Source organism: Panthera leo, chromosome D1, assembly GCF_018350215.1.
Source record: "Panthera leo isolate Ple1 chromosome D1, P.leo_Ple1_pat1.1, whole genome shotgun sequence".
Taxonomy (NCBI): Eukaryota; Metazoa; Chordata; class Mammalia; order Carnivora; family Felidae; genus Panthera; species Panthera leo.
This window is the reverse complement of record NC_056688.1, coordinates 111,800,752-111,940,203: the sequence shown is the minus strand read 5'-3', so window position 1 is coordinate 111,940,203 and position 139,452 is coordinate 111,800,752. Positions and strand designations below refer to the sequence as shown.

General features: G+C 60.2%; 2 protein-coding genes across 12 annotated transcripts; both read right to left on the bottom strand.

Annotated features, from left to right (window-relative positions):
• Nucleotides 1–4,051: 4,051 nt before the first annotated feature.
• Nucleotides 4,052–9,371, bottom strand: FADD (Fas associated via death domain). The gene is made up of 2 exons (XM_042906367.1): nt 9,006–9,371; nt 4,052–7,536 (listed from the first exon to the last, which is right to left on the bottom strand). The coding sequence occupies exons 1-2, from the start codon at nt 9,289–9,291 to the stop codon at nt 7,175–7,177; spliced, it is 648 nt and encodes a 215-aa protein (XP_042762301.1). The 5' UTR covers nt 9,292–9,371; the 3' UTR covers nt 4,052–7,174.
• A 13,001-nt stretch (nt 9,372–22,372) lies between these two features.
• ANO1 (anoctamin 1) lies at nt 22,373–106,292 on the bottom strand. Of its 11 annotated transcripts, XR_006193864.1 has the most exons (28): nt 106,151–106,276; nt 98,639–98,971; nt 87,022–87,120; nt 86,088–86,239; nt 84,607–84,661; nt 81,674–81,725; nt 79,383–79,448; nt 78,838–78,893; nt 75,596–75,637; nt 67,968–68,032; nt 67,191–67,325; nt 64,175–64,335; nt 53,068–53,150; nt 51,209–51,220; nt 50,557–50,628; nt 48,695–48,772; nt 47,625–47,699; nt 45,037–45,238; nt 44,806–44,917; nt 43,310–43,367; nt 40,146–40,246; nt 39,297–39,442; nt 36,389–36,541; nt 32,048–32,100; nt 29,950–30,134; nt 25,533–25,638; nt 23,208–23,925; nt 22,373–22,691 (listed from the first exon to the last, which is right to left on the bottom strand). XR_006193864.1 is itself a non-coding variant. In XM_042906301.1 (27 exons), exons 1-27 carry the CDS (start codon nt 106,256–106,258, stop codon nt 23,683–23,685), a joined length of 3,003 nt encoding a protein of 1,000 aa, XP_042762235.1. In that variant the 5' UTR covers nt 106,259–106,292; the 3' UTR covers nt 22,717–23,682. The 11 variants fall into 11 exon arrangements, 10 of the variants coding, with proteins under 10 accessions (XP_042762235.1, XP_042762225.1, XP_042762230.1 ...); XM_042906301.1 differs by lacking the exon at nt 22,373–22,691 and having other exon boundaries at nt 22,717–23,925; nt 106,151–106,292; XM_042906291.1 differs by lacking the exon at nt 22,373–22,691 and having other exon boundaries at nt 22,717–23,925; nt 48,695–48,769.
• Between the last annotated feature and the right edge of the window lie 33,160 nt (nt 106,293–139,452).

Genomic DNA, 139,452 nt, shown 5'->3' with positions numbered 1-139,452 from the left:
CACTCAACCGACTGAGCCACCCAGGCGTCCCTCATCTGTTTTGTTTCTTAAATTCCACATGAGTGAAATCATGATACTTGTCTTTGTCTGACTGACTTATTTCACTTAGCATAATACCCTCCAGTTCCAACCACGTAGTTGCAAATGGCAAGATTTCATTCTTTTTGATTGCTGAGTAATATTCCATTGTATATATATACACCACATCCTCTTTATCCATTCATCCATTGATGGCCATTTGGGCTCTTTCCATCCTTTGGCTATTGTCGATAGTGCTGCTATAAACATGGGGGTGCGTGTGTCCCTTCGAAACAGCACGCCTGTATCCCACGGATAAATGCCTCGTAGTGCGATTGCTGGGTCGTAGGGTAGTTCTATTTTTAGTTTTTGGAGGAGCCTCCCTGCTGTTTTCCAGAGTGGCTGCACCAGCTTGCATTCCCACCAGCAGTGCAAAAGAGACCCTCTCTCTCCACATCCTCGCCAACATCTGTTGTTGCCTGAGCTGATAATGTTAGCCATTCTGACAGGCGTAAGGTGATATCTCATTGTGGTTTTGATGTCCTTCCCTGATGATGAGTGATGTTGAGCATTTTTTCATGTGTCGGTTGGCCATCTGGATGTCTTCTTTGGAGAAGCATCTGTTCATGTCTTTTGCCCATTTCTTCACTGGATTATTTGCTTTTTGGGTGTTGAGTTTGATACGATCTTTATAGATTTTGGATACTGACCCTTTATCTCATACGTCACTTGCAAATATCTTCTCCCATTCTGTCGGATGCCTTTCAGTTTTGCTGATTGTTTCCTTTGCTGCGCAGAAGGTTTTTATCTTGATGAGGTCCCAATAGTTCATTTTTGCTTTTGTTTCCCTTGCCTCCAGAGACATGTTGAGTAAGAAGTTGCCGTGGCCAAGGTCAAAGAGGTTTTTGCCTGCTTTCTCCTCGAGGATTTTGATGGCTTCCCGTCTTACGTTTAGGTCTTTCACCCATTTTATTTTGTGTCTGGTGTAAGAAAGTGGTCCAGCTTCATTTTTCTGCGTGTCGCTGTCCAGTTTTCCCAGCACCACTTGCTGAAGAGACTGTCTTTTTTCCATTGGATACTCTTTCCTGCGCTGTTGAAGTCTTTTATCTGATGGTCCTCCACTTCCTGTTCCAGATGACGAAGACACCGGCCCAGTCTTGCTTCACAGCTTCCCCCTCCACACCTCCCGTGGCCTGGGCTTCACCGCAGAAGGAGGGAGGTAAGGGCCCAATGACCTCTCCTTACAGACCCTACCCTGTGGCTCATTTTTTTCTCATTTGAAACATCATCTTTATCATAGTCTAAATTCCCATGTGATCCCCTTCACTGCAAATACCAGAACATCCAAACTGGCTTAGAGAGTTTCTTGAAAGAGTGGTAGCTCATGAGACAGGGAGCCCCGAGGCGGGGCGAGTTGATTTAGCGACTATGAGATTCGTCCCTGGCTGTGCTGTCACTGTGATCACAGGACAGCAGAGCTGGGACCCGAACCCGGGCAGTGGACTCCGCAGGCCAGCCTTCTGGGGAGACTGTGCCTCCCTGAAAGGTGACAGATGACTGAGTCTCCTACTCTTGTCGATCTATGTGCATTTTCTGTTTCCTGTAGTCTTTGGTTTATGGTCTGGGGCACAGACGGCACCAGTGAGGCCAGACGACACAGGACTCCTCATTCCCGCTGTCCTAATATGAACCCACCGACAGGACTCGGCGGCCGGCTGAGAGGCACGGGGGCTGGTTCCCCAGACAGCGTCGGAGCCTCCAAGACCTCCAGGATCGAACCTGTGACTCACGAGTGTTTTGACCCAGCCAACCTGGTATAAAGACAAGTCTTTTTAAAACGTGCCGCCACTCAGGAACAATGAAAAGAGCATTTAGTGGCCTTTACGATGTGCCCGTCACTCCCGGACACGACACCGCGTCTCTGAGTCTTGCGGCAGCCCTGGGCTGGGGGGGGGCGGGGCTTCTCAGGTGAGAAGGGAGGGTGGAGTTGGGGCGCCACTGTGGGCTCACCCAGCTGCAAGGGCGCGCGGACAGCCGAGTCCCAGCCGTTAGCCCTTCGCTAGGGATCTACTGGGCGGACGCATGGATGGATGGACGCGTGAACGGAGCGGACAGCCCACAGCCACGAGGTGTGCGCTCTTACGCACGTGGCTGCGACCCCGCCTGGCGGGAGGGACCCTTGGGGTGGCCTGCGGTGACTCAGGGCGTGGGAGGCACCTCCTCGGGTCCCCGGACGGACCTCCATGGGACTAGGCAAATCCTGGGTCTCGGTCACCCTGGGACACGCTGGCTGGGGGCACTGGCGTCAGCGATGGGCAGAGGGGTGGCCTGGCCCCAGAGAGAAGGCTGCCGGCCGGCCTGCATCCACCCCAGCCGGTGTCACAGCCCGACTGCCTCCCTGCTGCGCGCTCAGGGGAGCGGGGGCCGCAGGCAGGCGAGGCTGCCATCCGACGGGGTGTCTGAGCAGGGCCTCAGGCCCACTAGGGACGCAGGTACAGGTGGAGGACACAGCGGATGAGGGTGGGTGTTCAGGGCCGGGCAACCCTCCCGCGTCATGACGCTGCAGAAGAGAAGAGCTCGATCCTCGGGGCCCGGGGACCCTTGGAGCTGGGTTTCTCCAGCCAGAAACCCCTTTGGGAGGAAGGGCCGGGACCCGGTCTCCCAGCGATGAGCAAGATTTTATTTGTAATCGTGTTACCTCAATACGTACGCACGTAAGGTCAGATAGAAGCTCACGCTTCTGTCCTCATGAACTACAAAATGCCAACAGAATTACAAATCAGGGAGAGAGAAGCCCACAACACACACACAATTTGGACTAATATTGTAATTAAATGCATCGTTAATTTAATGTGATTTTTAATGGTAAAATGTACGTAAAATTCACACTTCCGGCCATTTTTAAGTGCCACCGAGCACATTCACGATCTTGCATGACCATCCCCAGCCTCCACGTCCCGAACTCTACTGTCTCCAGCTGCTCTGACCCATGAAACACGTTTTGCTGAAGCAAGATGGTCACCTAGTGTCTACAGGCAGGTTTGGGACATCGAGAGGCCTCGCACCTGACGCCTCGGGTGACTCGAAAGGCCCACGGTGGTTTTCCACTCCAGCCATGCCACGAAAGCCTCGTCCACAGGTCACGTGGCTCTGGCTCAAGGAGGACTCCATTCTGGCACTGAATGGGTCTCTGTTCCTTGGTGACGATTCAGGTGGTTGATACCTACGTGTGACTCTTGCCACCGTGACTTAACTCGGTGACTTACGAAGCTGAGGGCAGCTCCTTCAAGGCAGGTGGATCTCAACTGCACGTTTTCCCTGTGGCAATTCTGCCGGTCCCTCGGCAGATGTGGGGTGACCGGCCACCTGCACGTGCACACGTGCTGCTCCCGGTCATGCTGGCGGCTTCCGAACGTGATGCACACAGAGTCATGTGGTTAGAAAGCAGTCAGCAAGGTGACTCAGAGTAGTTCTCATGGAAATACAAACAGAAAACTAAAAATACGCGGGGAGCTTGCCATTTCTAAGAATAGTCAGGGGTCTGGAGTATGATTCTGCTTGTTTCTGGCTGCTGATGGAGGGTGTTTCCCGGGAAGGGGTAGGGCGTCGTGGGGGGAGGCAGAAGGGGGGTGGAAAGGAGAGGCTCGGGAGGTAGCCTGGAGTGGGTGTGGGAGCGAGCCCCAGGCAGGAGGGGGCCCGGCCCGCTCCTTCAGGCAGCCGGGTAGATCACGGTGCCGGGCACAGAACTGGGCACAGGTGGGGGCGGATGCCAAGTCTGAGTGTGGTGGGCAGAATAACGTCTGACTCGTGATGCCCGTGACCTCACCCCTGGGGCCTGGGAACGCTCGCTAGCATGGCAGAAGGTGTGTTCCCCAGGCAGCTGACACTGTGCGTCTGGGGGCCTCAGAGAAACACCGTGGGCGGCACCCGGGACCTTGCAGGTGCCACTCAGGCGGGGTGGGGGGGTGGGTAGTGGTCCTGGGCTGCTGGGGAGACGCGAGAGACGCGACGGAGGAAGGCGGAAGTGCGATGGCCTCAACCCCTGCCTCCGTGCCGGAGCCCGGAAGGGCCTGGGGGGGGGGGTGACTGAAGGAGCTCCCTGGGCACCCACGTCCATAACCCAGCAGGGCCCGCTGCGGCGAGGGCGGAAGGGGAGGTCGGGAGGGGGGTGATGTGGGGACATCTGCGGGGCCGTGAGACTAGGGGGTTGACCCCTCGTTCCAGGAAACACGTGACTAAACTCCCTTTCGCCGGCCTGAAATCTCCCCAAAAGCACATACGTTTGGGCCTTTCCCCGCATCTTTCTCAGGACAAAAAGAACCAAGTCGCAAAATGCGGCTCTAACCTTACTTTCCACGTCAGCCACATGACTTGCGCACACCTTCGCTGGAGGCATACGTGTCACCCCCCAAAAATTCGCAAAACACATAAATGGAACACGGATCGTCTTTTTTTGTGAAGCTGCCGCGAGAAATTCCTGTCTAAACCTGGTAGCCGCTCGCCATCACAAAGGTCATGGTTCTGATCAGATGTCAATCAGCTCTGTCCCAGCAGCGGTTACCATAGACCCAGAGGACCTTCTACCCCGAAGCAGTGTTTCTAATCACCCGGGGGTGGGGGAGGGGGGGTGGGAAGACATCCCAGGACCAGAGGCCACAGGCCGGGCTCAAGTGCGGTGAGGTCACAGGGACCGGAAGAGCCTCTCGACAAACCTGTGGGGCTCTGGGTGAAATGTCACCGCTCACGTTTAAGGTGCCTGAGGAAGAAGCCGCCACGCACTTGGGCAAGCGCCTGATTCTTATCTAGCGGTCGCTTCTGAAGGTGGTGAGGCCGGGACCCGACCCGGGTCAGACTGGAAAGCCCCCCTGCTCCCCTGCTCTCTGGGGCCTCTCCCGCCTGACGGCCCAGGGCACAGCCGTTACCTGTATCTGGTGGATGACGAAAACACACGTACAGAAAACGTGGACGATACAGGAAGTCTAAATATCACCCAAAAAACCACCGTTCTCAAACGTCTGCCGTGGGTCTCCCCGCCCGCCGCGCCCACACCAGCCCTGTGCTTCTGCCGCAAGCCACACACTCTCCCTTCGTCCCGCGAGGCAGGGGACCCGCGGGCAGACTGCTGGCCCTGCCATGGCCCCTCGATGCCCGGCCCCGCGCTGGTTTCGGCGGGGGCCTCCTGGCCACCGACGTGGGACCCGTGCTTCCGTCTGGCCTTGAGCCACCATCTCCCGGGGGCAGCTTGTCGGGCAGGTTCACCCCCGTCACCGGGCCCCAGGGCTCTGCCCCGGCGGCACCCAGCTGGCGGGTCCTGGGGAGCGGGTGGCGCGCACGGCCCCGCAGAGCAGGACGGAGACTCTCCTCACCCGCCGTCTTCCCCGAGTCTCGGAGCTCAGATCCGGGCCTGGAGAGGAGGTCCCGTGAGGCTGCTCCAGAGCCCGTGCTCCTCCCCACTCACCACATGCACAGGGGTGCCAGGGCCACCCCGGTGCCTCGCCACGCGCGGGACTGAGACGGGACGCAGCGGCAGAGCCGCGGAAAATTCCCCGTGCGGGAATCACAGGTCAAGGCCCCTATCAGAGCACCTGGTGTAGAGGGTCGGGGGCTCCTTCCAGGGGTGGGAGGCACGTAGGGGGGCACAGGGTGGATGTCAGGGTGTCTGGGCACTTGCACATCTCAGCGGCTTTGAGGGGACGGAGGACCTCTGAAGTCTGCCTGTCCTACAGGTAGGGGCACATCTTCCGGAAAACCTGCTGCCCAAAGCTACTTGTCAGCAAAGCCGCCGACAGTTACGGGCCGTGACGATGTCTGTTACCCGCAGAACCGGCTCTGACACAGGCTCCAAGAGGCAGGTGCGCTGGCACGTGGGGCACACGCCCGGCACACGACGCAGGGCCAGGCCGCGGTGGCACGGGCCCCAGACTGGCTCAGCCCCCTGGCAGCGCCCGAACCCGGGAACTGGTTGACACCTGTGCTCCCGGCCAGGTGTCCGGGGTCTGCCGAGAGGGCCGCCTGGTCTAGCCTAAGGTCAAGGTGGCACGGAAGGACATCACGGGTGGCTTTCTCAAGGCCGTGGCCAGAAGGCCCGAACGAGGGACAGCCATGCGACTCTCTGGTGCCTCTCAGAGACAGGCGGGCCAGGGGCTGGCGAGAGGTGGCAAAAGCTCCCTTGCTGGCGGCTCCTGGAACCGTTATGAAGAGCGGCCATGCCGTTCCCAGCTCAGCCTCAGATAAGCCACAAGGGATGTTGAAACTGACCCGACGGGACTTTCGAGAACATGAGAAACGAGATCATCGTCAGGGAGGGAAATTCTCTGTATTGTGCAGCTTCTCACTGTACAGGCACAGGCTTTAATAGGATTACCTCCGAAGCACAAAGACCGTCTTTACAATTACAGGATCCAGCTCCCTGGCTAAAATCCGTTATCAGAACAGTGATTTTGATAGTCATGATTTTGAAGTCATAATAGTTCTAAGAACGAACATCTGTAGAGCACGGACTCTGTACCCATCATCCCTGAGCACTTAACAGTGTTATTCCCGGCCGTCCTCATAAGCCTTGCTGTCCCTTGACACACGCAAGGGCCACGAGCCCACCAGCTTTCCCCACGCCACCTGTCCGGGTACACGGGTCTACACGGACGGCCTCAAAGCCTCTGGCCGGCTCTGGGAGCAACAGAACGACCCTGTGGGCCCGTGTGGACGCTGGAGCCTCACGGCCCCGGCTCAACTCCCTGCTTTCCCACGGCTGCCGACCGCCCGGCCGCGGGCCTCGGCACTGTCCCCCCACCTGTATGGTGACGGCAGTGACGACGCTGACTTTTACGTCCCTCTGTGTGCTGGATGTGGATCCCAAACTTCCTCCCGCAGGGCCTCATTTAATGGGACAACAGACTCCCCCTCTCGGGAGCGATCATGAGGAACGAACGAAAGCATCTGTACGCGCCCAAGTCCCGTCTGGCACAGAGCAAATGCTCAGTGAATGCCAGCTCTGATGGAGACGCCACTCTGGGCCTCGGGCGCCGGGTCCCTCGTCCCGGCTCACGGCTAGGACTTCACGGCACTGGCGCATGGAAGGCACGTGGTCAAGCTTGGCGGGGGAACCAAAGTTCGGGCTGTGCCGATGCCCTCAGGCCCCCGGGGAAGGGCCGCTGGGTCACCAGGGGACCCCCGAGGACGGCCTATCTGAGTCCCGTGACGTCAGGGACGCGGTGCCGGTGCCGCCACCTCGACTGGTCTCGCTCTCGAGGCTCCGGGCCTGCTGATCGTCCTCGATGAGGTCGGCCACCAGGTTCAGCTGGCAGGCCCTGAGCGCCCTCAGCAGGTGGGACACAGCCGGGTCCTCCTTGTGGAGGTTCTTCCAGACTCTCAGCGACTCCCTCACCTGCTCCGTCAGATTGCGGGGATACTTCTCCTCGATGGCGTCGATCATGGCGTCAGACACGCGAAGCTGGCGGGCCAGCCTTCTCCAGTCCTTCCCCACGTGATCACATATGATGTCGAAGGCTGCACGCAGGTCTGTGGAAAGAACAAAACGATTTACCAGGACTTGGGGAGCCCTTTAGAAGACAGGTAACCCTACTTTCTCAGTGGGCTCCTCAGGGCCAACCTAAGCGCTGGGTAGACAAGAGGTCCTCTCGTGCAGGCTGAAGGCATCCAGGAGTGCAGGGGCCGGGGGAAGAACGTCCCGGAAAGCCCAAGGGTGGCCTCCAACCCTGTCCCAACCCCACTCCCAAACCGCTCCTCAGGAGGTGCGGCCTGCCAAAGACGTGCTGGCTGGGGCGTCGCAGAAGGGGTCGTCGTGGAGCTAACTGCTCGGGACAGGGGAAGCGGAGGGAGGGCCTGTCGTGGGTTGAACGGTGGCCCCCAGCTCACGTCAAATCCCCAGAACTGTGAACGGTGATCTATTTGGAAAAGGGTCTTTGCAGATGTGATTCAGTTGAGGATCTTGGGAGATCATCCTGGATTATCCAGGTAGGCCCCAAATCCAGTGACAAGAATCCTTGTAAGTACACAGAAGAGGGAGCCACGTGCCCACGGAGGCAGAGACTGGAGACACGTGGCCATAAGCCAAAGAATGAATGTCCGCGGCCCCCAGAAGCTGGAGAAGGGGGAGGGACACAGGGAAGCCCAGTGATTTTCCTGAGGTCATACAGCTAGACAACAGCACAGCCAGACAGTGAAACCCTGATGGCCTCGTGCCAGGGTCCACTCCCAACCGCTAGGCTACACTGTCATCCTCGAAAGACGAAGAGTCACCCCGTATCAACCCGCCCACACCTGCCCACCTCTGGCGCGCTCTCCTGCAACATACATACACACACGGACACGCGTAAATCTAAAATGTGATCGCCTGTATTTTGGGGACTGCTTCTTAAATGTATCACGTTAACGATCTCCTCCTCAACTGAGTGTCCCTGGAAACGGAATTCTAATCCCGCCCGCGTACCCCAGGCCGCCTCAGTTGAGTCCTTGGTAGGTACTGGCAGTGTATCTTAGGCAAGTCACTTAACGCGTCCCAGCCATTGTCCTCTGGCTTGTAAGACCGGGATAGGACTAGACGGCAGGACCTAACTACTGGCTACCGCGAAAATTAAGTACGTGAAGTGTCGGGGGCACTAAACCCCTGCCCAAGAGCCATTGTCCGGCGCTCACACGGCGGTAAAGGGTCAGCTGGGGCATTCCCAGAGGCAGAATGAAACCAAAAGCAGCGGGGCAGGTTCCCCTGGCTCCTGACCCCCCCTCTCTGTCCACTCCTCTCTACCCAGAGGAGGTGGGCAACACCCTTTCCTTAACCGGAGTCACTTCCAACTAACCCAGAAGAATCGGGGTGTGTATGTGTTCACGTTTTGCAACCCAGACACAGTACGTGAGCTTTTGGGATTCTGGCTCTCCCATCTGCGAACTGGGCGTTTCGCCCGCTCCCCCCCCCCCCCCCCCAGGACCGGTTACCCGCCTCCGGGCCCCCCCCCGGCCCCCGCGCCCACCTCGCTCCTCCGACGAGACCTCGGCCGCCGCGCCCGCCTCGAAGCTGTCCAGGCGCCCCAGCAGGTCCTGGCGCCGCAGGGAGGAGAGCAGCTCGCGCAGCAGCCCGGTGCGCTCGCGGTCCAGCTCGTTCTGCTCGAGCAGCACGGAGAAGAGGTCGAGGCCGCACTGCACGCGCTCCAGCTTCCTCTTGCCCACTCGGCTCTGGCACAAGAACTTGAGCTCGGTCAGCTCGCTGCTCGACAGGCCGGCCGACACCGAGTGCAGCAGCACCAGGAACGGGTCCATGGCGGCGGGCCACGGCGGGGCCCGGCCCAGCCCGGCCCTCCGCGCAGCGCCCCGCTCCGCCCCGCGGCCCTCTCGGCGGCCCCGCGGCCCCGGCGCTCCCGGATTCCCCCTGACGCACCCAGCGCCGGGGGCCCCACCACCGGAAGTCCACGCCAGAGGCCACTTCCCCGAAATCTCGCGAGAACCCCGGGACCCACGCGTGCGCCCCGGGCCCTACCGTAGCCGTTTCCGCCCGGAAGGCGCCCGGCCGCCGCCAGGGGGCGCCCCTGGAGAACGGGCGGCGCGGGGCCGGGAGGGCGTCTGCGCCTGCGCGCTGCGGCCGTTCTCCCGCCGCGTGGGGTCCGGCGGGCGGTCCGGGGGGCGGTTCCCGGACCCGAGCGAGGGCGGGGAAGGTAGGCCCGCGTTTCCCGGGCGGCGTTGCGCTGCAGATGCCGACGATACACGCATTTATCGTCAACGTTTGTGAAAGTGCAAGTCGGAACGGGTCCTTCGGAGCGCCCTGTGGGTCGCGTTCGAAATAGAGGTTTATTGAAGCGCTAACGTTGGATGTCGTTAATATTTGATTTTGAAAGCTTCGGTCATGTATGCTTTTTAATGTTTCTAGTACTTCTGGAAAGCCTACTGTAGGCCAGGCAGTAGGTGCTGGGGACACATTTGGGAACAAAGAGTAGGAGTGCCCCTCTGCCTGGAGTTAAGTCCTTGGTTCTCAAGCTGACAGAAGCCAGATAAGAAAGTCGTGCAGTATGCCGGAAGTTAATGAGAGCCCGGGCGAAGAGGATACGGGGATGGGGAGTCCCGAGGTGGGGACGTGATTAGAGGGGGCGGTCAGAACAGGCTTGCAGGTGCGGGCGCAGGTGCAGGTGCAGGTGCGGGGGCCAGAGGCAGGTGTGGGGGAAAGAGGGCAGGCGGGGGCAGGTGAAGGTGCAGGTTCTAGGAGCAGGTGGGAGACCCGTGGGTCTGGAGCAGAGCGGGGTGGCGGGGGGGGGGGGGGGGGGGGGGGGATGCAGGGGGTGCCGGAGAGGGGAGGGGCAGACTAGGAGGGGGCCTCAAGGGCCAGGTGCAGACCAGGCTTTACTGCCCCTGAGATGGAGCCGCAGCAGTGTGAGCAGAGGAGTGAGGCCGTCCGAGTTACCTTAAAAAAATAAAATAAAGGAGGGGGGCGGGGCGGGGGGTGGGGCCGGGTGGCTCAGTCGTTAACAATCCAACACTTGATTTCCGCTCAGGTCATGATCTCACCTTTGGTGAGATAGAGCCCCCCCACCCCTCCGCCCCCGCAAGGAACCGGCTTGGGATTCTCTCTGTCTCTTTGTCTCTCTCAGATCTCTCTCTACCCCTCCCCTGGCGCGCTCTCTCTCTCTCTCTCTCTCTCTCTCTCTCGCTCTCGCTCTCTCTCTCTCTCCCTCTCTCAACTAACTAAATAAGCACTTAAAATATATACGTATATTTAATTGAGACCATTCACAACCCACACAACTCACCCGTTTAAAGAGTACATTCTAGTATAGTCCTAGGGTTGTGCAAACCTCACCATTAGCTACTTCTAGAACATTTTCATCGGTCCCGGTAGAAACCTGCTACCCATTAGCAACCACTTCCTTTCCCTCCTCCTCCCCTCAGCCCCTGATAGCCACTCCTTTATTTTCTGCGTTTTTGGATTTGGCTGTTCTGGACATTTCATAGAAATGGGACCATACACTAGGTGGCCTTTGCTGCCTGCTTTCTTTCACTGAACAAAGTGTTTTCAAGGTCCAGCCATGTTGTAGCAGGTGACAGTGCTTCATTCTTTTTTAATGGGTCAATAGTCCATTGTGTGGATAGACCACATTTGTATATCCCGTCATCAGCTCATGGACATTTCGATTCTTTCCACTGTTAAATAAAACAATATTCAACTGAGTAAATTTGAGGATTGAATTGACTTTCGTTCAACAGTTTGTGAGCCAGACAGCATTCCATGTAGCAAGTAGAAAGGAGCTTTGGGGAGCTGAGTATACACAACAGAAGGCTTTTATGGGCAGAAGAACAAGAAAAATAAGTTTCTTGTTTGTTTTTTTGAGAGAGAGAGAGAAGGCAGAGGAGAGGCAGAAGGAGAGGGAGAGAAAGAATCTTAGGCAGGCACAGTGTTCAGTGTGGAGCCTGACTCAGGGCTCAATCTCATGACCCTTGGATCATGACCTGAGCCGAAGTCAAGAGTCGGATGCTCAACAGACAGACAGAGATGTGGATTTGGGAGTATTCAGCAGACAGATGGTGTTTATGATAGTTAATTTTATGTGTCAACTTGGCTGGGCTAAGGGCTGTCCGGATAGGGGTCAACCATGATTCTGGGTGTGTCTGAAGGTGTTTTTGTAACAGATGAGCATTTTTTTTTTTAATTTAAATTTTATTTTAGAGCAAGTGAGGGAGAGGAGCAGAGAGAGAGAGAGAGAGAGAGAGAGAGAGAGAATCCCAAGCAGGCTCTGAACTGTCAGTGCAGAGCCTGATGTGGGGTGTGATCCCACGACCCTGAGATCATGAACTGAGCCAAAATGAAGAGTTGGATACCCAACTGACTGAGCCACTCAGGTGCTCCTTGAGCCAATTTTTGTAATACATCTTCTCTTGTATAGATCACTGTATATCCTACCGGTTCTGTTTCTCTGGCGAGCCCTGACTCGTATAGTATTTAGAGCAAGATGAGGTCACCTATGTGAAGAGAGCGGACACAACAGAGGGTCAAGAGCTGAGTTCTGGGGTGTCCAGCTGTGTGGGAGAAGTGGAGGAGCCCACGAAGCCCCTCGAGGCAGGATGTGAACCAAGGAGGGTCAAACGACACCCCTACCTGCGAACCCTGCTAGGGTTTCTTTGTTCCTTACGTGTCCCTTGTCTCCTGATTCACCATATACTTGGTTTCCTGCTCTGCAGCTTTTCCCCATCTCTCCTGCCAGAATGTGAGGCAGGGACTCCAAGTGCCAAGGACACTGGCTGGAGCTTGATAGGTGCTCACAAGATGTTAATGAGTGACTCTTACATAAGGTGTGGTTAATTTGAATCTCCCCTGGCACAACTATACCCATGCCTGACCCACCGCCTCGCTGTCTGAGGCTTGTCTGTTTACTCTCTTTATGCGATCTTTCATACAGCAGAAGATTTCACTTTTATTTAATTTTCCTTTTATGGATTATGCCTTTGGTATCAAGTCTAGGATCCCTTGGCCTACCCCTGGGTCCCAAATATTTCTCCTGTATGTATTTTTTCTAAGAGTGTTCCAGTTTTGTGTCATTCTGTGATCCATCTTGGGTTAGTTTTTGTACAAAGTGTAGTGTTTAGGTTGTTTTGTTTCGCTTTGCCTGTAGGTGTCTAATCGCTCCTGCACCATCTGTTGGAAAGCCATCCTTGTCCCTGTTGGAATGCTCTTGCCAAAACTCCATCAAGCACGTTTGTTTTCCTTCGATTTTCTCTGTTCTGCTTCACTGATCTACGATTCTATCCCCCACCAAGACCACGCTTTGTTGTTACTATATGGGAAACCTTAATTTTGTGTAGAGCAATTCCTCTGACTTTATCCGGCTTTATTCTAGGTTCTGTGTCTTTCCACATCAATTCAAAAATAAGCTTGTCTCTGTCCAGAAAACTTGCCGGGATTTTTTAATAGGAATTGCGTTAAATCCATAGATCAGTTTGGGGAGAATTAACGTCTTTTACCATATTGGATCTTCCAATCCATGAACATGGTATGTCTCTCCATTTATTTGGGTTTTCTTTGATTTCTTTCACCAGTACGTGCATGCACACACACACACACACACACACACACACACACACGCACACATTCATAGAAAAATCAGGAGGAAATACTCGACCATTACAGTCCTCACTTTTGTGAAGACCAGTAGGTCCTATGGTCATCGCTGGTGTTTGTAGCTCCCTTCTTCCACTGCCCCCTCTGCCTCCACTCCCTGCATCCTCAGCAAGCACCCCAGATGGTTGTGGTTCTTAACCTGGTGGAGCGACTCAGCGCTTCCTTCCTGGAGGGTCTGGACCATTGCTGGTCCTCCCTGGGTTGGGCCGTCGCAGTTTTCCATCCACCTCAATCCCAGGGGTGGTACTGCTAAGAGACGCCCATAGGCTCTGCTGTGTTCCAGACACGCTCTTCCTTCCTTACCCCCACTGTGGAGCAGCGATCCCGTGTCCCCTGGTTGTCAGGATCAGTCACTCCCGACGACACCATACCTCCCTCCCCTGCCTGTTGATTCAGGGGCATGAGGGGCCCAGGGTGGCCAGGTGGCAGTCTGAGCGGCCAGTCCAGTGGAACCATCGTTGTGTCTTCTGATGGAAGACATCCCTCTGCGGCCAAGACCTTAGGCAGTGAGCATAAGGTCGCGGGGACGGGACGCAAACATTTTGCTAGTGGGTCACTGGTAGTGAGTGGGGCCCCTGCCGTTTCCACCCCTTGACTCCTGGGCGCGTGAATCCTGGCTCTGGGAGACACAGCCCCGCATGCTGGACACTGACTCAGAGCACGCACGGCCTTCAAGAAGAGAAGCCTGTCCCAGCCCTGGCGGGCATTGCCGCCTCACTGTCATGGAGCCACTGTTCTGTCATGGCAGCTGCCACAGTTGGCGGGAGCCGTGGCGAGACCCACCATGTGAGCGTGGACCCAAGGCCACGCTTCGTTTGCGGTGGAGCGAGTTTCTGGGTGGCGGATGAGGCATCCTGGGAGTCCACGATGTCATTTGGCGGAACACAGCGTACACAGAAGGCAGATCTGTGTCCCGAAAGAGTGTCTCTTCCAGCAGGGACAGCCCTGCCCTTTCCGTGACGGAAGCTGTGAGGTGCGATCCACCTGCCGGCAGGTGGCTGGCCGGTCGCCCCGGGAATGGTGCCGCGTGAGGGCTCCGTGTGGGTCTCGGCCGCTGGCACACTGGACGTGCACTGGTGACCAGAGCCAGTCGGCTTTGGCGGGTGAAGTCCATGATGCTGAGCCACGCATCACCTCCCTCTCTGCCACCACGGCCCCTTTGTTCACGGCCCAGCGGGCACTGGCGGGGCTGGCTGGCGTCCATGGAGTGGGTCATCCTACCCACCTGATTGTGAAACCCTCTGCCGAGCTCCCGCTTCGGTGGGCATTCACAGATGTGGCTAGCCACATGCCTCTTCCCCAAATTCCTTTGTCATCAGTTTCCCAGTCACGGTCCTTCCAAGTCCCTGACCGTCCAGCCAGACTGGCCACGGCCCACGAATCGGTGCGTCACCTCACATCCGGCCCTTCTCCTTCCGGGCAGAGGGCACGGCCGGGTGTGCTGCCCACGGTTCTGCGCCCCGGGAGGATGTCCCTTCCCGGGCCCTTCAGGGGTGTCCAGCGAGGGGCTGCAGAGGGGCAGCGGTCTGCATCTGTGCAGGGGGCAGAGCCGTGTGTAAACCAGGCCCGGGGCTCCTCTCCCCCCGTCAACCGATCAGAGGGGACTCCCCACGAGGCCACAGCTGCACATGGATGTACAAATATCTTTTTGAGTCCCTGCCTCCAATTCTTTTGTGCATATACCTAGAAGTGCATCCGCTGGGTCATACGGTGATTCTATTTTTAAGTTTCTGAGAAACAACCATGCTGTTCTCCACAGCGGCTGCACCATTTCACATTCCTGCCAGCAGTGCCTGAGGGTTCGGCCTCTGCACATTCTTGCTAACTGACTATTTTCTGTTTTTTGGATAATCGCCATCCTCCCGGGTGTGAGAAGGTATCTCACTGGGGTTTTAATTTGCATTTCCCCAACGACTCTTGATGCTGCGCCTCTGTCCATGTGCCGTTGGCCATTCGTGTATCTTCTCTTGAGAAACGTCTGTTCGAGTGTTTTGCCCATTTTTCGTTGGGTTGCTTGTGTTTTTGTTGTTCAGGTTGAGGAGAGTCTTTATATATTCCGGATGTGAATCCCTCATCAGAAATACGATTTGCGGGGCGCCTCGGTTATGCAGTCAGTCGGGCGTCCAACTCTCGATTGCAGTTCAGGTCATGTACTCACGGGCTTGTGAATTGGAATCTCGCTTTGGGCTCTGCGCTGATGGTGCGGAGACTGCTCGGGATTCTGTCTCTCGTTCTCTCTGCCCCTTCCCTACTTGTGCTCACTCTCTTCCTCTCAAAATAAATAAATAAACTTAAAAAATGAAAAAAATGAGGGGTACCTGGGTGGCTCAGTCGGTTACACATCTGACTTCAGCTCAGGTCATGATCTCACGGTTCATGAGTTCGAGCCCCGCGTCGGGCTCTGTGCTGACAGCTCGGAGCCTGGAGCCTGCCTCGGATTCTGTCTCTCTCTCTCTCTCTCTCTCTCTCAAAAATAAACATTAAAACAATTTTTTAAAATGAAAAAATACAATTTGCAAATGTTTTCTCCTATTCTGTAGGTGGATGCTCTGTGGATTGTGTTCTTTGATGCACAAAAATTTTAAATTTTGATCAAGTCCGTTTCACATATTTTGTTTCACTTAGCGTTGTGTCTTTTTAGAACAAGAAAAAAGCATTTGCTGGTTTCCTGGAGGCAAACTCGTCTTGGTGAGGACGATGAGCAGAAGAATTTCCTTTCTTTTCTCCTTGTATCATTTTGGTTTCCCCTGGGTACTTTTTCTGTTTGTTTTGGTCTCTCTCAGTTGTGTGGAAGCCTTTTCTCAAACATCCGGGGGCTCTGGGCTTTGCTTGGGGGTAGTTAGTCTTTTCCAAAGAAAAAGATCCCTTCCTGATGGGAAGGGGTATGTGCTAGGCTATAGAATGGCCCATAAGATGTCCACATTCTAATTCCCGGATTGTGAATAAGTTAGTTTATGAGGAAGACACAGAATACATGGCAGAAGATGTGGTGAAGATTCAGCTTCTGAGATGGGGAGATTATTCTGGATTTTCCCAGGGACCTAGTTCTTGAAGATGGTGGAAAGCGTAGAGCCCGTGAGGCCTGTGTCAGACATTTCACCCATGGAACTGTAAGATAATATATTTGTGTGTGTGTGTGTTTTTAAATTTATTGTCAAGTTAGCTAATATACAGTGTGGACAGTGTGCTCTTGGCTTTGGGGGTAGATTCCCATGATTCATTGTTTATGCCCATGTCCCATTTTCCCCTCCCCCCGGCCCTCCCGTCAACCCTCAGTTTGTTCTCTGTATTTAAAAGTCTCTAATGGTTTGCCTCCCTCTCTGTTTGAAACTATTTTTTCCCTTCCCTTCCCGCATGGTGCGCCATTAAGTTTCTCAAGTTCCACGTGTTAGTGAAAACATACATCGTCTTTCTCTGCCTGACTTCTTTCACTTAGCATAATACCCTCCAGTTCCATCCACGTTGCTGCAAATGGCCAGATTTCATTCTTTCTTGTTGCCACGTAGTATTCCATTGTGTATATAAACCACGATTTCTTTATCCATTCATCACTTGATGGAGATTTAGGCTCTTTCCATAATTTGGCTATTGTTGAAAGTGCTGCTATAAACATTGGGGTACAAGCGCCCCCGTGCATCAGCCCTCCTGTATCCCTTGGGTAAAATCCTAGCAGTGCTATTGCCGGGTCATAGGGTAGATCTATTTTTAATTTTTTGAGGAACCTCCACACTGCTTTCCAGAGCGGCTGCACCAGTTTGCATTCCCACCAACAGTGCAAGAGGGTTCCCGTTTCTCCACATCCTCGCCAGCATCTAGAGTCTCCCGATTTGTTCATTTTAGCCACTATGACCAGCGCGAGGTGGTATCTCAGTGTGGTTTTGATTTGTATTTCTCTGATGAGGAGTGACGTTGAGCATCTTTTCACGTGTCTGTTGGCCATCTGGATGTCTTCTTTGGAAAAGTGTCTATTCATGTCTTTTGCCCATGTCTTCACTGGATTGTTTGGTTTTTGGGTGTTGAGTTTGGTTAAGTTCTTTATAGGTTTTGGATACTAACCCTTTATCCGATATGTCATTTGCAAATATCTTCTCCCATTCTGTTGGCTGCCTTTTAGTTTTGTTGATTGCTTCCTTTGCAGTGCAGAAGCTTTTTATCTTGATGAGGTCCCAACAGTTCGTTTTTGCTTTTATTTCCCTTGCCTTTGGAGACGTGTCAAGCAAGAAATTGCGGCAGCTGAGGTCAAAGAGGTTGTTGCCTGTTTTCTCCTCTGGGGTTCTGATGGCTTCCTGTCTTACATTGAGGTCTTTCATCCATTTTGAGTTTATTTTGTGTCTGCTGTAACAAAGTGGTCCAGGCTCATTATTATGTATGTCGCCGTCCAGTTTTCCCAGCACCACTTGCTGAAGAGACTGTCTTTATTCCACTGGATGCTCTTTCCTGCTTTGCCAAAGATTGGTTGGCCACACATCTGTGGGTCCAATTCCGGGTTCTCTATCCTATTCCATTGGTCTATGTGTCTGTTCTTGTGCCAGTACCATACTGTCTTGATGAGTACGGCTTTGTAGTAGGGGCTAAAGTCTGGGATTGTGATGCCTCCAGCTTTGGCTTTCTTTTTGAACATTACTTCGGCTATTCAGGGTCTTTTCTGGTTCCATAGAAAGTCTGGAATTATTTGTTCTAGCTCTGTGAAGAATGCTGTTATTTTGACAGGGATTGCATTGAATGTGTAGGTTGCTTTGGGCAATAATGACATTTTAACAATATTTGTTTTTCCAATCAACGAGCATGGAATGTTTTTCCATTTCTTTGTGTCTTCTTCAATTTCTTTCATAAGTTTTCTATAGTTTTCAGCTTACAGATCTTTTACATCTTTGGTTAGGTTTATGCCTAGGAATCTTGTGGTTCTTTGTACCATTGTAAATGGGATCGATTTCTTTCTCCCTGAGACCAAGAACGTGACAGGGATGTCCACTCTCATCACTGTTGTTTAACATGGTGTTGGAAGCCCTCGCATCAGCAGACAACAAAATGAAATAAAAGGCATCCAATTTGGCAAAGAAGAAGTCAAACTTTCACTTTCCGATACTCTGCATGGAAAACCTGAAAAGACTCCACCAAAAAGCTGCTAGAACTGATACATGAATTCAGCAAAGTCGCAAGATATGAGATCCGCGTACAGACATCTGTTGCATTTCTATACATCCATAATGAAGCAACAGAAAGAGAAACCAAGAACTTGATTACATTTGTGTTGTTTGAAGCCATGAAGTTTGTGATAATTTAACAGGCTTCGCTGCCCCCAGTGCAGCCCCCACAGGCAGCCAGCAGAGGGCAGCAGCCACCAACAAGCGGAACGAGGCAGGCCTCGCTGGGGCCGGAAGCCAGGACCGCAGGTCAGGTCTGCTCACCGCTGGGTGAAGACCGGGGACCAGAAGGGAGCATTCTGGCTACAGGCGTGTGTGTTTTCTGTGGAAGTTGATCGCACATGTAAGCTGAACGGTTTTCTGTGCGTCATCCTTCAGTAAAAATGTAGGGGGAGAGCCAGGAAGGCGTAGAAGTAGGGGGCGAAAGAAAGGGGGTTGAGAATGGGACACAGAAGATCGATTACTTAGTAGAGCAGAGGAAATTAGACCTCAGCATCTACAAGGTTGCCTTTTCCCCAGGGGTGCATCCTGGCAGGCTCCTGGCAGGGGCAGCAGATGCCAGCCCGTCTGAGCAAGCCAGGCTGAATACCTGGGCTGGTCCAGGTCAGTGCTTTGGGTGCCACACAGTCTTGTGCCAAAAGCTGTGTGAGAAGCAGTGAGTGGGCTGCTTGCTGTGGACATACCTGTGGTCCAGAAGGCACCCCCTTACCTCCTCCACCAATGCGTCTGCCAGCTGGACTCCAAGGTCCACTCAGCCCAAAGGCAGAAAGGCCCAGTTGTCAGTCTGTTGCTTTCTCCATCCACCTACCCATGGGTCAAATAGCCATCATTCCGTCTAACCATCCACCTCTCTGTTTATCCATCTATCCATCCATGCATCCTTCTATTCTTCCATCCATCCATCTATCCACCCATCCATCATCCATCTAAATGTTCATCCATCTAAACATCCACCCATATCCATCCATCCATCCATCCTTCTATCCTTCCATCCATCCATCCATCCATCCATCATCCATCTAAATGTTCATCCATCTAAACATCCACCCATATCCATCCATCCATCCATCCTTCTATCCTTCCATCCATCCATCCATCCATCCATCATCCATCTAAATGTTCATCCATCTAAACATCCACCCATATCCATCCATCCATCCATCCTTCTATCCTTCCATCCATCCATCATCCATCTAGGTGTTCATCCATCTAAACATCCACCTGTATCCATCCATCCATCCGTCCATGATCCATCTAAATGTTCATCCATCTAAACATCCACCCATATCCATCCATCCATCCATCCATCCTTCTATCCCTCCATCCATCCTTCCATCCATCCATCCATCCGTCTGTCCGTCCATCCCTCCCTCACTCATTCATTCAGTCAACACTTTCTGGTGCCTCCTCTGCCCCTGGCACTGCACCACTTGTCCTTACTGGCCTGTTTTCTGACAAGAGCTCGCACTTCTTTCCTTCGCTGTGGATCTTACAAAACATGGACAAGTAAATGAGTGTTGCCTGAGTAGGGGACACACGCCCTCTGTGGTACGGGGCTATTTTAAGGGGCACGCAAATGACTCCTGGGGACCTGTATATGAATGTGTGGGGGTGGTGGGGAAGTGGGTCCCCCGGAGCAGGGGCTCTGAATCCAGTCTTGGGCTGGCGACACCCCTGTCCCAGGCACACACCCCGGCCAAGCCCTGTTCCAGGGAATCTCACGGCTGGTCGGGGATCCCAGGACTGGGCCTGGCCCCAGTGGCCCTCGGAACCACTGTCGCAGCTGTGTGCTTAGTCAGTGGGCAGGCACACTTGGGGGGGCGGGAGGGGGGCTGGGGAGACTGCAGGGTGCATGCACCATCTAAAGCACAGCGGCCACCGGTGGCTCCGGTCACCTGGGAGGAGGTGACAGGCTGCAAAATGGGGCTGTGTTGTCAGATGGCTTGAGGATTTTCAGGAGAACATGCAAATCTGGGTTTTTATGTAGGTTTACTTGGTTTTTGCTATTAAATCAACTACAAAAATGAGCAAACGCTGAACCTGCCAAACGCATATTGTATCGGGCTGGATGTAGCTCATGGCGGCCTCTGCCTGTTGGCGGGGGGGAGAGCAGAGCCCCCAAAGCAGGTGCCAGCACGAGTGCCCTCCCCGCCCCAGACCTCAGGCCTCTGCGGGCCGTTGCCCATCACTGTCCTGCTGTGGGCGGGCACGACGCCACTCCAGGACCAATAGCAGACAACATTCAGCGTCGGGGGCCACGGGGCCTGGGTTCGAGAGACGGCTGTGTCGCTACCTTGCTGTGTGACTGCAGCGGAGCCCTGACCCTCTCTGGGCCCCATTGTTGCTGAGATAACAGTGCCGGCTGACGGGCTGATCTCTTCCAAGGCCAGAAGTCGGGTCTTTGTGGCATCATCTCTCGGTTTTTCTCCACCCACCTCTACCGACCCCATCCAAACCCTACCATCGCCCTCCTGGATCTCTGGAACACCTCTCTCTGGCTTCCCAACCCACTGCAGATTTCGCCTGACAAACGCAAACACCTCAAAATGTGCATCAGATCCCATCTCTGGGCTGGTCAACACCACCCAGCCCCTGCGGTGGCTTTTACTGCCAGGCTCCAGGTCCTTGGGTAGCCTGGGAGCCCTGTGTGAGTCGCTTGTGGCTACCTCCCCTCCCCTGTCTCCTGCCGCCTCCCCGGCCCCGCCCCGCCCCTCCCCTCAAGCCAGCGGTCCGCACCCTGCTGCCTCCGGGCATTTGCATTGCCCTTCTGCTACCTGAGCTGTCCTGCTGCCTCCTTGTTACTCAGGCCTCCAGGGGCCTCCCGGACCAACCGTGTCACGCTCTGTTCTATTTCATCAGTGTCTCTTTCTTCCTCTGAAACTATCTGGTTCTGGGTTCCATTTTCTGGTTAAGCGTCTCACACTTTCTGTAAGAAGTCATAGCCTGGGGGGAGGACTGGTCTGCTTTGTCCACTGCTGTCTGCTTGAACCCTGCATGAATGAATGTCTACAAGGTCCGGGCTCCAGTCTTGGCTTAGGTGCTAAGGAGCCCCGTGACCTCGGGCCAGTCACTTGCCCACTCTGAGGCGGTTTCTTCATTTGACAAACGGGGCTAAAGATCCTACCAGGAGCCCTCATCGTCCTTGCGATGCTGTCCCCGGACGTTGCCTTCATGTCTAGACTAAGGAAGCGGTTCCAGAACTTGAGAAGGATGCTCAGGGCGTTGAGCTTGTGCTTTGCTGATGTTCTTGGGGATGCAGGAACGTGAGCACTAGGGGGCGCTCAAAGCTCTCCCTGGTGCCGGACGCACGTGAGGAGGAAGGAAGGTCCCCGGCCAGCAGGGCTGTGTGGCTTTGCTGGCCTTGGGTGTGAAAACATACCTTTCCTTCGTGAAATGGTTGTGTTTCTAGGTGGTAGTTTTAAAAAGTGTGCACACGTGCCCCAGTGAAAACATCGGCAATCCTAGGTGGGTCCCCGAAAGGGTTGGGGACACTTTAGGTCCGTGGAATCCTCAGTGCTGTGTTGGGTTGGCGGGACCGGGGGTGGGAACTTGAGGATCGCGATCGCGGAAGAGGCTGCTGGGAAGGCGTGACCACGACTCCCATCCCAACATAAACGCAGGTGCGCACACACACACACACACACACACACAGGCAAACACACAGGTACACACGTGTGCACACCGCCCAAACATCAACACATACGCACACGTGTGCACAGGCAGACACGAACACATGCAAAACCACACACACGCACACACACTCTTACAGGGCGAGGGAGTCCCAGGAACATCTAGAACAATCCACGTGTCTGACACGGGAGGAAATGGATGCCTATGATCCCTCCCAAATGTGCAGCTCGACCTGGGGGCTCTGAGGACAGCCTCCCGGCTTCCTGGGGCGAGGGGCCACACGGACAGCACTCAACTGAAGTTAAGTGGTCGTGTATCCAAATTTATTTAGTTGAGTGAACCTTCAGCCACGATCCTCTGCGGATTTGTGTACACGCTTTTTTTGTTTTTTAAAAAATGGTTTCCATAAAAGGATTTTTGGTAATCACCTACTTTTTAATACAATGTTTATATACAAAAACCCCATTTCAAACTACTCACTGTACAAGAGAAAACAAAGCATCAGACCGCACGAGCTTAGCAAATAGCGAAAATCTATGGCACCTACAGACTTCGATCACAGTTGGCGACTTAAGGGAATCATATCACACCCAACCGCATGTTCAAGACAAACACTTTTACGTTTTCTTCCCTTTCTTTGGTGAAACATTTCCTGTGTTTCTCTTGGTGCTTGAGAAACTTCAGGTAATTGGTTAGGGTAATTGCTGCAAATTTAGAGTGCTCATGTCATCTAGGAGACTTGTTTTTACAAGCGTTAAAGTGGTAACTGTCCAACAGTAACATTCCTGTAAGTAAAAATATAGAGAAGTGTTACCAAAATAGAAGGCTTTATTAATAAAAATCTTTGGTAGTAACAGTATTTTAAATTCCTCTCAATGATATCTGGTTAACTAATAAACTCCTTCCACGTTTGAGCTACAGAAAAAACCCTCACATCCACCATAGAATTGATTAAAAACCCAATAAATATTCTAAAGCTGTAAATGTTTTCCCGATGCCTTAAGACGTCTTGAAACCTGAAGCCGTCTTTAGAAATGCCTCCGAGGTCCTCTCTCTCTGCTCGTTTTCCTGTCGACCCGGTTTTCTTTTCTTTTCTTTTTCTTTCTGTCCCACCAAGAGGACCGTTCTGAGGCCGGCTCGTGGTGGTGGGGCAGGTGTGTGGCTGGCGGTGGGGGTCGGGACCCCGGAGGCGCGGGTCACCTGCTTCCTCGGGGACACCCGAGCCCTGCTGTGCTCCAAGAGCAAATTCTAAACTCACAGGCACCTCTTTCTGGCCACAGTGACTCGGTTTCTGAACTAACCGGAAACAGAAGATGAAAAGCCGTCGGACTTTTCCGACCCGGAGGCAGGTGATGCCTTCTGGGACTGGTGTCAAGCTCATTTTTCCATTTTCCCTCCAGTACCGCACGGCGTTTGCCCCGATGCTTTGGGACACCTTTTCGCCTCTCTAAAGGCATCAGGCGGGGTTAGAAAAGACGCTTTCTGGAGGCCTCTGCTCACGTTCCGCTGCAAAGGAAACCCACGGTCCCCAAGAAGTGTTTCTGCAAAGCGCCCGCATTCCCGCGTGTTATCACCCTATCCCCAGCGATCATTTTGATTATCCTTGAATACTAAAGATAAAAAAAATTCCCTGCGTAACAGTTTTGTGCAAAAACGAGGAGAAAAAAAAAAACAGAAGAAGAAGACAGGAAGAGGTTGTCCTATCAGAAGGTGGGCTTCCAGGTTCTCCGCGAACACAGGAGCCCCGGGGCTCGGCGGCCTGGAGGCCAGGGGCGGCTACAGGGCGCCCCCGGGGTACTCGGGGCTGTCCAGGCCGGCTTTGGGGCCGTGACTGTTGCAGGGCTCATCCTTCTTCCGGTCCTTCTCCATCCACGTGCCCAGCAGCCGCTGCTTGCCCTGCTCCTCCCTCATGAACAGCTCCACCATGAGGACCTTCTCCTTGTGGATCTGCTGGCTGATGTCCTTGGGGATGTCTGGGATGACCCAGTCCACAAAGTCACTCATGAACATGACCAGGTTCTGCAAGGACAGTCGGTGTGTGGGGGGTGGGGAGGAGGGCCCCCGGCTGCACCCCGCCCCCCTCCACCGCCCCCGCCTCCACCTGCGCCCACCCCGCCGCTCCCAGCCCACCTCAGGCACATACTTCGGGCTCCCCGGGCCTCGGTTTCCCACAAGGTGTAAACGAGGCAGGAAACCAGCCAGAGGGCCATCCGGGAATGGTGGCTGACGCCTATAAGGGACCTGAGCTCAGCACACAGCAAGTTTCTGAGTGGTTCTGACTCGCGGGGCTGGGAAGCTCAAGAAAGGATACGATCGGCCCATAACGAGCGTCAGGCTTTAAGGAGAGTAGGTAAAATAGAAATAGGACAAAAGGGGATGGAACCTAAGTCTCTGATGATTCCACAGCCCCGTCTTCACCTCGCAAGGCCTCCCAGGGCTACCCGAAAAGTCCGCTCCCTCCCTGGGGAAGTTTCTGGTGCGCAGAAAGCAAATGATGGGCTTTTACAGAAAAACCGAAATCTGTTTTTAAAACTCTTGTCCAGTGATCGTTTGTCGGCACATCCGGCTGAGTTAGACACCTTGTGGATGGTGCTGGTGCCCTCCCTCACCCTCTTGCCTTTCCTGGGTGGTGCCCCCAGCCCCCGGCTGTGGCCAGTGCTGGCTGCTGACGCTCACACCTGCCTCCTCTCCAGGGAACCGCCCCCTCCTGTCTGCCTCTTCCCGGCCTGAACGGCCTGCGGCCAATGACCAGCCAACACCGGCGGACAAGAGGCGCTCTCTTGCCTCAAGGTGGGCCCACGTGTGCTGGGGCTCATGCTCTGGAGCTCTCGCGAGATCGGGTGAGGCTGTCTCCCGCTGAGACTCCCTCTCCACTGCACTCCCTTCCCCTCTCCTGGGAGGCTTCCTCCAGTAACCCACTTGCACAGAATCCTTGTCTCAGGCTCTGCTTCTGGTAAACTCAGCCCCAGACACTAGTTATTCCTATTGCAGAGTGTTCTGGAAAGCTGACAGGTGAGGCAGCACGGCCTCAAGGAAGGGGGGGGGGGCAGAAGTCCCGCCCGCAGCCGCAGTGTGTGTAAAAGGCAGAGCGGAGGCCTGAACCCAGTTCTTGGGATTCCAGATGCTAGTGGGACACACGTGAATGGAACTGTGGCTGGGCCCACGTGGCTAAGGCTGCTCCCCCATCTCTGGGACCTCAGGTGCTGTGTGTACCGGTGCGGTCCCCAGTCTGGGGTCCCATCCACTGGGAGTCACTTCGGCCTCGGAGTTAAGCCGTCTCCTCCCTAGAGACCAGGTGGGGCTGGGTCCCCTGGCTCCTGGCTGGGGTCTGGGTCAGCGGGGAACCCCCTGGCCTCCTGCCTGTACCGGTCCTGTCCTCTGCGGATGTCTCCTGATACACACAGACACTGAGAGGCCGAGAGGGGAGACTGTCTCCTTCAATAAAAGCCACTTATATGGAGCTATGGTGACCTCAGGTCCCTCCCTCGGGGGCCTCAGAGTAACTTCCCCAGGCCTCTAAACGTCCCCATTGCCGGCCAGCTCCTGCCTTCCGACCCTGTCCTGGGCTCACGGTGCTTCCTCAGGGCCCAACCCTCCAACCTTCCGGGAACGGGGACCTTCCGTACCTGGAAGACAATGACAAAGGCCAGCCGGGCTGCCAGCACGGCCCAGAAGTCCTTGGAGATGTCGTACTTGTGCTCCGACCACGGGGGCTCCCGGTAGTCCTTGTACCTGCAGACATGGCCAGGCATCAGTGTGGGTCTTCGAGCAGGAACCGGGATTCCGGCCGGCGCCCTGCGGCCTCAGGAAGGCCTCCGCCAGCTCTCGGGCCACCACCACCACGGCGGCCCTCCCTGGCGGAAGAGGCTCCAGACCAGCCGCTCACACGGTGGGTGAGTCACTCTCGGTGTTGGAGGGCGGGGGCTGGACCCCCGAGGGCTGGGCAGGGCCCGAGGGGCTTCGTGGAAAACGCAGACACCGCAACGTGGCCCCACGGGCCCATCCATATGAGCTCACAGCAGGCGACTCTGGGACCATCCGGTCCTGGGGTTCCAAACTTTTTTATTTTGTAATGTTTCTTTATTTTTGAGAGAGAGAGAGAGAGAGAGAGAGAGAGAGTGCGAGTGGGGGAGGGGGGGAGAGGCAGAGAGAGAGGGAGACACAGAATCCGAAGCAGGCTGCAGGCTCTGAGCTGTCGGCACAGAGCCCGACGCGGGGCTCGAACCCACTAACTTCGAGATCATGACCTGAGCCGAAGTCGGACGCTGAACCGACTGAGCCCCCCGGGCGCCCCATGAGGTTCCAGACTTTTAAAGGCAGCAAAGCCCTTCTTCCTAACAGGAATCTCACCTGAGACTCTAGTGGGTCACACAGAGCAAGTGGGGGCGCCTGGTTTCCCAAGCCTGGAGCCCCCCCAACCTCAGCCCAATGCCCACCGTCCACAAGACCCCCGCTGGGTTCCACGAACCCCAGGTTTGAAACCCACCTCTCCAGTCTCTCCTGTCTACTGTGGAGACTGCTGCAAAACAGACCAACACACATTCTCCGAAAGCAGCCCAAGTATGAGGTCAAACACGCGACTGGTGGGGACAGGACCCGCCAGCCAACTGTCCCCCTGCCTGCCGGCCCCACGGGACCCAGCACCGCAGGGGCACCTCCTTCCTCTCTTCCCGCTGAAGCTTCTTGGCTGTCCCCTCCTTATCTCCACATGACACCGGCCCATCCCCCTCCCTGGGTTACCAGGTGTAGACGCTGCCCGCTGCCCCCTGCCTGGGCGGACACCCTCTCCCCCACTGACCCTCGTTCCACGGAGCACCGTCCTCACTGCCTGCCTGTCACCGCCCTGCCATCGCGCACTGCCCCCCCCCCACCACCACCTCAGAGGGCCCGGCCCCCCCTCCCGTTCTCAGAGGTCCCGAGATGACCAGTCTCTGGAGGCGGGGTGAGGATGACAACCCAGGGTCCCGCCTCCACCCAGGCCCTCCAATTTCAGGGGATGCTGTTAGCTTTAATGGCGCTGACCCTGTGGTACGCATGGCAAAGGCTTCCCCAAAGCCATCAGAGCTGTGGCGGGGGCGGTTTCCGGGGGCCGGGCTGTAGGCGCACCTGCTGGGCACCGAAAAGCTGAGGTCCGGTGGAGGGGACCAGAAGAGTAAGCACCTGGCTCTGCGGGCACAGCCCTGGCCTGCATCCAGAGCCAGTGACCGCCTTGCTGTGTGTTCCCGAGCAACGGCCTGGCCCCTCTGGGCCTCAGTCGCCATCTTCTCAGTCACACAAGAAGCATTTATTGAACAGCTACTACATTCCGGCCCCCGTTTCGGGGGTGGCCACTCAGGAACCCACTACAGACAGGGCCCCTCACCCACGGAGCTTTATTTCTGGAGAGAGCTGGATGGGAGTCTCTGAGGAACCACTTGGCACTGAGCTGCCAAACCCAGAGACAGGACCGGGCGGGGGAACATGCACTTGGGTGCCAGCTGCACGGTGACACAGGACTCGCTCGACCTGCTCTCTGATGGGAACAGGCAGCCCCTGTTCTTCCAGCGTCAGAGGCCACACACACCTGCTCCTCCCTCTCCTTTCTGTGCTGGAAAGTATGTTTGGGCTCCCTGGCAAACTCCTACGCATCCCTCAAAGCCCACTTACAGACCTGTCCCGATGCCACCTGCTGCCATCTGCACCGACGTCTATCAGAGACGGTCTTACTCTCCCCTTTCCAGCTCTGCCTGCCAGCCCCCATGGGGAGGATGCTAACGCTCTCTCTGGGGGTGGCTGTGACGATCAGATGGGACAGTGCCTGTCTTGGTGCAGGGATAAATGTTAGCCAGCAGCGATGACAGTTCTCAGTGCTGCTCTGCGTCTCTCCACACCCACCGCCCCAGGCTGGCGCACCCCCTGCCACCAATTCCTGTGAGAGGCAGCGTGCGTGGGTGCGGCTGGCAGAGGCCCGGAGCTCCCAGGCCCGCGGTGCAGGATCTTGGCCAAGGGTTGGGGGGGCGGGGGTGGCGGGTAAGGCCTGGCTGGGGCCTGAATCCCAGGGAGCGGAGCGGTCTGACCCACGGTCTTCTGAGTCCATGGGGGAAAAAACAAGACACGTACAAACGGGTCCCGGCCCTGTGTCCCTGGCCCCTCCCCCACGTGGCCAGGACCCTGGGCTGATGCATGGGACAGAGCTGCTTCCTCAGCCAGTGTCTGGGACCCAGCGTCCGGTTCCGGAAAACCGAGGCTAACCTCGTAAATGGCAACACTGACGTTTCAGAGGGAATTTCTGATAACGTGAACACATCTCCGTGCCTTCTCTGTTCGTTATTATTCTTGCTCTAAAACGGACCCTTAGCAACGTGGGTCGAGCCTGTGTGCTTAGCGTGGAGCCTTCAGACAACACAGACGAGGCGCTGGTGGAGAGGAGACCCAGGGGGCCGGAGGCCCCCTTCCCTGCACTTCCAGCCCCCCACGCCGTCCCCTCCCCAGGTCACCACCCCGAAGCTGGCAGCAGACCATTCCGGGCCCTTCCTGGGATTTCCGTGCCCGATTCCGAGCCCACCGAAGCGAGTCGGTGGGTGGGCTTCTGGGAACCGGGCTGTGTCGCGGGACTGGCTGTGTTACGCGCCTTCTCTACCTGGCCGGCCTCGCTCTCACTCGCTCCTTTCCGCCGCCGTCCCCGCCCTGGCTGTCGTCACGCAGGGCCAGCCGCGAGCGCCTGCTGTCCACAGGACCTCCGGAGCCCCGAAGCCAGGCAGGCCTGCTTCCCTTTTCCAAAGGCCCCGGTGCTGCTGGTTTTCCAGTTCCCGGGCCTGTTTTTTTTTTTTGCTGGAAGCTACTTCTTGCCGCCATCGGTACCCTGGAGCCTGGCAGTCGCCCCCCACCCCCGCCCCAACTCCCCTTCAGTTGGCCGACGTGATGGAGACGTATGAACGAGTCTATCGGACTATGTGTAAAGTGGGGCAAGGACCCGCCGAGCTCTACCGCGCGGGCTCCGTGGCTGGGCTCTTGGCCTCTGAGGTCTTGCGTTTCTGAATCTCAGCTGAGTTAGACGAGCTCACACCGGTTCCCTCCTCCCTGCTTTTGTCCGCATTGCCCCGCCCCTGCACTTACCACCCCCGCCCCCCACCATCCACCCTCCACCTGCCTCCCCTTCACCCTGATCTGCAGAGAGGTCCCTGGATAGCTGGGACCGTGCCACCCGCTCCCGGGTCCGCAGACCCTAACCCAGGTGTGGAAGAGGCCCAGGGAACGGCCAGGTCTCAGCTCTGCCTCCCATGCCTGATCCTGTCTCCATCTTTCCTGGGGTGCTCCCTGCACACCCCCCCGTGTCTGGCCATGGGGGGCCCCCCCAGGTCTGGCCGTCTCATCCATGACCTCTTCTCCAAGTCAGCACGCCCAGTCTTCCTTAGGGCTTCTCAATTCTCTAGCCACGACCCCACACCCTGGCACATGACCCAGGTCTAGCCTCTACCCTCTGGCCACAGTGCTTCACTTAGGGATGGGCAGCCCAGCGAGATTCAACGTCGACTCTTGAGAAAGACGTTCTGCCCCTGGCCTGGCTGAGCAGAGAGGGCGTCTTCACTGCCCACCAGAACACGATACCACCACGGAGTAAGGCAAAGCCGGGAGGCAGTGCCAGAGGGGGGCCGGATGGCAAGCTGTGACCCCTGGATCCAGCCATGCCTGAAGCTGTCCTGGCCTCCTTAGTTAAAGGAGCTCACAGGGGGCACCTGGGTGGCCCAGTCGGTAAATGTCTGACTCTTGATTTCACCCCCGGTCATGATCTCACAGTTCATGAGTCCGAGCTCCGTATCCGGTTCTGCACTGACAGTGCGGGGCCTGCTTGGGATCCTCTCTGGCCCTCTCTCTCTGGCCCTCCCCTGCTCACGTTCTCTCTCTCTCAAAATACTAAATAAACACGAAAGCAATTGCTCGACAACCAAAGGAACCAATAAAGCCCCTCCTGGTGCCACCATTCTGGGGCTTGCCCCTGAAAGAGCCCTCACTCGAACTGGGGTTTGCCCAGAAGCGCCCCGAGAGAGATGCTGAGAGCCGTACCTGCAGATCTGCACCTCGTAGCCCAGATCCAGGGGGTCGTTGGGGGCCGTGCCATTCTGGAAGTCACTGACGTTGAAGGAGGAGAGGGTGTGGTTGACGAAGCCGTGCATGGTCCCGTTCTGGCTGTACATGTACAGGTACACCAGGCGAGGGATGAAGTCGGACGTGAAGGAGATCACGAACGCCTGGGCCAGGGGACAGCGGGGTGAGCGCGGACCCCCGGCTGGGTGGGGGAGGGGGGCTCGCCCCGAGCGGGCCTGGCCATGTGACCCTCTGCCCACGAGCTGGCCACGTGAGCAGCGTGTTGAGCGAAGAAATGAGAGTTCCAGGCACTCCCGGAGGCCCCCCTGGCAGCCGAAGGGGAGGGCCTGGGGGCAGGGAGCAGGACACCCCCAGCAAGAAGTCCCGGGGACAAATGCTGCCTCTCACCGGCTGTGTGGCCTTGGGTGGGTCACCTAACCTCTCTGTGCTCTGCGTGCTTCGCCTTCCTGGCTCGCTTGAGAGGGAACGTGGGGGTAGAAAGGTCTTGGTAAACGGCCATGTATTCCAGAGCCGTCTCTGGGGGCAGCCCGTGTGGTGCCAACGGCAGGGCAGGGCCCCGGAGCCTGACGGCCTCAGGTGAGGTCCAGCCCGGCCTCTTTCTGCCTGTGTGGTGGTGGGCAAGTCGCCTGACCTCTCTGTGCCTCTGTTGTCTGGCACTTAACGTGGGCCATGACAGCCCCCGCCCTGAAGGTCGTGTGTGTGAATGGGTGGATGTGTGCAAAGAGCCTGGAAGGGCCTGGAACATTCTAGATGCTCGATAAATGTTAGCTGCCGTTACTACTGCTGTTGGTTGTTCCCATGAGATGTTTCCAGCTGCTCGCAGCACCCCTGTGCCCCAGGGAGACTGTCCCCTGTTCCAGCACCGCCCTCCGCCTCAGAGCCCTGTGCTCAGCCACCCAGGTCGGGATGAGGGGCCGTCGCTGTCCAGGCTGCCCGCTCTGCCCGCCGTGGCCCTTTAACGAGGGGTTTCAAAGCCTCGACTGGGCAGGGGGGCGGCCACCGGCAGGGGAAGCAGCGTCGGGGGACTCTGAGGGTCCCTTCTCCGGGACTGAGCTTTACTTCCTGTGCTGTGGGGGCCGGATCCCCAGGCCTCGCCCTGACCCTGACCCCGACCCCGACCCAGCATGGTGCAGGCCCCAGGCTGTGCCTACTCCTGAGAGCAGTCGCCTGTGTGCAAACAGGCAGCTTCTGGGGGCTCGGGCACGGCCAGCAGGCGGAGGGCCGAGGGTCCCAGGGTGGTGGACCCGTGAGGCTGTCTGGGGTTTGCACGCCCGGGGTTCAGCCTTGGGCGCGGAAGCATGTGTTAGGGACCACCGGACAGCTCAGCCCAGGGCGGTCCTGGCCCCAGCACGGTCACGTGGACCTAGACGGGCAGCTGCAGGGGAGACTGAGGGCCGGTTGGCATGGCAGAGGGGCCACTGCCCTTGTAACCTGTCGGCTCAGAGGCAGGAGAGGCCGGGAGGGTGGGTGGCACCATGGGGCAGGAAGGTGTGCATGAGATTCTGGGGAGGAGGGCTGCCCGGGCAGGAGTCTGGTGGGGAAAGCAAAATGCTTAGCGAGCTCCAGGTGTGTGTGTGTGGGGGGGGTGGGGGTGTGGGGGGATGGCAGGCTTCGCCCCCTTATCTGCATGTTTCTGTGTTTCCGGAACCTCTGGAGAATAGGCATGCGTTTTATATAAAGGGGAAAAGCTAAGTTTTTAAAAGAGGAACAGAATGATTGCTACGGAGTAATTTCTGTCTTCTCTCTCTCTCTCTCTCTCTCTTGTATTCTCAGGACGCTGGGGAGAGAGTGGACCTAAGAGCCAGGGTGGACATATGGAGAATTTGGCTCAAGGTTATAGAAAAAGGTCGAGAAGAACTTGCCAATCCCATCCACCGCCCATCCCAACCCCTCAATACGACCAAGGGACATGTCTAGACAGGAGATGCTTCCGCCAGGCTGGGGCCGCACGGGAGTCGGAGGCAGGGACCCCACCCAGCTTCCCTGCGAAGGGCGCCCCGCCGCGTGTCAGCTCGGCCGGGGCCTCCACTCAGCAGACGTCCCCGGCGTCACTTACGTTGATGATGACCGCCAGCTTCCCGACACCTCGGAGAATATTGTACCAGATTCCTGGGGGAGGAGAGCAGCGGTTTCAAGACCCCCCCTTGCACCCGGATCTCAGTGACTCGGGCTTGCCGGCCAGTGGGCCCGCTGTGATGCATGGAGGTGAGGAGATGTTCTGGAGCTCCGGGGGGGGGGGGGGGGGGCGGGGGGGGGGCCCTGGCTGACGACAGAGCTGTTTGTAACCTGCAAGTTGTAGCTTCTGAATGAGGTGCTTCAAATCAGCTGCTGCCTTTCCCGTGAACCTGTTCACACTGCCAACTGGCGTGGATAAAGCCCTTCCTTCTAGAGAGACAAAGACTCACTTTGGGTGCGGTTCCTGCCCCTAAGGGTCCAAGCCCGCGAGGTTCGGGTGTCCTAGACCCGTTGCGCAGCTGTGGTCCTAGGACTGTGTCTAGGGACAGACCAGACGTAGTGTCCGGGCCAACGAGCGGTACCAGGGCCCCTGGCTGGCGACGCCGGCCTCACGACCTGAGCTTCACGTGACAGCAGCGAGGTGCGAGACGCTTCCCATCCGGGAGCCCCGGTTTCCGCCAGCCCGGGGTTGTCCTGTACCTAATCACGGCTGAGCAGAGGGGGCCCCGCCCAGCGCCGGACAAACGCATGTTCCTCTGCCGGCCTCCCCAGCAGAGGTGAGGGGAGCAGGGCCCCGGGGAGGAAGTGCCCTGTCTGAGGGCCCGGGCGGCCTTGCCCCTTAGGCCCCTGACTGCCCCCCTCCTCCTCCAGCCTAGCGGGGCCCTATCGGGCCAGGCACGCGTCATGGGCAGCTGGTGGGCTCAGAGCCCAGTCCCGGTGGTCCCTCCCTGTCCCGGACCCATCTGAGATGGGGACAGAGGTCTGGTGCTCCTGTCGTCGTGCAAGAGGACGGCGGGGTGGGGTTCCTCCACCCAGGGCGGAGACCGCCGCAGGCATGGCCAGGGAGAGCTACACGTGGCCATTTCTGCCCTCGCGGGGGGCGCTGGGGGGCCACCCGGGCCCGTGGTGTCTGCAAAGACAGCAAGAGTGCAGGCCTGCGGGGCCCAGAAGCGGAGGCCGCAGGCTCAGACGCAGCCGCTGAGCTCCGTGCCGCAGACCCAACTCCGCCAGGCCGCGTGGGAAGCGAGGGTGGCCTCCCCGCCTCCGGCGAGCAGCTCCAGCACCCGAGGGAGCCAGGACCGGACCTTCTCCACGACCGGGGCGGCTCTCAAGGCGCCTTCCCGCCGGAACAGCACGGGCGGGCACCCACCCTGCCTGTCTCCCCTCACGGGGCCGGCGGGGATGGGGGTGAGCGGGCCGCGGCCCTGGCAGGGGTGACGTGTCCCCGCAAGGTCAGCTGCCGGTGCTTCCTGCCTGCTGCTCGGGGCTGGGAGACCCTTCTGCAGACTCCGGGCTCCCGGGCGGGCCGCGGGCCGCGAGCTGCTCCTCCCTGCGTCTCTCCTGGCGTCCAGCGTGCTGTCTGGCACCTGGGGGCTCGGCGCTCCCGGGTCCACGTTGCCGAGTGCCCGCAAGAGGGCGGAGAGCCCTTCACATCCTGGCACGGGGGTGTTTCGTCGAGCTCGCTCACGTGCGACTTAAAAAACATTGGCTGGTGCTTGCAAAGCAGGATGATGTGTTTTTAAAAACCTGGACCCACAGCCCCTGACAGAGCCCCGCTCTGGTCCGCGGGGGCTGGCACGGCGCCATGGCTGTGGGGGCGCCCCCTCCTGGCCGGGCCACACACTGCGGTTCTGTTCTCTGCAGGCCGGAGCCACCACGGAAGCCTCCCAAGTCCAGTCCCCGCTGAGCGGGAGGACGGGTCACGGACGAAGGGAGTGCCCGCTGCTCTGTGCCACGAGAGCATCCTCTGGGCCTGCTGTTCACTCCTTCACATGGCCGCCTGGCCCTGCGGGCTCTGGGTTTGAGACCTCGCAGACGAGGCGCTGGGCCATGGGTAAGCCTGGCACTCCCGGGGGAGGCGGACCCACCCGAGCGCAGTGCGGGGAAAGGAGACAGGTGACAGGCCAACGGGCCACAGGAGGCAAGCCTGGGCAATGGGAGTGTTGAGGAGCCCGGCCCACGGGCCCCAGGATGTCTCTGTGTGTCTAGACCCGAGATCCGCTGGGGGACCCCGTGCCGAAATCACGGGGTCTTGTTCAAGACGAGCAAACCCAGGACGCCAGCCCCGCCCGCAGGGTCAGTCTCTGTCTGCGTCTTGACCGTCCCTCTGAGCTACTCGGCCGCACGCTGTAGAGAGCACACGATGCTCCAATGAGCTCCAGGTACAAGACGAAAACCTTCCGGCTCCTTGAGAATCTCGGCAGGGGGGTGGGGGGGCACGGTCTCAGTCTTCAAGGTGTCCCCGCCGCACCGGGGGACGCTAAACCCCATTTCCGAGAACGAGACGGGCAGGTGTTCAGTCTCGCCCGACCACACGCGGTGCCCAGGAGCTGAACGCGGGCAGCGGCTGTTCGCCAGGAAGGCTCCAAAGAGCCTGGTGTCACAGGTCAGGGCTGGGAAGCCGGGGCCGGGTTCCCCCCGGCAGGGAGCTGGGTCCCCGCAGCGCCTCCCCTCGGAGCCGCCCCTGGCGCCTGGGCGCAGGCCGTGGGGGCCCCTGGGGCCGCGTGTCCCCTCGGGGCGCACACGGATCACAGGAGCAACACAGAGGCCTGTTCGAGGAAAGGTTACGGTGAAGGAGCCCATAAACACCCCGTGAAAACCCGGCAGCTTAGGCCTCCAACCGAGCAGACAGGAACCAGGAAGTGAGCAGCTCACCCGTAAGAACGGGGAGAAAAGGGGAGCCGTGGGCAAAAGAATGAAGACGGGCATCCCAGCCTCACTGGCGGCGGGCAGGGAGGGGAGGTGGCCCAGGCGCTCCCTCTCAGCCCGATGGGTTGGCGAGTTTCAGGACGCGGCCGCAGGGGAATCACTGACAAGCCAAGGGGCCAAAGCAAACACACACCCACTGTGGGCTCGCCCGGGGCCTTTGGGCGCCTGAGAATCAGGCCTTTGTCGGGGAGGCCACACTCTTGTCTTTACCGCCACAGGGCTCCAGAATTCCCAAGGGCTGTCCAGGGAGCGCCTGGCAAGCGGCCCTTTCCTTCTGGGGACTTTGGTGTGCAATGTAAGCTTTTCCAGGCAAAGCCTCTTCTCACGGACGTGCACAGGAATGGGAGACCGGGGCGGGGGTGGGGGGCGCTGGGGGCTTCCTGTCTCCGGTTCCCGCTCAGCGTTGTTAACTACCTGGCCTCAGTCTCCCCCTCCGGTAAACGGGACTGAGGATTTCCCCAAGCTTCCTCGAGAGGTTCCTTGGAGGACCCGACACTGAAGGCCCCTGGAAATGGTCAAGGCCCCTCCCCCAAACCCGGCGTAACCCTCCGGGGTTCATCCTCAAAGCGTGGCACTGAGTCGTCCACATGGGTGACAGGCGTTTCCCACAAGGATGATCCAGGGCCAGGTGCCAGAGAAGCCCCCACGGTTCAGCAAGCTTACGTCTGCCCTGATGGCGTCCCGCCCTGGTCTCAGGGAAGTGACAACTTGCCTAACAGGCCACTCAGTCTTTGTGTCTTCTGTCAGTGAGCACAGACGGGCCGTTCTAACTAAAGTTGTGTGAAACGGGACTTCGGTGCGTCTTTGTGATTTTCCATCTCATTTCAAGATACAGTGGGACCTTCCTTGCCTTCACCTTGAAAACGGGGTCCTGGTTTAGTTAAGTCGACTCACGTGGAGAGAATCATCCTCACGGGTGACACTGTGGTCAGTTCCCACGATGCCCGCAAGCGCGGCCTCCCGAAACCCCCAGCCTCTCTCCTGCGCCCCCATGAGGAACCCTTAGTGACTCGGGGTTAACACCCCGTGGGCCCTGACCCCACAGGCAAGCCATGCAGTGCCCTTCGTGCGTCAGTGGGAGGGGCCCCTTCCCGCCTCCCCTTTCCTGTTTGTGAATGCTGACTGAATACACGACACGCTACAGACTGCCCATCTGTCTAGCTCTGTCTGTGCTCCGGGGGCCACACGGACGGGAGAGGGGTGGTGCGGAGGGCCTGGGAGAGCACGTGCGCCTCGGGGACCTCCTCGTGCAGCAGGCTGCGGGGACACGCACACATCCGAGGCACTGACGCTCTCAGGAGGCCCGGGGCTGGGGCGGGGGCGTGCAGGAGCCTCGACGTCTCGAGCCCCCCACACCCGGCCCCCGAGTCTCCACCCAGCACAGGCGCGGCAAGGAGCCCAGGGGGACACGTGCCTGACCCCACTCCTCCGGCTCTGGGTCAGGCTCCTGGGGAGCAGGACTCCCTCCCCAAACCCGGCGTGCCCTGAGAGCCGGCTCCCGAGGGTCACTCACCGATGTCTTTGGCCCTGACAGCCACCGGCCTGCGGAGCTCGGTGACAAACTTTTTGGCGTCCAGGCGGATCTCGATGATGTTATTCAGCAGCGCGAACAGTGGGGCCAGGGGGAAGGACGCGACGAACAAGGTGACAAAGCCAAACTGGATTACTGCAAGGAGAGCAGGACAATTAGCTCGTTGCTGTGCCCCTCGGCCCCCACAGTGGGGCCCCGTGGTGGTGGCCCCCAAGGCAGATCTCTAGAGTGGGACCCCATGGCAGCGGTCCCCATGGCGGATCTCCATGGCAGGGCGCCATGACAGCGGTCCCCACAGTGGGACCCCACGGCAGGATGCACGGCCCCACGTGCCCCAAGCTGAACTGTGTGGGCTGGGTCTGGCTCGCGTCCTGCCTCTGACGTGGCCCCTGCACCCACATAAGAAGGGCCCGGGGGACACACCCACTGCAACCCTGGGTGACCCCGGGCTAGGAGGGGGCTGTAGGGAGGATTCCACATTTTGCTCTGGCCCTCAGTGTTGACCCCAGAATAACGGTATGCACTGGCGTATCGAACATCTCATCCTACCAGATCACGGGGAAAAGGCCCTGTGTGCAGGAAGGCCCAGCCTCGGTGCCCTTGCCGTGCCGGGGCTGGCAAGGGCCTGGCGGGGGCAGTCCTGAGCAGCCAGGGGTCCCGCCACCATCCCTGGTCTGCGAGAGCCCTGTCGTCCCCTCCCATGGGGCCTCGGGGAGCCGGCTGGACCCACTGTCCAGGACGGTCCGCCTCGTGTCCCTCCTCTTGCCCATCATCCTCACGGTCAGCAAGCCGGCGGTGGGGCTTCGCCCTCGGGCGCCGCGGCCAGCGCGGAGCCGGGCTCCGGGGAGAGGTCAGGTAAAGGTTGCTGCACGGAACCGAACGGGGGAGGCCGGTTCAGGAACTGTAAGTCTGTCCAAGGGCCCTGGCTGCCAGGCGGTAAACAAGGAAGCCGGCAGAATGTCACCGTGTGCCCGGCAGGCTGAGTGTGGCCATTGTTAGCGCCGCAGGTGGGGCCCCAGGGGAGCCTCCGTCTGGGAGCCGGGCCGCCGGCTTCTCCCGGGGCCCGGGGGCCTCCGCGGCACGCTTGTATGGACGTGGTCTTGCCCGAAGGCGGCTCTAGAGGTGACAGAGGCCTCAGACGAGCTTGGCTGTGGGCCCCGTGTGGGCTGCTGGTGCCCGAGGCCGTGGGGTCCCCGCTCCCGCCCGGTGCTGCCTCCTGTTGGTGGATCTCGAAGCAGGCAGGGGAGCCGGTGATGGCTTGGGGCTGGGCTCCCAGCTGCGCCTTCTTTCCGGTCTCAGGCATTGTGTGCCACAGGCGTTCAGGGGGGTCCGTCTTCCAGGAGGAGACCGGCAGCGGGTACGGCGTGGGCCACAGGGTGGGCCGCTCCCCGGGTGGGCAGGGGCCTGCCCCCGAGTCTTACCGTACCCAACAGGAAAGCGGGATGTAACCTCCGGCCGCCCCAGGAATCCAAATCTGGGGGGCACCTGTCTCCCAGCCGGTGACGGGCCACTTTTCTCGCTGCCTGGTCTCCCGCTGGCCTCAGGCAGGCAGGGGTGACCCTCCTCCCGGACCCCAGGGCTGAGACAAGACAGCCAGGGAGGGAGCAGGCCCATGGGGGTCCACGGAGGTCCACGAGGGCGAGGGAGCCCCCCGAGCATCTCTGGTTCATCTTGGATTTCGTTGCAGGAGAAAAGAGAATGGTATCTGAACACGGCACCGTCTCTAGTTTTCAAAGTCTTAACACGCTTTTCCTTCTGAGTCAACGGCAAGGTGCTTCTTGACAAATCGTCTGGGGAGCTGGGTAGGACACTGAGCTAGCAGGAGAGGGGCCCTCGAGGGGGCCACGCTGCCTTGTTCGGGTATCTGTTAACAAGGCTAGGTCCCAGGTCCCACCCTGCACGGACCTGGTCCCGGAGCCGGCATTTAAAACGTGCTGTCCGTGGTGGCCAGGGGCCCTCCACTCTGGGACCCCTCCGCCGGGGTCTCCCTGACCACCTTTGCTTGTCTATTCTCCAAACGCACATGTACGAGTGCCCACCATACGCCTCGGAGGACCGCCGTGGGCCTGCTCCCTCCCTGGCTGTCTAGTCTCAGCCCTGGGGTCCGGGAGGAGGGTCACCCCTGCCTGCCGGGATCCGTTCTAGGTGTAGGGGGTACGGCCGTGAAGAGAAAAAAGGGTCCTGCTGTCACAGGACTTCCATCGCTCCGCCGGGAGATAGAGGCGAAGGCACGACGGGGACTTGAGAGGCCGGCTGGTGCCAGGTGTCAGAGCAGGGGAGGAGGCCCAGGGTCACAGCTGGCAGGGCAGGGGCTGCCCCTTTAAACATGTGGTCAGGAAGACCCCTCTGGTGGGGTCTGAAGGGAGACAGTAAGTCACGCAGGTATTAGGGAGGCAGGGCACGGCTAGTGCAAAGGCCCCGTGGCAGGCATGAGCGCGGAGTGTTTGGGTAACGGCAAGGAGGCCGGTCTGGCGGGAATGGAGGGGGGAGGTGGGGCCGAGGGGCTCCAGGTGGCCGTGCAGGCTGCACCCGCCCTTTCCCCACTTCTCTCTCTGGCCCCGCTCAGAGTGCTGTGCCACCTCTGAGTATCCTCCCGTCCAGAGACACGGCTGCTCGGTGACATGGCTCCACCCCTGCGTCATCTCCTTTTATTTTCCAGTTTACGTCTTTATCTTGAGAGAGAGCAGGAGGAGGGGCGGGGCAGAGCGGGAGAGGAAATCCCAAGCAGGCTCTGCGCCCCACGCGGGGCTCGGCTCACGAGCTGGGGGGGTCACGACCCGGCCGGAGATCAAGGGTCGCACGCTCAAGCCGCTGAGCCCCCCGGGGGCCTCTCTGGTGCACGGGGCCGCGGGACCCCCCCCCCCAGCACAGGCGCCCCGCCCCCACTCACTCATCTCCATGTACTCTGGGGTGAGGCCGGCGAAAGGCTCTAGCGTGTAATCCGCCTCGTAGCGCTGCCTCTTCTTCCCGTACTCGTCGTGGTCGGGGGGGCTCTGGCGCCTGAGCCTCAGGTAGCGGATGAACTTCTTCATTTTCCTGAGGGGACACGGCGTCACTGCGGCTAGGTGTCTGGGAAGACGGCTCGGGGCACCGGGGCCCGTCCCCCGCGAGTCGCGTTTCTAATTCTCGGAGCCGGTGTGTGTTTTAAGCCCTAACGCGCTGGGAGCGCCTCTCCGTCCGGGATTTCCCCTGCCCTCCCCCCAGAGGCGGGGGTCAAGTGTCCTCGCTTGGTTTTTGACAGAGGGCAACGGGGTGCAGGGAGGGCACACGGCCACCTGAAGCCCCAGGAAGGGCCCGGCGGCTGTCAGGGGACAGCGCGGTGGGGGCGGGGCGGGGGTCACTGAAAAGCATCCAGTGTCCCTGGTTCCAGAGGGCAGGCGGCCGTGGAGAGGGAGCGGGGCGTGACTCTCAAAGGGCACGAGGTAAGGACACAGAGCCTCCAGGGGGTCCACCTGCTGATCACAGGGAGCCGGCTCGTGTGTCTGAGGGCGCCTGTCAGCGCCCCAAATCCTCAGCCCGCTGGGGAGCAGGGGGTCATCTCGGCCTCCACCCCCTCCTCGTCCCCCACGGGGTGGCTCTGCCCTGCCTCCCCCCGCCCGCCCTCCCCATCTCCCTGTTCCTGGTGCCCCATCCTGGTCCAGACCCCACGCCACCTGTCACCCACTCAGACCACCCCAGCCCATAGGGCCCCATCCCCCGCCCCCTGCTCTACTCGGACCCGAGGCCACACGCTACTCACGGGATGCCGATCTCAAACAGGTTGTTTTGAATGAGCTGCTTGCCCAGCATGATGATGCTGAGCTGGATACAGAGCTCCATCAGGCAGCCCCCTGGGGCACACTGCGGGACGGAGAGCAGGTGCGTTAGCCCCTCCCCCACTGGGGGACAGAGAGGAGGCGCATCAGCCCTCCCCCCCCACTGCGGGACAGAGAGCAGGTACATCAGGCCCCCCCACCCCCACTGCGGGACAGACAGCAGGTGCATTAGCCCCTCCCCCACTGCGGGACAGACAGCAGGTGCGTTAGCCCCTCCCCCACTGGGGGACAGAGAGGAGGCGCATCAGCCCTCCCCCCCCACTGCGGGACAGAGAGCAGGTACATCAGGCCCCCCCACCCCCACTGCGGGACAGACAGCAGGTGCATTAGCCCCTCCCCCACTGCGGGACAGACAGCAGGTGCGTTAGCCCCTCCCCCACTGGGGGACAGAGAGGAGGCGCATCAGCCCTCCCCCCCCACTGCGGGACAGAGAGCAGGTACATCAGGCCCCCCCACCCCCACTGCGGGACAGACAGCGGGTGCATTAGCCCCTCCCCCACTGCGGGACAGACAGCAGGTGCGTTAGCCCCTCCCCCACTGGGGGACAGAGAGGAGGCGCATCAGCCCTCCCCCCCCCCACTGCGGGACAGAGAGCAGGTACATCAGGCCCCCCCACCCCCACTGCGGGACAGACAGCGGGTGCATTAGCCCCTCCCCCACTGGGGGACAGAGAGGAGGTGCATCAGACCCCCCACCCCCCCCCAATTGCAGGACAGACAGCAGGTGCATCAGACCCCCCCCAACTGCAGGACAGACAGCAGGTGCATCAGACCCCCCCCCCCAACTGCAGGACAGACAGCAGGTGCATTAGCCCCTCCCCCACTGGGGGACAGAGAGGAGGTGCATCAGACCCCCCACCCCCCCCCAATTGCAGGACAGACAGCAGGTGCATTAGCCCCTCCCCCACTGGGGGACAGAGAGGAGGTGCATCAGACCCCCCACCCCCCCCCAATTGCAGGACAGACAGCAGGTGCATCAGACCCCCCCCCAACTGCAGGACAGACAGCAGGTGCATCAGACCCCCCCCAACTGCAGGACAGACAGCAGGTGCATTAGCTCCTCCCCCACTGGGGGACAGAGAGCAGGTGCATCAGACACCCCCCCCTCACTGCGGGACAGACAGCAGGTGCATCAGGCCCCCACACCCCCACTGCGGGACAGATAGCAGGTGCATTAGCCCCTCTCCCACTGGGGGACAGAGAGCAGGTGCATCAGACCCCTCCCCCCCACTGAGGGACAGACAGCAGGTGCATCAGACGCCCCCCCCCCCACTGCAGGACAGACAGCAGGGGCATTAGCCCCTCCCCCACTGGGGGACAGAGAGGAGGTGCATCAGACACCCCCCCCCAACTGCGGGACAGACGGCAGGTGCATTAGCCCCTCCCCCACTGCGGGACAGATAGCAGGTGCATCAGGCCCCCCCACCCCCACTGCGGGACAGATAGCAGGTGCATTAGCCCCTCCCCCACTGGGGGACAGAGAGCAAGTGCATCAGAACCCCCCCCCCCCCCACTGCAGGACAGACAGCAGGGGCATCAGGCCCCCCTTCCCCTGCCCATCCTGGAGAGATGGCCGCAGCCCCCAGCGAGGGGAGGTCAGCCCTCATGTTGTGGGCTGAATGTGTCTTCCACAGAGATATGTCCGCATCCTAACCCCCGAACCACAGAGTATGACCTTAGTTGGAAAAAGGGTCTTTGCAGACGTGACCGAGTTAAGACGAGGTCACACTGTAGTAGGGTGGGCCCTGATCCCGTCACTGGTGTCCTCATGAGAAGAGAGAACACACAGATACACAGAAGACTGTCTGAAGACACAGACAAAGATTGGAGGGCCAGCCGAGGATGCCAGCGGCCCCCAGAAGTCAGGACAGAGGCCTGAAGAACCCGCTCCTGAGCCTTCAAAGGGAGCACAGCCCTGTTGGCTCCTTGATTTTGGGCTTCTGGCCTCTAGAACCTAAGAGAATATACAGTCCTGTCGTTTCGGGGCCACCTGATCTGTGGTCTTTTGCTACAGTGGCCTGATCCCACGCACCACTGTCCATCTACAGTCCCCGTATGGCCACGGCAGGCCGGGGCCTGTGTAGTTGGGAAGCCACGTGGTGAGGCAGCTGGCCACCCCTCTGAGGTCTAACGTCCCTGTCCCCTGTCGTTGCTGGGCCTGCACCAACCGCCTTAGGCTGGGTGATGGGCAGGCAGGCGACGGACCAGAAGCTTCACTTGTGCAAGTGAAGAGAGCTCACGGGACACTGGGCGGCCCTCTGGGGCAGAGCTGACCCCTCCATAGATCCAGGACAACATTTTTTACACTGTTACCACAGAATTTATGTTGGAGAGCCACAAGTTCATTTAAAAACGATGTCCTTGGCTTTACTCTATTTTACAAAGGCATTTCTCCAATTCCTGCAACTATTAAAGAATTTGGCAGGGTATCATTTACGTAAAGAACGAGTCCTAGAAGGGGAGATCACTTCACGGTCCTTTTGCAAACATGTTACTGCGGGTGAGGCCCACGTCTTGGGACGTTCAGGGGCCGGCACTCAGGGTTTGAACCTCTAGGCTGTGCCCTGGGCAGCCAGATCACCCGGTACCTGAAGCCCACCCCCATGCTCTCTACCGTTCCCAAGGCCTGAGCCACGGGCGGCCCTGGGGCCCCGGCTTGGTCTGACGGGGCTGCAGGAGCCAACTGAGTGGCAGGTGCCCTAACCAGGCCCACGGTGGCTGGATTGGCCAAGCAAAAGCCAAAGGTCACCAGCACAGATTTAGGGGAGAGAGGTGGGTCTTTCTATGTTAAAGTCAAACAATGAAGCTGAGTTCTGTTTCTCCCCCACGAATCCATTCTGACCAGAGACGAAAACCTTCTAGATACTAGAAAAGGGGGGGAAACATACAACTGGCATCGTTCTTTGGTTTCTCCTGAGAGTAGTCCTACATGGACACAACAAGTGAGATCAAAACCCCACCCCAGCGGCCGGACCGCAGAAAAGGACTCCCCCAAGAAGGAGGGAAACGCTACTTGACAACACGTGCTTCTGCGGAGTCTGCCGTGGGGACACAACCGGGGAAGCAGAACAGAACACGGGGTCAGTTACCTCCTCCATCCGGAAAGAACGGAAAATGTACACGTAGTCACCCGGGCGGCCGACAAACCTGCAATGAGGGGGGGCAGTGGGAGAGGAGGGGCAGCGCGGGGAGACCCCGAGGAGGGGGCTGGATCCCCCCCCCCCCCCCCCCCCCCCGAGCACACCCCCAGGCTGAGCCAGGACCACCGTGCTGTGTATTACTCCCAAACCCACGGGGGTGAGACTAGACGGAACTTCAGAGGGAAACTGAGAGGGAAGCCCCACCCCCCCCTCCGGCCCCGGGCAGCAGGGTGGGGGTGGGGAACTGAGGCGAAGCAGCTGGAGGGCAGACCGTTCCACCTGCCAAGGTCAAGTCAGGTGGGGGAGGGGAGGTCCCTGAGGCAGATTCTCGGCCTCCTGCAGGACGTTCAGGGCGGGGACCTCTCAGGTCCTGCCCCGTTGTCGTGCATGATCTCAGGGGAGCCTGGACCCCTTGGCTGGGCTCTGGCATGGGACGGTGGCCACTAAATCACACGATGCTGAGGAAGAAGACTTTGGAGGAGTTCTGGGATCACACCCGCTAGCTCCTGGCAGGAGGGATGCTGGGGAGTCTTGGGGGGTGGGCCACAAGCCCCTCCAAGCCCAGGGTGTCTCAGAGGGTCCCGGCACAGGGTTTGCCACACCACTAGCTGGAACAGCAAGCTGGCCATGACTGCCCTTCTCCTACCTTCTCCTGCAACCCTAATCCTCTCCAGTCATCCCGCCCCCCTGTGAGGGCACCTGGAGCTCACTGCCCTGGGCTCTGCTGCCTGGGGTCCTGTTGTCGAGGGCCCCTGCTGCCTGGGGTCCCTGGTTCCCGGGGTCCCTCCTATCTGGGGTCCCTCCTGCCCCGGGTCCCTGTTGCCTGGGGTCCCTCCTGTCTGGGGTCCCTCCTGCCCAGGGTCCCTCCTGCCCGGGGTCCCTGCTGTCTGGGGTCCCTCCTGCCCGGGGTCCCTCCTGTCTGGGGTCCCTCCTGCCCAGGGTCCCTCCTGTCTGGGATCCCTGGTGTCTGGGGTCCCTCCTGCCCAGGGTCCCTCCTGTCTGGGGTCCCTCCTGCCCGGGGTCACTGGTGTCTGGGGTCCCTGCTGTCTGGGGTCCCTGTTGCCCGGGGTCCCTCCTGTCTGGGGTCCCTCCTGCCCAGGGTCCCTCCTGCGCGGGGTCCCTCCTGCCCGGGGTCCCTGGTGTCTGGGGTCTCTCCCGTCTGGGGTCCCTCCTGCCCGGGGTCCCTGCTGTCTGGGGTCCCTCCCGTCTGGGGTCCCTCCTGCCCTGGGTCCCTGCTGTCTGGGGTCCCTGCTTCCTGGGGTCCCTGCTGTCTGGCACCCCTGTAGAAGCCAGGCCTCTCCATGGGCTAGGCTGTGAGAACCACACTGACCGCTCTGCCCTGGGCCTTGGCCTCTGGCCTGCAGGGAGATGGGGAGGAGAGTCTCTCCTGCACTGGGAGGACCGTGTTGGGAGAGACCGTGAGTTTCAGTAACTGAAGTCCCTACCTGCCTTTGAAGAAAGCCACGTAAAAGATGGGGGTGTAGGAATTCACGAACTTCAGCAGGAAAGCCTTGAAGATCAGCCTCTCCTCGAAGCTCTTCTCTGTCTTTGGGACTTCTAGAAGGGGTGAGATGCACGTGACCCCTCTCACGTGAGTGAAGCCCAGAGAGGGTGAGGGGCCAGCCCAAGGCCCCACAGCGGGAAGGCGGCCACGGTCGCCTGGGGCGCGCACTCACCAATCTTGGTGAGCCACCTGGCTATGCAGCCGTAGACCTCGTCCAGGAGGATGATGACCACCAGGTTGATGATGACCGCGGTGGCCGTGACCGTGACCCGGATGTTGGACCGCACGGACGGGGAGGAGTTCATGGCTAAGGCGGCTGCGGTGGAGATCCTGTAGATGATGACTCCCAGCACGATGGCGAAGGTCACGGCAATCTGCGGGGGGAGGAGGTCCCGTCAGACCCCCACACGCCTAGCTCCAGCCCCAAGCCTACAGCAATTCGGGTTCAACACAGACATGGGCTCCTGTCAGCCTCTCAATGCCAGGGCTCTAGGCTGGCAAACCTTCACGGACAGATGAATGAGGGGCTGGTTTCTGTTCTCTGAGAAAAGGCACTGAGTTCGGAGAGGCCAGGGAAGCAGGCCAGGTCACCCAGCTCGAGCCGGGATTCACCAGGTGAGTCCACCCAGCCTGACATTCACGGGGTCTCTCTGCCACCTGCCGTGGGGCACCGTGCCTCCTTTCCCACCCACGGACCCCAACAGGGCACAGGGTGGTTGGAACCCCAGGGGCTGGCCTGGTGTGTGCGAGCCAGGCTGACTTGGGGGGGGAGGAGGTTCTGCCCACAGCGTGGCCCTGAGCAGGAGGCGTTCGGTAACCGAGGCGGGGGCGGGGGGGGGGTGCGCTGGCTGGGATGGTGACTTTAGTCCGTGTGGAGCTCTGGGTTCCTCTTGCTTTTCCTCAGAGGCCCTAACTCCCCACGGATGATTCCATCTTTACTCTCCAGCTGTCCTGAACTGGCAGGAGGACACAGGCAGCTCCCGACCCCGACCCCAAGGACGCACTGAGGATCCCCCCACCCCAGGGGCGCACTGAGAATGAGGGTGGCTGAGCCCGGCTGTGGACCAAGCCCAACTCCACCTGTGGGCCAGGCTCTGTGCAGTTTCCGTTCCCTTCTGTGTGGACCCGTGTCACTTCCTCCCGTTAAGGGTGGGGAGGGCAGGCCCTGCCCAGTTAGGCTGATCCCTCGTGGCTCCCAGGACCGGGACCGTGCTGCAGAGGCGTGGGGCTGTCCTCTGTGTCTCAGGTCACAGCCTGGAAAGCTTGTGGCTCCTCCCCCCCCACCCCACCCCCCAACACCGAGCAAGGCTGCAGCCATCAGAAATCTAGGAAAGCTCCTATTTTAAACTTCGCTCTGCACACATCTGTGGGTGCCCGGTGGTGACCACGCCCCGCTCAGGAAGCTTCTGCAGCCCACGCCACACCCTGACCGCGTTCCCCAGCCAGCCCCGGGAATGAGGGCTTTCCTTGGAAACTCCCTCTCTCCTGCCAAAGGGCCCCACCCAGGGGAGGGCACCACCCTGGCCCCAGAGACGGCCCCAGGCAGCACGTGGAGGTGGGGACAGGGCGGCTGGCCCGCAGGATGACTCAGTGGGGAGGGTGTCCCCCTCTCCCCGCCAAGGGGCTGTGCGCCCCCACAACGGTCTCACTGCCCGCGGGCGATCCCCCCTCTGGGTCAAAAGGTCCACGGGGGTCTAGCTGACATGTTCACGCTGGCCTTCCCGGGACCAGGAACGTGGGGGTGCACTCAACCAGCGTGTGCTCGGCGAATGAAGCTCCTGGGCGGGGGACAGAGCCGTGACTGATTCATCCATGAGGGACAAAGGCACGCCCCCCACCTCCAGTTGGGTTCACACAGAGCAGGGGGGCTCCGGGGCAGGATGCCTGAGTGGCACCTGGGCCTACCACCTCCTGCCTGGTGGCCTGGGGGGAGGGACGCGCCCCGTGGCCTGTGTCCTCATCAGCAGGAGGGGGAGGTATCAGGCCAGGCAGGTTTCCAGGACTCAGTGAGAGACGCCCCGCAAGGCCCTCAGGCCGCTGGATACGCACTCGGCACCGGTCCGGTCCACGGCGGCCAACCCCAGGCCCCTGGGTATCAGCCCACAGGGCCGGGGGCCGTGCGAGACTCTAATGTAAAGCCGGGCAAGGGGCTGGTCCTTTTTACAGTGCCCGCAGGTGGCCCTGACCTCTCGGGAGGATCAAAGAGCAGGTAGCAGGGGGCTGAGGCCTTCCAGGGATGAGACCCAAGTAATGTGGGGTGAAAACCCCCAAAGAGAGCCAGGGCGTTGGCTGATTTAAATCGGCAGCGTTGATGGGCCTGGAGCGACGGACCCTTGGCGAGGTGGCTGCCTGGGAGGCGGGAGGGCTCTGGCTAAGGCGTAGCTGCTTCAACAGCACTGTTCTCATTCTTGTTCTGGCTGTGCATTATTTATTTCATGATTTTCTTTAAAAAAACCCCCAAAAAACCCCACCCAGTTTTGTCTTCACATGGGTAAAGTTTTAGGTTTGAACGACTAATGGCGTGAACGTGTCACTTTGGGAGCGAGAGCCGTGTGCAGGGGACCGTGTACCCGGGGGCCCATGGGTCCCCTGGGGTCTCTGCGGAATGCTGGTCCCCTCCCATCATTCGGGGCCCCCCCCCACCCTGCACCCTGGGACGGGAGCAAATGTCACGTTGATAGCCGGCTCTGGTCTGGGCGAGCACACACCTCTCCCCGTGGGCCTCCCTGACCTCTCCCGCCTTAGCCTTCCGGAACTTACCATGAAGACAATGGAGACCAAGTTGGTGACGTAGGCTGGGAACCGATCTCTCCAGGTCAGCTTCACCTTGTCTGTCTACAACAGGAAACAATGTTGGGTCACCTGGTGGGAACCGTCGCGGAGGAGAGAAGTCTGTGCGCGCGCGGTGGGGCATGGGTGAACGACTTGGACAGACAGAAATACTCAGCACACCTTCGAAAAAAAAAAAAAAAAGCTTGCGGGTGGTGCGTGAAAGCAGACGCCTAGCGTCCAAGGAGGGGCCTGGGGTCTTACCACCTAGCAGACGATGTCATGTGACAGAAAAAATAGCGTTTAAAAACGTGGTTCGTCTGCGTCCGGGGCGTAACAGACCCAAACACCTTTCTAAAGGAGGCGGTTAGGCCCACGTCTGGGAGAAGAAGCCTGCGTCTGCGGCCAAAGTCTCCCGTGGAAGGCGAGAAGATCTAAGAGGTCTTGCCCTCTGCCACCCAGACCATAATAGTTATTTTTCCCTCTGCAGGGCAAGCCGAAACAGGCAACTAGCATTCCAAGGTAAAAACGCTGGTTGCCGCGTAGCATCGGCGAACCGCGGCGACTCGTGGCCCCAAGGCTCCCTGGCTCAGGGACGGCCCGGTCTGGCGGGCCCGTGAGTAGCAGCAGCTGGTCACCAACCCACGAGGTTCCGAGAACGGGGGCGGGTTTCTGGACGGGGACACGCACGCATCAGGTCGGACGACGCTGGCGAGGGCGCCGCACGGGACGCCGTGCGCTCCGGGGCCGGGTGGCATGCGTGTTAATGGAAATGCGACGACCGCTGGCAGGCAGCTGTGACAAGCAGGACTCGCGAGCTCCAGGCAAGGCCGGAGCCCCCTCCCCCCCCTCCCCCCCCCCCCACGCAGACCCACTGGAGCCATGCAGTGACATCTCAACACACATGGGCACGGCTCGACGGGTGTGGAAGGAAGGCAAAGAGGCGTGAACGTGAGTGTTAAAGAAAAGAACACAACAGACTTCGTGGAGGAGACACACAACGGACTTTGGTCGTCGGCAAACAAGTCAAGACTCGCGTTGCCCCCGAAACACAAAAGTACCAATTTCACCCCCGCCATGGCTGTCTTAACCCTCTGCTTCCATTTGTTTGTTGACTCCTCTGGAATATGCCGGCGCTTCTGGGGGCGGGTGGAGGGAACAAGAGAGCACCGTGGGGTGAAGCGTGACGAGGCTCGGAGGCCGCGGGGGCCAGGCCGATTCGGGTTCTGAGCGTTTGCAACCAGTAAGAGTTGGCGGCAAAGGTCTGGGAACGGGAGACCGGGCTTTCGCGATGGCCTCAGCGGGGAAAGGCTGGCAAGGCTCTGAAGCGCCCGCTGGGGACGTGGCCACTGTCATCTCCACGGCGCGCGCGGCATGCAAAGACAGGTTACTCTGAGCGGTTTACGCCGGCGAGGGAAGCCACGCCCAGAAGTGCAAGTTCATAGGCCAAGTAAGGGGTGGGTCTCTTTTTCTCTGGTAACTGAATCTGGTGCCAGAGCTGGGGAACAATTACAACCATAAAGTAGCCGCTAGGGGCCCAAGGAAACCGAGGAGAAAATCCGGGGCGTGCCCGCCAGGAGCATATGGGCCCTGGGGTCGCCATCAGAGCCCTGTGTGAAGGAACCAGGTACCTTTGCTGTTCTCACGATCACAGCCCAGAGGCGGAGTGACAGGGTCCGGGAGGCGCCCCTGGCACGGCTGCCCAGATCCGCTGTTGGGGCTTGGTTGAGTCCCGCGACCTCAATGGATGTCACGGGTGCCACAGAGCCTATTGCTAAGAGGTGCCACCGTGAAGCCACGGGGTGGACTGTCTCGGGGGCTGTGCACTCGTTCTGATTTAACGGAAACAATGACCTCATTTGGGGTGACGACTCACGCCCGTGTGGCTATTTGCAAACTGGAGTCCCACTCGAACCCCAAGAGCGCGCACCCCCTTCCTGGGTGCAGCAGGACTAAGCCGGATTTCTGCCACGTTCCGGGAGCTGTGGCCCGAGACCAGGGTTCTGGTGCGCTCACTTTATCCCCCAGAGGGGACCGTGCCAACTGCCACCTCTGGCCGCTCGGAGCGAGCAAACCCCGTCCGCGTGCCTCAGTAGGAAGATAAACCCAGGGGTTCGCCTCAGCAGCCCCAGAGGCTGGGGGGTGTGAGTGTGGACCGCGGGGCTCAGGGAGCGTCTGCCTCCCACCCTTCAAGACAGACACAAACTTCCCCAGCCGCAGGCGGAGGCTGATGGGGGCCAGCGCCCTGCCCTCCGGGCTTGTTCCAGGGCACGTAAAACACCTTCCTAGGAAAACAGCCACACGCCTCTAGAGGTGGGCCAGAAATCAGTCTGCAAACATGAGACAGCCCATTTGAATGAGAGGTTCGGGGAGAAGCAAAGTGCCTGATTACGAACAGGTCGTGATCTTGAGACCAGCGTGGAGCACTTCTCTCTCGCCCCCACGTCTGGGGGGGGAACAGGGAATTGGCCGTGTGCTCAAGGGTGCTGGCTGGGCAACCCCTTCTATCGCATCATTCAACACGGAACACAAGGGCTGGACACACTGGATGTCAAGCGTCCTGTGAAAAAGCTCCACGGCTCCCTGGCTCCGGGTGTGGACGTGTCGGCTGAGGTCTGAGATGCCCCTAGGATAGATCAAGGAGGGGGACCCCCAGCAGAGTTCGGAAAACTTCAGCCTGTAGGCCAAACCTGGCCCCTTGCTTGTTTTTACAGATGAGGTTTCACTGGCTCACTTGTCTACCTCTTGTCTATGGCTGCTGTTCACCTACGAACAGAAGAACTGAGTGGTTGTGACCGAGGTCTGCAGAGCCTAAGATATTTACTCTCTGGCCCCTGTCTGGGGTCCGGGCCCTGGTCTCCACCGCCGACGGGCACACAGTGTTTTATTACTAGGAAAGCCACCTGGGCAGTGGCCGCCGTACCTCTTTGCTTTTGGATTCTTTCCTAAGTGACTTCTCCAAAACTCTGGCTTCATATTCGGCTCTGGGATGGTCCTGTGGAAGAAAACCAAATCCACGCGGGGCCTCGTTAACTGTCAGTTTGAGAGCCTCGGCACGAGCCCACAAGACAAACTCAGCCCTTGGCCTCGGGCGCCCCGTGGGGGCAGTTCGTAGCTGGCTGCTGCCCTGTCCCCACCCAGGACTCTCCCCCTCGCTGGGAACCCCGGCCCCCTGGCGTCCGCGTCCGGGAGGCAGGTCGTGTGTGCGAGGCTGCGGCCCGCCCAGGCCACCACCCCCCCAACCCACGTTCCCGTTGCGAGCACCCAGCCACGAACTGGCCCCCGAGATGGTTCTGGCAGGAGCCGTGGGGGTCGGAAGAGACGGCAGTGAGCATCAGCGAGTGCGGGCAGACGAGAGGCGCCGGGCCTCAGGCGAGCCCAGAGCAGGTCAGCGAAGGGGGTGCTGGAAGGAAGAACGAGGGTTAAGAGAGGCCCGGAGGAGGGGGAGGAAGCAGAGACCCCTGCCCACGGTGGAAGCCGGGAGCTGCGCAGCACAGACGCGTCAGTGTGCGAGAAGGTCCCTCTCCCAGGAAGACAGGCCACGGGCAGACAGTGGAGTGACAAAAAATCCAAACCTTGACGGCCTCCTTCGGGGCACCAGGACGTAAAAACAAAGACAAAAAGATCACGTTACTTTGTGCTGTTTTTTTAAGATAGGCTGCGTCCTCTCGAGATCGTTTTCTCAAGAACTAGGAAGGAGGCAGGTACGCACAGTGGGCGAGGCGGGCGTGGGGGTGGGACCGGCCGTAGCCGCCCGGGTGGCTCCTGAAGCTCGTGGGGTTTTGGGGGCCCCCGAGGGCCGGATGTCGGAGACCGGGGGTAAGGGCATGCGGGCCAGCCAACTGTGCCGGCTGCCGGCCCGGGGCTCAGACCCCCACAGAGGAACTGCCTTCCCACCAGTGACCAGCTCCCGGCCGGCTGTGGGGGGCGGGAGGTTCACTCCGGGGAACTCATTCGGGCTGGGGACCCGTGTCCAACGTCCCCGAGGGGTAGAACAAAGGGGGCTGCCCCTCACCCCGGACCCCACTCTCCTTCAACCACAGGCACGTCATTCTAAATCTTCTTAAAGAAGAAGAAGACCGCTTTCTGTGCTACTCGAGTATTTCTATAGAAAGTTACAAGGAAGGCAGCTTGCCCGGCGGACGTCCAGGTGGATGGCCGGGCCGTGGGGGCAGCGTGCTGGGTCCCATGTGGGGCAGCACCCCTAAAGAACCGCCCGCCGGTGGTGGCTAGCTGGGGGCCCGGTTCTGGGGCCTTTCCCGTGGCTGGGCCCTGCTCCAGATCCGCTGAGCCTTCAAGACCCCCTCAAACCCCACCGAGTGAGGACTATTCCTCAATCTGTATTTGCGAGGCGAGGACACTGAGGCACAGAGACTCGCCCCAGGTCACATGGCGAGGGCAGTGCCGCATCGGGACGGGACCCAGTAGCCCGGCCCGAGAGGGCGATCTTGCCTCTCTAAGCCGCTGTGGTTCTCTCTCCCCCTTGTCTACCGACGGCACAGTCAGCACAGAGTTGGCACCGGCCTCCCTGGCTGACCAGCGGCGGGCCCTTCAGTCCCAGGAGGGAGCGCGGTGTGTGGAAAAACACAAGAGGGATGTTAGCAAAATCAGTGGAAGGGATTTCCCGGTCACAGTGAAAGTGCAGGACAGGCTTCTTTAAAAAAAAAAAAAAAAGCGCGTAGGGCCGCCTGGTTGCCTCAGTCAGAAGAGCACGTGACTCTTGAACTTGGGGTCGTGAGCTCGAGCCCCATGCTGCGGGCAGAGTTTACTTTAAAGATAAAATAACATAGGGGCGCCCGCGGGGCTCAGTCGGTTAAGGGTCCGACTTCCGCTCAGGTCATGATCTCGTGGTTCACGGGTTCGAGCCCCGCATCGGGCTCTGTGCTGACGGCTCAGAGCCGGGAGCCTGCTTCGGATTCTGTGTCTCCCCCTCTCCCTGCCCCTCCCCTGCTTGCACTCTGTCTCTCTCAAAATAAAATAAAATAAAATAAAAACATTAACAAAACCCATAAAAACTAAAAACCAAGAACGTGTTCTATAAAAGGAAGTCGCGGTCGTGGGGCCACACGATGAAGCTCCGTCCTGTGATGCAGCCGCGTGTGGGGGCCTCTTTCCTCTTTAGTCCCTCCCACCGCCCCCAGGGAATTCTGGCCGGAGCTACTGATCCGGGGTGGGGCAGTGGCCAGGGGCTTTGGGGCAGGGGTCTCCCCAGCCAGGCCCGACTGCAGGCAAAGAGGATGGCCGGCCCTCCCAGGCCCTCCAGGCCGCCCAGACGCGACGGGGTCAGTGCGGGGAGCCTGAGCACGTCCACGGGAGCTTCGAGATCGCAGACTCGAGCAGACCCCGCGATCTCAGGCTCCCCTGTGAGTCCCCAGGAGGCGACCGGCTGGGGGCAGGGGTGCGGCGTGGGGATCGCAGGGACAAACCCGCTCACCTCCTCTTCCTCGAAGCCGGTGAGGTCCCAGCGGTAATTGAGCCGCATCTGTTTCCGCTTCCAGTGCTCCATGAAGGTGGCGGCTGCAGGCAGGGAGGGAAGGCAGAGTCATCGACGACACAAGGGCACTCTCGTCCTCTGCACCATCCGGCCAGCGAGGGCGACGACATTCTGGACCGAGACCTTCACGCGAGTTCACCTGTTCTGCCTTCCCTCAGACCCCACAGGACAGGGACGCTCACTCTCCCATTTTACAGATGGAAAACCCGAGGCACAGGAAATCAAGTCCCGGCCAAGGTTACTCAGCCAGCCAGGGAGGGGCCAGGCAGGCTGGTCCCAGAGCCTGTGCTCCTAACATCCTGCTCTGTCAATCCTGAGGACCCCGGGTCACAGGTGGGTGTCTTGAGGTCACAAAGGGCGCAGCGTGGGCCAAGGTCACCCACTCCAGCTTCAAGGCCGCGTAGACAGTCCGACTGCTGAGCTGCACTCTTAGCTGTAATCCCAACAGACTAGACACAGTTCAAACGCTGCCTCCTCCAGGAAGCCCCTGATCATCCCCCTCAGTGTCAGAGAAAACCCAACTCCTCTTGGGACCTCTCTTGCTCACGGTGTCCACACCACCTTCCATATGATCCCTATCCCGGGACGGGGGCCCTTCCGCGGAGTGGCGCTCGGTGAATGAACGAATGGCTCTTAGCGCACAACAGTGGAGAATCATCTGTTATCAACGACCCTCCTCCCCGAACGACAGTCAGTGGAGGCTGAGGGCTGGAGGGCTGATAAGGGCGGTCATCACGTCAATCCGAGCTCTGAGCTCGCGGGTGCCCGGCACGGTCTTGAGACCTGTCACAGGAAGTAGTGACCTTATTTAAACCTCCCGGGGGTGCCTGGGTGGCTCAAATGTCCGACTTTGGCTCAGGTCATGATCTCATGGCTGATGAGTTCGAGCCCCACATTGGGCTCCTCACTAATGGTGCAGAGCCTGCTTGGGATTCTCTCTCTCTCTCTCTCTCTCTCTCTCTCTGTCTCTCTCTCTGTGCCTCCCCGACTTGGACACGCTCTCTCCCCTCTCTCAAAATACATAAATGAACTTTAAAAAACCCCCCAAGAAACAAGAAAACCCCAAACCCTCCCACAGTCATCAGAGGAAGGAGGTGCTGTTCCTTCTCTGGGTTTCCAGAGGAGGAAACTGAGGCCCAGAGGAACTTAAATGGCTTGTCTGGTAAGCGGCGGGGTCAAGATGGAAATAAAGTGAGCCGTGCCGCTGTGAACCTCTGGGCGAGCCCAGCAGTGAGCTCCGTCACCAGGAAGGGAGGCGGCCTCGGGACAGGCAAGGAGGGGGTCTGAGTCTGAATCAGCTTCAGGTTCAGAGGGCTTTCATTCATCTAGAAGCACCCCCCTCTGTCCACAAGCGCCCCCCTCCGTCCAGAAGTACCCCCCTCTGCATTAAGGAGGCGTCAGGACAGGGCCTCTGAGTTTGCACATGTCTGTGCACAGTGGGTGTGCTTTTGGTATGAGCTGCTAAACCAGCCGGGCCCAGCCAGGAACCAGGAACCTCTCCAGGTCTTTCAAATGGGGGTGATTTCATCGTGGGAGCCGGCCGCCCAGCCAGCGGGAGAGCCCAGGAGACAAGGGCGGAGGTGAGCGGCCGGAACTCAGCAACAGGAGGCCGCTGGCCGGGCAGGTCAGGGAGGGGGGACGAGAGGCTGTGTTGTCAGAGCCCCGCTGGGCCACCCCCGAGCGGCCAGCGTCACAGTGTGGGGGGGGGGGCCTTCCCACGGGTGTCAGAGCCACGGAGCCGGCAAAGCCTCTGCCGGAGATGCCCCGGGGAAGCAGGGGATGCGGGCAGAAGTACCCATCCCTCCCTCGGCCCGCCTTCTGATCTCCAGGGCCTTCCCGTTGGCGATACGGGGCACGGGAAAGCGAGGGAGCTGCAGAGACGGCCCCGCGGGCTACCGAGGTGCATCCAGCAACCACATGCTGAGCAGCGTGGCCGTGGCCGTGGCCGTGGCCGCTGGGAGAAAGCTGGGCCGGGCGGGCCAGGCTGAGGCCGCACTATCTCCCAGGAAGGAAGACACGAGGGGGTTTCTCCACCCGACGCCCATTCTGGAAGGCACCTCACTCTTCTGTCCTTCCCGCCGGCCTGTGGCAACCCCTCCTCTCAGTGCTCAGGCCGAGCGAGCGTGGGAACGAGGGTGGGCCTGTTCACCCGCCCCGTCCCCGGGCTGGCCCTCCCCATCTCCGCCTCTGGGGCCCCACCTGCCCGTGTGGTAACACCACCACGGGCTCAGGAGGACTCCCCTCTACTGCGCCCTGTGCTCGGAAGTCACTGGCGGGTTAGCCCGACCCTCGCAACCCACGCCACGCAGTAGGAAGGATTTCTATCCGCGGATTTACCAACGACCACAGAGACGCAGGAGGTTGAATGCCATGCCCAAGGTCAACTGCGGGACAACAGCAGGGCTGGGATTTGAACCCGATCCTGTTTGGCCCCAGCATCTACACTTAATCCGCTCTACCTGACCGGCCCTCTGTACGGACACTTGCTCGTCTTTAAAGGGAATAATAATCACAGCGAAAAGAAGTCTGGTAATTGGCCAAACTTGTACTGTCGTTTTATGGATGAGGAAACAAAGGCACAGAGAGTTTAACGACTTTGCCCAAGGTCACCTGGTATTTGATCCCGGGCACTCTTGCTTAGAATTTGTGCCTGAAATCTTTTTTTTTTTTAATTTTTTAAAAATGTTTATTTTTGAGAAGAGAGAGTGAGAGCAGGGGAGGGGCAGAGAGAGGGGGAGACACGGAATCTGAAGCAGGCTCCAGGCTCCAGCACAGAGCCCCATGCGGGGCTTGAACCCACGAGCCACGAGATCCTGACCTGAGCCGAATTCGGACGCTTCACCGACGGAGCCACCCAGGCGCCCCCGATCATTTTTTTTTTTTAATGTTTCCTTATTTATTTGGAGAGAGCGAGCGAGCGAGTGGGAAGGGCAGAGAGAGACGGGGAGAGAGAATTCCAAGCAGGATCCTTGATGTCAGCTGTGATATCATGACCTGAGCTGAGATCGAGAGTCGGCCGCTCGACCGACTGAGCTGCGCAAGTGCTGTGACACCTTAGGACAGACACTAGGACCCTCTCCCAGAGGTATCTGGGTCAAGGACCAAGACTGGAACCCGGTGGCCAGGAGTGGGTTTGGTGTACAGACCAGCCTCATGTGGCTTCGGTTATGTGTAAGAAATAAAAACATTTTATATAAAATAATAAATTTCCTGCTTCTTTAAACCTCGGAAGCATTGGCACCAGGAGGCTGGAGCTGTGGGGAGACCGTCGTTCGTCAAAGGTTGGGGGCACCTTCTCCACTTGGCCACAGACCCCACCAGGCCCCGCTGCTGGACCCTGGCACTGAGGCTGCCGCTCCGGCTTTGGAGCCAAGGGGTAGAGTCATTGCAGACTTCAGGCCTGGCCGGCAGCAGGGGATGTGAAGGCTCACGCTGCGCCCGGGGGCAGTCCCGGGGTCTCAGCTCAAGGGACACTGTGAGCGACTGGGCCCACAGGCGAGTGCCCGTCCTTCTGTCCCTCCCAGCTGTGCTCTGAGCCCCGCCCCCACCCCGACCACGCGGACAGCAGTGGCTCTCGCGAGGTTCCCTTGCTTCCCGCGAGGTTCTTGCCAGCGTGACAAGGGGGTCACGTCGCACAGACGTGATGTGAGCCCCGCCAGTGTCTGCACCCCTCCGATAAGGGGTCTCTTCCCACCCCAGCCTCAAGGCCTCCACGCGGGGATAACACACCCGTCTTTACGGGCGCCCCAACTGAGGCTCTGAGCCATCCGGTGACTGGTTCATAAGGGGCAGGAAACCGGACCCAGAACAGATGCCAAGATGGGCCGGGTCGGGGTGGCGGCCTCCCCCCCCCATCTGAGGGCAAGCCGTGTGCTGAACGTGGTCAGGGCACAAAAGGATGGCCACGTGGCCTCACCACCACGGCCAGCGGGCCCAAGAGACAAGCCCAGGTCCCCGAAATCCAGAGCCCGGAGGACAGCAGAGCACCAAGACAGACGCCGAAGAGGGAGTCAGGCCAGGACGGAAGCGGGCGCTCGAGCTGTAATTCTTCTTTCTTCAAACATTTGTCTTTGTGACACAATGGTCGACAAACACATGCTTGTAGGGGAGCCCGGAGGCAGCAGGTGAGCACGGGACCCGGGAGCCACCCTGGATCAAATCCACGTGTGAGCCTGGGCACCTGACCGCCCCGCCCCTGCCCCCTGCGGCACCCCCTCCCCCCCGTCTACACCGGGGGCTCGATCACAGAGCCTACTCTGGGGGCCTCACGACCCCCCTGAGGATCGTTCCTAGGACCCGGCTCTCGTGGAAGGATCGCCACCGGGTCTGGGTAGGATAAACGGCCACATACGGTATGGTTTCACTTACAGGAAACAACCGGAGTATTTACTGGTAAACCCGTAGAGACAGAAGGCGGATGGGTGGTTGCCAAGGGCGGGGGGGCGGGGGTAGGGTGGGGAGGCAGAAGGGGAGCTTGTTAAAACTCAGATTCCAGGGCACCACGGAATCTGCATTCTGAACAAGCCCAGCAGGCCTCCCGTACGCAGGCAGGCGAGGGTCTGGAAGCACCGACCCGTCCGTCTGTCCTCCCAAACCTTTGCCACCTGCTCCCCAGCCCATCCCTGGGGTGTCAGTCCCCGGGGCCCTGGGGGCAGACAGGGCTCCGCGTCAGCCCAGGGGTGCGTCCTCCTTGAAATGCCACCCACAAGAGCTCCTCCGCGTGGGGACCAGAGGCGTGCCCCCCTGAGAGCTGCGGGTCCGGCAGATGGACCTTGAAAACGCCCGTGACCGCTCAGCGGGGGACTGGGCTCGGGCGCGAAGGCCCCCAGCCCTTCGTTTCCTCACTGAGTCACCAGGCACCGTATTTGGTCGCCCTGAACAAGGGTTAACTCGCGAGCGGCCACTGGCCGTACAGCTCTCCCGACACCCCCTCCCTGCTGGCTTGGGGGGCTTCACCGGGCCCAGCCCAGCCCCCGGAGGGACGTCAATCACATCTCCCCCATTTCATTAAGGTCAGGGCCACCTTTCTGAGCCTTCTTGCAGCCGGGGCTCAAATCAAACAACCTGCTTTGTTCTGCACGGAACTGACGAGCAGTTAAAACCCCATCATTATGCCGTAATTCCAGAAAATTGATCCCAGCAAGTAGCTAAGCGGGGCTCCGAGCTGCTTTGTGGGACACCTTATCGGAGGCTTTGAAATGTCACAAATCCCAGGCGGCAGGGAGCTGACGCCTCTGGGCCCGGCGGGTCAGCGCAGGGGCACGCGGACCCCACCGCGGAGTGGACGTGAAGTTAGAGCAGCGGGAGGGGACACGGCCCGGCTCCCGCTACGGGCGGTGGCCGGTCTGGTGGCTCTGCCATTGTGCCAGCAGAAACGTCAGCAGCCGGAGGACAGAAGAAAGGACACAACAAAGAAGACGCACCGGTGGGAAAACGATCCCCTAGAGGGAAACGGACGAACGGCTGAACGAGGGATTTAAAGAAAACGAACCCCGCGGTCTCGGCCAGTTACGCGTGACGGCGACTGTGCAGAGGCAGGGCCGAGGGGGCGTCTCCTTCTGCCTCCCTGTGCCAGCGGGGGCTGGACCGCACCTCCCGCGCCCCAGCCCTCCCCACCCCCCCCCGCCCCCCCGCCCCGGCTCTTTCCTGTGGCTTCTGTCTCAATTCACAATAAGCTCCTTTTCTCCTAAAGTAAGTGCTCCATGGGAGTGGTGTGGCCTTTTTGTTATTTCTTCCCCCAAATGGGAGTGTGTATGCTGAAGTTGCACTTGACAGACGGGCACGTTGTCGCTTCTCTGTGGTGGAAATGAAGCTGGGGAAGGTGTGGGGGGGGGGGAGGGGGCAGCCAGCAGGAACACAGATTTGTTCCTTTCCGTACATCTTGGGGGGCGCGGGGTGGACGCATACGTTTGTCTATCAAGGGCCGGCCGACACCTCTGGGGCTACAAAGTGGCACTGCCCCGCACCTAGTAGGTGCTCAAAGAAGCGTGAGTGGAGCAGGCTGGCCTCCCCGAGCAGGTGGCAGAATTTGACGAGATCCCCGCAGGGCCGGCCAGCTGATGGGGCCAATCACACCCTCTCTGCGCTGCAGCGTCCCCATCAGAGAGTAACCACCGACCCCTTCCCCCGCCCTGCTCCAGGGCTGTTGGGACGGCACTGAGGTCACCCACAGCAGGGCCCTCTCCCGGGGTCTGGCACACAGTCAGCCCTCGGGGCAGGTTCTGAGGGGAGGGAGGCATATTTGGGGGCAGATGGGGAAGCTGTCCAGGTGAGAGCAAATCTGGGGCAACGCCATCGGGAATGAGGAAGGCCCGTGTGGAGCACGCGTGTCGGTGGGAGAGGGTTCACAGTGCAGGCAGAGGGAGGAGGGGGCAGGGGCCCAGGAGGGGGCTGGAGAACCAGGAGGCGAGGGCTCAGGTTCTGCACCTGCCTCTTCTTTCTGGTTCGCCAGAAAGCCTGGGACAGCGGCCTCAGTGTGCTCATCTGTCAAATGGGGTCATCAAGCCGCCTACCTGCTACGGCCACTGGGGGCATTACTGAGCACAGCAGCTAAGCTGCTTGCACGGTGCCTGGTGGAGAGCAGGTCTCCCCCGAACGGGGTAAAGTGACGTGTTTGACAGAGGCCCCCAAGCACGGGGTGAGGGATCACACTGGAGCTCCAGCCTGCCAGGGTCCGGGCTGTGTGCACAGTTTCAAAAACCAAGTGTTCCCTGAGCCAACGTAACAGCTGACACAACGCGACAGCCAGCAGCAGGCACGGGCCCGACGGTGCCACCAGGAATGACGCACCCAACGTTCCCAGCGACCCCCAGGGTGGCTTGCATCATGATCTCCATTTTACGGATGGGGAGCCTGGGGCCCAGAGAGCAGAAGCAACTTGCCTGAGGTCACACAGCTGGTGGGTGACTGAGCGGGGAGACCCAAACCCGGGTCTGGCCCGGGAAGTGGTGCCGTTAACCGCTCGACTGTATGCGACCAGCCCGGTGCAGGGCCGACCCGGCTGAGTGTGGGATGGGACCCAAGCGTCAAGCCTGTGCAAGCTCTGCTCCACCGGGGGGGGGGGGGGGGGGGGGGGCACTGCCAGATGCACCTGCCAGGGGCATCTTCCCAGCTCGCAGCAGGCCCGGGAGGCCGTGCGCCCAGCCAGCAGGTGTCCCAGGCTCCGTCTGGGGCTTCCTGGGACCAGACCAGAGAGGTGGGGGGTGGTGGGGGGCGGGGGGGGGGGGAGCGGCCCAGCGCTGAGGTCTGGAGGGAGCCCAGCGTGAGAACCACGGGGAGGCCGTTTCAGGCCGAGACCCTCGGCTCAAGCATGCGGGACAGACGAGCCCAGGGCCGCTGCCGCTCGGGAAGCAGGGCCGGGCTGGGCCTGGGCGGGGGCTCCCGGGAGCCAGGGGGGATGGACAGTCCCGGATACGCTCTGTCGCCCGAGTGTGCACGGGCCGCAGGTGCCCAGCGAGCGAGGGACGAGTCTGACCGCCGGGCGTTGGCTGGCCCACCCTTCCCAGACTCGGGCGCGGCCTGTGTCCGCTCTGGGGTGACTGCCCGGGAGAGAAGTGCAGCGACCCATGCACGTTGGCACGTTGGCACGTGCTCCCGCGGGCGGCCGTGGAGGCGCTGGTACGCATAAGACGACGCCTGTGATGGCAGGAAGCCAACGGAGCCCTCGGGGAGCTTTGGGCAGGAGCCCGTCTCTGAACACCTGGTACCGACGCCTCTCGGCCGGAAACACGGGCGTTACGGCTCAAGACGGTTCATTTCTGCACCGAGCGCCCGGGACCTCTGCTCCCGCCCCCTGCCTGGGACCGGTCTCTCACTGGGCAGGGAGAAAACGGACACAAAGTGCTGCTTTGCCGAGGAGAAACGCCGCCACCTATAAATTACGATCTGTTCCACGATCTGTTCCGAAAGGCTCGCAGAAGCAGGCGTGTTCGCGGCTGGCCTCAGAGGATGTCCGTGCTCCGGGAACCCGGGGGGCCTGCTCGCTCCCCATCCAGAGGCCACACCCGGGACAGGCAAAACCCAGGAGGCCGACGCCCTCATAGGCCTTGTCACGAGTAGAGGGGGAGACGCTCTAACCGTACGGCTCGTGCGTCACAAGAAACCGGCCCAGCCACGCCTGCCGGCTTCTCCTCAACCGCCGGGAACGGCCCGCATGAGAGAGGAGACAAAGGCCCGAGTCCTTTCTCTGCAGAGTCACCTGGAGTCTGGGGGCTGGGCTCCTCTTAGAGCACCCCTCGAGGGAAGTGGGTTGGGTGGGACAGCACCGGCAGCAGCCCGGGGCTGGGGAGGGAGGCGACACAGTCTCCTGACGGCTGCTGACCCTTCCTGCAGGCTCCCTCCCTGCTCGGCCGTGCTGTGCCTCCCTCAGGATAAGCCGGCTTCTCACCATTGGCCCAAGCACCTGCCGTGGAGCTCGCTGTGGTGACGAGCGTAACCACACGCTGTCCCCACTGCAGCTGGGTTGGTCCTCCCTTCACTTTTTTCCAAGCCGTCCCGATATCTGCTGCTGGGACTCCAGAATGGGACACAGGCACACCTTTGGCACAGCAGGCCGACGGTACTGGCTTCTGATCCGTCCCCGTGAGAACACGGGCCCCGGCTGGGCTTCTGGGATCCTCCTGGACCCTTCCCGCTTGCTCCCTGCCCCCGGCAGACTCCTTCACCCGGCCCCGCACGCCCGCCACAGGGCCTTTGCACATGCTGCTCCCACTTGACTCCTCGATTGTAACCTTCCAAGGGCAGCGGACACATCGGTTTTGCCTCCCAGGCTTCCCCGAACACGGGCAGCCCCCCTCGGCCAGGCACCGTCACAACACATCTTCTCTACTTCTCACACTGCCCCGCGTGGTAAGCATCCCCAGCGGGTGCGAGGCCAGCGGCAGGACCCCCACTGGCTCAGCTACGCGCTCAGCATCGGCCGAGGCTCCGCAGCCAGTGCCTCTGACCCTTGCCACGTGGCTTCCGGGGCGAGGAGGGGAAGAGGTGGGGCTGGAGTCCGAGTCCCGAGGGGGGTTTTAAATGCCCGCTGGGCAGCATGGGCCGACAGTCAGAGGGGCACTGAGCCACCTCCGAGCAGCTCAGGAGCTCGGCACTGCTCACGGGTCACCCTACGGACCACCGGGGGGTGCCGGCCTGGGCACCCCGAACGGGTGAGTAGAGCCAGGGGCCCACGTGGAGGGTGCTTGCTGGGAACCACCCCCTGACCAAGCGGGCAGAGGTGGGGGCTGCAGCGTCGGGCCCGGGGCATGAGGCACGAGGCCTCGGGGAGGGAGGCCCCTGGACAGGGGCTCCTGCTAAGGCCACCAAGCGGCTCTCTAGATTCGAGGGCGGGTGGGGGGTCTACACAGCATCTAAGGGGAGACGGTCCAGCTCACATCCTCACCGGGACCCATCCCACAGCTGGCGGCCACTCCAGTCGCCCCGACCCCGTTTCCAGCAAACGCAGAAATGTACCAGAGGGACCGGGCCCGATGCCCAGCCTTCTGCTCCCGGGCCTCCCCCGAGACGCCTCTCAGCCTGCCCCCCTCGCCTCCCCGCCCCCGGACACCCGGCGCTCCCGGACCTCGCCGAGGATTCTCTCAAACCCCACCTTGGGTTTGAACAGACTCTCGTGGGCAGGGGAGGAGGCTGCCGGGCCGTGCAGGGGCGGGTTCAGGCTCGGTGAGGATTTCGGCAACGTGCAGCCTGGGCATCGGCTCTGCTCTGCCGCGGAGGCTGGCTCCGCCTGTCGTCCCTTCTCTCCTGCCGCGACAGACCTCCCCGGGCTTCCGGCACCCCCGGGGCAGCTGCCGAGTGGGGAAGCACAGGTCCCGCCTTCGAGGATTCCGAGATTCCGAAGAATCCTCCCGAATGGAGGGCTCCGGTGCGTCTGCGACGACCCATTCCGCTTAGCAATGAACGGCCTGCACCGGATTCTCCGCTGACCGATCCTCGCGGATCTAGGTCACACTGACGGGTAAAAACCGCACGCCTGGCTGGCCGGCGGCAGCCTCTGTCCCCACGTGCCAAATAAGCAGCTTCTCAGCCCATCCCTGCCCCTCGCCTGCCCACCGTGCACGGGGACGATACCGAGTGTGCGGAGCCCCGGAGGGGGCCCTTCAGCAGCAACGTGAGGCTCCGGGAGGCACCGGCCGGGCTGTCCCCAGGCCCCCCTGTCTCTACGCCGAGTCCCCGCACCGCAGGTGCTCAGCATCTCTGCCCTCAACGTCTCGAGAACCCAGCTCGAGGGGCTCACACCTCTTCCGGGAAGTCTGTCCTGACTTCCTCCTCCAGGCCTCTGGACCCGTAGCTCCTGTGCCCAGCTCCATCCCCTACTAGATGGGAGCCCCCGGAGGCGAGGACCGGGGCCCCGGCACCCGGGGGACAGGTCAGCACGCTGCCGCCCAGGGCCCGAATCCCAATCTCCAATCCCGATCCTCCGCTGGCAAAGCTGTAACACAGGGCCACAGAGAAGCGAACGGGCCAGTCTGCTGATCCAAAACCACCTGCCCGAATGCGCCCAACCGCCACGAAGCATCCCGGAGGAGGAGCTGAGTGCCCTGGACTCGGATGGCACCGGAGTCCAGCGGGCACAGGCTCTGGAAACAGGACAGATCCACGCCTTGGACGCTCGGGAGCTCAGTGATCTTGGGAGAGCCGCACCCACCGTCTCCAGGCCCTGGCGTCCTTCCCTGTTAGGTGGGCACGCGGACCCTGCAGGGAGGCTTGGAGGATCTCGCGAGCGACGTGCCCCAGGGCCTGGGCCCGTCAGCCTTCCCAGCACCCCCTGGCACTCCGGGTTCTGAGGCACCTGCCTTCCCGGGCCAGTGATCCCGGTCCCGGGCGAGAGGGCTGCTTCTAAGAGCAGAGCACCTTCCCCAGCTTTGCACAAGGGGCCGGCGGCTGGGTCGGGAGAACCAGTCTGCCTCTGGGACACAGCCCGACACGGGGCGTAACCTCCCCCGACTCTCCCTCCCACGTCCGATGATCTCAAGGAGAAGGAAGGAAATGGAGGGGCCCGTCCAGAGTGCCCCTGCCCCACAGAGCCGGGCGGCGGCTCTCTGCTTACCCCAGAGGGCCATGAAGACGGAGAAGAACACGGTGGCGGGGTTGTCGAAGAGGTGGCTGGCCCGGGCCGTGGCGCACGCCGAGCTCATCTTCCAGTAGCTGCAGGTCTTGTCGCACAGCGGGCACATGGTGATGTTGTGTCTCTGGTCACACATCTCCATGCTGCAAGAGAGGGAACAGCCTGCGAGTCCCCGGGCCAGGACGCGCAGGGCCTCTGCCCGCGCGGGCCGGACGCCTGCTCACGCGGAGATACGATACTCGAAGGCCATCGGCCGCGTGAGCGGGAAGCTGCAAGAGCGTCGTCTGGCCCAGACCGGCTTTGGGGACGACGAGACTCCCGCATCCACGGATGGAGGAAGGAGTCCAGAGAAGGAACGGTACTTGCTCTGGGCCACACAGCAGAGCGGGGACGGGGTCCCGGTCTCTGTCTGGAGAGCCCGTGCCGTGCCCGGCTCTCGCCTCCTGCTCCCGGGTCCTCCTTTGACTGTTCCCGCCCTCTGTGCCCCTGGCCAGGCCATCCAGCCCCTGACTCAGTTTCTCCTTCTGGAAGATGAGGAGAGGGGCCGGAGTAAGGCCCTCCCAGCTCTGGCCTGCCCTGAACTTTCTCCTCCCTGCCGGCCTGGACGAGGCACCGAGCTACGAATAGACACCAGGCAGGGGTGCTCATTCCCAGGGGCTGAACTGGAGGATGCTTTGCGTGTTTTGCTTCTGGCTGCACACGGACTCATGTGCAGAACCGTGCCTGGCCCACAGCAGTCGGTGTTTAATCAATACCCGCTGGAAGGCTCCCGTCGACCCTCCTCTGCCCGGCGCGGGGGGCCTTCTGGCTCACTTCTCAGTTACCCTCAGCAGCTGTGAAAACAGCGTGAATACGATGTGTGTGCCAGGCACGTACGAGGCACCGGAGATGCAAAGACGAATCGGAGCAAGGCTGCTGCCTCGGGGCACCTGGGGGAGCGAGCGCGTGCGTGGCGGGCGGGGGGCGGGGGGACGGCACACGCAGGCGCTGGGCAGCGAGGCCCCCCCCGCCCCCCGAGCCAGCCGGCTCTGCCTTTGGGCCTAGGCTCTAGCGTTTGTAATCTGTGCGGCCTGGGGCAGGTTACTCGAACTCCTTGGGCCTCAGTTTCCCCACCCGTATCGGGGGAGGGGGGTGCTGGGAATGAGGCTGCCACCGCAGTCGGCTGTCGAGAGGATTCAACGGGAAAGCACAGGAAGGCCCCGGAACGGTGGTGCCCGTCGTTAGTATCACGGGGGCAACCAAGCCCAGACGGCTGCGTGCGCCCCTGGCTGAACCTCCTCTCTGCTGAAGGCCCCTGCTGGGTGGCAGGTGTGAGAGGGGGTGGGACGTCCCACCCTTGCCTTCCTGCTGATAGAGGCCGCCCGGGGCCACGGCGACCTGGCCTGGGGGTGGGGGGGGGGCACGGAGGGCCAGGCCTGCCGCCCGGCCCTCCTCCGCGTTGGCATAAACAAGGCCAGCCAGACAAAAAGCCTTTTTCTGCTGGTTTTAAACCCTGTGCCGCGCCCTTCATCACCTGCAGCCAAAATAAAGACAAGGAACGGGAAGGTCTGTTCTTTGGAGTGGATGGGTGCGGTGGGGCGGGCAGGCGGCTCCTCTAGGGGGACACACGCCTCCTGCTTCGCACACGGCACCAAGCGGGCAGAGGCCGAGAATCTCCGAGATTCCTCTGGAATCCCCAGGAAACGCTGTTCGCCTCTCTCGCCGTGTCAGGGGGCGGTGGTGCGGGCCTGGCCGAGGGGACCTCGGCATCCTTGCGGGGGAGCGCACACGCCTGCCAGGGCAGAGCCTCGTGGCTGAGGCTGCAGCCGGTGGTGCTGCCCTCCAGGGGAGGGAGGAAAGGAGGTGGAGAAGTCCCCAGGGGTCCCGGCCACTGGCCGAGTCCCTCGGGGCTCTGGGGTTAAATCCCCGCCACACCTAGGCTACTTTGACGGCCACGCTCAGACCCAAGCACGGTGACCTCATGTCACATTAGCCAACAAAGGCACAAGCTTCCTCTGGCCTGTCTGTGCCCAAAATAACCCTGGAGGGGACATAAGCCAGATTCCTTTACCGTTTTGATTCCGGGTGGGTGGAATACTTTAGGTGTTACTCATGCATCAAAGCACCATTTATACAAAAATTTGCCGGATATGGCCTTTCTGCACTGCTGAGTCGTAATGAGCCACTTTCTTGGCCAGGTAGAGACTCATTGGGTCTTCAGTGACGGGAACTACAGATGAATTTTCCAAGCCACAGCCCTGCTTTGGAGACACGGGGCTGAGTCGTAAGAAATACAGCCGAAGCAAGTGATGTTCTAGGACTTTCCCCGAGGGACTGCAAGCTCGTGGAAGGGGGGGGCCAGCGGGCGACCCCGGCAGGGTCGCTGACGGAGGCAGGGGCTCGTCCCGCGCATGCAACACAGTTCCCTCCGGCTCCGTGTTAGCGAGCCGAGGAAACAGTCGGAAAGGACGAGAGAGACTCCTTGCGCACTGAGAAGCGGCCTCCAGGCTCCCGCCGCTTGACTCATGTTCTGGCTGCCATGTGGGGAGAGACACACCCCGGCACGAGGCCAGGCCGCCTCGGGGACCCCGGCCTTCTTCCACGAGCTCCCCATGCCTGACGTGCCCGTCGGGGGACGGCAGCGGGAACGTCAGCTCTGAGCTCAAAGACCTGGGTCTGCCCCTGCGCCACGTCCCAGAGCCCCGGGGACAAGGGCAGCTGGAACCAAGAAGAGAGGGACCCGGGGGCTGAGCCCAGGCACGGTGGTTTGTCCCCTTCCCGGAGCTCACCGGGAGGCAGCGGATGTTCTCATCACATAGGGACTGAAAGCTCAAAGCGGGGGAAAAACCCTCCCAAGGACGAGAAGGAGTCGGACGCTCAGGGACGTCTTCCTCCGGACGGGAGCGCGCCTCCCAGGGCGTCTGTGCTCGGAAAGGACGCCCGCGCTCAGCGCTCGAACCCGCGGCCGCGGCTTCCCGGGGGGCCGAGTGCCAGGACGAGGGGTGTGGCGCCCGCCTACCTGGGGATGTTCTCGTCGACGGTGGCACATCCGTACAGGAAGACGATGATCCCCACCACGGACGCGGGGATGAGCATCTGGGTGTACACGCCCAGCCAGGCAAAGTACAGGCCGATCTTCTCCCCAAAGTACTTCCTGCGCCGCGGGGCAAACAGAGACCGGCTTGCGCTCGCCCCACACCCCTGCCCGCCCCGCAAAGGAGCGGCTCCAACCGGGGCCCCGGCTTCTCCCGAGCAGGACTCGGAGGGTGGGTGGGGGCCCTGGGAAGGTGGGGTGCTGCTGGCGGGGGGGCGGGGGGCTACCCGGGGGGCTGTCCCAGGTCCCGGGCGGCGTGAGCGCAAGACGCCAAGAGGATGTATTAAGGGTCTCTGGCGCCTGGAGGGGCTCACGTGAGTTTTGACGGGCTGGACTCCCGTCTGCAAGTCCCCACAGGACATCCGTCGCCTACTCCGCGCCCCTTCCCGCCCCGGGAGAGAGGACGGCTCTCGTCTTCCTCCCGAACCACAGACTCAAGAAGACTCACCACTCGGCGGGGTGGGGCCCGGGCCGCGGGTTGGGGAGGAGGGGGTGAACAGGACGGAAAAGAATCTGTGGGCCCGTGGGGGACCTCGGGCCCCCTACCCAAGCTCAAGTTCAGACAGGCTCCCGGGTGTGGAACAGTCAGTGTGGTGAAAACGCACAGGGACGCTCATCCGACGGGCTGCCCACCAGGGACTCGCCTCCCACCGCCTCCTTCCGAGCAGCCGGGCCTGCTCGCACCCGGCGACCCCCTCTCACCTGACCAGGTCGATGGGCTGGTACTTGTAGAAAACCCCGTAACTCGCCCACTCTTGGTACAGGAGCTGGGGGAGAGCAAGCAGTGAGTGAGGACCAGTGGAAACGTAGCTTTGCTTCCCAGTCTCGGCTTACGGTGCACTGTCCATTCGTTCAGCAAAACCCCTCGAGAGCCGGCCACATGCCGGGTATGGTGCTGGGCACTGGGCTTTCGGAGGGGAGCACGGCGGACGCAGCCCTGAGCCCCGGGGCTCCCGTTCTTGCAGGGGAGACGCACACAAACCCTTCGGCTCCCACGAGGGTCTCAAAGAACCCACCGCCGTGGGAGCTGAGCTGGCAGGGGAGGCCGGTAGGGGCCTCCTTTTTAATTTCTTTTTTTTTTTTTTTAACATTTATTTGTTATTGACAGACAGAGAGACACAGAGTGTGAGCAGGGGAGGGAAAGAGAGAGGGGAAGACACAGAATCCAAAGCGGGCTCCGGGCTCTGAGCTGTCAGCACAGAGCCCCACGCGGGGCTCGAACTCACAAACCGTGAGATCATGACCTGAGCCGAAGTCAGACGCTTAACTGACTGAGCCTCCCAGGGACCCCCAGCTTGGGGGGGTGCTCCTCAGCAAGAACGGGCTACTTCTTTAAGTGCAGGTGAGGACGGGAGAGAAGCTTCTAGAATCCCTATGGAACCCTGACTCTACATCTACATGATTTGATCCGGAATTGATCCAAAACAGCCCAATCCTGTGAGGCTTTTCCCTTCAGGGTTCTTGGTTGTCCCAGTCAGACACCATGTCATTCTTCATAAAGGACAGAAACCACCAGGCTCTGGGAGGAGAGAATTACTGGTGGCAAGATTTTTAAAAACCTCACGGGACGCAAAGAGAGCTCGACGTTCGTCTCCCGAGATGGGCTGTCTGATTAACATGGCTTCGTGAAAATCAGCACACACCCCGTTGCCCCCCCGGGCTTTGGGCAGGGATGGTAATGAGCTTGGTAGATGGAAGGCCGTGTATGAACACGTAGAGAGCGTCCTAGGAAAGACACAGGTTAGGACTGCTGGTTTTAAAAGAGAAACCCCACTCCTGTGGGTAATCGATGCTTTTCCAACCTTAACGCAAAGCCGAAGTCACACGGCCAGGACCCTCTGCGTGGGGCCGCCTGGCTCGGCTGGCACCAGGCAGGAAGGAGGGGGGAGGCAGGTGTGAGCACGGCCCCAGGGGCCCCCTGCTCCCTTCTGTGCAACACGGCTTGCCCTGTGACCTTCCCCATCTCTCAACACTTAAGTTTTAACATTTTGGGGGGTGGGTTTCCCAGACTCACATTGTGTGCTGGTCCCTGGGACGCACACCAGGCCATGTCCCCACCACAAACACGCTGTCCTATGGCCCGCATGTGTGTCCCCCCGCCCTCCCCGCCCCAATTCGTCATGTCGAAGCCTTAACCCCACTGTGCCTGTATTTGGAGATGGGGATTTTGCGAAGTGATTGCGGTTTAAACGACATTGTGCGGGTGGGGGTCTGATCTGAAGGGACCGGTGTCCTTCTAAAAAGAGACACGAGAGGGGCGCCTGGGCGGCTCAGTCGGTGAAGCGTCCGACTCTTGGTTTCGGCTCAGGTCACGATCTCGCGGTTTCGTGTTCGAGCCCCGCGTGGGGCTCTGTGCCGACAGTGCTTGGGGTTTTCTGTCTCCCTCGCTCCCTGCCCCTCCCCCACTCGCACTTTCTCTGTCTCTCTCAAAATGAATAAACTTAAAAAAAAAAAGAGAGAGAGAGACACAAGAACTTTCTTTCACCACGTCCGCGTGGAGAACATTGTGAGACAGCAGCCGGCCGCGAGCCAGTAAGAGGGCCCTCCCCTGAACTCGGCCCTGCTGACCCCAGGATCTTGGGACCTCCAGCCTCCAGAACCGGGAGGCCATGAACGTCTGGGGTTCTGCTGTCGGTGGCCAGCCCTGACGGATACGCCTGCCCCCACTGCCCCACAGGCCGGAGCTGACAGACGTGACCTTTACGTGCACGAGACCTCTTCAAGTAATTCTCTGAAAACCAACCGTGTGCAAACGGTTCGCGGGGAGGGGTCCTGTTTCCACGGACCAGGGAGTCAGGGGTCCCTAGAAATGACCCTCCAACTCTCCATGTCCTCGGGATCCTTTGCAGCTCTGAGGAACAGGACTCAGGGGAGAACATAAGTTCTCTCTTCAGAGCGGGGAGGCAAATATCAGAGAAGCAAAATGCATCCTCAGGGAAGTACAAGCCAACCTCGCTGTCAGAATCCTGGGTTTTGCCTGCTCTGATCTTTGTAAGAGGAGCTCTCTTCAGATTTTAAGGCTTCCTCTAAGTGCTACGCGCTGTGTTCAGCCGGGTCCACGTTCTGGAGGACTAGGGGCCGGGCCGGCTGGTGGGCGGCCTCTGCAGCCCCCTACGGAACTGGGGTGCACGGGTCCCCCCAGGAGCTAGAAGCCCCACTCCTGTGCCGAGATGCGGGCTCTGCTGGGCCCCTGGTGGGCGTCCTGGGCACTGAGTCTGAGTCCCGAGCGCCAGGTGGGGCCCCCTCCCCTCTGAGCCCTGTCCAGGACAGACACTCCCCTCTGAGTGCATGACAGGCTCTCCTTCCTCCCTGGTCTGGGGGGATCCCCACGGGCTTAGGCCAGAGAGCTGGGGCCTTCCGTGTCTCAGCAGGCCCAGGCGTGCAGAAAAGAACGCGAAGGCCCCCCAGTTTCACCCTGCAAAGCGCCAACTTTGACGAGGGTGCGGGGCACCTCCGGAGAAGCGACGCGGCCACCAGTGACCCGGGTGGCTTCCTCCCCGAGCCGAGATCAAGCTGCCGCCGCGGGCCACACGCAGGCTGGGGGGCGCACCAGAGATGGGGCCAGAGGGAGGAGGGAGGGAAAGAGAGGGACGAGGATTTTGCCGGGGGACGGAAGGCCCTCTCAAAGGCATGGCCGGCCACGTCACACCGGTCCCCGTGCTCCCTGGCCGGCCCAGTGACACCGGCCTGCAGCAGGCCGGCCACCCTTCACTGGTGCGTGTGGCACACGGTGGCTTCCTACGTGACCACTTTACCTCCACGAGACTCTCTTCCTGCCAAGAAAAGAATATCAATCACCCTGCAGCTGCCAGCGTAGAGAAATCGAACTCGAGATTTCCCTGTCACGGTTGGCAGAGCTCCAAGGGTGCACCTCAGCCTTGCGAGCAGGGTGGGAGGTGTCAGGGCCCTGGGGTCCGCCGGCTGGGGGCTGGTGGGCCCAGTCACAGTGACCTAAGAGCCTCCCAGAGCCCGGGCCTCAGAAGGAGCCCGGCTCAACCCACTGGCATCTCTCCTGCTCAGACCTCCCTCCTGGGCCCATGTGGCTGGGCAGGCCCGTTAGGGCACTAACGCTGTCCTTAATTTGTCCCTTGCTGTCTCCCTCTAGCACGAAGGCCCAGGAAGGCCAGGTTTGTCTGGTTCATGTTATCCCCAGAGCCTCTAACAGGGCCTGGAGCAGATAACAGGGTCCTAGTAAGTAACTGGGGAAGGAAGGAAGAAGGGAGGGAAGGAAAGAGGGAATAATAGGTCAGGGTCCTGTGGCTCTCAGTCCAGCACAGGGATGGAGACAACTCAGTTGACATCTGGAGCAACTGCCCTGCCCCGTGTCCCCGGATGAAGGAACGCTCGCTCCCAAGGGCCCTGAGGATCAAGCTGACAGTTATAGCCGTGCTCAGCCTTGGGTCTAGCCTGCCTCCTGCTCAAACATCCCTACTGTGCCCCTGCTCCTCCAGCTCAGCACAGAAAAATGGCCTTAGCTAGATTGCAACCCCCTTTCCATCCTGTGAGGTATCTTGGGTCAGGCACTTGGGGCTGTTGACACTGATGGGACCAATAATGGGGGAACCACAGACTTTGTCACTGGAAAGGCAACATACTCAGAACCAGGTTGCTTAAAATGAAGCCACATGGGAGAAGGAGGAGTTCTCCAAAGCTCTGAGTTAGGACCCAAACACTTATCTGGGACATTCCTCCCACCCTCCATCCCTTCCACCTGTCCACCACCCAAGCATCCCCACTCATCATCCATCTATCCATCCAACTACCCACCCATCTCTCCATCCATCCCACCCATCATCCATCCATCCATCCACCTATCCCTCCATCCCATCCATCATCCATCCAACTACCCATCATCCATCCATCCATCATCCATCATCCATCCATCCCTCCATCCATCCACCCATCCCTCCATCCCATCCATCATCCATCCATCCTTCCATCTCATCCATCATCCATCCAACTACCCATCATCCATCCAACTACCCATCATCCATCCATCCCTCCCTCCCTCCCATCCATCATCCATCCAACTACCCATCATCCATCCATCCCTCCATCCCATCCATCATCCATCCAACTACCCATCTATCCATCCATCCATCCATCCATCCATCATCCATCCACCCGCCACTCCATCCCATCCATCATCCATCCAACTACCCATCATCCATCCATCCATCATCCATCCAACTATCCATCATCCATCCATCCATCATCCATCCAACTACCCATCATCCATCCATCCATCATCCATCATCCATCCATCCCTCCATCCATCCACCCATCCCTCCATCCCATCCATCATCCATCCAACTACCCATCATCCATCCATCCATCATCCATCATCCATCCATCCCTCCATCCATCCACCCATCCCTCCATCCCATCCATCATCCATCCATCCCTCCATCTCATCCATCATCCATCCAACTACCCATCATCCATCCAACTACCCATCATCCATCCATCCCTCCCTCCCTCCCATCCATCATCCATCCAACTACCCATCATCCATCCATCCCTCCATCCCATCCATCATCCATCCAACTACCCATCTATCCATCCATCCATCCATCCATCCATCCATCATCCATCCACCCGCCACTCCATCCCATCCATCATCCATCCAACTACCCATCATCCATCCATCCATCATCCATCCAACTACCCATCATCCATCCATCCATCATCCATCCAACTACCCATCATCCATCCATCCATCATCCATCCATCCCTCCATCCATCCACCCATCCCTCCATCCCATCCATCATCCATCCAACTACCCATCATCCATCCATCCCTCCATCCATCCACCCATCCCTCCATCCCATCCATCATCCATCCATCCCTCCATCTCATCCATCATCCATCCAACTACCCATCATCCATCCAACTACCCATCATCCATCCATCCCTCCCTCCCTCCCATCCATCATCCATCCAACTACCCATCATCCATCCATCCCTCCATCCCATCCATCATCCATCCAACTACCCATCTATCCATCCATCCATCCATCCATCCATCATCCATCCACCCGCCACTCCATCCCATCCATCATCCATCCAACTACCCATCATCCATCCATCCATCATCCATCCAACTACCCATCATCCATCCATCCATCATCCATCCAACTACCCATCATCCATCCATCCATCATCCATCATCCATCCATCCCTCCATCCATCCACCCATCCCTCCATCCCATCCATCATCCATCCAACTACCCATCATCCATCCATCCATCATCCATCATCCATCCATCCCTCCATCCATCCACCCATCCCTCCATCCCATCCATCATCCATCCATCCCTCCATCTCATCCATCATCCATCCAACTACCCATCATCCATCCAACTACCCATCATCCATCCATCCCTCCCTCCCTCCCATCCATCATCCATCCAACTACCCATCATCCATCCATCCCTCCATCCCATCCATCATCCATCCAACTACCCATCTATCCATCCATCCATCCATCCATCCATCCATCATCCATCCACCCGCCACTCCATCCCATCCATCATCCATCCAACTACCCATCATCCATCCATCCATCATCCATCCAACTACCCATCATCCATCCATCCATCATCCATCCAACTACCCATCATCCACCCATCCATCATCCATCCAACTACCCATCATCCATCCATCCATCATCCATCCAACTACCCATCATCCACCCATCCATCATCCATCCATCCCTCCATCCCATCCATCATCCATCCAACTACCCATCATCCATCCATCATCCATCCCATCCCTCAATCCCTCCATCCCTCTACCCACTCACCTCCCCTCCCCCATCCACCCATCATCCGTCCATCCAATACTCCCAGACTACCCCCATGGGCCGGGCCTGGTACTCACTGCTGGGACACTAAATTCAGTGGGGGCGAGGGGAGTGGAGGGTGGACAGCATTCTAAGCAGAAGGAACAGGTAGATCTGAACAAACCTGGAATCATATTTGCTGGGCCTGGTGCCCAGTGATGCCAAGTAGCTCCCGAATAGGTAACTGAATGAGACACTTTTGGTGCCAGGTGGCCACAGGCTGCGGAGTCTCAGATTAGCGAGGTGGCCAGCATGGCTGGTGCACAGGGAGGCAGTGGGGAGAAGCCACAGGAGGACTGAATTAGGCCTGAAGGGGGTCCCCGGGGCCCAAGGAGGAAGCTTCCCTAGGTGGAGAAAGGGCATCAGACCAGCGGCCCAGGGGCACAAAAAGATGAAGGGGGTGGATTCTGAGGCCAGAGCTGGCCCAGGCAGGCCTGGGGAGGGGACGGTGCTTCTCCAACGGGATCGAATGGGGGAGTTCTGCAAGTCACAGGGTCACAGACAAATGCCAGATGTCCCACTAAAAATAACCAAATATGTAATTTTTGAGCTAAATCAGATAGTATCTTCAGCTGGATTCCCGGGCGGGCAAGTTGTATCCAGTACCAAAGGTTTAAAAACATGTACGGGGGGCTGGAGGGAGGCAGGAATGGAGAACATTCCTCACCAGAGGTTCCCAGCCCGAGACTTGGGACAAGGCCACCATTGTGAGGTTCTCAGGGAAGTATCTCCACCCACTGCCTCCGGAAGGATCTGCTCGTGGGGGACAAACATGGGTCCGGCGAGGACTGTTCCCCGAGGTGAACGAAGTTTGCATTTGGTTGGGAACCGGGAGGGGCTGCGGTGGACACGGGGAGGAGGCTGGACGCCAGGCATGGGTTTGGGTGCTGGATGTCTGGGAAGAACCTTCCGGAGCGTGGGGGATGGAAGAGAAAGGGCCACGGGGGGGGGGGGGGGGGGGCGGGGGGAAGCAGGGAGCCTGGGCTGGGAGCAGCAGGGAGAACACTGAAGAATAAAAAGAACACTCGGTGTCTCCTGACGTGTAACCCCAGGAACAGTAACTTTTCCATGAGAAAGGCTTCTAGGCCGAATAAACTTGAGAAACACCGGCTGAATGCGTCCACCAGACTCGCCGGTGTGCAGACGGGGCCTGGCCACAGCGGGGCCCAAACTTCCTCACCCAGGAGCCGTGCAGGATCAGGCCCAGCGTCCGCAGGGAGCGCGGCAGACTGAACACCCGGGTGAGATACAGGTTTGGGGGCCCGCGGGGAAGGTCCAGGCAGAACGGCACGCCCTTGCCTTTATGCAACCCCCGCAACGCGCCCCGGACACTTGTCAGCATCAGCGAGAGGGGAGCAAGGCAGCGGGCAGGGTTCAGCGCCTTCCCCCCAGGCGTGGGGGCTCCCGCGGGGGCCTCGGAGCAGCCCCGCCCCACCCGGGGCCCCCAGGGCCGAGCAGCACGGCCTCCGCTCCACGTCCACTTACTTTTCTGTCGTTGAACTCCACGTTTTCACCTTCGTAGTCTCCCTGTTCAAAAGGGGGAAAGGAGAACTCTCACCACCGGATGCAGCTTTCGAGTGGCGCAAATCCGCATCCAAACGCGAAGGCCAGACGGCGCATCACAGGAGAGGGAAGGCTGGCCTGGCCCAGCACCTCCGCCGGGCAGCCCTCCTGCCCTCGCCCCCTGTCACAGAGGCCACGTCCCGGAAAGGACCCGGGGCCACTTGCGAGGAACCAGCAGCATGCAAGAAAGGGGCTTTGCGTGGCCATTGGGGGGTGGGGGGGGCGCGGGAGGGAAAGTCCCAGTGCCTTGCCCTGCAGGTGCTGGGAGGACAGGAAGCTATACGGTCACCGAAGACAGATCAGTGAGCCCCACCCTCGCATTTCACACGTGGTAACGCTGAGGCTCAGAGAAGCAAGGTGACTTTTCCGGGACAGACTGCCAAGCTGGGACCCGGTTCCGAGTCTTTAAATCCAGCGCAAGGGAGCGAGGACCTGAAAGTCAGAAGCCTGCCCAGCATATCGACAGCTGGAACCAGGGACTCAGGGGAAGCAGCGGAGGGAGCGTGGCCCCCCGCGGGGCTGGCCTGGCCAAGCGGACTTGAAGATGGCCGGGAAGAAGCTCTGAGGCCCCCCCGGAGGTCTGCCGGGTACCTGCCGCACTCACCAGATCCTTCTATGAACCCCCCGCCCCTCCAGGCAGGGAGCACTTGGCCTCACGCTCTCTGAACAGAGGTGCCCTGAGACCAGTGTCATTAATGTTTCCCCCTGGGTCTTCAGGGCACCCTCCCCCGCCCCCGCCCAACCCCGGAGGCTTTCTGGGTGTTTCTCTTCATGGCCCAGACAGCCACACACTTCAGCAGCATCTCATCTATTCGGGACCTCGAGGGTGACAGGTGCCAACCAGGAGGGAGGCCGCCAAGCCGCCACCTGAAATGTTAGTCCTGTCCCTGTATTTGATGCACGAATTCCAGGCGCCCTCCTCAGGGTCTCGCTCAGCGCAGACCCCTACTCCACACACCGTTCTCACAGTGGCTCTCTGGTTGCCGTGGCATCCAGCGCCTTGCCCGATGGGTATTCTTGTGGAATGGATGAACGAATGAGCACAGTAAACGAGGCCCTGCAAGGGGGTGGCGATGCCGCGGGCGACGCACTGAGGGCAGCAAGCCGTGACGCAGGACGACGGTGGCGGAGTTGGAGAAGGACCACCCAGCGTGCGGCCAAGAGCCGGGCACCTGAGCCTGGGTGTGTGGCTTCACGGTCCCGCCCCCTGCTCGAGCATGTGGGGTACGTTTGGACCAGTTCAGAGTGATTTATGTCCCCAAACGTTCCAACATCAGCTGTGGTACCTACGGGGGTGGGTGCCCTTCAATTGTGGGGGAAATTCATCGCTGTAAAATTCCGTAGTCCCTCAAGACGCCCAGAGTCCTCACTCCGGCTGGAAAGAACCCCGCAGGTAGAGCTGGAGGCTGTGTGCCCCTGGACAAGCTGCTTGGGCAACCGCAGCCTCAGTTTTCCCGTCTGTAAAGCGGGAGCGGGCCCCACACGGACGGCCTCTCCACTGCCGTGTGAGGTTCAACGTTGGGCCCAGCTCCCCCCGCAGAAGCTGTTGCGATCCGGACCACGTCCTTAAGCCCGAGTCTCCACGTCTGCACCAGATTAAAGGAGACAGAGCTCCTACTAAACACAGCTCTCTGCATACAACGGGCGCTCAGAAATGTTGATGTCTCCCCTTTCCCTTTCAAGCCTTAGAGGGCTGACTCCAAGCAGGTCTGGATGGCCCAGAACAGGCCCTGGCATCTCAGCAGGGGTGAGATCAAGGGCCCAGCAGTTTGTGAACTGGCGCAGGGCTGCGGGGCGGGGCCGTATTCCGGGAGCCAGCGGGGTGAGCACCCACTGACGAGAGCCTGACGGATGGTGATCGAGGCCCCTTCAGCCAGGACCACCGGCCAGGACCCGGGAGGTCTGAGCCCTGCCCTTGAAACACGCAACAGGTCGCTGGCCAAGGCAACCGACCCACGCGACCCAAATCAACACGGCGCTCGCTGAGCACCTACGTGCCGAGTGCTGCGCCTGTCCTGAGACCCGTGGGCGAGGACCAGCAGCCAGACGGCGGTGTCTCTGTGGGACGGGGGGCATTGGAAGCCAGGGGGACGGGGGGGGAAGCAGGGAGACATCAACGGGGCAGGGGCAGGGGTGGGAGGAGGGGGAAAAGGAAGGCTTTGTGTGGATGGTCTGTCCCGGGGAGGGCGGCTGCCAAGAAGAGCTTGCAGACAGAAGGGACAGCACCCCCGAAGGCACAAAGCGGCTCAGGTGACCCCACCTCCCCACAGGGAGTGACGCGAGGCTGGCAGCTGTGTGTCTCTTGGAGGCAGCGGTCAGGCAGGGCGGGGGGGAGGGGCGGCCCTTTGCTGTCGCGGAGACTGGGTTTCTCCGATCCAGCGTTTCACTGGAAGCCCTTCGCTTCTGTGTTCCCTCTGACACCGCTGGGAACCACTCCCACTTGCAGATGGGGACACTGAGGCTCAGCGAGAGGACAGGGGCCGCCTCCGCCCAGGGCTGCGGAAGACAGCGGCCAGGACTAGACTCTGGGTGCCCCGCCTCCCCGTCCGGCTCCCGCCTCGTGGCCCCCAGTCCTCGTAGCCACGCACGTTTGGAAAGTTCCAGAGGCCCTCTGTCTGGGGTTCCCACACTGCTGGGGCCCCACGGTGCATTCCCAGTACCCTGCTGAACCCTAGCCCCGGTCTCCATAGAGACAGCAAGAAGAGACTCATCCCTCTCCAGCCAAGCCAACGCACGGCCGCGGCCATGGGCTATATTTGTCGGGGGATACCGGAGGGATTTGGAGATCCAGCTCAGGAAGCTGGCCACTTGCTCTGCAGAAACAGACACACACAGAGCCCGGGTCATTCTGCCAGAGCGGGGGCGGGGTGGCCGGGGAGACCCAGGCAGGGGCAGCGTCTCAAGGACCAGCCGGCCACTGGGACAGGGTGTCGGCCACAAAAGGCCCCTGCCTCGGTGGGCTCGTTCTGCAAGAAGAGATGCTCTGGGCACAACAGCAAGGCCCCCACCGGGGGAGCAGGGAAGGGCTGCGCGCGGCTGACATTTACAGGAGAGCCAAAGCAGGAAGCCAAGACCGCAGGATAATTAGAGCTCCCCGGGGGTGTGGCCCGCGGGGATTCGGGGCGGCCAATGACGCAGGGGCAAACTCCGTCAAGGTTACTTACATCGTGCAGGGGGTAGGCGGCCGAGTAAACGCCATTGGCCAGCAGGCTGGTGATACCTTAAAGACAAAGGCAGAGCGAGGATTAGGGACCAGGTCTGTCTCCTGCCTCTCTCTTTGCAAACAGAACAGTCCCAGGACTGACTCAGTCGCCGAGAATTTTCTCAAAGCCAAGTGCACCTGGCGGCCCAGAGCCAGGCCGCCTTTCTGGCGTTTCCTCCCCGGGTTCGACCAGGAGACGGTAAAACACATGCTCTATCGGCAGAATTAGGAAGACAGAGAGGACACCCCGAGAGAAAGTTCCACCTGGGAGGAGGGAGGTTCCCCGAACCTGCCAATCCACCAACTACCCACAGCTGCTGGAGGGCCAGTCTACAGACAAGAAAGGTGGATTGTAAGTGGTTAGAAAAGCTGAATCACGAGAAAAATACGGACGGGAAAATTGATGGTGTCAGAAAACACACATACAATTTGCAATTAGATTTTAGGCTGATTGGGAAAAGCCGGAGGGGAGGCCTGTGGGCCCCGCGTGGGGGCGGAGGCACTTACCGTATTTACTACATTTTCGCCTCTTACTTAAAAGGGCAGAGTCCTTCTTTCTTCCCTCTCCTTGCCCTGTTTGTACATCGGGCTATTAGTTACATGAAAACGCCTGAAAGGACCAAAGCTGCATTTGGGGGAGAAAGCGCTCGGTGGGGCGGTGGCCGGGCCTCGACGGCTGCCCCAGGCCCTGCGCTGGGCGTGTCACGAGAGTCGCCAGACCTGCACCTCCCGGGGCCCGGAGGTGTGCATTCGGCGCCCCGCCCCTGGAGACGGTGCCGTGGACGGAAAGGCAGAGCCGGCCACGCACGGGGAGCCGGAACTCTGATCTCGCGCACATCCTGGGGGGCCAGCGCGGCACACGAGTCTCCAGGAGCCCTTTCCTGGTCACAGAACCCTCTGCCTGGCCGAAGGGGCTTTGTAGGGGGTCAGTGGGTCAGGGTTTCCAGTGGCCTGGCCGGCCCATCCCGTACTACTCGACGGGAAAACGGTGGGGAAGTGTCTTCCTCAAATCCACTTAAAAAGAGACCGCCTCTTCGGTCAGTGATCTGGAATGCTCGGGGTACCTGAGGGACGCTTGGAAACCCAAGCCAGCGAGAGGCGGAAGCATACGGCTCACGCCCACCTGCGTGAGAACTCATCTGTAATAAAAGTGGACGTGGGTCTGATTCAGGTTCATTGGCTCTTTACTGTCCCAGAACACTCTCAACGTGGCGTTGCCACAGGGCCTTTGCACAGACTGCTCCCTCTGTCTGGACCCCTCATTTTCTTCAGATCTCTGCTCAGATGTCCCCTCATCAGAAAGGCCTTTCTGGTCATTGGTCCTAAATCCTCCTGGCATCCCTCCGCAGCAAGACGATGTTCTGGCTTTTCTGATTATTTATTATCTATTTCGTCCCCCAATGTAAATCCCCCGAGGGCAACAGAACCCATCAGTACTCGCTGCAAGGTGAATGTGTGCCTTCGGAGGTCGGCAGGGCTTTCAGACAAGGGACCGAGGTGCAACGGGGTGCAGCAGGGACCCTTCACCTATCTGCTCTGCCACTGGGTTTGCCAGGGAACCGACAGGAACACTCAGAGACGTCCACCCCGGGGAAGACCCAGAACAGAGATCAACTCCAGCTGAGAAGCCCCCAGACCCGGGACCGCTTACAGACCTTTTAAGCAACCACGCGGGTTTGTGCTGGAAAGGACCCGACAGGCAGACTGAGGTCTGGGACACGATGCAGGGACGGCAGCCACACCTTCTCCCGTTTTTGGTGACCCGGGCCACCCTGGAAGCTCCTGTTCCCCCTGAGGTGGGCTGGGCCTCTGGGGACAGGTCTCCTGGGCTCCTCCTTGACCCGCGAAGGGGCCCCCGCTCCCACGGACTTAGGACACGGGCTTAGAGACTCCAGGCCCAGAAGGAGTCCCTGTGACTGGCCGTCGGGCATCCCAGCAGGACACGACAGCCCAGAGGGTCCAGCCTCCCCTCCCTCTGACTCCAGACGGTCCAGCTCTCCCTCCCAGCCCCCTCCCTGGGGGACGGGCCGTCCCCCAGCAAGCCCCCCACACTCCTGCTCTCCGCTTGCTTCCGGCGGTACTCTCCCCTCTGCGGGAAGCCACGCGTGTGAGGGTTCCCTGTCCTGCCACAGGCTCTGTGCCAGCCAGCACCACCCTGTACCCCTGGAGGGCGTTGTGCACACAGCTCTCAGCGGGGCGAAGGAGAGCTTAAGGAGAAGGGGGAGCGCTAGGCAAGGACGTTCCTTGGCTCCGAAGTCTCTCATTCTGGGGACCTCAGCCTGCCGCTGCGAGCAAGGGGCCTGCTCTGGGGTGGGGCCGGGGGTTCAACTCTGCACACCTCGGCGGGAAACGTCTGCATCTGTGGCTCGAGGCGCCCAGCCGGGCTGGTTCCGCGGCAGGTTCGGAACCTGGGGCGCGTGTCAAGCACGCGCCTTCCGGCGAGGCTTGGTGTGGGGCCGGGGTGCCTTCCGCCCCCGGCCGGAACCCTACTTCCCGCTGGACCGTGAAGGTCAACGGCAGGGGACAGGGCCTCGGTCACCCCTGTCGCGTCCAGAGGCCAGCGGGAGGCTCCGAACGGCACCACGGAAGCCTCGAGCAGAGAGAAGGCATCCTGAGCACCGGGCCGTAAAACGGCCCCGCGGTCCCAGAGCGGCCCTCCCGTCTGAAACGGTTAGACCAGCTGAAACCAAAACACGCTCAAAACCCCCAAACTGGCAGCCTGCCCCCCACGGAGACGATGGAGGCAAGATTAGCCCGGGGAGGGGAGCGCTGAGCTCAGGCCCCAGCAATGTCCTCACCCATGCTGTACTTGGCCTTGGTACACGTCGTTCTTTTCAGGATTTCATAGACCTGTTGCGGAGACAAGAGGGAGGGGCAGATGGTCATCTGGGCGGCAACGGCACGCAGAACCTGCCAGGCGGTGGCTGAGGAGGGACGTGGCCGAGCGTTACAGGCAACGACCCCCCACCGCTCTCTGAGGCAGCCTTCGTGAGGGTGCACAAGAACAGGGCCAAGGGCGTGGCGTTCTCAGGGATGCGTGTGACCGAGGGGTCCCGTGTCGCGCTTCCCTCCATGGAGGCTGTGGGGTGCTGTTCAGGGTTGAGGGTTGTCCCCGGCGCCCTGGGGGACGGGCCGTCCTCCCTTTGGGCTGGGAAGGGAGTTGGCATTCAGAGCCACAGGGACCCAAGCAACAGCGCCCCTCCTGGGTGTACCCCTGGATCTTCTAGAAGCCCGAGGCGGGGGCAGGTCTCGGGGTTCCACGCCACCGTGCGTCACGAGGCAGCAGGGCGCGGGGTGCCTGGCAGAGGCCGTCCGGAAGGTCCCGCACCAGCCCAGCTCTGGGCCGTCTTCACTAACGAAAGGTTTCACCCGGTGGCCTCGAGAGCCCAGGCTTGGGAGCCTGCCCGGGTCTGGGCCTGGCTTCACGTGTAGATGTGAAGGGCAAGCTACCTCACCACCCTGTGCCTTAGTTTCCCCACCTGCAAAATGGGCTGAAATGACTGGCCCGAGGCCACAGAAGTGAGGGCGGGGGCGCACAGGGCTCTCCCACGGCTGCCGGCCGCCCCCAGGCCCTGCTCCGTTCACCCCTGTCCTGCGTCCCCACCTGTCCCAGCCCCGGTCCAGCAACCTGGCCTCAGCAAACCCTCTCCCGAGGCCCAGGCCCTTCGCTGTCACTGTTCCTTCTGCCACAAGCACTTGTGCCCGGAGACCTGAGGCTACGGGGCAACTGCCACTCTGTTGCTCTGCCTTCTCACTCTGCTCTTGTCCCAGGGTGCTCCCTACCACCTGCCAAAGACGTGCCTGTCGCCTCTCTCCTCCTGCCGGTGCTGGGCACACACCAGGTGCTCCACAACCGCCCATGGATACATGAACAAACCACTCAGTCAGGTGGCCCCCTCCCTGTCACCTCCCGAATCTAACTGGTGGCCCCGTCCTGACCTCGCTGATCCTCCCCTAAGTACCTCCTCCCCATCCATCTGGGGTCACGGCCCCCCTCATAACCACATCCGCCTCCACTGGCTGTCATCTTTCTAAGGACAGACCTGATCACAACCCAAACCTTGCTCTGCAGCCTTCTGTGGCTCCCTAGTGCCAGAGGCTGAAAGCCCGAGTCCCAAGACCGACATGTCCGGCCCTTCCTGCTGATCCTGACTCCTACCCACGTGCACACTGGGCGACCCTGATGCCAGGAGCACGGGGGGTGGGGGGGAGGCGAGAGGGGCTGTTGACCGCCATACCTTTGCCTAGAATGACCTTCCCCCAATGCCGGAGACCGTCAGGTCTCAAAGACCATGGGGCCGGACTAACCAAGGGCAAAGTTCTGGATGGCCAGTTTCTCTGGGGGTTGGCGGTTTACAAACTGGCCTTCGAGGTCTCTGGGGGAGGCCACCCCCAGCCCGGAGGTAAAATGGACCGCTCTGTCAGTATTTAGCACCTGTGACCTGGGGGTCAGGGGCGGAGCTCTATTACAGAGACCCCTAATGAGACGGGGTCTAGAGCTCTCCGTTCACCTATGTTCCCCCTTCCTCAGCAGTGTGAATTCACGAATTTGCACCCTGCCCTGTACTTCTGGGGGCATCCTGGCAACCCCAGATCATGCAAAAAGCGGGGTCACGCACACATGCTGAAACCGACACATGACTCAGTCTCCCTAGCTGGCCGTCCCGACTCTCGCCCATTTCATGGTGACAAAGAACCGTGGCTGGTCCTCCTCCTCTCCCGTGCTCGAAGTCGGAGGGAGACGCTCCCTTGATGGCTACTTGGCGGCCCCCAGCTACGCCAGAGGGCCGATGTCCTTGCATAAACGAGTTCCTTCTTGTTTATTGTTATGAGACTTCATTGCCAGGATCAATCAGTAACACGCTGAGTGAAAATCACGCTGTGCCCAGGTCACCCCGCGTGGAGGTGAACCACCGCCCTTCGAGCAGGAAGCCAGAATCATCCTCGTTCTGACGCAGGCTCGGTGTCTCCGGAGGTCACGAGGCTGGGAGGGGACCGAGGGCGGAGAGCACCCAGATCTGCCTTCCCGAGCCCCCCTCGCCAATGCGACCGGCACCGCTGTCCCGCGCCCGGCCACCTGCCGGCCGGGGGACGTGGCCGCGAGGGGCAGTTATCTGTTCAAGGCCAATGGCTGCTCCCCCCCTGCCCCCCAGCCCTGCACGTCTCCCCTCCAGGCTGGGCTTTCTGGGCAGGGGAGGCAGCGGCGGTGGCCTGGCTGCGAGGTTAATTTCTGGTGTAGAGGAAAGTCGGGTCCCGAGCCGCGCGTGGCCCAGCCTGGCTGGCAGACAAGCCGGTGGCTGATGCATAAACATTAAACCGATACCTTGAAGAGCGCAGGGTGGCCTGGTCAGATCTCCAACTCCAGTGCATTCCTCTGGCACAGCCCCCACAATCTACCCCGACCCACACAGCTTTGCCCCCCTGCCATCGCTCCTGCTGGGACTGCCTGCCTGGAACCCTCCGGGCCTGGGCCCCCACGATCTCCACTAAGGGCAAGGGCAGGGAGGCGGGGGAGAGACGCCGAGGGGTCTAGAGGCTCTCCTCCTCCCGAGGAGGGGCGGGGGCTCCCCCTGGGCCCCTGAAGCCTCCCCGTCTCATTATTCTAATTATTGCTGTCACAGGCAATTAGAGCGGCCCTCCACCCGAGGCGTTCTGCCGAAATGGAATCATCACCCGTGTGTCCCCGGGGCCCCCCTGCTGGTGAGCCAGTGGTTCCCACGGCAATACTTACTATCGTGCTTCGGGTTTTGCTGTCGAAAAAGGAATCCTTGTCAGACAGGTCAAATCTGTTGAAACATTGGGCAGAAACAGACACACAGTTCACTGGGGTCACGGGTCTCCCGGTTTCCAAGGCCCTGGGAGGCCACGCCGTCCCCAGGAGCCGTGACCGTGAAATTGGGCAAGCTCCCTTCGGATGCCAGGGGTGAGCCAGCCCTGGGCGTCTGGAACGGTCCGTTTCGTCCCTCTGCCCCCCTCCGGGAGGCCCGCACACCCACGCCTCCCTCCTAAGGATCTGCTTCCTTCTGACGACACCCCCGGTCTCTGCTTCAACCGATGATGCCAACCCACCCTGGGATGTGTTACCCGCTCCCCCAGGCACTCAGGGTACAGCCGGGGAGGGTGGCTTTGTCCCCATGGAGCCTGCAAGCAAGCTGGGCTTGGGCAAGGGTGTCAGCCAGGGCAGAGCCGAGGGAGGCTGGGGCGTGGGGTGGGGGTGGGGTCCTAGAAGGAGGGCGTCTCCCTCAAAACCCGGGGCGCCCCCGTCCTGGAGCCCCCCTCCTGGAAGGAGCTGGGCTGGGGGCCACTTTTTTAAAAACTTCCTATCCCTGGCAGGATCGAGAAACACAGCGGAGTGCAGCACGTGGTCCTTGCCCTGTGACTAATACATCTGCCAGAGCAGGAGCCCCAGTTCTGAACCGAGAAACAGTTCTCCACGCCCCGGGAGACCAGTGGCATCTTGGTGACGCCCCCGCCCCCGCCCCGAGCTTGAAATCCACGTCCCGCTGGGCCCAGAGCCCGAGCCCTCTCTGTTCCCACCACTGCTCACACTCCAGCTGTGTCCTGCGAGGCCCCACGGAAGCCGCAGCCACCAGCGACCCAGGGGGCTACGCCCCACTGCCCCTCGGGAGCCGAGTAGGAGGGAAGGTTCCAGAACAGGTGCCAGGCAAACCTGCTGGCCGCGAGTCCCTGGGGCGTCAGGACTCCAGCTGGGGCTGCTTTTCAGCTCCTGCCTCCCGGATGGAGCCCGGCAGCCTTCGGGAGGCACGGTCAACCGGACCCTCCCGCTGGAACACATCCCGAGAGGGACGGAGAGGGACGGGGCGGGGCGGGGCGGGAGGGAGGAGGTGCCCAGATCACCGCTTTGGGGCTTCGGGCCGAGGTGCAAGCATGCTCTCACTCGAGCCCACCCGATTTTTTCCTAAGCGTCCCCGGCAGAAGGACAAGACTCTTCACCTCACAACTCCTCCGTGGACGGTGACCTTGGAGAGCACTCTTGAACCTCTTCTGTGCTCAAGAACCATAGGCTCTTAGGAGGATGTGCTTCTGGGGCCGAAACTCCCACATCCCTGGGTGATGGGGAGCTTCCTTCGGCCCCAGGGGACTGGCCTGCAACCTGCATGTCTCAGGTCACCCACTGCGCTGCGGGGGCCACCCGGCAGGGCCCTCTGGGAAGGGACGAGCGGGCGGGGGGAGGGGTGTTTCCCCACTTACAGGTGCTGCTTCTCCCGGGAGAAGGGGTAGGACAGTCTCTTTGTGGTCTGGGGTCTGTGCCCTGCCACCTTGGGCTGGATGGGGTCCGTGATCTTCTGGAGCACGGAGTTGATCTTTTTCAGGAGGCCACGGGTCTCGTTAATGTGATACAGCTGCACAGCAGACCGGGAAGGGGGGAGTCCGCATCATCTGCTGAGCCGTGACCCTCGCAGTCTGTTCTCAGAAGGTCACAGAACTGCCCCTCCCCACCGAGATGGCAGGTCCTGGGAACAGAGCTCCGGGATGGGCCAGAAGGCTCCCTCCGCGCCTGCTTTCCAGACAAACCCAGCGAGCCCGGCGGAGTCCGAGGAGAGCCCCGAAAGCACACACCCTCCAGAAAACCCGCCCGCGGACTTCCCTTCATTTCAAAAGAGGTAATCCAGACGGTCTCCGTGGACCCGAGCAGCCGGGGGCTGATTTACGCCCGAGGACAGCTCCGCTTCCTGCCTCCCTCTCTGCACGCGAAGGTAAACACGGACGCCTCGCTAAGCTCCAGGAACACGCTGTCAGGCCGATTCCCGGCCGGAAGTTTTTGGAGATTACAAAGAAAAATCCCAGCAAGCTACGAAACGTAATTAAAAGGAGCCTGATGAATTAGCCGAAACACCGCAAGCAGGAAAAGCAAGACTGAGAGGCCTGTGTTTGTGTTTATAGCAGGTTCCTCTGACCCCTCTGCCCACGCCGATCTCTTGCTGGGGTTTGGTCCGGGGTCTCTAAAGGCCCCCCCGGGGCCGCCCCACACCCCCCACAGTCAGGACACGGGAGCCCACGGCCCTCGCTCGGCTTCTCACCACAGCCGAGGAACCCCCCCCCCATCCCGACCCCCCCGGTGGCATTTCCCCCTCCACGTGCCCGTGCGACACTCAGACCTCGGGGCAGGAACGTCAGCACCAACCTTCTTCGTCGGCATCTTCAGTTTCAAAAACTCGGCTTCTCGGCACAGCACGTTCCAGGGCGCGTGGATTTTTACAAATCCAACCCCGTGAATTTTAGTCTAGGGAGGAGAGAAGTGCTCGGTCAGCGCGGAGAGCCGGGGGTTGGGGACCGTCTTCCCCCGGGGGCACGACCGCGGCTTCTGGGGTGCTCGCTCACTCCTCCTGGCCCCCCTCCCTGCAGGGCGCCCGGCAGCCAGAAGGGCCTGGACCCGGGTCCCGGACTCCGGGACACCTGGGGCATTTTCAGGGACTCCAAGCGGCACGGCCACAAAAGAGGACCTTTCACAAGGGAGCTTGGGCCCGTTTGACCCGGGGGATACACGAGCCGCCCGGTGTCCCCGAGCAGGGACAGGCAAAGTGGAGGCGTCCCCACCCCCCAGCTGGATGTCTTCCCTCCGTGGGGCCAGGCCACGTCTCCACCTGTGCCCAGCGGACCCCTGCGGTCCCCCTGCGGCCCCTGCGTCTGCACCCACTGCCTCCACGCTCCCGTGAGCGGACAGCCCGGTACAGGGGCTCAAGGGCGGGCCTGTTGGAGCCTGGCACCCCCCGAAACTGCTGAGAGCTCAGAGGAGGAGTCGCTTCCCCCTGGGCCAGCGGGTCTGAGGGACAGCGAGGAACGGCCCGGGGCTACGGGGGCTGGCCGGCCAGGAGCTGCACGGCCAGGGGCTTTATCAGCGTGGACACCACGGCCCTTCACGGCGGGAACACGGGGCTTGGGGAGTAGAGTCACGGCCCAGCCTCCCCCCAGAATAAAAGCAGCACATGGTGCCTCAACGCCCCCCGCCCCCCGGCCCCGGCTGTATATCCAGAGGGAAAAAGCCTGAACCTTGGAAAGATACGCGCATCCCACCCTCACGAGCACCCTTCACACCGGCCAAGACAGGGGAACCACCGCGTCCAAAGATGGACGAGCGGGGAGAAGACGCAGCGTGTGTGCACAAAGGAGGATCACAGGCCACGACGTGGCAGAAATCCCGCCATCTGCCACAGCGTGGACGGACCCGTGCCTTCTGCTCCATGAGACAAGGCGGAGAAAGAAAACACCCCGTGGGACCCCTGACACGCGGGATCTTCGACGGCGGGTTTCACAGAAGCGGAGAATCGACCGCTGGCTGCCAAGGGAGGTGGGTCAGAGGCTACAAGCTGGCGTTAAAGGAACACGGGCTCTGAGGTCCCCGCGCAGCACGGCGATGCCAACACCGCGGAGATCCTCCGCGGCGGCTGCGTCCGAGATCTCACCTGGGCCACCGCCCCCCCCGCAGGTGAGACACGTGAAGCCTCCGACACCCCTCGACCTATCTCTGAGCCCCTGAATTCTGGGTCTCGATTCCCTTGGTGGCTCCAACAGCCCCAAGGAGGTGATACGAGGCGCGTGCAACATAACGGACGTTCCGAGCGCCCCGAGATAACCAGCGTGCCCCGTGGTGGTGACGTCACCGTGACCAAAAGCGAAGAAACACGGCTCGTCTGTGAGCCAGAGGCGCCTACGGCAGAGGGGCCCGCAGCCCACCCGACTCCTCGAGGGGTCCCCCCACCCCGGGCTCGAAGGCCGGGCTGCCCCAGAGGTCCCGCCCGGCTCTCCTTTCCACGGTCCTGAGGCGTAAGGGGACCGACCGGGAGTCTTGGCAAAAAGGGCCCAGGATGTGGAAGGGAGGGTGTCACCTGCGTGAGCCCAGCATCCAGACTCGGGCCCAGGCTCCGTGTCGCGTCCCCAGCCCGGGAATTGGCACAGCGCGTGGCTTCGTTGCAGGTTCGGGGGGAGAAACAATGGGGCCAAAGTCACGTGGGGAGGGATGCTAAGAGGAACATCCTCCGTGGGCCAAATACACCCGCCCACCAGCCCGCGAAGCCGAAATTCACAGGAACCCAGGAGAACGCGGGCAGCTGGGCGGCGGGAGGCAAAGCTTCCAGGTTGGCACAGACAGTGACAGGCGGACCCCACCTGCACCCGGCCCGGGGAAGGGGGCCCTCCCCGACGCCGAGCTCCATCTGGGGCTTCCTCCCCATCCCAAGAGAGGGGGGCAAATGCCCTCTGGCGGAATCCCAGCCCGCCCCTCCTCTGCCAGAGCCCCCACTCCCCTCGGGGGCCAGGGGAGTCGTCCTGTCCGGGACCCTGGCCTCAGTGCCACCGCACAGGCCACCTCTGTGCTGCCCCAGCACGAGGGCCGGTCCCGCTCAGGGGCCTCGGCCTCCCGGCCCCACTGCCCACGGGCACGGCGCACGCGCCCCACACGTGCTCGTCCAGTGAGGGGACGAAAGCCAGACACAGGAGGAACGACCGTGACGGTGCTGAGACCCGCTTGGCGCACGGGTGTGCATGGACTCAGCCCGAACACAAGCCTGGGGGGTGGGGCTGGGCCTCACTGCTGTCCTCGTCTTGGAGCTGGGGACCCCGTGCAGGCTCATGACACGCACTGCGCGGCTTAAAACGACGCGGATTCGTTCTCTCACGGTTCCGGGGCCGGAAGTCTAAACCGAGCTGCCCTCGCGGCCACAGTCCGCCCGGAGGCTCGAGCGGGAAGGTCCTGCCTGGCTCCTCCAGCCGCTGGGGGCTCCAGGCGTCCCTCCAGCCCCCGCCTCCGCCACCACGTGGCCTCACCTGTGTGCCTCCATGTTTCAAACCCCTCCTTTCTCTTCTAAGGACACCTGTCATTGGGTGGAGGGCCCGCCCTAAATCCCGGGTCGTCTTGCCCAGAGACCCTGAACTCCATCCACAAAGACCTTTCTTCCAAGCAAAGTCACGTTTGCAGGTGCCAGGTGGACGCGGCTTTGGGGGCCACCGTTCAGCCCGCCACGCGGGTCTAGAGCTGCAGCTCTGAGCCCCGCAGGGCTTTGTGCAGGGAGCCTGTCTACGTGGTCAGAGGAGCTTCCAAGAAGCCTGGGCCCAGGAGCTGGGGCCTGAAGTTGCCTCAGAGCGACCAGCCAGGACCAGGGTGCTCGGGACAGAGGCCCGACGGGTGAGGGCTTCAGGGGCCCCAGGGTGCCGTACCCAGCGCAGGGGGCTCTGGGGAGCGGAGCCCCCATCCTCCTCCAGGGCCGGCGGGTCCGGCAGGCACCGGATGAGGTCCTGAGGTTGGGCGGCCCGAGTCAGCACCCTGTCCCAACCCTGTGTGTCTCTGGCGAGTGATTCAACCTCTCTGAGCCCGTTTCCCCATCTGCAAATCTCTGCAGCATAAGACTTGCTGCATCCTCAGGGCAGCCCCTGGTGCCCCTGGCGTCCCCACCCAGCCCCCCGGCGGGCAGGAGAGGTCACTCTGTTACTTCTGCTCAGGAACGCCTCCCCTTGGCCACGGGGCAGCCGAGGCCATGCGGCTAACGTGCACGGGCGCCCTTGGCCAGCAAGCCCGGGGAAGCCCCGGCGGGCACCGAGATCTGAGAGGCCGCAGGGCCCCGGATCCCGGTGACTCACGGGCGCGGGCCGACCCCGCGGGGCACCCGGGGGGCGGGGGGGGGATGAGTGACCGTCAACAGCCCACACGCAGCAGGAGGCTGTCTTCCCGTGTCACAGACCCGGGTCTATTTCTGGGCACCGCTCACCCACCCACAAAGACCCGAAATCCACTCTCCTGAGTCCCACGGAGATTTGTGTGGATAGCGACGAAGGAGCTGGTGCCTGTGGCCGGCCTGCCTGGGAAAGCACGCTCCTCTGTTTACGTGAGCAACGAGGTCTCTCCCAGGAAACATCTGGCGGGATTTGGGAAAGGGGCCGTGGGACCAGTTCGGAAAAAACACATGTGGGATGTTCTCGGACGTGGTGCCCGGCCTGACCGCAGTCCGCCCCCAGTGGGAAGAAAGCGCCAGAGGGCCGGGTCCCCGTTTCCCCGGCCGGATGCCCGGAGCAGCGAGGGGCGGGAGCGCCCGCAGGCCCCTGGCGCTGTCCTGGGCAGGGGCAGGGGCAGGGCCCCCGGCGCCCAAGCCGAGGACATGCCCACCTGGCCAGGAGCTCTCCGGGAGCAAACTAAGTACGTTCAAGTCTCTGTTCTGAGCCAAACTCGCAAAAGCTGTGACCTCGCCAGAACTGTTTCCAGCACTTTCCTTTCAGAAGGAAGCAGAAAGTCACAAACCAAACAAAATAACATCCCCACAGGGGACTCGCGGAGGTTGAGTGCCGCAAGGGCTCCCCCCACATCCCCACGGCCGCCATCTGGTCGCCGCCTCCTCCGGCAGCTGAGGGCTCGGGGATTGCTGGAAGGTTCTCGGCAGCAAGGACCAGGCATGGGCGGTTTCTGGTTGCCCTTGGCTCCCCAGAGCGCTCCGGGCAGCACCGTCTCCTCGCCCCCCTCTGACCCCCAGGCCGCTTCACGCCCCGCAGGCACCTTTCTGGCTGCCGCAGGGAACTGACTGAGGGAACTGAGGGTCCCCAGGGTGCTGGTGGCACCAGAAAGGTCTCCGCGGCAGCTCTCTCCCTGTGGGCTGACCCTGCCCCGGCTCCACGGGCGCTGGCTCTGCTGTCCCCAGCAGGGACGCCTGAGCTCAGTCCGAAAGGGGAAGCCCAGGAGGGGCTCAGGCTGGCCCCCCGACCACCACCCGGGCCTCAGCTCCCGACGAGGACCTCGCGACGCCCACCTGGCACAGGCCCCCTCCAGACCCTGCCCTCGGAATGCCGGGCCTGCCCTCGGGGAGGGGCCCTGTTCTCTGCCACAAATAGGTTTTCGTGGCCCGTGACGCCCGGTGCCGCGTGTTCCGCCAGGCGCATTTTCCGCGGCACGGGTGTCTGTCTGCTCTTCTGGTCGGCACCAGTGTCCCGCACGGATGTGACCTGGAACACTGGTTCTGGGCCAGAGATGTCCGTGTGGCTGACCACGGATCCCCTGATCCTAGGGACGGAGAGGGTGCCTGGTGCCCTGGGTCCCTGGAGCAGGTGCTCGATGACGCTTGCCGAGTGGGCCGGGGGGGAGGAGGGCGAGGCCACCCCTGCCGAGCACCCGCAAGGCGCAGCCTGGGGCGGGCCCCTCCCCGACCCGCTGGCAGGTACCGCCGTGCCCTGGCTCGGGGCAGCTCGACCCTGATGGGTTCACACCTGCCCCCCACCCACATGGCGTCCCGGAGTCACCCTCCGTCACCAGGCGTGTGGTCCGCTAACGGGCATGCCCCGCGTCAGTCTCTCTGCTGACCACGTCTATGCTGTCCAGGAGCAGCGGTCACGTCGTGCACTGGGGCAACCACGCCTCCTACACCATCACACCGCTGCCACCAATCAAAGCTCAGGTGAGCTGGGGGGAGGCCGAGAACGGGAGCGAGGACAGGGCGGGGGGCATCTGTACCCCCAGTCCCTGCCACGGGCTCTGCCCCAAGGCCTGGTGTGCTGAGGGAATGAGTGATAAATAAATCACCAAAAATAGTCATTCGCGGTCCTTGTTCTGTGAAAGGCAAAAAGTAAATAAAATGAACGTCACAGCCTCAAAGGAGCTCAAGGGGTAAGAGCAGGGCGCTGATGCGCTCAGAACGCTGACCAAGGCTGGGCCGTTCCCAGGGCGGCCCCAGGCCCACCCCCTGGGGAGCTGGACACCCCTGGAGACCCCCAGGAAGGGCCCTCCCCCTCCACACACGGGCAATTGCAGGGAAGGCGGTCGTGGTGCCGGGCAGAGCAGGAGAAGGGGGAGGGGAGGAGGTGGAGATCGCCCTGAAAAGTCCTGGCCCCCAAACTCCTCGGATCCAGTGCATCCGGGGACCTCAGCCTGTGACCTTGGTTCAAGGTGGTTCCAGCTGTAACGCCCTCAGATGGGTGATGCAGACAAGCCTCTCCGGACGAGGGCCCCTTCCTCCCAGGCCTTGGGGGCCCCCGGGCATGTAAAGGGCAGGGGCCGGCGGACGAGAGGGCGAGGCGCCCCAGGATGAGAGGCGGCCGGGGAGAACGTGCACAGGTCCTCCCCGCCCCCCCCAGCCAGGGGACGCAGAAAGGATTACATGGATCACAAACCAGCCATGTTTACCTCGTTCAAAGAAATAAACGTCAAGTCAGAAAGGTCCCGCAAAGGACAGGAAACCACGGAAAAAGTGACACAGCCAATTTGGGAAAGAACCAAGCAGAACTTCCAGAAACAAAAACATGTCATAAGGAGCCCTAACGCTCAGCAAACGTGTTTGAAGATCCTCCCTGCCTGCAAGGGGAGGGTCAGAGGAGTCGGTGAAGCGTCCGACTTCGGCTCGGGTCACGATCTCACGGCGCGTGGGTTCGAGCCCCGCGTCGGGCTCTGTGCTGACAGCTCAGAGCCTGCTTTGGATCCTCTGTCCCCCCCACCTCTCTCTCCCGGGACCACGGCAACCCTTCCCACCACCAGCCACAGTCACCTCGTGTCAGTGTGGTGCACGAGGGGTCCCCACGCACCAGAGGACCCTGCCCTGCCCAGATATGCCTTCTGATTCCCGTCGGGCGGGAGGGGTCCCGGGGGGCTGCGGGCAAGGAGCTGTTTGCTTTCCAGCCTTCCCCCAGCACTCCGCGAGGAGGGAAGGGCCATCGTCCCCATTTCACAGGCGGGAAAACTGAGGCCCAGAGAGGAGAAGCCCCCCGGCTGCCCCGGCCGAGCGGGTCTGAGCCTCACTGGGAGCTCGGAGGCCGACCTCCCCGCCGCACTGTGCACCCCCGAAGCTCGTCTGGAAACAGCAGCCACTCCTCCTGACTCGCTTTTGAAAAGCAACATCCACGCTAACAAAGATGGGAAACCCTTGCCTCGGGGGCCACGTCAGCTCCGGGGCAGGCATGCCGAGAAGCGCCGGCCGGCCGGCCTGGGTGCAGAGGTGAGCCCCCGTCAGCAGCATGAAAGCAAACAGACGTGACAGGGTTCCTGCGTCCGTGGCCTCCACAGCTCTACCAAAACCAGGGTCAAGTTCAACCCCGGGGCAGGATGGGCCCCAGCCACCCCAGCACACACAGCCGGGACTTGAGCGCGTGGCCTTCTCGGCAGTGACCCGCGGACATAAATAATGTCCGGCAGGCTTTGAGGCCAGACTTGAAAAACGCTGACGGGCTTCAGTGGCAAGGAAGCGTTGTCCTCCGTTTGGTGGGAAGCCCGGACGCTGGCCCCGCTGCGGTGGGTGGGGAGGGGGCGGACACCGCCCTCCCTTCCCGCCACTTCCTGTCATGCCGTCCTGGGGCCTCTGACACGGGAGCCCTCCTGGACCTCGTGTCCAAAACGGACGTGTGGGGCCACCCTCCGGATCGCGGCACCGAGGCCTGTCCGCCCCGGGGTCTCTCCCTTCCCGGCGTCTGGGACGTGGTTTCCAAATGGGGTTCCTCGGAGCCTACGGTGCCCGGGGGAGGACAGTGCGGAGGGGAAAGATGGGGGACCCCCGGCCACAGGCTCCACCTTTACTGTCCCGTACCCGGGGTGGGGGGGGGGGGTGAGGGACAGTGTGTCTCCCGTGCCCCGTGCGCCCTCGGCCCAGCATAGCCACTGCTGGGGTCTCTGTCCGGGGCTGCCTCTGGGGGACCGAACAGTGCACGGCGGGGGGCTCGCGTGGACGCTGGGGGGCCCATCTCGGGGGCTGCTTCTGCTGGCTCATGGAGGAAAAGGCCTGCCAGCTCCTCACAACTCCAAGTACGTTCCGGGCTCCTCAGCCACCGTGCACCCTGGGAGCTGGTTAGAGACGCTGCTCAGGCCCGCCCCCGGCCTGCTGAGTCGGAGCGAGCATCCCGACGGGACCCCCGCCCCCCCCCACCCCGAGCGCTCCTGTGCGTCTCCGGGCCCTGCAGCCGGACAACCTGCCCGAGGCCGGACCCCGCCCTCCAGACCACCTGCCCCGATCTGCCCCCAACCACGAGCCACGCCTCTGCTGCCCGCCGCGGGCACCGCGCCACCCCTGAGATGCCCGCTCCAGCGCAGCCTCAGCTGTTGCAGTGGGTGCGTGGCGTCCCCCCAAAGAGACGTCCACGTCCTAACCCCAGAATCTCAGAACGGGAGCTTATTTGGGTATAAGACTCTGCAGATGCGCTCAAGTTAAGACGTGGTCACAGCGCGGGAGGGCAGGCCCTTACAAGCAAAGGAGACACACGGAAGGCGGCCCCGCGGAGGCGGAGGCTGGAGGGGCGCGGCCACAGCCCAGGGATGCCGGGGGCCCCCTAAGCTGACGGAGGCAGGAAGGACCCTGCGCTTGAAACCTTCAGAGGGAGCACAGCCCTGCCGAAACCTGGATTTTGGACATCTGGTCCCCCAAACCGTGAGACTCAATCTGTGGTCATTTGTTCGGGCTGCCCCAGGGCACTAACCGGTCCGCGTCCCTAGGACGTCATCCCAGGACGTCTTCAAAGCAATAAACCTCCTGACTCGGGAGAAAGGCCCCGTCGGGGCGCACATTCTGCCCAGGAGCAGTGCGGCCTTGCACGCCCGCTGGCCTCTCGCGGAGCAAAGGCAGGTCCCGTCCGTGCCCTGGTGACCTCTGGGCGGCTGCCCGGTCGTGGCCGCAGAAGGCTGGGCCAGCAGGGTGCAAGAGGGGCCCCTCCTCCGGGGCACCTGGGCGGCTCAGTCGGTTGAGGGTCCCACTCTTGATTTCGGCTCAGGTCATGATCCGGGGGTCGTGGGATCAAGCCCCGCGTAGGGCTCCGTGCTGGGAAGCCTGCTTGAGGTTCTCTCTCCCTGCCCCCCGCCCCCCGCCCCATTTCTCTCCCTCCCTCTTTTCCTCTGCCTCCTCATCCAGGCTATCGATGTAGGGTTTCTCCACCAGGAGTGATACTGGCTCCTGAGGACGTCTGGAAACCTCTGAAGCGTTTTGGTGATCGGGACCTGGGGCGCCACCGGGGCATGGCAGAAGCCCCTCCTTGAAGAGTGACTCCCCACCTCGCGAGCGTTTCAGTATCTGATGGAACGCATAGGTTTTTCTCACCAGGAAAGCGCACCTAAGCCCCGGTGCCGCTTCCAATCGGGTCAGCTTGCACAACTGGGTTCTCCTGGGGGCTATCCTATTTCCAAAACTGCCACCCTTCGCTCCTTGTAATCGGAGCACACACACCCCCGGGAGTGATTCATTAGCCAGGACGTCTCTCCTTGAAATCAAGGCGACAGCCGCGGTCTGCTAATCACGCTGGCAGGGGCCGGCACACACCTCAGCGGCCGCGCCCGGACGGTCTCTGAACAGATTCTGGTTCTGCCCGTGTCCAGCAGGGCGGGGGGGAGGCACCAGGCAAAACCAGGCGGATGGTTTTGCCAACCGCCTTGGGCCCTGGCCATCTCCGATGGAAGCTCGGGGGGGAGAGGGGCCCTCGTAGAACACGGTTTATGACTCGAGGGACCCCGGGAGGGAGACAACACGGCCTGGCTTCAGCCGCTGGAGACTGGAGCCGCCCGGTGCTGCTTTCGCTTTTAAAACGACCCACATCCACTGCTGAAAAACCTCTTTTAGCCATAGGGCAAAACTTTCAATGAAATTCTTAGGTCTTATTGGGAAAACCGGATCTTTTGTGGGACAGTGACTCCCATATCTCCATTTCCTTTTTTTTATTATTATTTAAAAAATTTTTTTTTCACTTTTGAGAGAGAGAGAGAGAGAGAGAGAGAGTGCTTTCGTCAGTGGGGGAGGAGCGGAGAGAGAGGGAGACACAGAATCCAAAGCAGGCTCCAGGCTCCGAGCTGTCAGCACAGAGCCCAAAGCAGGGCTCAAACCCACGAGCCGTGAGATCACGACCAGAGCCAAAGTCGGACGCTCAACTGGCTGAGCCTCCCAGGCGCCCTTCTGTGTTTGCTTTCTACTTCAAAGTCACGATCACATCCTGTGAAGTTTCAAGAAAGGCATGTGTGTTGCAGTGGACTTGGAAAGGCTCCTCCCCCTCCTCCAGATGAACCATAACACGTGATTTAACGTTAACGACAGCCCAGGATTTGCCTCGTGCCAGACTCGAGTTAAGCCCCTGCCCTTTGCTCACGATCACCCACTGACACAAACACGACCGCCGTTCCACGCTACAGATGGAGAAACTGAGGCCCACGCGACCCCGTAAGCCTTGCGAAGGGCAGGCCAAGGCTCTGGGATCTGGCCGGGGTCAGTGCGCATTGCCACACCTCGGGGGGGGGGCCTTCCGGGCGCAAGACTCTGAAGCCGTCGTCGGGAAAGAATTACGGCAACAGGGAGCGCATCCCTTAGCGGACGGACCAGGCACAGGTAGCTCGGAGCCCAAGCTCGCCCAGCAGCCTCTCCTGCCTCCGACGGAGCCCGTTGTCTCCTCCAGCTACGAAGCGCCACGTCAGAGCTGAGCCCACACAGTGGCCACGTTGTTCGGACAACAGCACGGGGCTGGCCGGGCGGAACGTGCCGGAAGTCAGCGCACCGACGGCTCCCCTCTTCTGAGCGGCCCAGGGCTCAGGTCTCAGACAAAGTGAGGAGACAGAAAATCCCAAGGGACGGGCACTGCGCGCCCTGCCCTCGAGAGAGCCCTCTGCAGTCTCCTTAGGACCCCGAACATCAAAGCTCACAGGCCCCTCCAACGGGAACCACTCCAGTCGCAGAAATCAACCCCCCGCCAGGGAGCCGAGCCTCCGAAGGAGAAAGTCACCCAGAGAAATGCTCTGTGTGCAGCACGAGATCCCTCGACCGCTAGGTCAGGGGAGAGAGAGGCCCCACCACGCGTTTCCGGACGCTTTTGGGGCCAGCACTCTGAGCGTGTCGGGAAAGGGCGTTCACACCAGCTGACTCCGCTGACTGGCTTGCTGGTCGGAGGACCCCAAAGGCGTCCCTCTTGCCAGACCCAAAGCATCCATCATTTAAGGACGCGGTGGTTCTCGATGATACGCAGCAAACTGAAACCAACTTTTAAACACGCACTGTTGGCTCACGACTCCCTCAGGCCGCCTGCTGACTACTCGCGCTGCTGTTAACGTGTCGCAGAGACCTTTGCTCATTCTCGGCCAGTCTGCACGGTGACAGCGCTGTGGGCGAGGGGCCTGTCCCCCCAGTGCTCGCGGAAGGAACCCCCCACCACCCTGTGCACAGAGAGGTTAAGGAGCTGGCAGGGGAGGGCACGGCAAGTTTGCCGAAAAGTGGAGGGAAGCACCGACTGTCCCGAGGGCTGCCGAGGCCCCGCTCCCGGCCGCTGCCCAGCCTCCCGCCACCGGGGCGGCCCTGCACCCCGGGTGACTCAGCCTTTCATTCTCCCCAGAACGCTTTCCTTCGAAGGATGCTCAGGCTTTGCCAGGAACAGGCATTTGAGAAAACGGTTTTATGGTCGGGGGATTTCAGAGCACCAGAGCCCCCAGAGATCAAGCCAGACTGACCTCCCCACCTGACAGATTGAGAAACTGAGGCCCCAGAAGGGCCGAGGTCAGTCTCCAGGAGAGCTTCATCCTCAGTCCCTGGGGAGGGGCACGTCTTCCTTAGGGAAGGACGTGACCAGAGCAGGAAATGCCCTGCCCCTCCCCGAGAGCAGGTGTCTCCGGGGCCGGTGGGTGCGGGTTGCTGGCTGGGGGGTCTCCCCCAAACCCGAACAAGCGATTTCTGCCCAACCTTAACAGGAGCGGCCTTTGCGTCGGCCCTTGTCGGAGAGCGGGCTAAAGCCGGGAGGACCCCTCGCCGCACCGCCTTCTGGACACGGCGCCGGGGCCCCGGCCGGCCTGTGCACCCCGCGCGCCCACAGGAAGCGGGGACGGTTACCTCCTCGTCCCGCTCCAGCTCCAGGCCGGCCTCCAGGAGGTTCCCCTCGTACTCCTCCCTGCGGAAACGCTTGTCGTCCTCGTGGTAGTCCGTCGGGGGCTCGGGCCCCCCCGCCGCCCCCACGTCCCCCTTGCCCGGCAGCGGCCGGTCCTGCCTGGCGCCGCGGGCCGCGGGGGCCGCGTCGCCGTGCTGCACCCTCCTGGCCAGGGTCCTGCTGCCCGAGGGCCTCTTGGGGTGGTACACCAGGATGTAGTCCACCTTGCGTCTGCCGTCCCGGAAGTAGAGGCCGTGCTTGCACTCGGCGTCGGGGTCCACGGACAGCGAGTTCAGCAGCTGCGAGGGGAGGACAAATCACCCCTGTCAGACGGTCAGGGGCGGGCCCGTGGAGGGGAGCGGGGTCCTAACCGCCCGAGCGCCCACCCTGGGGCCGGCAGGGTGGGCGCACGGCGGCCCCGTCTCCGTGGAGCCGGCGTTCGAGGGGACGTTCGCCGTCACCGATGCAGGGAGGCCGGGCCGGACCCCCCCCCCCCCCCACAACCCCTGCTCGGGAGGCCTCCCGGTCAGCGGAGGTGGAGCGGGCTTGCTGGGAGGGCCCGGCCTGCTTGCAAAGGCGGCCAGAAAAAGTGCAAGACCACCCACCCCCTCCAACCCGGGGAAGTGACCTCTATTCGCTTCCCCAGGGTCCCCGGCCGGGGCGCTCGGGTCCCGTGCGTACAGATCTCAGCCTTTGATGGCCGGCGTGCAGGGTAACTTCCCGGCAGCATGGCCGTGGGCCCTCGCCTGGCCCGGTTCCAGCTCTGACGCCAGTTAGCTGTGTGTTAGTCTGGGTCCCCCAAGGCCAGAGCCTGAGTTGAGTGCGTGGGTTCAGAGGTTTACCCGAGAGGTCGTCTCGGGGGCCAGAGTGAGGGTGAGGGGAGGTGGGCACGGAGGGAGGGGCTGAGAGAGGAGGGCTGCAGGCAGGGTCACGGCCTGGGGCAGCCGGGCTCCATCCTGGGTGGTTGTCTACCTACTCCTGGGCATTAATTCCCCTTTCCAGGTGGCCTCCACCTGCTCCCGCACCAGGGGGTGCCCTGGGGTGGGCCGAGGGGTCGGGGCAGGGCCCTGACAGGGGCTGCTCTGCATGGATTTGCTTGCCTCGGTTTCCCTGTCTGCCTGAGGGGCTCTAGAGGGCCAACGAGACAGAAATGGGGGACTGAGGAGTAAAAATTAAAACCGCCAGGCGCCTGGGTGACTCAGTCAGTTAAACGTCTGACTTCAGCTCAGATCACGATCTCACAGTTCGTGGGTTCGAGCCCCGCGTCGGGCTCTGTGCCGACGGCTCGGAGCCTGGAGCCCGCTTCGGATTCTGTGTCTCCCTCTCTCTGCCCCTCCCCGCTCACGCTCTGTCTCTCTCAAAAATGAATAAACGTTAAAAACACATTAAAAACCTCAGCACAGCTGCACTGCCACTAACACTCAACGCGAATCTCTAGAACTCCAGTGGGATTTCGCTGGTTGCTGAGGGCAGACAGGTTAATCAGCAAACGGGTCTTCGGCAGGAAGGGAAAAGAAATAAAATCATGCTGGAAGTAGCCTCGTGAGCAGCTCTCCTCAGAGCCGAGCCTCAGTCCTGCAACCTGACCTCCCGGCTTTCACCCCATTCCTGCCATCAGTCCTAGACACGCACCTTCAGCCAAGAATGAGCCCCCCCCCCCCCACAGGGCGTGAGCCTGGCACGTGGCTGAAGGCAGGCCCCAGGCCCCATGGTTCGAGGACAGAGCTGTGCTCAGAGTCTCCCCACAGGGTCGCCTGGAGACCCAGGATGCCCCCCGACCCCCGCACTGGGCTCCAACGGGCCTTGCACGTGGTCAGGAGAAGCCTGATGGTCAGGAGACCATCAGGGCTGATGGTCTGTGTTAGGTCCGAGGTGCAACAAGGACACCTGGAGGGTGGGGGCCCCCGTGTGATCATTTCCTTCCAAATGTCCGGCTCGGGGGCAGCAGGGAGAGAGGAGAGGGAGAGAGGCAAAGTGATGGATGCACGCCTGGAGGGAGAGGGGCGTTTGGGCCTCACCCCTGGTTAGGGAGGGGGGCGTCACGCCCCCCCCCCCCCCAGTCGCAGTCTCCCCGGCTGGTATCAGGATGCTCACAGCCCGACAGGGCGCGGCCTGCACCCAGGGCCGGAAGGTGGCTGGACGTGAGCGGTCGATTTCCACCTGCAGCGACTGGGAATCTAGGGCCACCTAGGTGGCCTTCACGGGACCTGGCAGTGTGGATGCCCAGCTGGCTTGTTCTTACGGGTGTCCATCCGGAGACTCGTGGGTGAGCAAGGGCCAGGGCCCCACCCGCGCGGGCAGGGTGGGAGGAGGAGGGGAGAAGGGAGTCCCATCCCCGCCAAGCCCCGCACGGGACACGTCTGCCAAAGACCCCAGCCTCTTTTCAGGGTCCTGAGAGGCAGGAAAGAGCGGCTCTCCTCCTCTCCTCTGGGAGGCAGGGGGGGATACAGCGCAGGTGGGGAGGCTGAGCCCAGCCCCGAGTCCCGTCTGCACACCCAGGGCACCCTCCCCCCCCCAGTAACTGGGACAGGGCCGACACTCTTCCTGAGCTCAGGGCACGTCCTCTCACTGAGTCCTGACCTGATGAGGGAGCACTGTGGTACCGTGGGCAGGACTATTTCCCACACAGCGGGTGGAGGCTCACCCGTGGGAGGAGGTCAGCCCACGCTGCGGGGGCCGACTGCCTTCTCTAACCTGCCTGTACCGACTTCCCTAGCTTCCTCTCCCCACTCCCGCAGGCTCTGCCCGAGTCGGGACATCCGTGTCCCCTGTCCTCGCCTCCGCACACGCCGTGTTCCCTCCCTGCAGGTGCCTCCCTGCTTCCCGGACGTGGGGCCAGTCCCCATCCCCAGTGCTCCGGGGGCCCCCGGTCACTCCGGCCAGCGGAGTCTCTTGGGCTGGGGCTGTCTTGGGACCATCTACTCACGAGGTGTAAACTCCCAGGAGCAGGGTGGTGGGATCCCCAAAGCCGGGCCAGGGACCCCCGTCTAGACACAGCTCCATCTAGAACCAGCTACACACACAAGGGGCTTGGCACCTGCCAGGGGCCCTGCAAATGCTCCTGGGTGGCTGGGATAATGCCTAGTATTGAACAAAGTGGACAAAAAAAAAAAAAAGCTGTAGTGAATGGGGAGGAAATTCAGAGTGAGCCCGTCAGGTCAGAGGGCAGGAAAGTGGGTCTGGGGACATCCAAGAATCCCCCACCAACACGAGACAGGGAAAAGTTAACCGGGTTCAAAACTGAACACTAACCATCTGTCTGCTGGGGCCCGATCGTGACCTTTCAGGGCCTTTGTAGTCTGGGGGAGAGAAAAAATGTCCCTGAAACATCTCCCCCCACCTGGGGGGAGCGGCACGGAGGCCCCGTCAGGAATGGCTGTCCCTTCTACCTGCATTCCAAGACCAGCTGAGCACTTAGCTGTGCTACCCCAGGTAGCTCCTTCTGGAACCTTCCTCGCAAAATGAGGGCCAGGGGGAATAATAAACCCCCCCTCGTATAACACGACTTCCCTCAAAGGGTTACTGGAAGGATTAAACATGTCTATACACAAAGAGTTCACACCAGGCCCCGGCATATAAAGAACCCACAAGAGGAGTGTGCTGTAAGTGGAAACTGAGACAAGAACAGATAAAGAAATAGGGGAGGGCAGGGGAAAAACAATCCCTTGGTCCAAGTGGACCACAAGTGAAAGACGGTGGGCTGCCCCGTGGGGACGGGCAGGACACAGCCCAAAGCACTGGTGCGAGAGTCCCTGATCTCCCTCAGGGCCTGGCCTGGTCACTGATTTGTTGTGGACCAGGGGCGTTCTCTGTTGGGGTCTTAGTTTTATGAAATGGGGGCGGTCCTATCTGAGTAAGTGTAAGGGCTTAGCAACCTTTACACAGAAGGTGTGGGTTCCCTTCCTACCATACTGTATGCAGATCAGAGAGCGATTCTGAGCTGGCTATAGAAGGAGCTGGAGAGGGAGTCGCAGAGTAAGGCCACGGGGGCGGCCGTGGTGGCCATGTGTCTCCGTGGGGCCCTTCCGTGACGCGGGGCAGTGGGTGCTTTTCTCGTGCAGGACGGGACGAAGCGGTGAAGATTTAAGTTGCAGCAGGGAGGTCACGGGTTAGACTGTATGTGCAACTTTCCAGTGCGAAAAAAGCTTGAAAAAAGCCTCGAGACCTTCTCCTCTCCGTATCCTCGAGAAAGGGGCAGGTGGCCCCTCGGCACACCTTTCTTGAAGGCGGGGGATCTGCCATTCATCTTTTTGACGCCTGGCGCCGAATGCGTGGTTAAGGAACGAACGGACGCACGCATACATAAAGGGCCAGGGGAGCTGGGGCTCTGCACAATTCCCGGCGGGCGTCGCCAGGTCAAGGGTACCGGAGCTGAGACCCAGCCGGGCCAGCAACGGTGACACCACACTCCCCAGCCCCGAGCCTCAGTTTTTCCATCTGTAAGGTGGGGACAAAAACGTCCCCTCGACCTAAGTCACGGGATTCTTACGCGGACACGCGTCACGGGAGATCTGAAGGTATTCCAAGGATCATCCCCAGAGCGCCTGGCAGGAAGCGCTCCCGGAAGGAGCTTCCCTGAGGAGGACGGTAAACACGGTGGAAAAGAAACGACTTCCTGAGGTCACACCGGAGGATGTCAGGGGACCGGGGTCCCCTCCACGGCAGGCCTGCCCCAAGCGCCACAGACAGCGGGAGGGCAGCCTACGTCCGGTCCACACCTGCCTCTCTAAACTCTCTCCCCGAACTCCGAGAAGACGGCAGAAGACGCGAGCTGGCCTAGGACCAGAATTCCTTTATTTGGCTTCTGACTTGGAATCGGAGCTCCAGGAGCCGAAGTCACACGTTCGTGTGAGATGGCCGAAGCCGGGGCAGGTCTAACTGGGGGCAAAGAGAAGCTGCTACGTTCCCTTGTTCCTAAAACGGGGAAAAGGAAACCAGCCACCTGCGAAGTTTCTTTCGGTTCTGGGACTCTTTCCGCGTTCACTTTCGAACTTCACTTTGCTCCCCCAAACGTTAAAGCTTAGATCACCCGCGCGACAAATGACTGTCGGGCGCTCCCCACCACCTCCACACGGATCGTCCCCGGTCGGTCGCCGACAGAGAAGCCCTCTTATTTTCCAGGCAGGTCGACACCAGGCCCGGGCACTTCTCTCTGGGGCTGTCTGGGCTTGTCGGGGCATACAGATCCGGGGCCGCCGACAGCCAGCAGGACGAAAGCAGAAACCCTCAAAGATAAACACAAAGAAAACTTAGCGAAATAAATTGCGTCCAACTTGGCCTCTGGCTCTTGAGTCGTTTCTGGCGCCTCTTGGTACAGAAACAACGAGCTGACTCTTATCCTGGAACCTGGGAATGTCAGGAAAAGTAGAGGCCCGGGGACTCCAGCTGGGAAGTGTAGCCTGCATGGGAGGGGAGTCCCGATGGCCAAGTTAAACTCCATCCATGCTGCAGCGGCACGTATGCAAGCTCGTCTGGGAACCGGATAGGAACTCTGTGACCAGCCCACGCCCTCCGGCCTTCACCGGGTGACTCAGGGTAATCACCGACCAACCGTCACTGGCTTGAGCTGTGCTGGGGATGCCCTTGGAGGCTCTCCCCATCGTGCTTCCAGCCCGCCCCGTAGACATTTCACCGGCAGGACACTGCTCGTGGGGTCAGTGCCCCTGATTCACGGCCCTCCGAGCCCAGGGTCTGCCCCGAAACCTGCCCATAGGAAGAGCCGTGTGCAAATTAAGAGGCGACAGTCTCGTCGGGGCTTGTCTACGCCTTCCCAGACCGTGAAGACCTCTAACGAAGGGCCAAGTCTTTGCAGATTTCGTGGCCCCCGCCAGGGTCGGGGGCAGACAGAGAGTTTCTGAATCCAGATAAGCAACAGGCCCCTGAAGTACAACTCCAGAGCCCAGGGCCATTGTTAAGGGCTCGGCTCCCTATTTCAGACCCAGCCCATCATCAAGGGGAATTCGGTCTTCCTCTGGAATGCCCACTCCTCTCCACCTCTTTGGCTGGCATCATCTCTGGCGCCTTCTCACTGGTGCCCCCACACTCCCGCCTCTGGGTGTTGCCACAGGAGACAGACCTCTTTGTCTGGAAGGCCCCACCCGACCCCCATTACGGGTGGAACCAGCTCCTTCCCCAGGACGCTTGTTCCTCTGGCAAGCTGTCCATGACACCCGCTTCTGTGTCTAGGTCCCAGTTAGCTCTCCTCCCAGCTGCTGGGTGACCCCACTCCCGGCCTCAGCGTGCTCACGGGTCATAGTAACAGCGCCTGCCCCCCAGAGTCGTCAAGATTAAGTGGGCTAATTCTCAGCTCCGGCCCCTTCTACGGAAGGGTCCCTCCGCCACCATCCTGGGCCACGCTCTGTCACCACTCACAAAGCCCCAGAGGGGTGCCGTTCCCCATCTCATTCCCCCGGGGTGCCCGCCGCCCGACCTGATGTGGGCACACGGTGTTTTTGCCGAAACGATGGCTCCGAGCTTCTGAGGCCAGTGGTATTTATCCCAAGCAGACACCCCTCTCTCCATCAACACCCGCTCCCAATGCCCCCTGCATCTCTGTGCAAACCCCAGTGGAGAGGGCGCAGGGCCTGAGGGTGTCTGCTGTCCCTGGAACACTGAGAGCCGCCCTGCCAGGATCCCATCCCACAGGCGCCTCCCTGAACGCCGGCCGGGCTCTCCAGTCCGGGACTAGGGAGGCAGGCCTGCATCCCCGCGAGGTCAGAGCCAAGAAACAAGGCTGGGGCCTCAGCGGCAGCCACTCTAGGGAAGAGCGGGGGAAGGAGAGTCTGATCTCTGGTCGGGAGTGAGCACCCCGGGGTCCCCTCTGCTCTCACTGAGGGCCCCTCTCAGCCCTTCCCTCTCGGGGCAAACTTCCTTCTAACTTTAAACCAAACCCCCTCACTGGCGAGTTCTGCCCTCCAGGGGTCCCCGTGACCTCTGGATCTGGCCCCAGAGGGAACGGTGGGGGTAGCAGACCCCAGAGAGGGGTCCCCAAGCACGTGGCCAGCTGGCGCTAGCCTCCGCGGCCGGCTTCCACTCCCACCAGGCGCCGGCTGGGGACGGGACCGGCGCGGAAAGAAGTCCGGTGCCACCGGCGTCCCCTCGCTGGCTGCCCGGGCGTTGAGCGCTCCGAGCGGGGCACGGCGCGTCCCGGGGATTCCGCGTGCCCCAGCAGGTGAGCGACTCTCCGGAGGGTCCAACCCCAGAAGGGCGCGGCTGTCGCCACCGGGGGAGGGGGGGGTGCCGGAGGCTGCCACCCTCCGGCGGCGCGGCGAGGCGGCTCCCCCCCCTCCCCCACGGCGCTGCCCCCACCGGCCCCCACGACAGGGGGGGCGTCCCACCGGGGGGCCCAGCCGTGCCCCGGGGGGGGGGGGGGCGGGGCGGGGGAGGCCGGCTCCGCGGGGGGGGGGGCGCGCCCCCCCCTCCCCGGACGCGGCGCAGGTGAGCGGCCCTCCCTCCGGGGCGCGGCCGCCCGCACTCACCGTGCCCTCGGACGGCAGGTAGCCGATGTCCTCGATGGCGCAGATGTTGATGATGTGGACGCTGCGGTCCTCGGCCGGGAGCGTCGAGTACTTCTCGTTGACCCTCATCGCGGCCGCCTGTGCGCCCGGCCGGCCGGGCGGCGCGCCCTCCGCATCCACGGCCCCGGCGGCCTCTGCGGGGCGGACGGGGCAGCGTTGGCGCGCTCGCAGGGGGCCGGGCCTCCCGCCCCGCCCGCCGCCCGCCTGGCCCTGCCCTGCCCGCGCCCCGTGCGCTGCGGCCGCCCCCCTGCGGGCCCCGCGCGCCGCTGCGGCTGCTGCTGCGGCGGCCGCCGGGGCCGCCGGGGCCGCGCTGGGGCAGGGGCGGCGGCCGCGCGGTCAGAGTTTCCGAAGAAATTTAAACACAGGAAGAAAGCGCTCCGTCCCTGGGCCCCCTCCAAGTGTTCTTTTCACCCGGGAGGGCGCCCCGTGCAGTTTTGGAGGGTGGCGGCGCTCCCGTCCCCCGGGGGGTGGGGGGAGGGGCTCCCAACAGCACCCACCTTAAGGAAAAGTCTCCAAACCTCGCCCTGCTCAGCGGCGGCGGGGTCGCCTTGCCTGGGGGAGAGGGAGGGGCTCCTGGGGTTGAAGTGGGAATGCCCGCCCTGGGGGACTTTTGCTACCACTCAGACACCTCCTCCGGGGAGCCTCCCCTGCTTCCTGTGGGCCCACCCTCTCCAGCTGGCCCCGGCTCCCTCTGCGGCTCCCTCCTCTGGGGTAAGCATCTCTCTGAGCCCCCATTTACGGGAGGCTTAGTGTCCCGTGACCGGGCACGAGCAGTCCCATTTTACGGCACAGTCTGGTCCTCACTTTGCAGCGGAAGGGGGGGGCGGGGGGGGTGGTGAGGGCTTCCCAGGGCCAGGGAAGGGGCCTGGAGTCCGTGCACGACACTCTACTGCCTCCCCGAGGGAGGGACGGTGACTTAGATGGCTCTCATCCCGGGATTAGCAGGGACCGGGCACACGGTAGGCAGGCAGGCAGGTAGGTGCTTCTCAGGACATGTTTTTAACCCTCCCTCCCGTCAAGAGGATGGCACAGGTCTCCAGGAGCAGCCGTGCTCGGGTTCGGCCCCCACCCCCACCCCCAGGGGGCCACGCTGGCAACCCTGCCCAGGGGAATGAAGTCTCCTTTTCCTCTGCCTCCCCACGTCTTGTTAGTTCCTCGGGGGGGGGGGGGGGGGGTGTACTGAGCGCCACCTCCTCCGGGAAGTCCTTCTGGATTGCCCCTCACCCAAGCGCTCGAGCCTAAGACCCACTCTGCACCTCGACCTCAGCACTCCCTTTCCTCCACCTCACTTTACGCCAGGTTTATTCAATACAATCAATGCTCAACAGCTGCTGGCCGGCCACCGAGGAACATCCAGGGCCTACAGAAGTGACCAGAAAGCTGTCCTCCGAGGTGGTGATGTCACCGGCACGCTTTGATGCCCAGGGTGGATTCTGGAATCACAGAGGACGGGGTGGGGGGATGGGGTGGGGTCCGGTTCCAGGTCCAGCACTTTCCGGCCCTGTGATCTCCGTCAGGCCCCCTCAGCCTCACAGAGGCTCCGTCCCGTGAAAGTCACGGGTGTGGCACGGGGAGGCTGGTCTTGTCACTGTCGTGACCTTCCCTGCTCCCTCACCCCTCACCCCCATTTAGGCTCGGGTTTGTGAATTTCTTGAACTCGGAGAGGTGAACATCTACGAGGTATGATTTGGCAAAAAGAAGCAAAAACTAGAATGCCTCCATCCTGGGGACACTGAGAGTCCCCAACGCCTGGGAAGTGGCACCCGACTGCGGACCGAGAGCGCTCTGGGGTGCAGAGGCTGGGCGCTTCTGGGAGATGCCGGGTGGGGCACAGTCTCTCAGGCGAGGCCGTGCCCACCTCCCCTCTGTGGCTTTGCCCAGGAAGCTGGGCTTCACCTGTGTCCGTGGTTGATGACGTGGCCAGGTCCGGACACGTGTGCGCTCACAAGGCATCACGTTTCTCGGCCACACGTCGGCCGATTTCCTTGCTCTGCCCCTGGCCTTGCATTCTGCGCCCTCTCCCGACCCCCAGGCCGCCAGGTGCACAGTGTGGAAACGCTCGAGCAGACGGAGGGGGGTGTGCAAGGTGGCCTCTGTGCAGAGCGGAGAGGACAGGCCAGCATGGATTCGTTCCGTCCCCAGGGCCACTTGTGGCCCGGGCCGGGACTCTGTGGGTCTTGGGATCTCGGGGATCCGAAACGGAAACCAGCATTCCCCGCCCCCTGCCCCCAAACCAGGGAAGGCAACGGGGTTCTTCCACCTACAGCTCTCCTCCAAGTTGGGACTCGGAAGGCCTCCCTCCCTCCCCGGTTTCCCGCCTCGGCTGTCCTCCTGGGACTGGGTCTCTACCCTGAGCCGCTAACTGCTCGTAAACCGGACCTCTGGAAACACTGGTGCATTGGTTTCGCACTTTCTGCTTTTTGCCTCAGTGATTCTCATCGTTCAAAACCCAGAGGGGCAGATCTCGCCAGCCGGATTAAGTCCCCGCTCACGAATTAGTAAAAACCCAGTCTCATTAGTCTAAATGGTGCGTTTCATTATGGGAAGTTCCGGGCGTCAGCGCTCGCCCTACTTTGCCGCGACGCTACCCTCTCGGGCTGTTGTGATGTCCACTGCTGTTATGCTCTCACGTCTTGGCCGACATTTGAGTAATCGCCAGGAGCACAAGCATGGGGTGACAGGGCAGCGGGCAGGGGGCCGAGCTCGCAGTCAGCTGCAAGACAAGCTCCCTTTTAAGAGGCTCAGGGGGCCGGCCAGCGACATTTATTTCCCCTCCTTGCCATTGCCCATGAGAAGGGACTCCTTGCTCTGTGCCCTGCCCAGCCGCACCTGCCAGGGCACCCCCCGGCCGTCAGCAGCCTAGCGAAAAGGTAAACAGGCCAAGCTTTAGAAAGGGAGGCAGGTCAGGTGAGCCCCAGGTCACCCATCCAGGCCCTGGTGAGCCCAGGTCAAGGGTTATTCGAGCGATGGCCTCTCCTAACGGGGCGCCCTCGGGCTGGGCTTCTCAGAGGCGCTGCTGACATCTGGGCTGGCTCGCTGTTTGTCCCGGGGAGCCAGGCTGTGCCCAGTAGGAAGGTCAGCGACATCCCTGGCCTCTGCCCACTAGATGCCGATAGCAGCCTCCCTCCCAGTGTGACAACAACAAATGTCTCCAGACATCGTCAGATGTCCCTGGGCGGGGCGGGTGGGGGGCAACCCCCCCCCCCCAAGGTGAGAACCGCTGTCCCCAGGCTCCCCGTTGGCTCCTGCCTGCCTCTCAAGACCCGCGAGGCTGATCTTACCACCCACGTCCTCAGATGGGAGGGCAGAGGCCGGGAGAGGTGATGTCCTTGGCTTCAGGCCCCGGCCGGGAGGCAGATCTGCCTTTCCATCTAGCTCTCCTGACCCCGCAAACCAGGGCTCGTTCTGTGAATTCAACACGCACACATGCCCACACACGTACACGCATGCACGCGTGCACACACGGGACTAGACCGATGAAGCAGGAGATTCAGTTTGTTTTCACAAAATGCACACGTGGCCCTCGGGCTGCCCGCAGCCGGTGGAGGGGGTCGTGCTGGCTCTGGCGGTCCCCACAGCAGGACAGCCCTCGCCCCAGTACCCGTCTCTGCACTCAGCGGTGCTAAATAAATGTTGTTGACTCACGCAGGCAGCCGGGTGGGGAAGACAGCACGGAAGGAGTGAGCCACTCATGAGTCAGGGCTATGGTGAGCCCAACGGCCCCGTCCCGCTCCCACGCCCCTTCCAGGGTCCGGTGGGCGACCGCCAGAAAGACATGCGCCAAACAGGTGTATGACCTCACGCGCTAAATGCGCCTCGGGGTGTCATTTCCCCCCGGGGAAGACGTGCCCGGGAGCTGACAGCTGAGATAGGGTGGGCAGGAGATGGGGCTATTGTCACTTCCTTCCCTCGCATGATGTCAGAGCCCCGAGCGGCGGCGAGGGAGACTCCGCGGGCACAGACCCCGCCAGGCCCGAGTTCTGGAGCGTGGCCAGAGCATGAAGTTCTGTCTGATCCCTGGATCAGGCGTTTTCAGACGCCTTGTGTGTTTTGCTAACCCGTGCCTGCCTTCTGAGAATTCCTAAGAACCCCGCGAGCACGCCCGGCTGGGTTAGAGCCCGGCCAGCTCAGCCGCCTCCTCCCGGAAGCCTCTCTGCTCCGGCTCAGTTGGTGCCACTCTCCTCTGCTGGCCCTGCTCCCGGCTCCGTCCCGGCACTCGGGCTCGTTTCTGCTCTCTTTCCACCCTTCACCCCCTTCCAGTCCTCAGCACATCACAGATTTCCCTGTTCGTGTTTATTTATTTAACAAGCAGTGGCACGGGGCTTGCTGTGAGCCCGCACCGTGCTGAGCCCTCTACAGACATCAGCTCGAGCTCTTACGGTCATTACAGCCGTCTGCAAGGAGATTGGCACAGCCGTCCCCTACCCTCCAACCCCGGGGTCCTTCCTTCGGAAGCGTCGGGGGAAGTCCAGCCTGAGTCTCCCTCCTCCCCAGCGCCCCTTTGGGAATCACAGCGTTAATCCTCACGACGGATGCCTGGGCCTCAGAAACCCCGCCCCCCCCTCCCCGCTCTGGGGGCTTGGGGACAGGGACAGCCCCCCTCCCTGCCGCAGGCCGAGGCCGAGCCAGCCGCCAGACCCCCCTGCCCAGCGGTGTGGAAACTCCACGTCATGGCCCGCCAGCCCCTGCTTCTCAAAAGCAAAGCCTCAGAAGCTCCTTTTCTGCTTTAACTGTTCTCCCCGGGATTTGAAAGAAGGGAAGAGCTTCAGACTGCCCTGCTCGGGGCAGGGGGGAGTCCCTTGCACCAAAGCTCCCGGCGAAGACAAAGCACGCCCATCTCACCTACATGAATTGAACTGCCGTCCCCCGAGCCTAAACCACTCCGCACGCGCGGAGGCTGCCTCCCGACCGCGTGCTGCCTTCCAGGTGGACGGGAGGCTCTGACAGACAAGGACGGGGTGCTCGCTCGGGGTGAGGGCAGGGAGGCCTCCGGGCTGCGGAGCTGGGGGGCGAGCCGGGGCCCCTGCCCTGCTGAGAGCGCGTGAACATCCCCCCCGCCCCACGCAGCCCTGCATCCTCCACGTGTGTCGGGGGCACGCGTGTGTGCATGTGTGTGCGCGCGTGGGTGTTGGGAGAGTAAATGCATCACACGTGCAAGGTCATTCCCCTGGGGTCAGTACCCCCCCCCACCCCCCGCTGCCCTTTAATTTCCCTAAGGACCCATCTCCAGGGAGGCTGGACCCTGACGTCACGGGCTCTGGCTACGGCTGGAGCCAATCCCCTTGGACGTGTGTGGCTTCATAGAGTTTCCCCAAGGATCGAGCAGACCCAGAGCCCCCTGGACAGATGACCAGGCTTGGGGATCCTTATGGGACGATTCTGATGCTTTCCTGGGGGACTGGAAATAAGGGACAGGAATAAGCGACCTTTCCAGGTTTTCGCGGGGCCCGGAATGGCCTTCCCCTGGAAACCCTGACGTTCACTTGGTCACGCCCTTCACACGTACGTGACTTCGGTACGGGCCAGGGTCTCCATCCTGCGCCGAGCTGCTGGGCCACAAGCCTCTCTCGGGCGGACACCCCCGGGGTATCCCCGGGGCCGGCCCGGCCGGGCACAGTTGCCCACGATGTTTGCGGGACATACGAACGAGCACGGAAAGCAGGGGCCTCAGCAACAAGTCAGCCCGTCTCCCCGACCCAACCCCGGCGATCAGAATATGCACCGCAGACCTCATCCTCCGGAAGGAACTTCTCTGAAAGGAGGGATTTCCTGGACCCCAGAGAACGGCACTGGCCGATGGGAACGTGATGTGAGCCGTGCAGGTAACCGGACATATTCCAGTAGCCACATCACTGCGTAAAGTAATCGGGGGCAGTTAGTAAAAGACTTCATGCAGCCTATTTCACGGAAAAGTAACATCTTTTCCATAGGCGATCAATACAAAAGTTACTAACGAGATATTTTACGTTTCTTTCCCCTACCGCGTGTTCGAGACCCGGGGTGCCTTTTGCCCCGACGGTACGTCCCAGCTCGGACAGGCCACGTTCCCGGGGCTCGGGCCGCGCGGGGTCAGGGACAAGGTGTCGGAGAGCTTGGCTGCAAAGCTTTCTGCCGGGTATCCTTCTGCGTTTCTGGAAGCTTCCGCAAGGAACCCGAATTAGTTTCTTCACCAGGAAACGCGTGACGGTTTCGGACGCCATTGACCTCCCGTGGGGTCTACGGGCTTCCGCTGGGCCCTTTTATCGTTTAAGGGAAAGTGACCCACCTGCTGAACTTTTCTCTCTCCAGCACCACTTGAGAGAAGGCCCCCTTTGCCTCAGAGCCGACGGAGCACATTCCTCGAGGTTGTGACAGAGCACCTCCACTCACCAGACGGATCACGCAGAGCGGGTCACGCGGGCTTTGAGTGGAGGGGGCGGAGCTCTCCAGCCGGCCCCGAAAGCAAGCCCACCAGGGCTCCCCGAGGGCACCCGGGGCCCTCCGTGTCAGCCTCGCCACCGCCCGACCGCGTGCACAGGGCTGGGGGCGTCGGACCCAACCGCCTCCCCGGGGAGCCCTGGACTCAGGCCGATGCTCGGGAGGTGGCGGGCCCCCTGGAGGAGGTGTCTCAGGCTCTTCTGCACCAGGATGTCTGGTTGGGGGAGGGGGCGCTCGTTCACTTGTCTACCCAGGATTCACTCACTCATTCCCTCACTCATTCATTCATTCATCTACCCTGTTCATTCCCTCCCACCGCACTGGCTTATCGGCAGGCGTTCTGGTATTTGCTCCCTCCCCCTCCCAGCATCCTATCACCTCTGCCCTCCTCTCCCTCCCCTGGCTTTGTTTCCCTCCCCAGACTTTGGGGCCCTTGTCTTGTTTGCTGTCTTGCCCCTCCCCCTCGGTTACAACGTCAGCCTCAGGCTACTTTGTCCCGAGTCACTGGCTCTAGATTTTCATGCCTGAAAATGACACCGGCAGTAGCTGTGGGCACCCAGGAGAAAGGCACACACACGCGTGCACGTATGCACACACATGTGCACACACACGTACGCGAGGAGACCAGCTGATCCCTACGGGGCCCAAAAGGGACCCAAAGCGTCTGACCTCCCCTCTCCCGTCGATATGATTAGTGGCCCTGAAATCCATCCAGAAGCTCAGCCCGGCTACAGCCCAGCACTGCCCAGGTCCGCGGACATCAGCGGCCCTCTTCGAGGCGCCCGCACCCCTCGACCCTGCACGACTCGGCCTCCCCACTTCCTGTGTGTGGACTGTTACCTCTGAAATCAGACTCTCTGGAAAACCAAATGTCTCTGCTTTCTTTCCCCTTTCTCGCCCCTCCCACCCACCCTTAAGCAGCTAGAGAATCCCTTGGACAGGTAACGCGTCGGTTTCTTATTTCATGGTTGGATTCTCGGCGCAAAGACCTTGAGATTTTCTTAAGCATCACGCCTCCTCTCTGCTTTCTTCCCCATTTGCTGGAGAGCCCGACCTCTGACCTCAGCTCTGGGTACAAAGCCTAAGACCGCTGCTGGCCCCGGCTCCTTCCTGCCACCTTTCCGAAGAGAAAGCCCATCCTATCCGCGCTCAGGGAGGACGTCGGAGCGCCCAGTTCCTTCCAAAAGGAGAACAAAGGGAAGGAGAAACTCTGGACAGTGCCCAGAGGTGGACCGGGTCCCGTGTGAGCCGATGCACTGAAACCATTTGGTGAGGCAAGTCTGTTGAGGGGACATCCTGCTGTCCAGGGGGACACCGAACGGGCCCTGCCCCGCCTCTGTGAACACGCCTCAGAAAGGACAGCACGGCCTCCGGCCCTCGGTGCTGGACGGCCGTCTGCAGCCCCGGGACATGTGGGGCCGGCTTTCCGGCAAGGAGCCAGGTGCTTCCAGTCCTATGGCCCCAGGTCACAGCCTTGGGGACCAGAGCAAGGGGACTGTTCTCCCTTAAATGACTCCTGGGACCCCCTCGCCAAGGAGCAGACTCTTGCTAACGCCCTCACAGGAGTTCTCTTCTTCCCCTTAGGCTCAGATAGCGCCTTTCCAGAGCGCGTCCCCCGGCCCTCGCTCCCGAGCTCCAATCTGGCCTCCGTCACTTGTCCCCTGGCTAAGTATTTCCTCTCTGTGCTACGAGAGGGGGCTGCTGTCCGTCCTGCTGTGCGCTGTCTTCTCAGCACCCAGTGGAGCCTGGCACTCGGCAGGCTGCAGAGCTCTTTTTCCGAAGCACAAACGAATGAATAACGTGCACGCCATCAGCGTCCACACATCCCAGCGCCATGCGGAGCGAGAACTGGCACCCACAGGCCCGTTTTCATCTGCGCGGCCTGCCTGTCACGGGACGCCGGGAGATCTTTACAAACGGGTTCTTTCCGGGAGCGAGGAGGACGAAGTTGTTGTCTTAACATTTTCAAGCTGATGCAGCAGCTAGGGAACGTTCTGGAGGCCACTGGTCCAGCTGCCACAAAAGCACCATTGACAAGCCCCTGCCAGGGGAGGGGGCAGGGCTGGGCTCTCCAGGCAGGACGGCACCCCCCCCCCCCCCAACCCCGCAGGGGCCATCAGCGGATTTACTGGGGTCCTACCAAGAGCTGCCTCGGAGCTGTGGGCCACAGACACAAAGGGACACGGACGGACGCAGCCTACAGCTGCCCGGGAAAGTAAAAAAGAAAAGCCCATGGGCTACAGAAGTAGAGACAGATCTGGGAAAGAAAGTTCAGGAAGGTTCTCCAGAGGGAGTGGCTTCTCAGCGGAGCCCTAAGAACTCCCCCGGGGACAGGAAGCGGCAGAGGAGGGGACAGTTGTTCCAAAGCAGGGGGAAGGCCTGCAGGAGCCCGGAGGAGGCCTGAGTGGGGCCGGCAGGGCGCAGGGGAGACGGAGGGGTGGCAGGGGAGGGCAGGGCCGTGGGCTCATCCATCTCACTGCTGCCCGGAACACAGCATGACACGGCTGACCAGGCGCCGGGACCAATAGTCTTCAAATAGTATTTGAAGGGAGGCTTTTTTTTTTTTTTTTTTTTTTTTTTTTTTTAGAGAGAGAGAGAGAGAGAGCGTGCACGAGCGGGGAAGGAGCAGCAGAGAGAGAGGGAGAGAGAAAGAATCCCAAGCAGGGTCCGCGCTCAGCACGGAGCTCGACTCTGGGCTCGATCCCATGAATGGTGAGATCATGACCTGAGCCGAGATCGAGAGTCGGACGCTCGACCCACTGAGCCACCCAGGAGCCCCAAACACGAGGATGTTGATAAATAAAATGTTTATTTATTTTTGAGAGAAAGAGACACAGTGTGAGCGGGAGAGGGGCAGAGAGAGGGAGACAGAGTCCGAAACAGGCTCCAGGCTCCGAGCTGTCAGCACAGAGCCCGACGTGGGGCTCGAACTCACGAGCTGCGAGATCGTGACCTGAGCCGAAGTCGGACGCTCAACCGACCGAGCCACCCAGGTGCCCCAAACACAAGGATTTTTAATGATGTACGTTGGCACTTTCTTTTTGCCAGCAAGGGTGACCCCTGCAGAGCAACGTCCTTGGGGACGAGGGTGACCGACATGGGCAGTGCTGGTTGTTAGCCAGGGCGCGGGCCACAGACTGGCCTCCCTCGGGCCTCGGGACGGCCTTTCCTTGCTTCTGGGCCCTTCTGCACGTTCGTCGGGGCAGGAGGGCGCTTCCTCGCTGAACTATAAGGGGGTGGCCCTGGGGTCCTCTGACCCTCCGTGGCCTGGAAGGTCACAATGGTGGCCTGGCCTGCGTCCGTGCTCCTGGACGGATTTAAAAGTCCTCGGGGGAGCAGCAGGCTTGGCAGCCACCAGGGGGAAGGCCAAAGTCAGGGCGCCCCTGCCACCCCGCCCTGAATCACTTGACACACAGCAGGTGCTCCAAGAGCCTGGGAGACACTGGCCCAGGAGGCTTTAAGTCCTCCTTTGGGACGGAACTTCCCCGAGAATCCCGCCAAGTCCCCATACGCCTTCAGGGCGACCTTGGGCAGATTCCCTTGGCTCTGGGGTCCCTGTTTCTCCCTGGCTCCCCCAACAGGCTGTTGGGATGGCGGGAAGGGACCCAAGACGCCCAGCACAGGCCCCACACGTGACGCGAGCTTCGCGCCCGGACCCCGCTGGTCAGGGCTGTGACGACGCGGGCGGAGCTCCGCGCCTGGCGGTCTGCTCGTGACAGCCGCCGATCGTCACAATTGTCTCGGATCCGGAGGGGCCCGAACGGAAGAGCACTCAGCCGCCCGGGACCTGCCTCTCGGCCACCAGTCACAGCCACCCACCGGACGCCTCCGCGTGCCCGGCCGACACTCCAGCGCGGGAGGCAAAGAGGAAGCAGGAGCGTCAGCGGGCCGCCGTGGCGACGGGGACGTAGGGATGGTCGTGCGGCCCCTCTGGGGCCACTGAGCTCAACTCCACTGAGCAGAGGCCACAGCAGGAGCCAGCCCTGGTTCCGGTTCCATCGGCAGGAACCGATGCTCCCGCGAGGAGCATTCCGGGTGGAGGCCACAGCCGGGGGCCCGCCCTGAGGGAGGGCGTCCGGCAGGGAGAGGGGGGCCAGGCTGCAGCGGCTCTGACCCTGCTGGGCTGGAGAGGAGCTTAGAGGCGGGGGTTCAGCAGGCCGTGCTGAAGTTTCAGCCAAGGGCCCCCAACAACGCGCGAGGCCTCCTCTGATGATGGCGAACCGAGATCTCAAAGATCCCAGAGGCGGCTGATTGTCCGCGGGGCAGCCCTGCCTGTCTCGGAGGGAATCTGCTCCACAAAAGCAGCTGCTTCCACGCGTGGGCCCCACACCGTGGCTCCTTCACAGGAAGGACCTCACAGACTGGAGTCAGCCGTCCTGTGCTCCGTGCGTCCCTTCCTTGCCCAGCCCGGCAGCCCCCAGCTCTCTCCGCGCCCTGTCCTCGGTTATGCCACAAATCACCCTGCACCCCCCTGGGACCACCCTGGGCCCCTTTGTCCCGCAGCATGGGTAGTTCGCAGACTCAGCCGGGACTCAGGGTGAGCGGCTCGCGTGTATGAGTGCCCGGGCTCTGCGGGAGGCCCTCCATCCTTAACCCCGGTTTCCTGTAACCACCCCAGATGTCTACATTGCAGCACTAAGCTTTTCACTGGCCCCGACAGCAACCATGCTGCGAAGAGGGCCAACTACCAATCAAATTCGTACTAAGGTGTAAATGACTTTCCCCTCCCAAATCATTTTAGTAGGTGAACAGGGCAACCGGCCACAGGCCCACAGATTCGTGGGGATGAGGGATGTGAAGAAAGGGAAAGAACTTTCCACAGCAAAGGGACAGGGAAGGAGGAACAGGGACAAGGAAAACTGTTGTTTCTTGCTGGGCTGGCCTGGACGAGCTCAGGCCTTCGCTGCCCAGGGCCTTGACTTTGGCCGCCAGCACGAGCAGGGAAGGGGCCAGCATCTGTCTGATCCCCAGGGGGGAGATTTTAAAGTTCATCCTAGTCCAGGGTGTTCATCTGAAAAGCTTCTCCACTGCAAAAATAGAACCAAGAACAAAGGAGAAAAATGGTTCAGAGAAACAAAGGGCAACATGGGGACTGAGAAACCTGTTTTTCAGATAAGCATCTGGCCTTTGGAGAAGTTTTCCTTCTCGTCTGTGGGGCTGAGGCCAGGGAACCAGCACGGGGGGGGAGGGGGGCATGGGGTTCTTCCCGATAGTCGGCGCCTGTGGGGAGACCCGGGCCCCAGCTCCCCGGGCACAGGCTGCGAGGCCCCACGGACCTGTCCCTGCGGGCTGAGGCTCCAGCCCCATCAACCCGATGCAGGGAGCCCTGGAGGCAGGAGGGAGGACCCTGGGTGGTATTTCATCAGTGTCCCCCCCCTCCATGAGCCATGACCCTGCCAGTGTGCCAGGAGAACCCCTCGGCCGTACCCACTGTGGAAGCAGCCTCTGCAGTGGGGCGGGCAGGGGGGAGGCCAGAGTGAAGCTTTTTGCTTCCACATTGAGGAAAAAAAAAGGAATCGAAGAAGAGAAGAGAAGGGAAAGAAACCGGCAGGGGCGGGGCGGGGGGGCGACTCCGGCTGGCTCACGGAGGGAGCAAAGGCTGATGGGGAAAGCCCGAGACGCCGGCCCAGAGCCAGGCAAGGTCCTACCTCTGTCTCGGGGGGGTGGGGGGGCTGGTTTTGATTCATCAAAAAATGACCAAAAGAAGGGACAAACGGGGCTCTGGGGCAGCCGGTGGGTGGGTGAGGGTCACAACGTGCTCTAAGGTGACAGCAGTCTCCTCACGGATGCCAAGAAGACAGCGCTGAGACCTCGGGAAGGCTGGACTTCCAGGGAAGTGTAATGCCCCGGTGATAAGACCCACGTTAGCATAAATGCGCTGTCATCTTGAAGAAAGGCAGAAATCGCTCGGCTGAAACGCCCCCTCTTGCTGCAAGGCGGCTGGTCGCCAGACCACGCCGGGAGCTGGGTCTGCCGTGGGACCGGGGACTGGGCGCCGGGAGCTGGGTCCGCTCTCGGACGGAATGCTTCCCTTCCCTCCCTGCCTTCTTTCAACGAGCACAGAGCGAGTGCCAGCACCCTAGAGCCGACGGCACTTTCCTGCCCCAGCAAAGTTCAGCGTCTCGGCCAATGTTTACCGAGCGAAGGTCTGGGTAGTCACTGCTTTAGAAAATGCCAGATGGAAGTCTTCACGTTCAGAGATTTCAACCGCTCCGAGGGGCTCGGAGGGCAGCCGGGGTCGGGGCGCCCCCTAATCTCAGGACGAGGGACATGCACACAGGTGACCATGATGCCGCTGGACCAGTAACCCCTTATCGATCGGGCACAGAGCCCACGGATGCCCCGAGGAGGGGCTGCTGCACAAGGCTGAAGAGAGACGGTCACATCTGGTCCGGGGCTCTCTGCATCTTTATTAAGAAAAGAATTCATTATTCTCAGACTGCCTGTGGCTACACTCCCTATGGCTCCTCCTCCCACAAAGTCTATGAAATACACGGCAGGGGCATCGTTAGACCATTTTGCAGGTAAGAAAAGCGAGGCCCGCGCACAGATGCAGGGGCTTGCTCAAGGTCACGGTGTTGGAAGCAAGAGAGGGGGGTCTCTCCCCTAACTACTTGACCCGGGGGGCAGGCTCTTCCTCTGCTGTTGGTCTGAAGTCCCACCTCTGCCCGCCCCTCTGCGCCTACACCCCTCGAAGGCATACGGAGGCCCGCAGGAGCCAGCTTTTACGATGCATAACCGGGAGCCCGCTTCGGGCCATGGCAGAGCGTGACCGTGTCAGAGGAGCCTTTCTGCCAAGAGCAGCTACAGAAGCTGGATACAAGCAAAAACGGAAACAGAAGGGCGCGAGTGTTGGGAGGGCCTGGAGGGCGGCCGAGGCAGAAAGGACTTGGGGGCTGAGACCCCAGAGAGAAGGGGACCCCCGAGAAATGGGTCCAGCACTCTGCTCAGCTGGTTAGACAGCTGCAGGTGCACAGACCGACCAGGCTGAGAAACAGCAGACGTGGCAGCCAGTCGGAGACCCCAGCAGGTCCCCTGATGCTGGGGACACAAAATCCAGGGCCCATCGGGAGGCGGGGGTCCTCGAAAACTTACCGGCTCTCAATCGAGCCTGGAAAATGTACGTTCCCAGAGCCCAGCCTCCCCGAATCAGGACATCTAGCCGCAAGTCCTCTGCAGCCCTGAGAGAAATGAGCGGACATGCCCGCCGAAGACACAAAAATCCTCTCTGGAAGAGGCCAGCGTCTGCCAGGGCTGCCCCCTTTTCACACACAGCATCCAAGTTGTCGAGGAAAATTCCAGCAGGTGGCAGGAGGAAGGGTCAAATAGTTAAAACTCAAGCAAAACACACACACACACACACACACACACACACACACACAGACTCCCATGACAACAGAAATGGTCCAACGGCAGCCCCAGGTGTTGGGGGTTATCAGACACGGGTGTTAACCTGCTGCAGAAAACGAGGAGAATGTCATAGAAGGGCTGGAATCTGCAAAGGGCATCAGAGACTCTGAAACCCCAAAGGAGAATTCAGAAGGGGGATAGAGCAGCAAACTGCAGAGCGGACGAGGTCCGTGAACGGAGAGGTGGGCCAGTAGGAAATACTCGGCTTGGAGCAGAGGGGCAGGAAGGCATGCGAAACAGAAAAGACTGTGAGAGACTCACCCGTTTTGGGGACCACACAGCCAGAGGGGGCGGGGGAAGCCCTGTGTTCAAAAGATCAATCATAAGGCCAATGGCTGACTTTCCCACAGAAAACGGTGGGACGTTAAAAGGGCATAATTGAATTGCTGGGAAAAACCACCACCCACTTCGGGTTCTGTATGGAGGGGAAAGACCTTTCAAAAATGAAGGTGAAAGAGATTTTTCAGACGAAGAAAATCTAAGGGGACTCACTGCCCAGGCCTGAGCTAAGGGAAACAGCAAAGGGAGTTTTTCAGGCGGAAGGGAGATAACTCCAAATACAAGCAAAACGGATGGATGCTGGGAAGGGCAAACGTGTGGGCAAACCACTGCTTAAGCCAGAATGACAACATCCCGTGGGATTAAGATATAAATAGAATTAATCCCTGACAGAAATGAAACAAAAGGGAAGAGGGCTACATGAAGGGAAAGGCATTTAAGTTTCTCCTGGGCTCAAGAGTGGTGAAAGTGCTATTTTAAGGCAAACTCTAAAATGCCAGGATGCATTTCATAATTTCCGGCACAACCTCTTGAAGCGAAATAAAGGAATGTACGGTTAACCAGCTAATCAAAGAACAACTGGAATTAAATAAGAATTTATTAATCAAAGAGGAGGTTAAGAAGAAAAGGCCCCCAAAACCAAACAGGACAAATAGAAACAAAGAGTAAGGCAGTGGGTGCAAATCCAGACACATACATCGATAATTATATTAAGTATAAATGGACTAAATACTCCAATCAAACGACAACGTCATCAGGCTAGATTTTTTAAAACTTCAGCTCCGTACTATTTACAGAGGACACACTTTGGTATGAAGACCCCAGATGCTCACACGTTGAAAAATGGGAGAAATACAGGCCACACGAGCACGATCAAAATGAAGCGGGTGCCACTGTCCTACTACGGAAGAAGCTGGATTTCAAAGCGAGACGCGAGATGTCTTCCCAGAGACCAAAAGGGATGTTTCGTAACATAAATCAACTCAGCAGAAAGATGTAGCAACTGTAGAGTATGTTAATTAATCTCACACTACGGGAAGCCACAGCTGACAAGCTGAAATAAGAAATCAATCCTTGGTCACCGGGAGATTTTTTTAAGGCTTTCGGCAGAGCGAAGTCTCCATCGGAACTACCAAGTACGGACTTTCCAAGGGCCCCCGGGCCGTGTGCCTCAATGGCCTGGGCTGGGCTGGGCCACAAAGACAGTCTCGAGACGTGTTGAAGTGAACTCCTGTCCTCTGGGAGCAGTGGAAGCAAATAGAGACCAATAATAATACATGGCTAAAAAAATGCACACTAGGGGCGCCTGGGGGGGCTCAGTCCGTGAAGCATCCGACTTCGGCTCAGGTCACGATCTCACAGATTACAAGTTCGAGCCCCGCGTCGGGCTCTGTGCCGACAGCTCGGAGCCTGGATCCTGCTTCGGATTCTGTGTCCCTCTCTCTCTGCCCCTCCCCCGCTTGCGCTCTGTCTCTCTGTCTCTCGAAAATAAAGATTTAACACAAATAAAAGTGTTTCCTTAAAAGAGCCACTCCCAGCGGCCCCGTATGCACATGACGTGGTGACTGCCACCATCACTCCACAGAGAAAGGCTACTTAAAAGCTGGAGAGACCCCACTATGTAGTCACCGGAACGTGGAGGGCAAAGCAAAACAGAACAAAGCACTCAAACCTCACAACCCACACGTGGGGGACGGGGCGGCTCACGCCTGTCCGCGGAAGTCCTGCCGGGACGACCACGTTGGAAAGCTGGCGGCAAGGACCGAAGGGGCACACGAGCGTGTCCTCGGCCCTGCGGCACCTCTCCCAGGCGGGGGCCCCGTGCAAGGGCGTGCACAAGTTCACCCGGAGACCGGCTCGTTGCTAATCACAGCCCCAGCTGGAAACAACGCCGACGGGCTCAGCAGGAGAAGGGGCGGCTGTGGACGGTCCTCTCTGCTTCTCAGCCACGTGGGCCTTGTCTGTCCTCCTAAGCACTTCTGGACACCCCCCTCCGGCTCCCCCTAACCCCGCTGGCACCCCCATCTTACAGATGAGGAGAGCGAGGTCAGAGGTGTGAATGAACCTGCCAGGGGCCATGCATGCAGCCGTGAATGCACCGGAAGATTCGAGCCCGGGTCTCCCGGCTACAAACACCTCGTCCCTTCTGCCTTTCCAAAGTTCACCGACCCTGAGGGGAGGCCAAAGAGCCGTGACCCCCCAGGCGTATGTTAATTTGAGTACCAACCTTCTGTAAGGCACCCTTGGGTCCCGATGGGACCGATGTTCCGGGTGTGGGGAAGGTGCAGGCGTGGGCCTCGCCCCGAGGAGAGTCCCGGGAGAGAGGACTCAGGCCCACAGTGGCCAGGCAGCGATTTCCCCGCAAGGAGTCAGGTGGGCACTGAGGCACCTTGCGGGTGGGGGGCAGGGGCCGAGGTCAGCGGAGAAAGGGGAGGAGCACCGGGGTTGGGGAGAGTCAAAGAAGGCTCTGGAAGGAGACAGGGGGCTGGGCTCGGGGCCGACGAGGGACCGGAGGGGGGGGAGGGTCTGTGAGGGGCGAGTAGGAGCCAAGGCCCCCCGATGCCAACAGCCCTGCCACGTCAGCAGCCTCCACAGTTCAGACCCCGTCTGCCTGTCACAGGCGCAGAAACAGCTGCCCGATCACAGCAGCTATGGGCTCGCGCGTCAGGCTAGCTTTGTCACGATGCGGCCTCACCCCACGAGGGGTACTGGCTTCCAGTTTAAGGGACCGGGTCCAGGAGGAAAATCTCCAGGTAACATTCAAGAGACTTCCCCAGAACGCAGTCTGTCCTCTGCAGGGATGGCTTGATCTCACCTCAACGCGCCCAGGGGCCGTATCTGCTCCTTAAAACACAGATGGACGGACGTTTGTAGAGGACTAGGGCGGGCACATCATTCACTCACTCGTTCACTGATTCATTCACTCATCCATCCGTCCGTCCATCCACCCATTCACTTCCTGGACAAGTTCTATCATTGCATTTTGGCTTCTGTCTGATGAGGTAAATGCAACACAAATGTTTTAACGATCTAGCCCCAGGGCCCATAACAACACCCGGAACATAGTAGGTGCTCAAAGCACCACCTGCTGATTGAATGAACAAACCACCATTTATTTGACACCACCTAGGTGGCAGGTGTTTCACGTCACACCCGCTATTTTGGTCATCTTCGAGAAAACCTTTAGGCGGGGACTGTTTCCCCCACCTGCCGGATGAGTGACCGAGGCAGAGAGAGGCGAGGTAACTTGGCCAAGCGCACCGGGCTGTCAGGAGCCGGGTCAGGGCTCAAAACCGCCAAGCCAGAGTTCCAAGCCAAGAGGCCCCCGGGACACCGGCTGCTTCCGCTGGTGACATAGGCAGGGGTGGGAAGGCACAGGCAGTGGAGGCCGAGGTCTCGGTCTTACTTCACGCGGGTCATGGCTTTCTCTGCTGAGCTGGGCTTTGGCCCCTTTTGAACCTCGGACCTCCACCTCCTGGGTGTCGCGGCCAGCTCCCGACCTGAGCCACCAGAAATCAGTCAGAGGCCATCGCCAGTGGCAATTGCTGTGAAAAGCAGTGGCAGTTCAGGAAGAAAACATCCTGCTCGTCCGGGAAGCACATGCCCAGGTGTTCACCCAGGACACACATAAAAACACGAAGAAACAAGGCAGAGCCCTGCACATTCGAGTAGAACCTGTTTCCTCTGGCAAGCACAGCGCCCAGAATCCCGTCGGCCCACTTTCTGGTGGCGGTGAGGCCCCAGGTTTATCATTTCCTGGTGAGCAGAAGCCAAGTGACAATTGGGAGAGGTCTAGCAGGTGCCACACAGCACCTAGTGGCCGGAGAGGTTAACTGCGTTTCCCTCCTCCCACCTGGTGGGGGGACGGGGGGGGGGGGGGAGCGGAGGGAGGGAGCGAGAACCCAGGACAAGGTTTATTTCAAAGCTTGGATTTCCTGAGCTCCACTCTCACACCTAATCAATAAACCACACCCCCACTCATTGCCTCACCTCAAAAACTTGATTATACACGAGCAGAGGGGACTTCCGTAACCATTTTGGAAACGAGATGGGGGAGAAAAGAACATCCACGAATATTAAAGGAAAAAAAACCACACGCCCCGTGAACCTTAAACTTTAGTCAACCTTAAAAGACGCTACAACATCTAATAGATTGATACGGTTTATGGAAACTAGATAGATGATCAAACAGGAAAATGTTTACTATGTTTCAAAAATTCGAATCACCAGTTCATCCACTGGGTAAATGTTTATCTCAAAGTTCAGGGGCAAAGTTAAACTGTTGAAATAAAATGGAATTAAGCGTTAATATTTTGTTTTACTTTGAGTACAGATGGACGACAAAAATAATAGCTCATAAAACGGAAAGTTTCTATTTTCACCAAAATATTTGGAAAAGTTATTTTATTCTTAATTTGGACACCTAGATTCAATGTAACTGCTGCTATGGAGGTCCTCAGCTGAATCCTGTGAGCTACAGTATCTGGAAACTGGCTGGGGTTATTATTTAAAACATTCATTCCACGGAGATACAATTTATTTCTAAAAGTGTCATTCCTGCCAGAAACTGCCTGTAAACGCAGGCTTGTAAAATCCTAGCGGCTCCAGGGGAAATTCCCTGCGTCTTTTTATTTGGCGGTAAGTCAGGTGACAAAGCACAGCCCTCGTGAGCCTGCACACCTAGGGCGGCCCTCCGATTGTGTCCAGTCCCTCCCGCCTTCCTGGCGGAGACGTTTTGTCTTCTGGAGCTTTTGTTGACGACGATGACGGGTTTACACGCAACCCTCAAAGTCATTTCCAAGGGGGTCACGGGGATGCCGAATGACAAAGGTCATTAGAATTCGAACCAGTGTATAGAAAATTTTGTCTCCTCTCTTTGTTTTCGGCTGAGACGACAGTCTTCAGAGACCCAAAAAGTAAACAGAAGTTATTCTTAGTAGAAGGTCCTTCTCTGGTCTATTTTCTCTGCCCCCACTGCAGAGCCGGGGCTCTTTTGACCGGGTTTCTGCCTTCTTAGCGCGCTGTGAAATCGAGGCCTCTCCCACGCTGGCCTTCTCTCTCCTGGTTTTTCATATGGTTGCTTTTGTTGCTGTTGTTTCTGGGATAGTTTCAGATTTACAGAAAAATCGAGAAGGTGGTACAGGGTTCCCCAAATGTCCGGCGTCTAGTTGCCCCTCTTACTAACATCTTACATCTGGGGGTACACTTGCTCTGGTTAATGAACCCATTTCGATATGCTATTATTATTATTATTTTAAATGCTTATTTATTTTTGAGAGAGAGAGAGAGTGCGAGCTGGGGAGGGGCAGCGAGAGAGGGGGGGACAGAGGATCCCAAGCAGGCTCCCCACTGACAGCACGGAGCCCGACGCGGGGATGGAACCCACACACCGTGAGATCGTGACCTGAGCCGGAGTCAGACGCCCAACCGACTGAGCCACCCGGGCGTCCCGATACGTTATTACTGAACAGAGTACGCACTTTCTTCAGATTGTCTTCGTTTTCGCTTAATGTCCGTTTTCTATTCCGGAATCCCATCGCGGGCATCGCATGACATCGTTATTCTTTTCTGAGGCTCTGGTGGCCTCATCTCTGGCCAGCCCGTCCAGCGCAACGAGATGGTCCTTTCCTACTCCGGGACCTGGGATCAGCCAGCTCTCACGGGACCCCAGGCGGGTCCTTTATCTCAATTTGCCGCCCTCCTGGAAACGCTGGAGATCACAACGAGCCACGTCGTGTTGGCATCTGACCTGCTTTCGTGACATCCGCAGCCTTTCCTCTGTGTTGTTTTGCCCGGGGAAGTTCTGCTAAGCCCTCTGGAATCCAGAGGTCCCCGGCTGCAGGCCCTGTTAAAAGTGTTCCTGGGGATGGCCTCTGGGGTGCCTGTCAGGTGACAACCAGCTACTGTGTGTGTCACGCTTACGCTTGGCCTGCCCACGCCTGAACAAACAAAAGGAGCCTCGCAAAACCTCGTCACAGGGGCCCACAGGTGCTTTCGCGTCATTTCAAAGCACAGAAGGTTGGCACAGCAGGTGGCCCACACCGGCTGTTTTCCGGGGAAGCCGATGACTTCCACGTCGTTCTCGTGTCTTCCCAGTTATTTGTCACGCCTTTCGCATCCGTTTAGCTCTCGGGGTCTTCTGCCTGGCGGCCTAGCTGGCCTGTGGGCCATCGGCCGTGATCTGGGAACGGAACTCCCCATCCCACTCCTGAACCTGGTTTCTGAATGGTCGTCAGAAGAGACGTCACAAAGTGCAGAGCAAGAAAAGACGGGACGGCCGGGGAGGGAGCGCCGCCTTCTCTCCAGGGGCCAGTCCCCGAATGAACAAATCTTACCGCCTCGCACCCCTGTACCTCCGGATATCTGCAGCACACCTGTAGGAGCCCCCTTTCCAGTCTGAACCACGGGTGTCCAGCTCTGCTCCTTGTGGGGCGAGCCTAGAACATCAACAGGTGTAGGGACAGGGAGGTGGAAAGCATAGAGCTTCCCTTAAAACTCCCACTCGCGAGGGGCGCCTGGGGGGCTCCGTCGGTGGGGCGTCCGACTTCGGCTCAGGTCACGATCTTGCGGTCTGTGAGTTCAAGCCCCGCATCGGGGTCTGTACTGATGGCTCGGAGCCTGGAGCCTGCTTCCGATTCTGGGTCTCCCTCTCTCTCTGCTCTTCCCCGGCTCATGCTCTGTCTCTCAAAAATAAACAAATGTTAAAAAGAAAAGAAATTATCAGGAGTGCCTAGGTGGCTCAGTCGGTTGAGCGTCCAACTTTGGCTTAGGTCATGGTCTTGTGGTTCGTGGGTTCGAGCCCCACATCGGGGTCTGTGCTGACGGCTCGGAGCCTCGAGCCCGCTTCGGATTCTGGGTCTCCCTCTCTCTCTCTCTGCCCCTCCCCCGCTTGTGTGCTCTCTCTCTCTCTCTCTCTCTCTCTAAAAAAAAATGAATAAACATTAAAACAAACAAAAAAAAAGCTGCATCCATTGGTTGGTGTTGGAACACCTGCCCCGGGAGCCTGGCCTGGGATGTTTGCTGGTGATCACTGGTGTCCCCATCCTGACATTTTGGGGCCAGGGCGAGACTGCTGAAGCTTTTGCTCTAAAAGAGCCTCATTCTTCAGATTTGCTCTCTTCCTGCAGGAACACAGCTTTCCAGCCGGCACCAGGAGCCGGATCTGGACCTCATGGTTGTGAGGTCGAGCCCCGTGTCCACTCTGAGTGTGGAGCCTGCTTGGGAGTCTCTCTACGTCCCCCCTTCCCCACTCACGCACGTGCCCCCCACCCAGTCTCCCTTCAGATACTATCTCACCGCTTCACGTATCGTTTCAGAACCTCGTAGCCACATACTTTCACACAGTCCTCCCGTGCTCCGTGCGTCTTTATCCAACTATTACTATTCTTTTTGGCGATAACAATCAATTATCTTATAAGGAGATGTAAAAAATAAGAAAATGCTCCAATGTTCACCCACATACTGGTTATTTGCTTTTATTTTTTCTTAACGTTTATTTATGTTTGAGAGAGAGAGAGACAGAGGATGAGTGGGGGAGGGGCAGAGAGAGAGGGAGACACAGAATCCGAGGTGGGCTCCAGGCTCCGAGCCGTCAGCAAAGAGCCCGACGCGGGGCTCGAACCCACGAACCGTGAGATCGTGACCTGAGCCGAAGTCGGACGCTCCACCGACAGAGCCACCCAGGCGCCCCTGGTTATCATTTATTTGTTAGTCACCGTACTTTCCATCCCTGTGTGTCCTTCTGAATTTCATGTTTTCATTTTCCTTCTGCTTGAGGAACTTCCTCGTGGAACAGGTTTGCTTTCGTTATTCCGAGAACGTCTGTCTTTCACCTTCACGCCGAGATACGTCGTTGCTGGATGAAAACCGTAGGTTGGAATTTCTCCCAATGCTTCAAGACGTCGCCCCTCTGTCTCCTGAACGCACGTGTTTTGGGGCAAGTCTGCTACGTGCCCACCCGGGGCCTCCCCTCTGGCTGCATTTAAGGTGCTCTCATCACCTGTGTTCAGCAGTCTGATGACGACATGCCTTTGTGTGTTTTCTTCACGTTTCTCCTGCTTGGCGTTTATTAACCTTCTAAATCTTTGGGCTTGTAGTCCACACTCATAATGGAAAATTCCTGGTCACTATTTCTTCGAAAGCTTTCTCTGTCCCCTCTCCCTCCATTTCTTGGGCTTCTAGAGCATGTACGCGGGGCCACCTGAGATCGCCCCCCAAGACGTGGAGGTTCTGTCTTTTTTCTCCGTCTTTTCCTTTTCTGTGCCTTAAAGTTTCTATTGGGACGTCTTCAAGTCCGCTGATCTTTTCTTCTGGGCCGTTTTATTTGTCCTTAACCCCATTCTGTGTGTTTTCCAACCACAGACATCCCACTGGGGGCTTTCTTATCTCTTCTGCATCCCTCATCTTTCACGATGCCCTGTCCCATCTTGAGCACACAGAGCATATCGTTAATTATTGCTTCAACATTCGAATCCTCTGACCTCATCATCTTACCGTTTCTGGGTCTGTTTTTATTGATTGATTTCCCCCCTAGTTACGGGTCACGTTTTCCTGCTTCCTTGTTTGCCTGGTAACTGTTTTTAAAAAAAGTCTTCATTCTTTGCTTTTCGTTTTATTTTTGTTCATTTATTTTTTGAGAGACAGGGCGCAAGTGAGCGAGGGTCAGACGGACAGGGAGAGACAGAAGTGGAGCTCGCCCGATGCGAGGCTCGAACTCAGGGACTGAGACCGTGACCCGAGTCGAAGTCGGACACCGGACCGACCGAGCCACCCGGGCGCCCTCGCCTGGTCCCTTCTGAAGGGATGTCAGACGTTCACTGATGCCGGATGCTGGATTTGTTCTTTATTCCTCTGATTAGCGTTCGGCTCTGAGCTGGCAGGCTGAAAGCTGCCCTCAAGGTCCCTCTCGTGCTTTGACAGTGCGGGTGCAGAGACGTTTCAGGGGACCCTGCGACGTGATGCCCCACGTATCACGGGACCCCCCGCCTCCGCCCGTGGGCACACAAGCTGTTGCCACACATCTGTGCGTCCTCAGAAGTGCGTTCCGGTGGCTTGTGCCCCAGCCTTGGGTAGTTTTGTCTCGTGTCTGGGCAGACATGTCTCAGCACTTGGCCAGAGACACGTGTGTATTCTGCAGACGTCCCCCCCACCGGCCCCCCGCTCCCCCGACGGAGCCCCCCGCATCGGGACGTTTAGAAAGCGCTTTTCTCTGTTCAAATATTTGCTGACGCTTCTTAAAGGTCTCACCGGCTCCACTGCATGGTGCTGAGGCCGCGGAGTCTCATGACTCACTCGGAGCCTCTGTCCTCCATGCGGCTTCGATCTGCTCTGCTCGCTTCTCCTGACGGGTCTCCACGGAACACGGTTCTGTGTCCTCCTCGCACGTCCTGCTGTCATCCAGCCGGGCTCTGGGCGGCTGCCCCGGGCGGGCACACTCAGATCCTAGTCTCCCAGCCCCTGCTTTTGCAACACAAGAGCGGTTCCCTGCTTTCTCCTGGGGCTGGAATCTGAGACGGAGCCACGGAATGAGCTCTGTGACGGCGGACGAGTGGCTGAACCACTCACGACTGCCCAGTTTCCTCCCGGCGCTCGTGAGGGCTCCACAGACACTACCCCGCTTTGGGCGTATCCTTTCGAGTCTTCACGAAGCCTTTTCGGAAGCACGCGGCGGAGGCGGGTTTTGCCTGCGCTCGTGTGTGACCTGGGAAGACACACGCTTTCCACTGGGCCACCCGGTCAAACGGGCATGGCTCCTTCTCTCCCGTCTGCTTCCCAAATGTGGGCGTTCGCGGGGCCGGCCCTCCACCCCCTGCTTGCACGTCTGTCCTAACTACCCCTGTACGTCCATTAGCCCCCAAACCCGAATTCTTCTCCGGCTCCACACCCCTCCCTCCCCAGACCTCCCCCACGGCTCTGCCCAAGTGTCCCAGAGGCGCCTCTCCCCGCCTGCCCTGCCCGGTGGCACACGTCTCCATGGGCCGGGGCCACCCTGGCCCAGACGCCGACGCTGAAAGTCAGGGCAGGACGTGGACGCTGTGAAGCTTCCTGTGACGCTGGGGCCACTTCTCGGGGTCGAGGGGCGGGACTACGGGTGACGGATGACTGAGGGACGGGGACTCACGGGTCATTCATTTGCTCATTCACTCACACACTGAACAGATGTTCATTTAAGGCCAGCAAATCACCAATCACTGCCTTCGATGCTGGGACACAAGCGTGGCTGGGGCGCGGCTCCTGGCTTAGGGGAGAGAAAACGTGTCAAACACTAAGTGCGTGGAAATGTCAGAGCTGGTGTAGACGGGGGCAGCTCAGCCCTTCCTCCTACGTTCACCCCCAGAGGAAGAGTCGCAGACGATGCCTCTCGTAGCCGTGGGCAGGTGTGGTGGGTTGAACGGCGGTTCAAAAGCACGTGTCTGCATCCTGACCCCCACAACGTGGGAATGTGGATTTCTTTATTCTTTTTTAATTTTTAAATTTATTTTTCAGTTTAATTTTTATTAAAAAATTTTTTTATGTTTATTTTTGACAGAGAGAGAGCATGAGCAGGAGAGGGGCAGAGAGAGGGAGACACAGAATCGGAAGCAGGCTCCAGGCTCTGAGCCGTCAGCCCAGAGCCCGACGCGGGGCTCGAACTCACGGACCGCGAGGTCGTGACCTGGGCCGAAGTCGGACGCTTAATGGACTGAGCCACCCAGGCACCCCTAATTTTTTAAATGTATATTCATTTTTGAAAGAGACAGAGCGTGAGTGGGGGAGGGGCAGAGAGAGAGGGAGACCCAGAATCCAAAACGGGCTCCAGGCTCCGAGCCGTCGGCACAGAGCCCGACGCGGGGCTTGAACCCACAGACCGCGAGATCATGGCCTGAGCCAAAGTCGGCACTTAAGCAACCGACGGAGCCACCCAGGCGTCCCTGGCTTTATTTGAAACAAGGGATACAATTTAGGGATAAAATCATAAAATTTAGGGATAGATCTCTAGGTAAGATCATCCAGGATTATTCGGGGGGCCCTCATCCAAAGACAGGTATCCTTATGAGAGACATGCAAAGGACAGACACAGGGGAAGAGGAGAAGGCAATGTGACCCTGGCCACAAGCTTGGGGACGCCTGGAGCCCCCAGGCCTGGAAGAGGCAGGAAGAATCCTCTCCTAGAGGCTGTGGAGGCAGCGGGGCTGTGTCAACCCCTTGATTTTGAACTTCTGGCCTCCAGAACCACAAGAGAGCAAATCCCCCTCGGTTTAAACCCCGGTTTGTGGCCTTTTGTTATGGCCATGCAGGGACCCTGACACAGCAGCGTCATAAAACATAAAAAGGTCCCAAGTGGCAGGAGAACTTGCCCCCTTGTTCCTCCCTTCTCATGCGTCCTCGGGCCGGCTGTCAGCTGGTGACAAAACCCACAGGAAGTGGACGCAGGCCTCGCGCATTTCTGGACCCATCCGGCTGCCGGGCAGCTCCACAGGGGGCAGACCCTGGAGGGCCGGGAAGCGGGACCCCCTGCCCTGTGCACGGCTTGCTTGGGAACGGGGAGAGCCAGGATGGTCACCCCCTGGGGCCAGACCTGCTGGATCCCTGGCCGTCAGAGCTTCTAAGAGCACCCGAATCCCAGCGGGGCACCACGTGGGGCCACTCGGGTGCAGGAAGGAAGCTGTGGCCGCCAGACCCTGGGGCCCCGCCCCTTCCTGGACGCAGCGAAAACCTTACATTTGTCAACTCGGCCAGTCCCACCTGCTGAGCCCCGGGGCCCCCGCCCACTGCTTGGGCTTCGCTGGTGCTGCCCCCACCTCTTTGAACTTCCTCCCTGTTCGATGCCAAAGCCCCGACGCCTGCAACGGTTGCTTCTGCGAAAACTCTGTCTTGTTCTGTGTACGGTTTGGAAAGAGCGTCTCTGCCCTGGGCTCATCTTCTCGAGTTGCTTCCCCTTCGGACGTGCAACCTTTGTCCAGGTACGTCCTTAGTGTGTCAGCAGCCCCCCTCCTGTGGCAGACCGCCCCTCCCACCCCCGACCTTGTGGCTGAGACGGCAAAATGAACGCCAGATGGGGCGGGGGGGCCACCACCCGATGCCTCCCTTTTTCTTTTACGATGAGGAATTTATGTGCGTGTCCTACACTGCATCGACCAGGAGAGAAGCTGACTGCCCCCTGGCACGGCACGGCCTGAGCTGACCTCGTGTCCTGTGGCTTCTCGGCTCGATGAAGCCCTGACCCGGGACGGTGGGTGCCACGAGCCACGGAAGCGGCCGCTGGGGGCCGTGATACGTACCATTCCGCACGCACGGGCCGCGGGGTGGTCCCTCTCCCCACCTTCAGCCGGGCCCGGGTCATGGTGTTGACTCAGCACCAGGAGCCAGCGGTCTGCAGACAGCGAGGGGAGCACCACCCTCTGACTCTGGAGGAGGGAGATGCTAGACGGCGCCTTGGGTGCTCCTTCCCGGTCACGCATCCGCCAGAGTCCGAGCCTCAAGCCCCGTGACGCGGCACCCACCGGGGCTGCCGGGAGGGCCGGCGCCAGCCCGCCTTTGCAAAACGTAGGGCCCTACGCGGACAGGAAGGCCCTGGGCCCCCAGCCTTCGCTCCTCTGGTTGGGGCACAAAACGAGAGGTCTCACAACCAACCTGTTTTTTTTTTAAAACCATCACTGCACCGATGAAGGATTTTGGACTTGATGAAACTCTGGATCCTACTGAGTCTTGCAAACTTCCGGAACAACCCAAACTAAGGCAAAGCCGTGGGGGGACCCTGATGGGCTCCAGCTGTCCCAGGACACGGAAACCCTCTGCACACGCACGCGACATGCACACACGCCTGCCCGTAATCTTAGCTCCGCATTTTGGAAACGAGAAAGGAGAAGGATCACGTCTGGAAAGGAAGAGAGGACCTGACAGGCACCTGTAAGATAAACACTAAAGCCACAGGCAACGGCCTGTTAGTTTTCAAACGTTACTAAGGCTTAAAGGTGACAGACCTGCCTTCAAAGACGTTTCATTTCTACACCCAACAGGTTTTAAAACCTACCCATCTGCCCTCAGGGAACAGGGTTGCTGTTTGTTCAGACGCGTTTCTTCTGGGGGGAACCGGTGGTACCTAACTGATAATGAAAAAATCCATTTTTTAAGAAAACAAAAATACTGTCTACCTTTCTTTTTAAAACCCCATGGGTGAATTTAACTAAATTATTTTATTTTATTTTTTGATGTTGATTTTTGAGAGAGAGAGAGACACAGAGCGCGAGCAGGGGAGGGTCGGAGAGGGAGAAAGAGACACAGAATCGGAAGCAGGCTCCAGGCTCCGAGCCGTCAGCACAGAGCCCCACTCGGGGCTTGAACTCACGAACGGTGAGATCAGGACCTGAGCCGAAGTCGGACGCTGAACCGACTGAGCCACCCGGGCGCCCCTAACTTAATTATTTTAAATACAAAGGAAAAACACCGAGGTTCAACCACAGATGACCCGAGACAACAAGAATGCCAGAACAACAGAGACGAGGGTTTTCCCGCTGTGCCATCAACGGTGGCAGGTTCGCCCCTTTGAACGAAAGTTGAGCAGGAGCCCGCATCTTCCCCGAAGGAGAAGTCCACCTGCACCCAAAGCATCCCTGGGACTGGCCCGACCCCTGCAGGTGTATCCTGCCCAGCTCTGTCTTCAGGGTTACTCCCAGGCACAGCAATGGCGACGGCAGTCCTGGGAGCTGGCCGTCCCCTGCCTGCTGACCCCTGCGTGCCTGTGAAGGTCGCTGCTGGCCCCTCGTGGCCTCTGCCTCCAGAGCTCACGGCTGGCGGGAGGACCAGACGAGTCCCTCCAGAGGTGCGTCAGGAGACCCCGCTCGGATTCAATCCTCCTCTTCCGGGGAGGCAGCTCTGTGAGCTCGGCCCGGGTTTCCGTGCTTCACCCTGGACAGACGCACCTCCCACAAGGGGCTGTGGCTCCTAAGCCTCAGTTTCCTCCTCTACGAACCGAGAAGAGGGCCGTCAGCCCTGACCTCCCAGCGATGTTCCAGGAACGAAAGCAGATGATGCTTCGGCCACGGTGCCAGACCCGCCGGGTGTGAGAAACCCGGGCCATTACAGTCTTCTTCACGACGTCTGAGGAACCCCTTGAAGGGGAGCTGCTCTCTAGGGGGTGGGGGAGCCCACAGCGTGGAGCCCTCTGCCCAGCTTCCGTTCCCGACGTTTGTTCTCGGCACTCCGGTTTACCTGGAGGACCGACCAGCATCCTGTCTTAGCCCACACGGTTCAGAAGCAGTGGATGCCCAACCCCCCCCCCCCCCCCGGCTCTAAAAGTGGCCACGGGGGCTGCTTGTGGTCAGTCCCAGCTTAGCATTCCCCGGGCCACGGCGACTCACTTTTAGAGATGGTCACGGACCCACGTCAGGACAATCAGAGCTGACCTTGGAACTCTCGTTTGGAGGGCCCGGGGGACGAGTGCTCTCTGTCCCCGGAGGCTGCGTAGGGTGCAGAGTAGGAGGTACACCTGTCATCTGGCCACCAAGAAAGAGCTCTCCTGAGGGTGGGCCCAGCTCGAACGACGGTGGAGCCACGAGACGGAGGAAGACGGAACTCTGCAGACCTTGAGTGCCCGGGTCCAGCTATGACGGAGGCTGGATGGTGTTTTCTGTCACTTGCAACCCGAATGCTCTGGAATCAAAGGGAGGGCTTGTGCTGAACCGCCTGAATTCTCACTCCGCGTCTGTCTGCTGAGCTCTCCCAGATTTAAAGCACCACCTGTAACTGAAAGCCGGTGTCCTTCCTTTGTCTTCCTCTCAGATGCTCCCAGACGGCCTGGGATAGACACACGCTTCTAGGCCCATTCTGGGAAGGAAACTTCTCCGTGAGTTCATTAACAGAGCCTCTATTATCTTAAGCCATTTAGCGATGGCTTGAATATTTGGCATTTCTTAAAATAAACAGATCTTCTCACATGGGTCGTCTTGCAGTCTGGGCGCGAGTCTGTGACTCCGAAATCAGAACAGAACAGAAGCCAACCTCCCTAAGCCTTGACGTTGGTGGTGACCGGGCCATCTCAGTGCCGGGTCCAGTCCCACCCCTGGAGGAAGACTGAATGATCCCTCCCCCGACCCGAAGCCTCGGGAAGGCTGTACCCCGCCCCTTCCTCTGGGCATCCCTCGTGCACGGCAGCATCCGAGAAGACGGGTTGTGAAGAAATCGACTCCACTTGGTTTAACCCAGGCTCCCCCAAGCTGGTCGGCTCCAGAGGGCAGGGGCTGGCACTGATGGACCCCCAGGGCAGGAAATCCGCCCCGAAAGGCACAGAACCACAGGGCACCGGAACAGCTTTCCCCTCCGCTCGGGGCTCCTACCCCATCGTCACAGCCAGCAGCCCATCACCGTGACCTCTGCCTCCCGTCTCCTGTGGCCTCCCTGCCTCCCTCTTCCAAGTTCAGTGACCCCGCGAAGCCACCCACATCACCCAGAATAATCTCCCCTCTCGAGGTCAGCTGCTCAGTAGCCTTCGCTCCACCTGCAAACTTAATTTCTCCTTGACACGTAACATAAGATTTTCACAGGTCCTAGGGGTCAGGACGTGGGCCTCTTGGGGAGGCCATCACTCAGCCTGCTGCACCCTGAGTGTGAACGGGTCCCAGCGTGGGGGGAAAGGAACTGGAGAAAAGCACATAACCTGCCACTCACGCACTCGTGCATTCACTGATGTTTTAAAAAAAAATTTTTGTTTTAATATTTGTTTATTTTTGAGAGACAGAGAGTGAGTGGGGGAGGGAGAAAGAGGAAGACACAGAATCTGACGCAGGCTCCAGGGCTCTGAGCAAGCGGTCAGCACAGAGCCTGATGCGGGACTCGAACTCACGGACCACGAGCGAGATCACGACCTGAGCCGAAGTCGGACGCTTAACTGACTGAGCCACCCGGGCGCCCGTTCACTGATGTTTATTGAGCACCTACTGTGTACCAGGCTCTGTTATGGCTGCTGGGGAAACAGCATCCAGGAGGCCAGACCAAGTCCCTACCCTCAGGGGGTCTTTTTTGGTTTTGTTTTTAATTTTTTAAGTGTTTTTATTTATTTTTCAGAGAGAGAGAGTGTGTGTGTGTGTGTGTGTGTGTGTGTGTGTGTGTGTGTCTGAGCGGAGGAAAGGCAGAGAGAGAGAGAGAGACACAGAATCCAAAGCAGGCCCCAGGCTCCGAGCCGTCAGCACAGAGCCCGACGCGGGGCTCGAACTCGTGAACTTCGAGATCGTGACCTGAGCCGAAGTCGGACGCTTCACCGACTGAGCCCCCCAGGTGCCCCTTCTTTTTGTTTTTTAACTGAAGATAGTGTGTTAGTGAAAACAGAGAGGCTGAGGGAGGTGATGAGCCAGTCTGAGTGGGTCCCAGAGGGTGAGCTGGTGTCTCCCCACCCCCTCCCCAGGCCACGCACCCACCCGTCTCGGAAAACCTTGTTTTTCTCTGGGAGTTCTGCTGCGAAGGGAAATGTCAAAGGGCCAGGAAGCAGAGAGAGGGGAGGAGGGGGGGGGGGGGGGAGGAGGAGAAGGAGAAGGGGGAGGAGGAGAAGGAGGAGGGGGGAGGGGAGTTTTCTGGGGAGAAGCAGGATCTCTCAGGTTGGGTTGATAAGAACACATAGCAGCACGCCTGTTCTCAGTTCTGTCTCCCTGTTTTGTTTTTCTGACGCTCGCATCTTTGGGACAACAAGCTGTCATGTGATGGCAGCTCGGTTTTAAAATACTCTGAGTGCTTTTCGAGATTCAGTTCACACGCTCCTGACTTTCCAGGTCACCGCGGTGGGATGCGGCGGGGCTCCGACAGTGGCCGGGGCTGGACGGTCTGCGAGGCTCAGGGTCACGGATTCACGGGCTCTCACTTGGCGTCCCTGGAGCCTCCCGGGCAAGAGCCTGGCTCCCGAGGCCTCGCCCAGCGGCTGGCCCACATGGGATGGGTCTCACCGCTGGGGTTTCTCGGCCGAATAACATGGGAAAACCGAGGACGGGGGCCGAGGAAGCAGACGCATTAAAAATAATGAGGCTGCTTTAAATGGACAGAGGTTCCGAGGGAGAATGTGAACCAAGCTGTTGGTTTATTTTAAAATATACTTTATTTTCCATTCTGCCTCTGCTTAATCTCTTCTGATAGAGCTAAAAAAAAAAAAATAGCCCTCCTTATTCTAAAAACTGAAATTTATACAGATCTTAAAAGAGAAATGGGGGCGGGGGCTAAAATATAGGTCAAAACAGCGCCCTGCGAGGACCACGGGGCCTTGCCACGGTTGGGTCTGACAGGGCAAACAGACACTCAAAATGTCCAGAGCCCCGGCCCCAAGGGGGACAACAGCATTGGCACATTTAAAAGTTCCATTGTCTTTTTTTTCTTTGAATTTTTTTCTGAAGTCTATTTTGAGAGACAGAGAGAGCAAGCGGGGGTGGGGGGGGTGGGCAGAGAGAGAGGAGGAGAGAGAGAGAGACAGAGACAGAGAGAGAGAATCCCAAGCAGGCTTCACGCTGTCAGCATAGAGCCTGATGCGGGGCTCGAACTTACAAACCGTGAGATCGTGATCTGAGCCAAAATCAAGAGTCGGACGCTTAACCAACCGAGCCACCCAGGCGCCCCCCGAACAATGCACTCTTAAACAATCAATCGGACAAAGAAGCAATCACAAGGGAAATCAGAGATGGGCACCAGGAGGTGACATCCCAGGTGATGTCCCAGGAGGGACATCCACAGCAGTAAATGCCTGTATCCAAAAGGAAGAAGGATGTCCAATCAGTAAACTAGCCATAGGCCTTAAAGAACTAGAAAAAGGAGAGCAAAGCAAGCCCGAAGCCAGCGGAAGAAAGGGAAGTAGCAAGGATTAGAACAGAGGTGAACACAATGGAGGACCGGAGGACAATCGAGGAAATCCATGAAACCAGGAATAGGCTCTTTGAAAGATCTACAGAATTGACAAGCACTCAGCCAGATTAAGGCAACAAAAAGAACAGACGACTGAAATTAGAAATGCAAGGACACGTACTGTGTGGTTCTACCTAGATTCCACCGTGTCTAGAACAGGCAACTTCATAGAGGTGGAAAGTTGGGTCGAGGTCGCCAGGGGCGGGGGGAGGGGAATGGAGAGTCATTGCTTAATGAGTACAGAGTTTCTGTTTGGGATGATGAAAAAGTTCTAGATAGTGGTGACGGTTACACAACAGCGTGAATGTGCTTGGTGCCACTGAACTCGTACGCTCGTCGAGGGTTAAGGTTAAGATGGTTGAGTGTTATGTTACGTCAAATACGAGATTACAAGAAATTCTTTTTAATTTTTTAATGTCTATTTATTTTTGAGAAAGAGAGAGACACAGAATGCGAGCAGGGGAGGGGCAGAGAGAGAGGGAGACACGGAATCCGAAGCGGGCTCCGGGCTCCGAGCTGTCGGCACAGAGCCCGACGCGGGGCTCGAACCCACGAACCGCGAGATCACGACCTGAGCCGAAATCAAGAGTCTGATACTTAACTGAGCCCCCCCCCCCCAGGTGCCCCCCATCGCTGTCTTCCTTGATCTTTGCACAGATCGGTGTCTTTTTTTCTTTTCTACATAATCCTATGGTGACGCGGTGGGGTTCGAATCCTGTTCCGTTTTAGCAGCTCAGTGGGCTTGGACACGCCCTTTCACTTCTCTGAAGAACAAATACTAACGCCCACGGGTCGCGCCCTGGCGTCCTCGCAGGGCACGCTCACAATGCCAGGCTCAAAGGAGCCGCTCTTAATAAATCATAAACGGTTGTTACCACTGGCGAAAATTATGTCGCAAGAGTATTAAGACGCTGGCCTGTTTTTTCTAATAAAGATAGCTCTTGGTTTCTTTTACTGCGTGGAGAATGATTTCTCTTGCTGGCTAGTTCTGATCCAGGCTAATGACTCTTGCTTGGAGACCACTTGCCGAGACGGTGGCCAGCACCGTTTCGGTGACCCTGAGCCGGACGCCATCCCCAAGATCGTAACGGGGATGACGTCACATTGGACAAAGAGAGAACGTTTCTTGGGAGAAAGTGCTCTGAGTGAGGGGTGCCTCTCCTCGCCCAAGGCCCGGGGGAGACTCAAGGAGTCTCGGGGGGCCTGGGGTGACAGCGGACCAGAGACCAACTTGCGCTTTGAAATTGGCTTTGCTGAGGGGGGGCTGTCCTCCACCAGCAGTGGGAACACGGGCGCAGAGGGGA

Bases quoted from the DNA above. Each gene is read 5' to 3' on its own strand.
- FADD (XM_042906367.1), bottom strand. From the start codon at position 9,291: ATGGACCCGTTCCTGGTGCTGCTGCACTCGGTGTCGGCCGGCCTGTCG. The intron at 7,537-9,005 runs GTGGGCGCGGGG...TTCTTTCCACAG, and splicing joins GGTCTCGTCGGAGGAGCGAG to ACCTGCGTGCAGCCTTCGAC.
- ANO1 (XM_042906301.1), bottom strand. From the start codon at position 106,258: ATGAGGGTCAACGAGAAGTACTCGACGCTCCCGGCCGAGGACCGCAGC. The intron at 79,449-81,673 runs GTGAGGACATTG...ATGTACAAACAG, and splicing joins CAAGGCCAAGTACAGCATGG to GGCAAGGAGAGGGAAGAAAG. The intron at 23,926-25,532 runs GTACGGAAGGTC...CTGTCCTTGCAG, and splicing joins CCTTTGTCATTGTCTTCCAG to AACCTGGTCATGTTCATGAG.